The sequence below is a fragment of the Ciconia boyciana genome, chromosome 2 (assembly GCF_034638445.1).
Source record: "Ciconia boyciana chromosome 2, ASM3463844v1, whole genome shotgun sequence".
In the NCBI taxonomy this organism is placed as follows: Eukaryota; Metazoa; Chordata; class Aves; order Ciconiiformes; family Ciconiidae; genus Ciconia; species Ciconia boyciana.
Window position 1 is genome coordinate 88,268,015 of NC_132935.1, and position 144,179 is coordinate 88,412,193.

Here is a 144,179-nt window from a genome sequence, read left to right on the forward strand (position 1 = left end):
TTCTTATTTGCCGTAACCTGCTATTTTTTGTCAGATAAACTAAAAGCATGAAATTGTATCATAAGGATCTTAAATGCAACATTTTAAGGACTAGAACGTGACTTTGAGGCTAAATACACAAGTCAAGGAACAAGCCCCCAGGAAGAGAGGAGAAGGGATCTATCCAAATGCTGGATTTCAATGTGTAGTCTGAGAAAGTTTTTGGCCCTGTGGTTATTCTTTACTAAAGTCTTGCCACTAAAGGCAAAAATGGACATGGACTTTTGCAGTCATAATTACACCCATACTTGCTGATCAAAGAGCTAAACTAATATTCAGATATGTAGCTCTTGGAGTCAGGACAGCTGTAAAGGACTGTTCCCTTGGAGTGGAGATTATGGGAAAGGACTCGTTCAGAGCCTTGCTAGCATGAATTAGAGCAAATCCAGGCTTTCCATCAGGTGTTCCAGGGCTGAATGAGAAATGAGCAAAGCCTTGCTGAAGATTTTCCTAGGTGTATCTGTGTTTACCGTATATTGGTAAATATACCACTCTAGATCTGCTCTCATGAAGTGCGTCAGCTTTCTAAGGGATACAATCCACTTTTATAGAACTTTTTAACTGACAGTATCCTCGGTGACTTCAGATGTGTCCTCTTTCTCTTCACTTAACTGATTTAAGGCTCTCCTCGGTACTGCAGCCCTATAGTTGAGGTAGAATAATTTAATCCTATTTAGGAAAGTCTTAGGTTTTGGTATTAGACTGCTTCTGAACTTTGATGTGTATTTTATCATTGTCTCGACATAACATTGACTACAGTGTTTATAAGAGAAAAGCATGTGGGATGCTCCAGATTGCCAGTTTTGTGTATTTCCAGATCTTTGTGCCTCACCAGCAGATGTGTGTGCAGTTTGTAGTCCCCCAAATTGTTCAGCCCATTTGAGATTGTCATGCAGTTGAGAAGCATTATGCTTTGATTTATAAACACAATAATAGTCTGTTTTGAGATAGCAGAAACAAATTAAGCAAAGTAGAGGGAGATTGGGGGTTATTTACTTGTCTTTTCTGTCAAAAAAGCATAGCTGTGGAAATGCAGTGCATCTGACAATGTGTACTATTATTTTTGTTGACAAAATGCAGAATGTCTCTGGTCTGATAATGAATAGATTTAAAATCTCTTGGAGACAGAGGAGTTACAGATAGTCATTGCTCATCTCCTCCCCTTCTTATGAGAAAATTTGAACTATTGCTGTCTTATTCTGAACTCAAGCAGATTTTGTGCTTGAGTTCTGTTGTCTTTAGCAAAGTGCAACAACAGAAAATAGTATAGCTAGAAAAGCTATCTATCTGCTATCTGTGCATTTTACAGCTATTAAAAGAAACTTTTTCTTGCCTATTGCCCCAACTTATCCAAAGCACACGTCCAAAACAATAAAATATGGAACTTATTGAGGTTATTTGAACTAAATCCTGAGCTTCTGACCCAGAATGTAGTAGATCAAATTATCAAGGCTTATTTGTAACCCTATGAAAATTGTGAACTCCAGAATAGAGTGGAACCTTACTGATTTAAACGTTTCTGAAGACTATCTATCATTCTTCAGGTTAGTGAAAATCCCTATTGGTGTAATGCAATGGTTGCTAATGTTAAGAAGATATTTCTCATATAGATTATTGAGTTGTTCCTTTTACTGAATGTTGGTAGGAGATAAAGTAAAGGAAATAGTAACTTTTTAGCCTGTGTAGAATAGACATTCTTGCAGAAGCAACACCCGGTTAGTATTTGTCTCAGATGTTTGGATTAGTGAGTTCTGAGTAGGAGGTTCTGCTGTGCCATGTCCCTTGTGGGAAAAGCTTCCAGCATACACACACATTTTGCTGGCATTTCAGACTTTATAAAAGAACAAGCACAAAACCAATTACTGAAAAATCTAAGTGGAATCCAGTTGTTAATCGTTTTTTCATACCATTAACTGAACCTCATTAGGAATGTCACTGTATTGCACCACCAACTATTTTTGAAAAGGGACCAGCCCTACCAATACTTGGAACATGTATCATTGTAGATTTCAGAATGGCCACATAGCTATTCCATATAGAAAGAACAACAAATGACAAGCTGAACAAAACTGTGTTTTAAAGAAAAACCTGGTTTAAAATTACAACGTGGCATAAGTTATGTGATTTTCCTGAAAAACAGAGCACTTGAAATTACTAGGACATTCAAGAGGCACAATGAAATATATTCTATAGCTGAAAAGCATGAAAGAACAACTATAAGGTCCCACATTTTAAAAGTACATTTTTAAGGGCCCTCACAGCCCTCCTAAAGCCCTGCATTAAACAGCTATACAATTTCTCATTGCTGGCTTGAGACTTCTCTTTTAAATTAACTTTCCAGAATGATTTAGTGTCTAGACATGTTGTTCAATTTGGAATGCTTCATTTGCAAGTTTTTCTGATCAAACAACTTCAGAACATATCTTTGGTCCACTTTTGTTTTTAATTTAAGACTTTCCAAAATTCATGGGAGAGAGGTGGTGTACTGCGTGCCGGTGCCAGGTGCTGGCAGCAGCGGCAGCACCTGGCAGCGGCAGCGGCAGCAGCACTGGGGTGTGGAGGGGCGGCCCCTGTGAGGAGCGGCCGGGGCTGCCCCGTGCCGGACACAGCCGGTTCCAGCCGGCTCCAACGGCCCCACCGCAGGGCACAGCTGAGCCCCTCAGCCACGGGCGGGCGCCTCGGGGAAAGCCTGGGGAAGGACGGGCAAAACGCTGCCCGGCAGCCGGGGCTGAGGGAAACGGGGTGAGAAACAGCCCTGCGAGCCCCGAGGGGAGAGCAGGAGGAGGGCAGGAGCTGCTCCAGGCGCCCCGGCAGAGACCCCGGTGGGGCGGGTGTTTCCCTGCAGCCCGCGGGAAGGCCCCACGCTGGAGCAGGGGAGGGGGTGAGGAGGAAGGAGCGGCAGAGAGGGGCTGTTATGGACTGACCGCAGCCCCCCATTCCCCATCCTCCTTGCACTGCTCAGGAGATGGAAGTAGAGGAGTGAAGGAGTGAAGGTGAGCCTGGGAAGAAGTGAGGGACGTGGGGAGAAGGGGTTTTCGTTTTTGTCTTTGTTTCTCACCATCCAACTCTAACTGGGAACAAATTAAAATAGTTTTCCCAAAGTGAAGCCTGTTTTGCCTGTGATGGTAATTGGTAAGTGATCTCTGTGTCTATATCTTGACCCCATGAGCTTTTCCATCTTTCTTCCTGTCCTCTCTCCTGTTGAGGAGGAGGGGGTGGGAGCATCTGGGTGAGCATCTGGCCCTTAGCCACGGTCAACCCGCCAAGGGTGGTCAGATCTTTTTTCTAACTAAAATTTATTCTCGGACAAAATGGCAATTTTTGCTGTCAAAAAATATTCATGTATTATATGGTCTTCAAGCAGTCCAAGGTAGCAAACATTTCTGTGGGAGCTATATTTTGGTTCCACATATATAGTAATTTTAAAATCATATAGTAAAGGAATTTGTTCAAATTCTGTTCAAATAAACTGCTGGCTTTTCTAAAATTTCATTACTTCAGTGAGATCATTTCAGTTTGTGACTCCAATTATCAACTTGGAAATATAAGTCTTTGTAGCTAATGTGAAAACATGTTCTGGTTTTAGTGATTATGAGTGCATCTGGCTCCCAGTGGACTCCATAAGAAGCTACAGAAGCTGAGTACTTCTGAAAAAGAAAAGATGTGGTTGAAAGGACTCAAGCTTTTGTAGCTATGTGTGCAAATGTTAGAATAAATAGCCGTTTGTGAATGTCACCAAAATACTAGCAACTGTTATTGGACATATATTTCAAAATTTCTTTATGAAATTTCTTCTTATTATTTTATGTTTATCTTTGTTATTTAGAGACTGAGTGAGTAGGACTCGCTTTTTTTCAGGGAAACATTCTAACCAGATAGTGCTTTAGCACTTCCCACAGGACTTAGTGCAGTCCATTACACTTACTCGTCCTTCACTATTCCTACAGTGAAATTTCTGCTGTGTTTTTTCTATTGCAAGGAATTAATTTTTTTCTGAATGTGTCACATGGGAAAAAGGTTCATGTCAGTGTGAATTTCGTTTGCTCTTTGAAAGCAGTGTCAAAATTGTGTTGAATATGGTAAAATCAGGAAGCATAAAAGACCAATTAACAAGTCCTTTCATATTTTTCAGGTCACAGATCAGATCCAAATAATCTTAAAATTTTGGGAAGACTTGCTGGACTTTGGATGAGTCTTAGGTAAGTGACAGCCTGAAATGCAGCTGTACAACAGAATGAATGTGTGAATTTCACCAGTGGTAGGAAAGCAAAAGGTAATGAGGAAGAACCTGCCATGACAAGAGAGCTACCATAGGTGATAGCAGCAGCAGAAGAGTTGACACAGGGCCATAACACAGTCAGGGGTTCCTGATTTCCATCATGCTGAAGATAAGCAGGGAAAGAAAGCAGCTGGACTTTTGTATGTTGCCTTTCTTTCTGAGATTTTACAGGTCATTAGGGGATAATAGTACCTTTAAAAGACATGACTAGTAGGAGATAGGAGAGGCTTGCTTGTTGAAATTTCTGTAATTGCTCACTCAGGTTGGGTTCCTTGAAGAAAATGGAAGGAGTTTTGAGGTAGCTGACCTCTCCTTGGAGAATGGTTTGTGTTCCACAGAGGAGTTCACAAAGAATTATGTCAGGAGTAGTGAAAGTGAATACATAAGGATTAAAATAAATCTCTGCAGTATATGGAAAACTACATACTTCATACACTTCTTACTTTTAACAGCCCACTACCATTCTTAAACCTTATTGTATATTTTGCTATAATGTTTATTTTTTACTGAGATGTGCAGTAAAGTAAAATTACAGAAAGAACATTAGAAATTATTTCTTTGAAATCACCTGCCTACAGTTTTCTTGCAGGTTAAAAGGATATTTCAGTTCAAGCAGTGAAGACTCGTCTGATTATTGCACTCAGGAGCTCTTTCAAATTAGTATTAGCTAGAACTACTAAGAAAGATCAGCTCCTTGGTTTTCTACTCCACAACCACAGAGGAATTAATGTTGTCCCACTAACTTTGCTATTCAAACTATTTTGTACCAATGTCATTTTACATTGTTTTGGGATTTAATTCTCTCTGTCTTACAGCTTGATAAAGAGTTTTGCTTTAAAAAGGGCTTCAGCACATTCTTCTCTTCCTTTAGATTGCAGTCACCAGGGCATGCATTTTTGTTTAGTTGTGGTTGTCTTCTGTGCACCACCTACTTTTTTCCACGCAAATCATTAGTCTTAAGTATAGATTCCACAGATAAATAGTAATCAGTGGGACTGATCATATGTGTGACATGCCTTTATTTTCCCTGAGTTAGCTGTAATGTGGCTGCATTTTTAGCTCACTTTGGGTGGTTTGTCAGAAGGGTGTAGTCTAACAGCTCTTCAGCTGTTAACGTAATTATTTTATGCAGCAATTCAGTAACTGTGCAGCTTGGCTTCTCCTTAAAACCTAGGCTAAGTCTTCAGGAGTTCACCTGAGAATAGGTGACTGAAATTGACACTGCACTATGGATTCTCTGAAGTCTCAGAGTTTTAGGCATTAAGGTGCATGTTCGTGGATGATGAAGATCTAGAAAGAAATGTGACTAGAGGAGTGCCAGAAGGATCAAGACTGTGATGATCAATGAGATGAGCAAGAGATATGATGTCGAAATCTGTGAAAGAGAGATGTTAACAAAATAAGATGATCTCATTCAGGATAGCGCCAATTGAGTCAGCTCATGGACCTTGTGTCCTATGTAAGTTAAAGTATGAAGATGAAAAGCAATGAGACTATCATGACAAAAGCAATAAAAATGACTAACACCTCATCTTTGCCTCCCCGCTATGAGATGTTGATATGGAGAAAGATCCTGACATTTGAAGGTCTGAGATTAAATGAACTGGTGTGTTACAGACCACACTTTCAAAAAAAATTGTCACATTAAATTATTATTTAATTAAGCTCTCCATACAACAAAGTGTAATGTGAGAGAAGCACTCACTGGTCCTAATTTTGCTTTGGGTGGTTAGAAATGAAAAAAATGATGAAAAATCGTTTTTTTTTCCTCAGAATAAAAATTATCAAACCTTAGATAAATTAAAATGTTCATACTGCTGTTTTTTTAATTCTAACTGTTTGGGTTCTCATTTTTTCATATAATACATAATTTTTGAAGAAATATAATCAGATTTTTTTCTGGAACTTGTTTGTGAATTTTATTTTTTCTCCTTTATATCCTCTCTCTCCTCTTCCCATCTTTCTTTCACCCCAGATAAAAGAACAATTTGAAAACTTTGGAATGTACAAGGGAAGAGTGGCAGGCTGACTGTGACAAGAAAACAAAAAAAAAATCTACAGATCTTTCCCAGAAATGTATTGAGCAAGTAACAGATCTGTATATTTAAGTCTCTGTCCTTGAAGAAGGCTGGACTTCGGCTTTACAGAATTTTCAGTATATAGGTTAGGCATTCAAGCACTCTAGACAATGTCAATGCATTCATTTACAAGCAAGCAGTAAATAAATTATTTTTTTTTTATTTAACATCTAAAATGACAATGCTAGTTGTGTGGTGGCTCATGGATGACTGTCACAAAATGAACTTAAGGCCTTTCTGATGTTTGTGGGAGTTTTGCCATTGACTGCAATACAACCAGAAGGTTGCTCACAGCTGTTACTATAGTGATTGGAACTTATTTTTGTCTGACATTGTCAGAGAGTCCTTGGAAGTCTTGTTCCAGTTGATTTCCGGTACACAATTTGTGAAGTTGTTGTGGTAATTAATGACAATATTGCTGATCAGCATTGCACCCGTAGTGGGAATTCTCTTGGCTCTTTTGTGTGTTGTATGACTTAAATCCAGTATAAACATAGTGAATAACCTTGGAGGTGATAATCGGCACTATGACAATAGCCTTTGTCTTTTCAGAATATCAGATCTACACAGCTTTCTCTATCAGAATATTTGCAAGGCTAGATCTGAATAAAAACTTATTTTGAAATCTTATTGGAAGGTTTTTCTCTGCTTTTATCAAGGAGAAGCTTTACATTAAAACAAACAAATAAAAGATTCCTTTAAGGATTGGTTCACTGAAGGACTTTTGTTGATGTTGTTGATCTTACTAAGAAAACAGTAATGAGGGAATTAAGGTTAAATGTACTACCCATATTCTACCCAAACATCTCATATTCCCTAATCACTAAGCTACCTAGTTTATTCTTTCTGAATAAACAGTGGCATTTGCAGACTATTCTGTGGTTTACTTGTCTGATTTATTTTTTTTCCTGTGCAATATAGAGAGACTTTTGTACAGATCTGGCAAAAGTTGTATGGATTACCAATGAGAGCAGACACATCCTTTAAGAATGTAATGAAAATTGTATGACACACTTACATGTTATTTGAAAATACCATGTTATACTGTGACCAGCTTGTATTATGGAACCGGTATAGAGGGACAGAGTTAACGTTAACTTTTGTAATTTTAAGCTGATATTTACTCTGTTAGAAATACTGATCAATAAACAACTCTCATACCCTATTGTTGTATTTTTTATATACCACTGATTTCTATTGGGTGGAACGTCAGAACTGCTCCATATGTATGTAACTATGTTGCCCTCTTGTGACCAGCTGTCTAAAATAGACCACTTAAAGAACAGAAATTGATTTAAAATAATAATAAAATGAATTATTGATAGACTTACATCACTTGTGCATTTCTTTTATACTAAACAGAGCAAAATTTTTATACTTTCTAAACATGATGTTAAATATGTATCATATGTATGCTGTTTCTATTCCTTTGTGATCGTAGTGTCATTTTTTTTGTCGTTTCTCTTGACATCTCACTGTCCTTAGGTGCTCTACTAACATAAAAACTATATTCACAACCATGTAGGAGCATTTTATGTGTTGACTATGATGTCAGGAGATTAATGTTCTTTTAATAAATATGTACATATATAAGCCATCAAGCATCAAGTCATTCTGGTTTTGGTACTTTATCTCCTATGGTTCAAATACGGGTTGTTGCAAGTAGGCAAAACCATAGTGAAATTAATCTGTCACTTATTCTAGATGTAAATCTGATTAGGTTTTCACAGAATCAGAATCACAGAGTCGTATAGGTTGGAAAAGACCTTCAAGATCATCGAGTCCAACCATAAACCTAACACTACCAAGACCACCACTATACCTTGTCCCTAAGCACCTCATCCAAATGTCTTGTAAATACTTCCAGGGATGGCGACTCAACCACTTCCCTGGGCAGCCTGTTCCAATGCTTGATAACCCTTTCAGTGAAGTAAAATTTCCTAATATCCAGTCTAAACCTCCCCTGGCGCAACTTGAGGCCATTTCCTCTTGTCCTATCACTTGTTACCTGGGAGAAGAGACCGACCCCCACCTCTCTACAACCTCCTTTCAGGTAGTTGTAGAGAGCCATAAGGTCTCCCCTCAGCCTCCTTTTCTCCAGGCTCAACAACCCCAGTTCCCTCAGCTGCTCCTCATAAGACTTGTGCTCTAGACCCTTCACCAGCTTCGTTGCCCTTCTCTGGACATGCTCCAGCACCTCAATGTCTTTCTTGTAGTGAGGGGCCCAAAACTGAACACAGTATTCAAGGTGCGGCATCACCAGTGCCGAGTACAGAGGCACGATCACTTCCCTAGTCCTGCTGGACACGCTATTTTTGATACAAGCCGGGATGCCATTGGCTTTCTTGGCCACGTGGGCACACTGCTGGCTCATATTCAGGCGGCTGTCAACCAACACGCCCAGGTCCTTTTCTGCCAGGCAGCTTTCCAGCCACTCCTCCCCAAGCCTGTAGTGTTGCATGGGGTTGCTGTGGCCCAAGCGCAGGACCTTGCCCTTGGCCTTCTTAAACCTCATACAATTGACCTCGGCCCATCGATCCAGCCTGTCCAGATCCCTCTGTAGAGCCTTCCTACCCTCAAGCAGATCAACACTCCTGCACAACTTGGTGTCATCTGCAAACTTACTGAGGGTGCACTCGATCCCTTCGTCCAGATCATTGATAAAGATATTAAACAGGACTGGCCCCAGCACAGAGCCCTGGGGGACACCACTTGTGACTGTCCGCCAACTGGAGTAAACTCCATTCACCACCACTCTTTGGGCCTGGCCATCCAGCCAGTTCTTGACCCAGCGAAGAGTACACCCGTCCAAGTTTCTTTTCCAAGAGTACACCCATCCAAGTTTCTTTTCCGTCCACCCGTTTCTTTTGGGCGTTGTTGTTTGGTTTTGGTTTTATTTTGGTTTCATTTTTTTTCTTATGTGACAGTCATTTTCAAATTGATTTCATTTCTTTTGATGCATATATTGCTTACTTGGGTTAGTCAGTAACTCTTACAAATTTCACTTATGAAGGAAATTTAAAATGGTAAGTTTGACTATTGCCAAGTGTGGTTGACTAGTTAAATGACGGACTAGTTGTGATAGATGGACCAGACCCTGAAAACTGAGAAACAGAACAATTAATCCTAAATTAGAAATAATGCACACTGGATTATAAACATCCTCTGAGATTAGTTACATCTTCAGAAATCCCAGATGTTTTGGCATGTTAAGCAGAATTTGGAAGCAATGTCAAGTAATCTTCTGGCTTTCTGTAGTATTTTCCAATGCTTCAAAAACAACTAGGTCTGGTTTAACTGTCTTGCTGTGATTCAGAGATTCCATGAGAGGATAGAGTCTTGTCTTACTATGTGTTATGATATGAAGTGGTCCTAACTCTTATTTACTTTAAAATATTTCATCCATGTCTAATGTGACTGGTCAAAAAATATTGAGTCTAAGACAAATGAATTGGAGGCACAAGGGGAGGATGTGCATGTGCATACACACTCTATATATTGCTTTGGATGGTATTCACCTCTCAAAAAAACACCTAGTTGTTTGAAACAAAGTATTGGAAATTGAACGTATCTTTTTCTTTTAGGCAAATATATAGGGGATGAAGCCACTGACCTAGAAAGCTGAAACATTCTAGCAAACTGCTCTTTCCTTAAATAAGGAAGACTCTAAGGGAAATCTGAGCAAATTAAGACCTGAGAGTTAATTTACCTAAAACAGGGGTTAGTTCCCATTAGACTAGAATTGGTGAAGCCACCCCAGGTTACATTTTAATTAGAATTTTAGTTGCAGCTTTTATGCAGAGAATGTTTGGTTAAACAATCTACTTTAGAAAAGTATAAAATTCTTCTTCATTGTACTTTGGATCCACTCCTTAAATCACAAAGATATACAGAGACTAGAGAGCTCGTATGTCACCTTCTTAATAGTTGAGGGAAAGACAGTAAGTAAGCATATTTTTTTTCCTATATAAATCTAGATACAATAATTTCTAAAGAAAAAAACATCCATGATTTAGAAGGCCAGAACTCTAGTACCAGGTAGCTGCCTAATGCTGCTTTTCCAATCCAGGATAAATGTATTATTCTATTACAGCAGGAGCCTCTGGTGAAATATGGCTATGCTATCTTTTTATCGGCAGTTGCACCCAGTGGCATCACTGCTCGGATGGACAGGGTATCTCTGTGCCAGCAGCTGAACTGCCCTCTATGTGTGAGGATCTCTGAGCCAGCACAGGAGAGGGCATCCCTTCAGTTAAGGAGGCCTTCAGGAGCACACTAAGCACAGTAAAAGCGTACATCTATCACTGTCAGCTCCTCTCTTGCTCCTTGACAAATAGTGTAGCGTCTTCGAGGCTTTTGTTTATTCTGTGAGTTTGCCTGCTTATTGGTGCATATGCAGTGAGTTGAAAGGAACTCTTTTGCAAAGGTAAAGCCCTTGGCCTACCTTTACTTCATGAATTACCATTATACCTATGGAAATGGTGGCTTTTGAAAGCACGTATGTTTTGATTTAAATATTTTATTACAGTCTGGTTCCAAATGACCAGAATATTTGGAGCTAGGAGTTTAGACAGATAATCCTAGCTCAGTTCTCTGCTATCCTGACTACTGTATAGTTTTGCACAGGCAGGTTATTTGAGAGGAAATCTGGAAATACAGTAATGCTAAAAGACAGTCATCTTTGAGATGGAGGGCAGAAATTAAATGGCAGAAAGTGTTCTCTGCAACAGTGTACCTATATGGATTCAGTTACAGGATAAAATTGTCTGAACTTACAGAGTAGTAGGCAGGATATTATTTTAAATCTTTCCACAGTAATTGTTGGATAAGAAGCATGTATCAGCATGTTACTACATTATGCTAACATGTAGAAATTATTTTTCCTTGGAATTTCTCAAACTGATAGGAACTTTTAAATAATTTTTATGGTTAATTTCAATAATTGTCCTTTTGAATTTTTTTTGGTACATTCTTGGGTTTTTTTTGCAGTAAAGCATCTTCACCTCATGCAGTGGTTAATGAATGAATATTGTATTCATGTGTTTCAGATTCACCCAGAGTTTGACAGAGATCTTTAATTGTTCATGTGTAAAGTGTGAAACCCGTGGCTTAGAATAATAGTCTAGATATAAATGTAAATTTTTATAGCTCAAGAAGTCCTCTGATAAACAACTTTATTCTACCTCAGGAGTATTACAAAAATTTTCTATAGTTATTCATAGTTTAAGTGTTTAAACTGAATCATGCTGAGAGAATATGAGCCATTGATATTATTTATATTAAATATGGTTACTCATGCTGCCTCTTAATTGGCTTTTATGTGGGTTAGAGATAGTTTACAATAACTAAGCTGTCAGTAGGAGTTCACACAGGACTTCATAATCTCTAAACAGCTTTTTCAGGGCTCAGATACAGAGAGTGATGTCATGATTGGAATCGTGAAAAATAATTCATTATTAAAGATACATAAGGAGTGATCAGATTGGAAAAATGTGTCCATTAGAGAATTAGAGAGGTTGCTTTATATTCATTAGCATCCCCTAATGCTTGACTAGAAGTTTTTGTTAATGAAAGTCACTTTAGTACATATGATACATAAGCCTCACACATGGATAGTCCAGCCTGATTTTAAAATATTTTATTCTTACAAGAAGAACAAAACATAAGAAATGTCAATTTTCAGTTCCAAAAATTATTTTTTTGTGTTTGAATTCTTACTATATAATGCAGGCAGTGTTAAGTTCCACAATTTAATTAACATTTTCAGGGGTGTTAACCCATTATGGAAATTACAGATTGAAAAGAGTATACTAATCCTCATCTAATTAAGTCAGTTTGGATCAAATTTCTTTTTCTTGATCAAAGCTATTTGTTCTCTTTTAATGAAATCATCTTGTTTAGGTTTAGGGAAACAAAATCATTTTAGAAACATCATAATAGCGTTCTTAAAAAACAGGTAAGCCAGGACACGGCTATTTTTTATGACATGCCTACACATTACATTAAGTACTTTTTAAAGGTCTTACTCAGTTGTAACTTGTGAGCTTAACTTCACAGAAGTGAAGGGATTCAAGTAGGAAAAAAAAGATACAATAATGAGAAGGACCGTGTAACAGAAATGAGAGCAAACTGAACATTTTGGAGGAGGGCAGAATGGAGGTGTTAAAAACTGGGATGTATGTGAAAGAAAATATTTAGGAAAAGCAGGTTAGCAAAATGGAATATATGAGATAAATGGATATGTGAGATTTTTTTTTAATTGTTCTAGGTCATAGAGGAAATTGTATACAATTGTATAAGAGCAGATGTGGGGCGGGGGGGGGAAGGTTTCTGACAATGGCTTTTAAAGTCATTGGTGACCCAGATTTCAGATTATGGTATATATATTCTAAAGCTCGGGCCTGACTTCACCATGTTCTTCTCAACAAATGTACATTAGATTCACGTACAAGAAACATTTTGCTAAGGGCATATGCTACTCTTATCTAAAAAAGGGTGTTGTGGACCTGCAGGACAGTGTAATGTGGGATAAGAGTTCACATTTTTCAGCCCTTCAGAAAACCTTTTATTCTCTCCCAGTGAATCTGTATTTGTGCTCTGTAGCAGTCTAAAATTTCTATTTCAGCTCTGTTTGTTATATAAAATCACAGGCATTGTGTGTGATAATCTAAATTAATTTCTGCTTTAGTCCTTCAAATATTATTTAGAAGTTTATATTACTAAAAAGCAGTTGATTTAGAGGACATTTTCCATGAGAGTTTAAAGTACATGGCACAATTCTGTTGGGATAGGATAATTGCATATATTCCTACAGATGGTTAATTTGTTCCCCAGTTAAATGTTTGGAACTGAACAATGTGAGTTGTGCTGTATCCTATTTGACTTGGAGCAGTTGAGATATGACACTTTTCTGATAGGCAAGGTAGATGTTTAACTTGTATAAAGTGTGCCAGGCAGTAGAGTTTGAAATGTGCAAGACCTTGGAAAAATAAACTAATAATATTTCTTTGCATACAGAGTGTAATTCTTGTCTACCTGGTACAGCTGGAGAGTGAGAAGCAAAGACAGTTGTATGCCCCTTTTCCACACTGCCAGTGTCATGGGTTCCTGGGGACTGACTTGTATTTCAGCTACAACGTAACACTAGTCTTTTGAACACTTCCTGACTGACTCCAAACTACCTCAGCAGATTTTGCTCTGGAATCCCTTCCTAGTCACACAAAAAGAAAAATGTTAAGTGGGTGATCTGAGCTTTATACTGTATGAGAGATTTCTCTCTCAGCGTCTGACCTACAACAGGTATGCAGAGCCTTTCATCAAATTATCTGTCAGAGGAACTTAATGCTCATTATTATACCTATCTTATTGGTCACAATGTTAATGGCAAAAGGAAGCTAAGGGAACTTACACAAAATTCAGAACCAGAAAGTGGAGTAGAATTTAAGACTCTTCTGTTCCATGTTAAATTCTAGATTCTGCTAAAATAAAATGCATTTAGGCTTTGAGAATATAGATATAACTGAACACTAGAGACTAAATTCTTTTGTCCTTGTTCAAGCAAATCCTGGCCCCAGACTGAACTGGGAATTTAGACTGAGTGAAGACCGCAGAATTGAGCCCTAAAGGAATATGGCTTACTGCAATAAAACACACAAGAGAGATGGAATAAAAATACTGCTAGCAACATGTAACAATGGAACAACATTACTTAGGGAAACATTCAAATGGAATGAATTAATTAGAAACAAGACTTTGATCTAATGCTTATGACAGTATTTATGTTCAATGTAACCTATAATTTGTATTACCTCAACTCTGTCATATACTTTTTCAATTTCCTAAACAGTGTTTGCCTATCTTTTACTGCTCATGAAAGAAAATGTTTTGCACTGTCAACATATTTGTTGTTAATAAAAGATTATAACTAAAAATATAATGATGTGTCAAACAGAACTAACCCTCCAGAGAAGCTAAGCAGATGGAAATAGTGCTGTGAAAATGAATGCATTGTAATTCAAATAATTTGCTTTTCCACAACAAATTATCTTTAAGTCCCACCCACAACATACTAATGATGAAGCAGAACTAGAGCAAACATATGGATTGATTCTGCTATCCTTTACATTGGTATGAAACCTATACAACACCATTTGACATCAACAGAGTTATTTCAGATTAACAATAACATAAATTAGGGCTCAATAAGCAGAAAATTAGTAAAGCTCAGTGCTTTAAATACATTTTAAGCTCAGTGAAAGGTCTATTATCTCACTGATGAGCTCTATCCAGTTCCAGTTTAAAATCTGCTAGCTCTCAGAGAAAGATATGGATTAAGACTGCTTTGAAAACAGATCCATATTCATTGAAGAGACATTTTTAATTTCCTTTTTTAATGCATAGTTTCACATTCACATCTGAATCTCTTTTGCATAGTTTATTCTCAAGCAAATATTTGTTAAAATACAGGAAATATTTGTGCTCTGTGACAATTTTAGAAAAAAAAGTATAATTAAGTGTTTAGGTTGATTTTATAACAAGCAAGACTGCACAATTATTAGTATTAACCTAAAATTAATTCTTCCATGTGAAAACAAACTAAGTATATTCCCATTATAGTATTTATTCAAAAAAATAAGAAATCAGTCATGCTAAGTATGATGTGTGCATTAATATAGAGAAGCTAACTGCAACTTCATTTATACCTTTCCTAACATACAAAACTTTCATAAAGGAAGGCTACATGTTTTTCCTGGAAACATAATTCCACCTTTCTTTCCAAAGTAATTTAAAATTCATTCCTGTGTCAAGATTTATAAACATGAGCTTTGGTGTTCATGCAGAATTCTAGTGAATAAGGCTCAGGGAATTATACTGAGTACAATTTCTTTCAAGAGCTAGTGGATTTCGGTTTTATTGCTTGATATGTCCATTTATTCTGACATTTTGCTGAGTGTTGCATAGCCAAACATAAATTATTTTCAAAACTGCCTTTGTTTCTTTTTCTTCTGGAAACTTTTAGCTTTCTCCCCACGTTTCCCGCTCCTCTCGTCTTTCTTTAAATGACTTTTAATGAAATTCCTAATTGGATTCTGATACTTTCCTCATTAATTCCAGGCAGATGTAACTACAAGACTTATTACAGGAAACGTCAATACTTATGACATTGCCATGGGGTGAGACCTATCTAAAAGCAATGCTCATGTAAGTGAGACTTCGACTACATCTGCCCACTAGAAAGATTACTCCAGTATGCAGAGGGAAGAAACAAAGAGAAGGAAAGAAGCAGGAATGAACTTTGTTAAATAACTGTTAGCATCATTACTTTCCTGTAACATCGTTGGGGTGGGAGGCCAAAGAGCAATAGTAACCCAAGTAAGAACTGCTGGTTGGCCAAAGAGATGGGAAAAATCACAGAAATAGTGTGGGGGCTACATGGATAGCAGGGTCATTCATGGTTTATGCTGACAATCTATTTGAAAAAAAAAAGGCAATAAATAGTTGAAAAGCAGCCTCTTCGGGGAGGTGGAATGCATTGCTTAGTGTGGAACTGCCCTGAGCTGCCAGCCAGGACTTGGAAACATTGAAGTGCTCTAAACTGGGCTGGAAGTTCTGGGTTTGGTTTGGTTTTGTCTAGGTTTTGTTTTTAGAAATGTATGAATGTGCAGGATAAAAATCTTAAAATAAAAATTGTTATCCACCTTTTAAATCTATTCTGCTTAATAAATGAAATTTAGATTAAATGTCATGGAGTGGTGTGGTTCTGCTGTTGTGCCTTCTCCATCCAAACTTCCCTGTGTAAGACATTCTGGAGAATTTTTAATTAATATGGTTTTCCTGATTGGGAATTGGTCTAACCCTTGGTAAGAGAATCAGACTCATATTTGAGGGAGAGTCTTTTCCTACTGCCAGTCTACAGAAAAAGACTTATAAAAAATTTAGGTTCCCCAGAGACCTACTAAGATGAAAAGCAGGGTCTACAAATAAGGACTGAAACAATAAATGGCCCCGATCTCATTCCAATATGCAGTCACTATGGAATCAAAATAAGATTAAATCTTTGTTTACTGTTGAGTAAAATTAGAGCTGGATAAGAGCTTTTCTGATAAACTAGAGATAATTTTTCTTCCTCTGTAAAGGTGATAAAGAGAATTTAGTTTTTTTAATTAAAGATCCTAAGTAGAGAGGCATAGCTGGTAATTTATTGGTTTGGACTAATTAGTTGATAGACTGTAAGAGCTTTATTTATTTTAATATTTTATAATAAATCTTACTACAAGATTCAAAATACATGTTTTATTAACAAAAACAAGTGACTTCTTTGAATATTTCTCTGCTTTGCAACTATTGACATGCAAAAATAAATATCCTTATTTGGTTGTTCAGTCACAAAAAAATAATGAAAAATACATAACATTTATTCAAGGCTTTGAATCACCTTCACTGAGCAAGCAACTGCTGCTCTTTGAGGCAGCTCCTGGGCATTTGTTATTGCCCCTCTTTCAGATGTTACTGCTCTAGTAGTAGAGTCATCAGAATGGAGTATGTGGGGGTGCTTCAGCTGCTCAAGTTTAGCTCAGCAAATTAGCTTTAATCTTTGATTAGGGGACTTGGGCCAAAAGCCTGGGCTGAGAATGGGAGTTGTTTCAGGGTTAGCATATGTTGAGTTCTTCTATAAGATAATAGTTTGTTACATAGATTCAGCAATGTTTTAAACAACTGCAAAAAGTCACCAGATCTCTTCTGTCAAAGATCTTATGCTTTAGTGACCAGTGTTTCTGTCAAAATTAGCTTTGTCAGTTTGGGGTTACTTACTTTTTTTTTTTTTTGGCAAAATGATCTTGACTTTATTAGGCAGAGCTGAAACAGTATGATTCAAGGATGTTCTTTCTCTCTTCTCAAGTTAACACAGCTCTTTCTGTTCTTCAGGTGTGGCCTGCTGCAAAGAAATCAAAATAACTTTCTAAGAGAGTTGTCATCTTTTGTGTGCCTGCCTTCTCTGTTGGTGCTGCTGCCCACTGAGTTTCCTTTACTCATCTGTTCTGCCTCCTGGAAATGTGGTTATCTTACCATGCTTCAGATGAAAAATCAACAGAAAGAGTGTAAAAAATAATTTTATGGAGCTCCTGAAAATTTTTGAAGCATTGTTATCAATTCCTCATCAGTAATTTGCATTTCAGTAACATCAGAAAATAATTTACAATTGCTGTTAGAAGTATGCAAATAATATTTTACAAGTGTTCATGTGTAGAATAGGAGTATTGGCTTTTTTGAAAACATGGGTACATATTAATGCAGTGGCCATTTAACTTAAACAGTTACAATTGTTTAGCATAACGATTAAATGGAGGAAATTAGAGCAGCCCCAACATGATCTATTCAGGACTTAATAGGGTATGGCAGTTCTTACAGCCCAGTATAGCAGAGAGTGTAAACCAGCAATAAATGCACAGTACGAAAAGCTCATAGGTGTTTCCAGATGGTGTGATTATGGTGGGTCTGGAAGTTCTGCTTAATTGTCTGTGTAGGCAGTTAGAGCTAAGAGGAAGGCTTGCTGTTAGTAGGGATACAGGTCACCACTGGAAATTTACCAGATTTTTCCTCCCTGGATTGTTCAGATTTAATCATGACCTGAACACAGCTGCTGGTTACAGAGTAATCTGCAATGACGTGTATTTATTTATTTTTATACTAAAGTAAGTTCACTAATGTATTATTTTCTAATTAATATAAATAGTAATATATTATTTTAAAATCAATATTTTTAAAAATAATAAATTATTCAATAATAAAGTTGCAAATCCAAACTTGAAGTTTTGTAGGTGGTGTATTTTCAAGACCACTAGAAGTCAAGGGGAAGAAGGTATTCAAAAAATTCTTCTGCCTGTACTGAACTAAATGAATTCAAGTAACATTTCTGGGCATTTTTTACTACAGTTGATGCCCATCTCATAAGTGGTTAATGAAAGTATTTTTGCATAAGAGAATAATTATAGAGAAAAATTTTATGTATGCTGAAAATATTTTTGATGTGTTTGTTGAAAATTTTAACATCATTTCACAATTTTCCTTGTCTGTGAACCTACCTCAGGCTATCAAATGCAACTCTTAGAAACAAGCTCATTTTTTACAACTTTGAAAGAATATTTAGTAATCATTGCACTCTCAGTTTATTTCTGTGGGGAAAAAAAGGATCAGGTGATACTCAGTAAATTTTCTTGATGTATAATTGTATATGATCCTTAAAGAAAGCTGAAAATGTTAACCCATTCATTCATTATACAATCATAAACTACAGGCAGCTCTGGATCACATTTAGCTTTCCATTTGATCATAGCATTTGTCTCTAAGATTCAAATATGTAATATAACTCCTGCTCCAGTTGGTATCGTTATCCCACAAGTGTGAAGTCATTTACCCTTGGTGTGCAAGAAGCCAATATACACACAGGGCAGAGGTATTTTATTTCATGTCTGCACAGAGATGGGTGCTAGGCGCTCATTCCACAAAGCTAGCACACAGTTCAGTCATGCAGGTACAGTATTTATACAGTCTAGTTATGCATATCCATAAGTAATTACACAAAGCAGTTTTCTATTGGTCTACATTTCTCTTATTTCAACTTAAAGCTACAGTGTTATTTTAATATTCCGCACATGCTCAAAGGTGAGGGGGTCTCTGCTTGGGCCGGGTTCTCCAGCTCAGGTGTGACTTTTAGTATTATAATGAGGATAGTTCGTGTGAGGGTGCTTCTTATCACACTTCTACTAGTTGTTTCAGACGGTTCCCAAAACATCTTAATTAGCTTACATATGTCTCTAGGATGTGCTTTACTCCCAAGGGCAGTAATTCTTGATTAGACATTCCATGTTCCAGCCTGAATTCCCCTTATCAACTTCACGTAAGTCCCGGCCTTCCACCAGCTCCTGATTGACTACAGTATTACCTCATGATAAGTACCCATCCCCAAGACATGATTCTTACAGTTTGTGGGAATTGGGAGGCTGTATTGATAACCTCCACTTTCTCCTGACTTATACTTAAGCCAAGGACTTAGCAATAATTTGCCATTAAGTCTGTGAAGCATTAAAACTCTTCCTTGTTTGTTTGTTCTAAGACAATGTTCAGTTAATATTGCAAGCACAGGGTGCTTGTATTAGGTCTATTAGCTTGCTGCTCATGTAGCAACAAGTATTGAGAATGCTCTGTAATATCTTGGGTTTTGACTTGCAGCCAAATAGCAGGTGCAATTGTCGTCTCAGGCTCTTCCCTGTTTACACTGAAATAAGCTCCTTCTTGCATTCACTGTAATTTTCTTCTCAGCTCAATCTTTTAGTCTCCATTTGCAGAGTGCCAGTCCTGTAAAGGTTGAAGTGCTTCCTGTACCTTTGGCTGTGTTGCAAGTTACTAAACGTATTTTGCCAAATTAAGAAATTTGTCCTACTCTACTCTGAACACATTTTTTTCCTCCTGCATATTTTAAGGTTTGGTACCAATCCAAAGGGCAAAATCTCTTTTGTCCGAAGTTAAGCTGATTTTTGCATGATGTTGAAGCTTAATGATACTTTCTGGCTTATAAACCGCTCCCCCCACCCCTCCGATAAAGAACAGGGCTTTTAACATGGCGACCACCGGCTTATTTTCGCGCCTTTTATGCTCTGCCGTGCCCCTAGGCACGTACACACCTCACCAGGAGAGGCGGGACCCCTTGGCCACCAGACGGGGTCCACAGCCAATGAGGCGTCTTGGCTCAGAGAAGCTCCTAGATCGTGACCAATGACGACCACAGCTCAGATCCGACCCAGGCTATAAATGAGGCGCCGCCAGAGACCCCCTTCGAGTGTGGTCTTCTCGGGGCAGTGGGCCTGTGTTGGCGACCTGTCCCCTCAGGTTAGGATGCTGCTGGAGGAAACTTCCTGGGATTGAGTGCCCTCACCTCCTTTGGTGAGTGATTTCTTCTGGATATGTCCTTGAGTGAGCCCTCACACATACACACCCCACCCCCCCTCAAGGTGAGCGATTCTATCTTCTGGGTACCCACGAGGGAGAGAGACTTTCCCCCCTTTGTGCGTGAGTGTGTGTGCGCACTTTGGATCATCATTCTTGTGTGTATTGATGTGTAGTAATAATACCCCGACTGACACCTTGAACCTGTTATATGTTAAATGTTATTGGAGTGTTGATTGGTTTTGGTTTACCCCTGTTTCTCACTGGCTTCTGTTGTGTGGTTTTGGGTGTTTTGTGAAAGAAAGTTGTTTGAGCTTGTCCCTTGTTTGAGTTAGTTTTACTGTACCTCTGTGACAATAACACCACTGATCTTTGAGTAAATTCTCCAACATACTGTTTCACACCAACACATTTTCTTTGTCCTATTTTTCAAAATCTTTCTTAAAGGAAATCCTGGTCTCTGAATTCTCTACTGCTCTGCACTTGATGTTTGAAGTACAGGGTTCTTTCTGTATCTCAGTAAGAAAGGCCGGACAACAAATGGTTTAATAAAGTAGCTGTTTAGAAAAGATGGAATAAAAAGAGGAATATAGATAGCAAGTAAATCTTATGTCTCTTCAGATGCTGGGCACTCTTCATGCATGCAGCATCCAACAGACCACAGATGGATTTCCCTGCAGTGTGCTGCACAGATCCTGTCTGTGGACAGTTGTCCTCCATTTTGGTCATTTGAGCTGATATATATAATTTTCTTAAAGAAACAATTGTGTTCATCATTGGTACTGTCAGACAGAATGGATGTTCTCATAGGAACTTTTTGCTGCACAGTGAGATAAAGACAAGGCTGTGCAGGTGGTGTAGTCACTGGTACTGAGTGGGTGGGAGCTGCCTGCAGGCTCCTCAGTTACAACCAGCTGGCTGAGTTTGTCCTGTGGCCAAGAATTTGTGCAGCACAGCCTGAAGGCCATGCTGGACATGCAGCCCAGCCCAGTGAAGCACAGGCCTGCATCTGCTCAGGTTAACTGATGTGGATCACTGACTCCTCCATCTACAGCAGCCTCCAGATCAGGGTGACTACATTGTACCCCTTGATCTACATAGACTTTATTCTTCACAAAGATATTACAGATTATATTAGTAAACTGTTCAACTAAGAGAAAGTTTCTTGACAGGCTGGGATGTTAACCTCTGTCATAACACCCAGCAGTGCAGCACAGGCTGGTGTGGGGCACGCCAGCAGGTTCCCCTTACAGCGGCTGCTCATGCTAACATGCGGGCTGCTCAAGCCCTAAGTACGAGCAACAATAGAGAAAACATGGTCTGTTCAAGGTCACTAACTCCTCAATACCACGTCTTCTGCAAGGCTCTCAATACAGCTACTGAGGAGGAATCTCTTATGTAGCGTTTCCTCCCATACTGTACTTTCTGGTAACTTCAGGTTTGTACTTACCGCATGAGGACTGAAGGCATCTGGTAATGAAAACATATCTTTAATAAGGGAACAGTTACCGTAATGTCCACAACCATATAGGGGAAGGAACAGCAGGGTTATCTAAGAAAAAAGAATTAAGTAGAGCCAGTAAAATATTTCTGTGAAATGTTTTTCTGTTGGAAAATCATACTTCAATGAAATAAAGTGTAGGAACATTTGCAGGGATGTTCTTGTGGGAACGTGTCAATTGCAATAACATTATTTCTGTGGCAGGGGAAAAAAAGGCAAATTTTAGATTTGAAATAGCCTGATTCTACAGGTTTTGCTTGAAATGTATAGATTTCTCAAGCTTGAGAACAACTTTCAAAATATTTCTTTGAATATCTAAAGATGAATCAGTCCTATTGTCAAAATTGAGTAACTGTATATAACTTGCTCTTAAATTCCCATTTTCAAGTGATTTCAAAATTATTCTGTTATGTTCTATTGTCTTCAAGAATGGTTGAGCAGGCACAGATGTTGGCTAGACGTGGAATTACGTTATGGTAAGAGATGGACGCTCTCAGGAGGTCAGCCGTTTTCGTTAAGTTCACATGCCTAATGCAAGACTTGCCATACTTCCTCCTAGACCTGTAAAATAGGCCAGAAATCTTAAATGAGCAGGCTCACAAGAGCCATTCAAACTATGATATTAAAAACAAATTTGACTTATGAAGATACAAAGTTATAAAAAGTGAAGACATCACCCAGCAGAAGGTAAAAGGGGAAGAAAATAGGTAAGCCCAAAGCTTTATGTACCAACTGAAAACCAGTGGAGAACTTCTGACATATCCCAAAATAAGTAAGAGTCTCAAGAAATTGGAAAATTATTAGCCTTAATATTGAGCACTAATGTTAGCAGATCGCTTCCTTCATAGTAAGAGAACTTTTGATCATAGGCTAAATTCATGGATGTTTTAGAGGCATGTGATTTACATACAGAGATCTTGTAAAATCCAAACTACACTGTCAAGAAAATTCCGTAAAAGCCTTCCTACACTTAAAGAGAAAAGGAAAGGAAATATCTGTGAAAGATATGTCTGTTTTTATACTCTAAAAGAAAGACTTCCTTAAATTAGGCAAAGGACTGTTTGAGAGGAAAGTAAGTTGTTTTGAAGGAATGTGACAAAGCTGTTAAGATGTATCAACTCTCACAGATGTGGTATACTGATGGAAACTTCAACTTATACTTCAGCTTTCTGTATACCAAGGCACTCAGCATTTGTCACAGAAACAGTCAAGAATGCACATATTTTCAGCAGGATGATAGAGGTGACATACCAGCACAATGCTAAAAAGATGGCTGTTCCTAGCCACAATCTATAGACATTGTTAACACCAAAATTGTCTTAGTGCTGTTGGAAGAGTTTTCTATATGCCTTACAAAACTGAAACGCAGATTTGAAGCTTTCTGCAAAAGAAGGCTATTTTTTTTTAGCCAACAAGAAAACTGGAATGGATTATTAAAATACAAAGATGACATTTTGAAGGGAGTTCAGATAAAAGTGTCAATAAGCAGGAGGCCAGAGAAACTGGAAAAAAGATTAAAAGAGGAATTTGTAAACGCAATCAGGTATCACCAAGAGACTCTTTACACTTACATCGTTATAAAACAATATTATCTCAAACTTGTCATTACAATCACATGTAAAGGAAAGGCTTAGTGTACACCTGATCCATGACCCTTTCAAGTACTTATTTTAGTAGCTTGATTTTCTTTTAACCACTCTGATTTGTCTATGGATTTGCAAAACTAAAAAGGAGCCCTTTGTATACCTTGTCTTTTCTTGACATCTCCCTATAGGGCCTTACTTAGAAATTGTACTGTGGACAACTCTGAGAGGTATGTCCAGCCAGTAATGCCAATATGGCAAACCTGCTTGAAGAAGAGCTGTCCTTTCCCTTTTCATCAACTACAATCTTTGCACTAACGTTCAACATTAATTTAAAGACTGAAGTTACACATGTGTAGAAAGCTTCTAATAAATATTTCTAGATCAAATATTAATGCTGTATATGTTAGTACAAAAACCAGAGAGGCAAAATGAAGCTTTAAAACTCTGTCTGCACTTCTGCAGTACAAGCAGCATGGGGAAAAAAATTACTTACCTGCTTTCTAACATCCCACTGAGTAGCCCCAACATGTGGTATCAGGGGTTTTGGAAAGAATGTACAGGCGTAAAGGATTCTCAACAGAGAGTCCAAGTAATGTTTCACACCACTTAGAGCCCTGAAAAAGCCTGCATAGCATGGATGAGCTTTCGGGATTGTTCAAAGTATATTGTCAAGTGGGAAGCAGACTAGACTGATTAAAAGGTATAAATGCAGCTTCAGATTTTTGCTAGCTACTATTTCCTTATGCATGTTCAGTTCCAATTAGGCTAGTACAGAACCTTCCTCACATGTATTTGGAATTTAACATACATCCAGTTTTACATTTGAGGTAGCTATTTACCAAATATCTCTGTGGCCTTGCATTGCAAGCCTCAATGTCAGACATGACATTTCCTATAAATAGCATTTTTAGAAAGGGTCATAAATGTTCAGTTACAGATTCTCTTGATAATGTTATACATGCAATATATAATTGCAGATGAAGTTTCATTTGTAGTTTTATGGTTCTTTTTTTTCAGCACAAATTAAAAATATTAAGCTCTTTATTTCATATTTACTTTCCGTTCCCTTTTTCACTCCAGACTCAGGGCATTAACTTCTTTACCAAAGTGAAGACAAAATATCTAGCAAACTGAAGGACATTCAGCCACTCTTTTTTTTTAAGATTATTTTTTAATTCAACATCAAAATTCATAAGCTAGCTAGAAGTATAAGAACTTTCTAAGCAGATAAAGCTTTAAGAATCCCACTTCTGTGTGACTTTTTAGCTCTAATTGTTTGTAATAAAGTGATTTTTACTGAAATCCACCACTATTTTGTTTTAAGACCTACTCAGTTCATAAGTTATGTATGTTTCCTACCTCTGAAAAATCAGTGTAAACACATCAGCTCTGTCAGATTGTTATCAATGTTTCACAGAACCTAAAATCAACCTAAAAGATAACCTTCCAAAACTCAGAAGAAAAGACACAATTTCAAATTTGCCTGTCAGTCTGTCTCAAAGGAGACAAAGCCAGAAAAAATGTCTTTAAATGTGATGGTCTCCCATGATCCTTTTCTAAAATTGTTTCCCATTGGGTGGATCTTTTATCAGAACAAGACGAAGCTTTATGCTTGTCTTGTCTGACAGTGAAGCACATACTTTATAAAACTTGCTGCAAGGGTTATCTCATTTAAGCTACTCTGTGATAAGTAACCTGTTCTCCCATGAGGGTCTTCAAGGTGGCTAGTACCCAAACATAAGAGGGGAAAATAAAGCATTTGAAACTACTTTTTTGACATTTTTCTGCACTGTTTCCATCTCTCTTATCTGTCTTGTATGCGGGGATCATAATTTCAAACTACCCAGAATCTAGAAGAGGCCAGTGTGTGGTTCAGCACATTCATAATATGTAGTACATTTTGTATATACACCTCTTCACTGTGCATCCAAGGTGAAGCCAGAAAAAGATGCTTTGAGATTACATTCTTCAGAATGTTGGATACCAAAAGAAGTCAGACTGTAAAGAATCTTTCAAAATGTGTATGAAGTAGGATTCGATGTATGTCCCTGTTCTGTCTCCTAGGAAACTTCCTTAATATGATATTGAATAATAAGAAGGCTGCTTGTAATTTTAACCTATCAGAGGACAGTTGGACCTTAATTAAAAAAACTGAGCAAGATTTTCCTTTGTTCCTGGGCCACTCTCAGTGGAATAGATTTGGCTTATTTATTCTGGAGATGGAGGGTTAAGAAATGGGGCAGAAAGGTTTGTTGCACTTCTACATTGGTGGGGATAAGGGGAACTGCGTTATGCCACGTGTCTCTCTGTAATACTAGTGATACAGAAAGCAGAGCCCTCTGATCTTTCTGAATCCTCTGATCTAGAGGTGTTACATGGTAACTTCAAAAAACTGTTGGTATTTGTATTAACAGTTACAAGTTTTCTTGGCTGCACTGAAATAAAAATTACATCCATCAGCAATATGCAACAGAATTCAGATAATTTCTTTTGAAAGGGATGATACTTTATTGATTGATTTCATCCTCCTTTTAGTCACAGTGTTAGTTACGGATATTCTCCCTTCTGTATGTGTCTGACTTCATGGCACCTAGTCAGCTGTGCATAGCATCAGGAAAATTTGGAGTATCTACAAGACTGTGCTCCATGCACTCACGGCGAGTCTCTTGCAGGACTTTGGAGTGGGAGCTGATGGAAAGACTATTCTGAGGAGGAATATAGAGAGGAATGATGGTGGGAAGTCAGTGCTTGAGAGCTGAGGTGAGTTTAATGCGTTCAGGTAATGTGCCCTCATGGCACTGAATCTGAGACTGATGTTGCCAGAAATAACACACTTCAACTGATAATGATCAATCCTGAATAATGGCTGTATAATGGGAAGAAGTCTGTGGAGTCCCAAATAATATAAGATAATTTACTATGCTCTGGAAGCATTAAAGAGTCTGAAATTAATGAGAAATACTCATGTGTTAACAACATCAGCTTGAGGCTTTCATTCCAACTGAACTGCCTTTAGAACTTTAAAGCCACCTGTGCTATAGGGTACAGGGGCGCATTACAGGATCTTTTGGACATGTTTGACATTCACTGTGCTTTCCAGAGTCTAGATAGCGGGTATGGGAAGCTTTGCAGTGTACCAGATGGTGCACTGGACAAATATCTCCACAGCCTCTCCTTTACTGTAAGGATGGAATTTGCTTCTTTTACCATTAGAAAAAGACCAAAATAACTGAAAATGAGGCTAACTCAAGGTAATTCAAGACTTCTGCCAAAACAAAGCAATCTCATTTGCATCATTTTTTGTAGTACACAATTCTGTGAATTATGCCATGCCATGCCATCTTTCTCCATGCTGGTGTCTCCAGTTTTCTGCTCATTTCATTTTTATTGATACAGTATAAAATTATCAGATTTAAGTACCCATTAGCTACTAAAATTTGAAACCAGCTATGGCACAAAGTAAAGAAAAGTATCAGAGTCTCAATTTTCTTCTCACTGCTAGTGCTTCTGGCAATCCCATGTGAGCTGTTAGTGTGATGAATAAACATGCGTTGAATTGGTTCATTAGGGTGGAACTATAGATCTCTCCTGATGTTTCCTTTATTCTTTGAAAAAGAGGTTTCATTGTTTCTATATATTTGGCTGTTACAGCTGTGATGTTGCAAAGCAAAACAAAGTGCCATACAACAAAATGCTTCTGCTTATAGAAAATGCAAAAATAGGAAGCAGAAAAGATAAACGTGATGCAAATTGAATGCTTTATCTTGCTGATTGCCAGGCATATTTACTTGGAGGAAAATTCTTCCGTAAGTTGTGGAGTTACAATGACTTGTTGGAAATATGTTCTCATCAAAATCACAACTTAATATTTAAAGATTAAAGAGAGTGCTACAGTTTAATATTTGTTTTACCACGGAATCAGATACAATAGTATTACTTCTCTATTATATCGATCACTCCCCATCTGAAGCTGTCTAAAACATTTTAGTCAATTAAGCTTCATTGCACATCTACAATGACAAAGTTTGCTCCAGCCATCAGGCAGATGGAGGAATGTTACTGACAAACATTAAAATGCCCTTGCCTGAACATTCACTGACAATATCCTCTTTATTTCAGTGGTCTTTTTCATGAGGAGTGTTCTATGGCAATGCTTGTCTTTGAAATTAAAGTAACATTTTTATTTCTTTTTACAGTGTTAGTAGATCACTATGAAGTTAATTATTTTGATTTATGTAGTGCCTAGATATCCCACCAGATGCATGAAAACCCCACTATTTGCCTGATCCATGCTGAGAGTCACTACCTCAGACAGCTTATTTGTTCACATTAGACAAAGTAAGTTTGTGAAATAGGAGAAGAAAATCTAAAAAGAAAAAAATCCCCTAATAGTTTCATAGATGAGGAATGCGCATGTCCAAAGTGACCCAAAAAGTTAGCTTGGTAGCCTGAGTCCAAAGCAGGTCCCATTATTCCCAGCTCAGCATTCTAGCCAGAAGACCACATATATTGGTTCTGGTCCTTTTACTGATATTTTGAACTAGATGTTTGCTGAGGTGTGAAACCAGTCATACTGTCAAAGCAAGAGGTGTGTAATTTTTGAAACTCATTGTCCTGGTTTCAGCTGAGATAGAGTTAATTTTCTTTATAGTGGCTGGTATGGGGCTATGTTTTGGATTTGTGCTGAGAACAGTGTTGATAATACAGAGATGTTTTAGTTGTTGCTGCACTAGTCAAGGACTTTTCAGCTTCCCATGCTCTGCCAGGTGCAGGAGAAGCTGGGAGGGGACACAGCCAGGATAGTTGATCCAAACTGACCGAAGGGCTATTCCATACCATATGACATCATGCTCAGTACATAAAGCTGGGGAAGAAGAAAGAGGGGGGGACATTTGGAGTGATGGCATTTGTCTTCCCAAGCAACCGTTACGCGTGATGGAGCCCTGCTTTCCTGGAGATGGCTGAACACCTGCCTGCCCATGGGAAGTAGTGAATGAATTCCTTGCTTTGCTTTGCTTGTGTGCGCAGCTTTTGCTTTCCCTATTAAACTGTCTTTATCTCAACCCTCGAGTTTTCTTACTTTTGCTCTTCCGATTCTCTCCCCCATCCCACCCGGGGGGAGTGAGCGAGCGGCTGTGTGGTGCTTAGTTGCTGGCTGGGGGTAAACCATGACAGTCCTTTTTGGCACCCAACGTGGGGTACGAAGGGTTTGAGATAATGACAAATTTGATTGGAATGTGCCAGATAGAATTTATAGCTGTTATTGCTGTTTAGCTATTAGTCAGCAGGCTTCTGTGCTTGCCATAGGCTTGCTTGCCTTACTGTATGTTAGAGTCTAGTGCTTGTTAGTGGCTGCTTTTTGCTTTCACTGCTTGCTGTGCTGCTGTACTGCTGATCACCTTACTCTGCTGTGCCTGGGAACATTTTGATAACAGCAATGGCCTTGCACCTGGGCTGGCAGATGGCCAGGGCATCGCTGCTGTTTCTGTGCTGCTGTACTGGACAGGCTGGAACTCCGGTGTGAACTTGAGTCGAAGGGACTGTGACCTGTGGATGAATCCATGTGGGAGCAGGACACCCCAAAGCGTCTGTGCCCATGGATAAGCCCATGCCAGAGCAGGTATATCTTGAAACGTCTGTGGCCATGGTTATGTCTGTGCCACAGCAGGTATACCTCTGAAGGGATTGTGGCCCAAGGATAAGTCCACGCTGGATGAGGTGCACCTCGAAGCATCTGTGGCTGTGGATGAAGTCCATGCTGCAGCAGGTACACCTTGAAGCATCAGTGGCTGTGCATGAGACCATGTTGGAGCAAGTTTACTTCTGAAGGTACTACATTCTGTGGATAAGTCCAAGCTGGAGCAGGGGCAAGGGGAGGAGTTCATTGCAATGTTAAACCTGATGGTCTGGTCCAAAGGGACCAGGGGTGGAGATTGTAATGGAAATACCTTTAAACTGTTGTAACCCATTATTTGAGTTGCGTGTTGTGGGAATTACTACAGCAGGAACCCCTTGTTGCTAGCCGGGCTAGGAGCAAGGGGAGGAGTTCATTGCAATATTAAACCCTATAACCTGGCCCAAAAGGACCAGGGGTGGACATTGTAATGGATATACCTTTAAATTGTTGTAACCCATGATTTGAGTTGCATGTTATAGGAATTACTACAGCTGGAACCACCTGAACAAATGGAGGAGAAGCCTTTCAAGAAGCAGTGCAGGTGCAGCAGTGACCTGACCTGAGCTGGCTTTGGTGCCCAGTAACTCCAAGAAACACACCACCTCTGCTGTCCTGAGTAACAACCAATATTTGAGGACAACCTTGTATAAGTACCAAAGAGGACAAAATGTGTCCCTGTCTCTTTTTCTTTCCCTCAGATAAAAAGAAAGTGAGAATGTAGTCTGGCTTTCTAGTTACCTGTGAGTGGAATTACACAACACACTATTAACAATGCTTTTACCACCTAGGACTTTATGTAGTACTTCTGCTTTGAACAGGGATTTTTGGTTTGATGCTAAAAATGCCATACACATTTCCACAGCAAGGTATATAACATTGCTGCCAACAGAAGATATATGCAGTTAATATGTAGATGGATACATCTGAGTCCCAGTTTCCATATTTCAGCTTTTCATATTATTCTGCAGAAAGATACTCCCTAAAATGACTGAGCAGCCTGCTGCAAATGCTACAGTTCTGTCAGAACGTTATATGAGATTCTGTAGTGACAGGCCAATATGCAAGGTCGATAGTGAACAAACATCCACTGTAACATAAGAAGGTACTGTCCTTCATGGAGATTTTTGTCCTCATGAGAAGCAAAGCTGAAACCGAGTTGTGTTCCCTGCTGATTTTGTAAAAAGTTTTTTTATTACAGGAAAGCCTAGCAAACGACCTGCTTCACAAATTCCAATTAGATAGAATTATACCACCATTCTACCTAATTTTTCACACATAAATCCTATTGCAAGTGGACAGAGGGGTTTACATTTCTTTGCCTTAAATATTGTCTGCTAAATGTTGCATCGTTGTGCTTCATTCCAGGTATACTTACATTTTAGCTGATGAAAGAATGCTTACTTATACTTTGAACCAGGCTGATGAAGTGCTCCATCTTTTTTCTCTGAAATTTGTTGGCTGAACATTTTCACTTATACTTTTCCTTTAAAAATATTTTCCACAAATACATAGAGAAAAGAACACAGAATCAGAGAACTGCTTGCAGAACAAACAAAAAGCTAGAAGCATCTGTTGATAACAGTGGCTTTAAGTTTTCCTTTTCTGAAATCCATATAGCAAATAAGCAACTGAAATGCAGTACGAAACATTTTAACATCCTACTCTGACACTGCATATCATCAACTGAAAATATTCATATACACAGTTGCTGTCAGAATTTTTTTCCTCTTGATTATCAAAACCAATGTTTACAATCATGTGATTATAAGCTTATGAATGCCAAAACATGTTATTGTTGCACTGGATTTTGTGAAGGCTTGCTGTCCAAGAAAGAGGATCCTTTTAATTTCCAAACTGAAATCTGTTTTTGCTATTTCTGCAACTATAGTTAATTTATGAGAGGACCAAATTAACAATTTAATCTTGATTGTAGTAACTTCACAATAAAAAGCTGTCTTCACCAAGAGAAAATGATCTTTAACAGCAAATAAAATACCAAAAAGAATCCTAATGTTTGGTCTAGTGCCTGATATTGGTTTGTCCATTTCACCACTATTTTTATAACCTTTACAAACTCTTTTGTAAATTGACATTACATGCCTGTGAGTTTGGCTCGTTAATGATTGTTGTTGACTGTTGGAAACCAGAACAATGTAGAATCTAGTATTTCTGGGTACATTAATATCTATAGTTTCAGTTCTAAACAAATTGCACATTCAATCTTTGATGCTATTCATGTAGGGTCAAGTGACACAGCTTGATTATAGTATTTCAACAGAAGATTTATTCAGATGTGCTTGGATATTGTAAGAAACAAAAGCATTTTAAAAAGAGATTACAGTTTACTAAACAGTGTGTGCAAAAATGAGCATCATTAATAGGAACAGTGATGGAAAAGCTTTCCAAAAAGTTGTTAAGCACAATCATAAAAAGTATACCTGGTCTACAGCTTACAAAGTTACTTGCTATGAGCTGCAAATGAAAAATACTGAGAATCAGAATGTAAAAGCTAAAATATTACTACTGTGACTACTTAATCAGTGCACAGCTTGTGCTCCAATTAAGCGCTACATTACTGTGCCAAACTTTAAGATCATAAACAATCGCATCCCAAGAGTGTCTAATAAGCACTAAAATAACAACTGAAATAGTTTTCTAACCCCTGCGCCTTCTTGATAAAGCTCTTTCTTTCCATGACTTAGACTTGTTTCTGCTTTTCTGACTTTTTAATTTTACTTCGAACACAAGGTGATTCTTGAAACACAGGTAAGGCAATACACTGGGGAACAGAGGATAATCTGATACTTCTTTTTAACTTGATTTACAAAGTTGCAGTTAGAATAGAATTTATCCCTATGCCAGAAAATCAAACATGATATATATGCCACTTAAGTCCCACTTATCCAGACAAGAGTTGCACAGTACATAGGTCTTACTCAGGGCTCATTTTTACTTTGACTCTGCAGTCTTGGAAAAATTATTTTCACTTTGCACATTCCATGTCATCTCAGTATCTCCAGGCTAAACAACTAACATCAAAGAAAGGGCTCTGTCCCTGTGTAAATGGAAGGGAATGGACTGTGAAGAGAGATTTTGGCTGCAGTCTCATTACATGATATAAAAACACCTGCCCCAGGACATGCAGACATTTTCCCTGCAAGTAGATAAAAGCAGCATGCTCCTGCATTGGGCCCCATAACATTGTGGAGGGTATGGTTGAGCAGCAGGCCAGAAGAACCCCTACATTTTGTTTCATACGCCCTGTGACAGCTTGTTCAGCTTCCTATGCTTGGTGTGTGGGACTGACCTGGAGAGAAAAGGTATGGTGGGCAGGGAATGAATGAGTGAGCTCAGGCACTGTAAGCAGTGCTGGACATTGAGGCTACTGGAAGCCTAGACTTAGGAGAGATCAATACAAACATGAACCAGCTTCCAGCTTTCCCACTAACTCCTCTAATGCATAACAATTAGTATATAGTTTGGCATGTGTATACCAAATGGAGGATGAAGTACTGTATGCTTGTATTCTAGTCTGTCCTTGCCATCTTGGTTTTAGGTTTAATACGGCATGGGTATTCCTTACAGCAGGAAGATGGTTATTTGCAGCTGGTCCCTAATAATATAATTTTTGCATTGGCCATAGCCAATTTCTTAAACAAATATCCTACACAAGCCAGGACATGTGGAAATCTCATTAATTTTGCACTTACTACCAAGCAGAAAAGGATATTCAAACACATTTTATTCTTTATTACTGTTGCAAAGCTTTCAGAAAAAATGAAAGAGGTCTCCTTTAAAGATTTCCTGTCCCACATTGTTGTGTTGTTCCCTTTACACAAGTTAGTAAGAAGAGAAAACATAATCAGACTCAAGAAAAAACAAATTCACTTACATCTAGGTCCTTTAGAATATGTTTCATTTTCAGAAAATGCTTTTCGAGGTGTAGTAAAACCACAATTGAATTGAAATAGTTTTTTCCAGGTATATAGAACTTATTCATGTCAACAGAAAGGCCATGGCTATTTCAAGTTAGTTAATAAGAAAGCAACAAGAAGAACAACAAAATTCCACTCTGCACCCTTCTGTCTGTAGCACTTTTGTTAAATGCTAGCACAAGGTAACTACTTTTTGCTTGCAGACATGGGAGAATAGAAACGATGATAAGGAAAAGGACCATTAAATGAGAACAAAAATTACCAAGAAAATATGTTAATACTATGTCAGTTATACAAGTTTTAATGACCTGCATTCCAACAAGAGTAGTTATTCTTCTCTGTAGAAATGGAACAAAAGAGGAAGGAGGAATCCTGATCAAGGTCTGGACATAGTCCAGAGTGAAGCAGGTTTCCACTTGCATTAGACCAGAAATACTCTCTATATTTTTAATGTTGTCCTCCAACATCTGTCCAGTCAGCTGCCTGCACAGTGTAATTGCCAAAAAACACAAGTCAGTACCACGTAAAATAAATGGGACTATCACTGAGATCAAAAGCATTTATAAGTATAGGTAAGCACTGATAAGACCCCTTCCTTTGAAAGCAGGGAGGAAATGTTTTTATTGTTCTGATGCTGGTTGTGCTGGAGGAAATAAGGACAGAGAATCTGAAGAGGTTCATCTTCAAGAGCTGCTGTCTAATTCTGGAGCATATTTGATTTCCCAACTGCCTTACCGGTAGCTTGAGTAGCCCTAACGTCGTCAGGTTTTTCCTTTCTTCCTGAACAAAAACTGCCTGTCTTCTAAAAGGCAGAAAAGGAACTTATTCTGCCTCAACCACTATCTGCCTTGTACATAGGTAGAACAGAGAAAAAGAGAAAGGCTGTAATACTTCCTGCCTTGCAATGTCATCCAGTGTGTGAATGAAGCGGCAAAGTACTAGGAAGGCTCTCTTGCACTGTGTTATCCACAGTTACCCATACACCTTTTTTGGAAAAGGCTTGCCAAAGCACAGGTGAACTTCCAGATATATCCATCTTCTTGATCCAGTCTAACTTTTGTGCCTTTACCCATCTTAAGAGCTGAAATGAGCTAGCATCACCTGATAAGCTCAATGCTAATAATGATACACAGGCAACAGAACAGGTAATATATTCCATTATTTTAATACTACTCAAGTGACTAGTCCTTGCTGCTCTACAGCACTTTTTCAGGTATGTTAACCAGGTCTAAGAATTGTCTACTGATGACTCAAGTGGTCATTGATAATTTTATTCCCCTTTCATTGTAATATTTGTGCTATTTTAAACAAAATTGAGCCATTAGGTAGCAGAATATGTTCATAGAATTGGACTATTTGAACTTTGTTTTTAGAAAAGTAGAATATGGATCTTGAAAAACACTTCAAAAATACACTCTGAGACATTATCATGAAGTCTAGTGCAAGAATACTAACCTTAATTAATGTTTATTTGTAAATAATGTTTAGTTTTACTCATAAATGTTAATTAATTTGATTAATCTGTAGGACTAGAAGTCAATCAGTTATTTCAAACACAATGTGTTTCATGCTGTTTCCTCCATAAAGCTAGGATTTGGCTTGCATTTCAAGCAAAAATATTATCCAGATTATGGATTGTTTTCCCTCCAGGAAAAAATTTAGAATATGTGTTGGTTGGCAAATGATACATTGCCAACGTAACTTTCTGTGGCATCTGTCCCTCTGTCCCTTAGCTCAAAAGGAAGAATAAGCATTGTTCTCCTGCTTGGCAAAGGAAATTAATTAGGATCAGAAACTTGGTTGTCTCAACTATTACAGAGCTTCCACAATTACTACAGCAACACACCCCCCCCCCCCAATTCTATTAATGAAAACAGAAGCCATACAATTTTTTGTCTCAAAACCCTTGTTTTGCCCAGCCTACTCAGACAAGAACAGTATGTATGCATTCCATTCCTTTATTAGCTTGTGCACGATATCTGGATATTTTGGTCAAAAAGGATGGCAAGCGGAGTGCAGATGTTGTAGCTCCCTCCAGACTTCCCACAGGATGAATATTCAGTCTTGACACTCATAGATCCACAAAAGAGCAATGAACTGAAAGTGATGTCCTGTTATCACCCAAAGGTGAGGATTCTTATTGTCAGCCAACAGAAGTAGCAAACTGCTGCCCTCTTAAGCAAAGAGGATGCAGGGACTAAGCTATGAGCCACATGAGCACCACCCAACCTCCACGCTGCGATCCTCTTTTGGATATGCTGCAACGAGTACTCTCCTTTACTTCAGGTAGTATATACTCTCCAGCTCTGTGCACTCCCATACTGGTAAGCAGAAAGTAGCACCTCTGCTAAGGAAAAGGCACTTGTGTTTCTGAAATGTTCTCATGCTCACAGCTTAGCTACATTTAAATTAGGCACTCAGTAAAATTTTCATGGGGATTTCTTTTAAAAAATAAAGTGATGCATTTAGAAAGAAATTATTTTCTGGAGTGTCAGTTAAAAATGAGAATGACAATTACAAACAGTAAAGAAGGAACAAAAGAATACAATGTATTGAAGAAATCAGAATTATTTATCAGACAGAGATTTACGTAGGGGGGCAAAAAGCACAGTAGAATGAGCTGTAATGTCATCAACTTTGACCCACTGAAAGCAATTAATGTGATACCAGTCAGCTGGGTTTATGACAAAATGTAACCTCTCTGACCCAGAGAGATGAAAATAATGACCAGAATTTCTGAGTTGATAGAATAATTCAAGTGCTAAATACTCTGTGAGGGACTGTGAAGGTTCAATTCATATCAAAGTCAGAGGAAACGGAGGTCATTTAGGCCTAGACACTCAACGGTACTTAAGGGCTTAACTTTCCTTCCCCCCTGCCCCCAGTAGTGTTAATGCTTTTCTGTATCTGATCATCAAAATCATGTGAGATTAGGTTCTCTACCATTAGTAAGATTTTATGAGCAAGTAGTAAGCAACAGCTTGACTACTGTTGGATAGGTAATAGGAGACCTGTACTTGATTGTTGTTTCATGTACTCATCAAAAAATGAAATGTGAAGAATGATCTGTTGGCCAATGTACCATTGAAATGTCTTCTATTTTGTGACAAAGCAGAATTCGTTACAGATACAACCAGGGTAGGAACTGAGCTATAACAAATCCCTGTCCTGAAAATAACTTATGTTGGGTTTATAATTTAAAAATAAGTGAATATGGACATTTTTAAATTAGTGTGTTCATGCAAGAACAGTATTTTCTGTTCTACCATTGCAGTGCAGTGTCTTTCCTTTTCTTTCTCTGTCCTTCAACAAGGCCTGTCAAAGAGGAAAGTTGAAAAAAGTCTGATCTATGAAAACCACTGTGTGCTCAGCACCAAGGATACAAGTGGAGGCACTGTGTAGAATCCATGCCAGTCAGTCAATCTGTTTTTCCTATTTAGGGAACACAATGGACTTCAGAAGCCCTTTAGCTAAAGTTTGGTTTGATACCTTGCTCAAGTGTCTTACTCATTTACAAGAGCTTTCTGAATATATTCTACTTCCAGATTTGTCACTGATAATTTCAAGTCATTTCATTTCCTTGTTCTTCTGTTTCACTCTCTTTAAAAAGAGTAAAAATTGTTGTCACAAGGAAGCTTGCAGAGATGATAACATTTGCAGTTTATTTTGAGACCTTGGGAAATAGAATTTGTTTCTCACACTAATTCATGTTCTTTCTCTCTGTGTACTTTCTGCTTGAGCTATTCACCCAGTTCCATATTTTTGCTGGAAAAATCTTCATGAAAGTCAAAGGAGCAAGGGCTAAATTCGTACTTCTGGGGCTAAAATTTAAAGATAATACCCTAAACCCAGTGATTCAGTTTCTGCAGTGATATTTGAAAATCTGGTGAATAAATTGTGTCTGTAGACTCTTTGCTGGTGTAAAACCTTAGCAAGATAGGACCTCCATGACAAAGCTGTAACCTCCTCATGCTTAACTGTGTACAAATAAGGCAAAGAGAAAGTGAATTAACAAGACTAGTCTAATTATTTTTCTTGTCAAACCAGAGCTCCACTGTACAACATCTCAATTTTTAAGTGTTAAAATAACACCTTATATTGAGGACAGTCAGATGTCACCAAAATAATTCAAATGCACTAGTTAGCTGAGCTTATGTACAAAACCAAACCAAAACAAAAATATCCTGAAATGTACTTAGATACATACATGCACAACATCTTGGGGTGATGAAAGACAAATAAACATTTTCACATTATTCTTGCACTAATCTTGTGAATCAAGCAGGGTAATCACAGGTCAGATTTTCTGTAAACCTCCAGGTCAAAGTTGCTCCCAACAGCTAGCTGAGCTTTGTCACACAGATCACTTCTTTGTGGAAGTCTGAAATTGGACATGCATGCAACAATTCTTTTGTTTTAAAAAGATCTTTTTTATTGTTATTTTTAGCACAAGAAACAGAGATCAGCTTTTCCCTGCAACATGTTCATCAGTACTCCTTAGTCTAGGTAGGAATTTCTCAGGGCATCCAGAATTCCCCCACGGAGCTTTTTCTTTCCTTTGTTCTTTGCCTAGCCAACTACTTCACGTCTTCGTTGACTAGCCCCGTAGTTTGAAAAAAAAGTTGGGAAGCAGGCAGTCATGTTTCTCAATATACACTTTCTGTTCTGGCAAAAGAGAGGACAGAGTCTATACTCACAAAATAATCAGCTGGAGACCCTTTCCACTATATCTCATGTTTCAGGCAGGTGACTTCTGAACACTCCCACCACCTCACTAAAACTTCTCTTCACCAAATTAGTTTGAAAAAAAATGGTTTCTCTTAGTAGTTATCTTTTGGTCAAATATGCTCTGTTTAAACACATGGTCTTCAAAGGTGCTGTTCCTAAACCACGCACAATAACTTCTCATGCTCCCTTTCTCAGTCTCCCATTCAGTAAGGAGGCAAAACTCAGGAAAGAGGGCAGATCTTGTGGTAGAGTTCACAGGTGAATATAAGTATAAACACAAAGAGGACTTAGTGGTAAAGCAATAAGAGTCTGTTCAGATTCTTTGAAGAACACCCATGATGTCAGCATATAGAAATGGATATGTTTTGCAAACAGTCTACAGTAGAGGTAACTGCTTTTACAATATTGTTACAAATTCTGCTCAATGAATGTTCTGACATCTGCAGTAAAAATTGTTACCAGCATCAAAACATATATTTGTGTGTGAGTATCTATATCAAGGTTTACATTAAATAAAACTGTGCTCAGGTAATTTGTTATATTTTGTCAACGTAGATGGATAAACATATGATATATTTTGCTTCTTTTAATGCTACATTAGCCCACCATAGTTAAGTAACAAGTAAAAAACATTATTTACATTAATTTTTTAAACTTTTTTTTGCAGAAAAATCAGGTGGCATGTCTCATGTAAATTACACAATCAGTATTCATCAGAGTACACAGATTAGTTTGTGCAAAATAAAGTACTTATTCAGCTGGCAGGAAAGGAGGCAAGCTTTTAGAGAGGCAGAAATTAAAGAAGATGGTGGAATGCTGATAGTTACAAATACAAGAAGATTTGGAAATAAGAGTATTGGGGGAATAGAAGGGTTACTTTCTTTTACACAATCAAGTTGCCACAGTGTTTTAACTACTTGTGTAGGAGCAGCGTAAGCCAAAATTCCAGATTTAACATTTCTTGATTGTTAGTTGTTATTTCTTCTTGCATTTAATTTTTACCCACCTATTTGTGTGGCAATGATTCAGGGTAAAAACAAGGACTTAAGAACTGGAAACTGTATTTCCAGCTGAATTACACACCTGGTCTTCATCTCTGTAATTAACTTTATTGTCAGAAAGACTCTATGAATTCCTTAAACAAGATCCCTGAACTGCTTCAACATACATTCTTAAAGCTAATAACATTTTACACTTCATGCCATGTGTTTTGCATATTTATTCTTGAAAACACGTTGTTCCTTCAGAATACTTTATCTGATAAGCAAGTGGAATTCCAGTTTCATAGATGTTGGCTGCTTGGATCAGTTTCTTGTCGCATTTGAAGCCCTTCTACAATGGAAACGAAGAGGAAAACTGGCTAAAATTTCTCTGTCTCCTTTAATTCCACCACGTAGCCTCAGGATGGTGTATGAGCTGCTGAGCTATGGACACTATTTAGGCTGCTTGTAACTATACCCATGGCCATACCCAAAAACAGGATCAAGGAAACAAGTTTCCTGACAGTAGTGCCTCCTCCTTTTTGCTGGGAAAGTTGAATATAGAATACAGAGAGAATTTGGCCCTGTATGATTCAAGTCACAGGAGAAGTAAGACTCAAAATGTGAAAAAGTTATGCAGTATTTTGTTTACTTATTTTATTTACTTTGCTTGCTTTTGTTTTTAGCCAAGCATAACTGGCATCGGGGGGTGGTGGTGGTGGTGTTTTGTTTTGTTTTGTTTTTTTAATATTCCAATTAGCTTAACAAAGGAGCAGAAGAGTGGCTCCAAGTATCAGAATTTAACAACTTTTTTAAATGGTACAGGATCTTTTTAGAATTTCATTCTAAGCCAAGGTCTTAGCCAAGATTACATAATGAGCTAGTGACAAGAATAAATCCTGTCAATATGTGTTTTTCTGTCTTCAGCTTTTTTATAATATATCAAGGACCCAAGGACCTACAAACCACCGCTCTTAGCATTAGTTCTGTTTATTCATATATTATGCAGTAAGCTAAGTGAAGAAATCATAATATTGTGAGAAGAAAAAAACAGATTTTGTATAAAATCTGTTGTGTCTTTATCATTGAAATTGAGTAATTCTTCCTTTTCACTTGGAACTGTATTATTCTGCTAAATATGTGTGCATCTTAGAATATAGTGGGGAACAATGCAAACAACTTGTTTTGTTAAAATATTGACAAAATAAGGTAATGATCCAATATTGTAATTGCACTGCCACAACAGAGAACAGTATTATTTATGGTATGAAAGCAAAAGTAATTCTTTACATTTTCTCCGTGCAAGCTTTTTTCATAGATCTAATTCTCTCATTGAGAAAGGCAAGGTCTGATGTGTCAGGAAATTCAGCTGTGATGTTTCCTCTTTTACATGGTATTTTTTCTGTAGTTTGCGTTCAGAGGAGATAACTGCCACCCTCTTCAGAACAGGATAGTAGGAAGCAATCAATATTTCCAAAAAAAATCTTAGGGAACATACTGCTTTTGTGTGTCTTACGGTGTCTTTTGATTCTCCCGAAGAGTGTTTGTTCTCTTCAATAATCTAGCCAGAGACTTGACCCTATCATTCCTTTAAAATGAATGACTTCTTTAATTCTTTTCTGAGCACTGTTGTGTGAGAGCAAACGTTTTGGGTATATGTGTTGACTGAAAAGCTTCCTGAAACTCTGAGCAAAGGAACTGCTTCTTATTGTTTGCTTTCTGATATGTTCAAGGAAAAAGAACTTTAAATTCTTTGCAAATACATAGACTTGAATAAAAAAAAAATGGACAAAAACAGTTCTCAAAACACCTAACTCCGCATTCAATTTCTTCCTTAATGGAAGTAAACTGCAACCTAATCACAGCTATTTTAAAGAATTCTTCTTCATGTACTATTGTGCATTGACCCAATTGTGAAATGCTGAAGCAGGGTAAATTAGCCCAAGTAGAAAACTGCTGTAATGTAGATATGCTGCTTCTAGCACCAATCTATCTTGTTTAGAGTTAGCCAAGATACTACTGTATGGCTCTGTATTGTGCATCTTAAGAAATCAGTTAGCTATATCAAAATGTAAAAAAAATGTATTTAGCACCAGCTGTATTCTTATATCAGAACCTTATCTAAATGTGATTTTTATGTTAAAGGTTAAGGTCAACAGTGTCAAATCTGGATGTTAAAATATATGTGTCTAGAAAATGAAGTTTGATTTCTCAAAACTGCCTTTCTGAGTTAAATGGAAGACGCAAATATTTTGTATCATTGGAACAAAGCTACCTATACTTACCTGTCTGTAATATGCATAGCGCATGACCTTCCTTCAGTAGGTAGAAGGCAGAATTTCCATTAGTTCAGTGTTATACTATTATAAAAAAACTCTTTTCCTTAACATATTGCTTTTAAATATGACAGAAACAAACAACTGTGGCTTGAAAACGGTTAGATGATAACTCTTGCTCTTCTTTTCTCTTAACCTGGGTGGTGTCTTCCTCACTACCAAAATTCTCAACATTTAAACGGGATTGTGGGAGCCTTAATCTAGGCAGTCAGGTTAAGAAAAGTCATTTTTAGAACTAGATACGGGGTTTTGTTCTCTTTGTGCACGTATGTAGATTTATACTGTAATAGAGTGTCTACTGATAAAAAACCCAGGAAAATTTTTTTTGTGCATCTATGTCATACCTATTCAGGGGCAAACCTATGAATTTCCATTTTCCGTAAGTGTTGTCCGAGAAGGTGCTATCCTGTATCAAAAACAATATTAAAAATCCATAAAGGGTGAAAATTCAACATCTTACAAGGTAAAACAGAGCTTCCAAATGCATCTGCTTTGGACAAAGCAAAGTTTTCACTGAAGAATGCTTTTCCACCAAATATGCCTTTGAATGATTTTGAATACAACTTGTCTGACTTTCTGCTGAACCTTCCTGAGGGCAGGGATGCTATAAACCATGAGTTCTGGACTTCACGCAATCTGTTTGTAGATCTGCCCCTGAGTCAGGCCCCTGAGTCAAGAACCCATGAGGCTACAGCTTTGCTCCCTCTGGAGCAAACGTCCACCATGGATCTGTCTCTTACTCGGATTCTCGGATACCTGACCCTAGAGTGGCTGCACCTGATAGATCTTCCCTATATGTGGTCATTCTTACAGCACTTCTGTAGTTCTGCAGTGGCCTGGAGGATGCTCATCAGCTTAACCACTGTTACTAGCATCAGAACTGTCATGATCTTAAATTTCACCCAGCACTTACAGTATGCAAGGAGTTTCTAGTTCACTGAAAAATTACTTCTGTCCAACTTAAACTGAAACCAAATTAAAAACCAGTACAAAATAAAACACACTGTAAACAATGACATTTCTATCAAAGTAAAAAATCTTTTTAGACTAGCTATTCATAGGAAACAGTGTTCATATAATCTCTTTTTTTCCCCAGAGTACTCTTACCTCATTCAGCAAATGAGTGGTGATTTGATGTTCTTATTTTTTATCTTTCCCTCCAATAGGTCATGTCAAACTTCATTTAATGCACACTACCCAATCTTTGCACTGAATAAAAATATATAAATTTTCTCCCAGGAGTTTCTGTGGTGATCTCATTGAAAATTTTTAAAACAGTAATGACTGTTTTGTTTCAATGTCCATGTAGTATGGGTCGGTATTATTATTATTTCAAATTCATTGCTAGGAAATTGGAGATTCAAGACAGCTGATGTCAAAGTCACTAATTTGTTTTGGTTTCCCAATATAAGGTATCCATATAGAATCTGACTTCTTTAAAATTCTTGCTGTTGGTAGTACGCAGAAACAGCGCCAAAGATATTAGGGTATGCAAGATAACTCTACCATCTAGTTTAACAGTCTAGGTTGTCAGCTGAGTTTCCATGTATCATCATAGAATATCTCAAGTTGGAAGGGACCCATAAGAATCATTGAGCCCAACTCCCTGCCTCTTGCAGGACTACCTAAAGCTAAACCATATGACTAAGAGCATTGTCCAGATGCTCCTTGAACTCTGACAGGCTTGGTGCTGTGACCACTTCCTTGGGAGTCTGTTCCAGTGACCAACTACCCTCTCAGTGAAGAACCTTTTCCTAATGTCCAATCTGAACTTCCCCTGATGCAGCTTCATTCCATTTCCTCGTGTCCTATCGCTGGTCACCAGAGAGGGGAGATCAGCGCCTCCCCCTCTGCTGCTCCCCTTGAGCAAGTTGTAGACTGCCATGAGGACACCCCTTGTCAATACAGACCAAGTAGATCCTCCAAAGAGACAGAAGTCTGAGCATGCCTATTTTCTTTGTCTGCATAGTTATTCTAGTTCGAGCTTATACCATGTTAACTTTCCTTGATAACACCTTGTTAACTGTGTTCAGACAAGTCCACCTGTAGTGGATTGATGCACAAACTCCGATCGAGGGGTAAATCGAAGACCCTTTATTGAACTATTACATGGCTTATATACTTCCTAATTGTTTGTACATATGCTACTGAGAGAACTCTTATTGGTTTATATGTCTTGTTCACGTGTCCTTCATGTGTTCCTTCAGCTAATACAATTGGCTATCTTTTTGCAACTTTGCAGTTCCTTTCTTCACAACAAAAAATCACGCGCTCGCCTATCTCTCTCCAATCCCATCCAACCCTGCTCCTGACACAGCCTCCTTCCCTCAGACATAATCCAGACCCTCAGTACTTCAATCTTGTTAACCCTTTCACTCCTGCTATGCCTAATTCCTCCTCATCCACCAGCTTCTGTAGAATATGTAAGTCAAAATATAGGCATGTTGAACTGAGCATCCAGAAAGTAAAAACATATCATTATCAAATAATGCATAAAAGACTATTTAAGTGATTTGGCATGATAACATAAACCAAGCAAGGCTTAAATCCAGAGTTTTCAGGATAGCACCTAATCGTGACATTGAAAATATTTTCTTTATTCATCTGCTTCACATACTTCACACTTTTCAGTGTCTTCAGTAAAGGAGGCACAGCTGATCCAACATAATTCTCTCTACAGTCATTATTCATCACTGAGTACCTTACATTCAATTCACAAAATAAGCCAGGAATTTAGAATGTAGTATCAGCCTACAGATAGACTCAAGGTGTGTGATAAATGAGACAAGCAACTAAAAGACTGTATGTGTGGTCTGAGTTCTAAAATTTACAAAACTTTCCCAACCACCCCAAAGGTGCAAAGGCCCAGACCCACACAGGTGACTACCTCATAAGTGATCCTGACCTTCCTCACATCTGCTGTAGCTGCAGAAATCCTAGCAGGCCAACAAATTCTTGCTAAGTATCTCTAGGGATACTGAGGTACCATACCACTGGGTTCCTCCCCCTCCAGTCACAGTTCTTTGTTTCTACTTCTTCCATTGGTTTAATCTATTCTTTCATGGAAATTTGAGTCACTCTTCTGCTGCTGGGGTCCCAAAGAAGCACAAAACCATTATGGATTTCATGACTAGCTCTTCTCAATATATGAAAAACTCAGTTCTTTGACATTTGAAAGCAGTTTCTTTCTTGGCATATTCTAGAAATGGTTGCAAAGAAGATGCTATTTTCCACAGAACAAGAAGATTGATCTTGATTTTTTCCAGTGCTTTCCTTATTATTACAATCTCAAGAAAAATCACTGTATCTTAAAATAGATGTAATCTACTAAACAGAAGCTTTTTTAAATTTCTGCATCTGAACCTGCAAGCATTGTTTTTGTGTATAAAAAAGTGATAAGACTGATTATAATAGAGGGAATTGTTTAGATTTATGGTTGTTGAAGTGGTTTTGTGAGCTATAAGGGCTATCAAAAATGTGTACAGCTGCACATGATTCAGCAATTAGCAGTGTCCAAAGCTTCTATCTCTGGCAGATGTTTCAGAAGCTGCTAATGTTAAATTGCATCAGAAAGAATCTTGCACATAAGAGAATACTCGGGTCTTGTGAAATACAAAATTATTAGCTTAACTTTTAAAGTGTTTAAAAAGATTGGTTTTTTAAATAAAAAATGTTTGAATAAGCAAAAATCTGTTATGTCAACAGGAAAATTAAGTAAGGTTGTATGTTCATGCTAACCTGTATTTGAATAGTGGTTTCTTTTAGTAAATGAAAGACATACTATGCTTTGAGGCTTTATATACTTAGTTGATGTGTCTATCCTTAAACATTATAAAGCATGTCTGTGATTCTAAGTCTTACTCTCTCTAAAGTGTACAAATGTTTGTGAACATTTCAGACAAACTCGAGGCCCAAATAATAATTTCAATCTATCTTCAAGGGACTGTGTACAAGTCTCGTGCTATGACCTTTATGTAAGAAATAAATGAAAAATAATATATTTCTACTACAACTTCAATTTGCTAATGGTACTAATGCAAAGCTTTCCATAGCAATCAGGTGTTAAAAGGCCGATGCAGGATGATTTGGCTTTCTGAGATGGACAATTTTCACTCTTTTAGATCGGATTTTGGTGTTAAGTGTGTTGATGCATCCTTTCCTCATTGTCATTCAGGGACTAAAGTGAGAAATCTGTAATAATACTGTTTGAACTGGGGGGGAGGGGGTTGGTTTGTTTGGGGGGTGGAGGTGTTTGTTTGTTTGGGATTTTTTTGGTTGTAAATTGCTGATGATTTTCCTGAAAGTTTCATAAAGAAGGGAAAGATGCTCTTAATTAGTTGCATTTTATTCCAGTGTCATGAGGCAACTTCGATTCTTCATGTCTTACCTACGAATTTTGACATCGCTGTTTGCAGAGGTAAATCCAGCTAACATTAACAATGTTAAACAAGGTTTATGAAGGCAATTATACAGTACTACTGCCAGAAAATGACTTACTTAGAAAAATAAGTTTTTATACTCCAGTGAGTCTTTGCAGCTTCTGTTAATTTATGCTAAACTAGCTACAGCACTATGTATGAAGCTAGCATTTTTTTGTATTTTAAGGCAACAGCAAATTCTGAAGTTGATAGTGTACAGTAAAATAATTTATTTTTATTTTTAGATTTTTTCAGGACATTTTTAATATTTTATGGCTCCAAGTACATTATTACAGTTCAATACCAGACATGAAGTCAACCACTTTCAGGTCAGAATAAATGGCAGGAAATAACATCAATTTTCTTATCCAATCTAATTTTTAAATTTTTGACCTGACTTCCCTCTGGATATTAATTTCTGAATAAAAGAGGAGAAAGTAGGAAGGGTAGAAAAGAATTAATTTCAAAGGGATTTAAGAGTACATTTCCCTTATGATTCACTCAGAAAAGTGTTACCTTAGCTCTAGATTGCATCTTTCTGAGGACAATCTTTAATTCAAAGAATTGAGATAAAGTGCATGACTAATTATTGATGTATTGAATACAGCATGACTAATACAGTATTGAACATGATCTATTCTTTTTTTGAAAACTGGCAATTTATTAATTTTCTTCTTATGAAAAATGGGCTTTCTGACCCTATTAACAGGGCACTCAGACCATTTGCATTAAAACTTCACTATCCATTCTTTCATTAGCTATTGTAAATTTCACATAGAATATGGTGTGTAAATCAGGTTTATTTTCTAACATATTAGGCTGCCAAAAGGAAAACAAAACAACCTCCAGTATAATCTCTTATAGAATTATTATTATCTAGCTCTCTGTTTGCAAAGCCAATTAAGTTCACACTTACAATATTTGGTCACTTTTGTATTTATTCTGGTTGATACGTAATGAAATTAAACACATTCAATGTATGTTACTTCATGTGGTATGTTCATTAAAAATATTACAATCAAGATATAGCACATTTGATTTACACTTTGATAAATCAGAAGTAATTTCATTTAAAATATATGAATTACACTGGGGTTAACCCAGTCCCATACACAGTTCAGAGCAGGGAATTGTATAAAACATATGGAGTATAAACAGCTCATATCTTTAGTAGACTGTGAATGGCTTGCCCATGCAAAATGTGTTATTTTACTTCTGTCTCTTTAGCTTTTGTCCTGAATTTGCACTTCCATTCTGCCTTGCTGTGTGTTATCTTTCAATATGAGGAGTGAAAGTGAGAAACAAAAATTTAATGGACCATGTACACAACTAGCGCAAGCCTTCAGCTGCAGAGTGGATAATATTAATGATAATCCTTTGGCTCTGGTAAGAGCTCTCTGCAGATCCACAGAAACCCTAAGCTAACCTTACTAAAAAATATCTCTTTCATCTTTATTTTCTCATATGAGTTGCAGAGCTTCTTTAAGGGCCATGCTGTTGTTGGTTATGACCCTTATAGTTTAGCCAGCCTCTCCAGAGAAAAGATGGTAAACAGAATTCTCTAAAGTGTCAACAGGGGATCTACGGAGCTTGCTTTAAAAATACAGAATATAAAGAGATATTACATGAAAAAAATCCTAAAGAGATTATGCAATTTTCTATTAAAATATGTAAATAAGAAAAAATATTTAAGTAAGTATATTAAGACTTTTAAATAAAGATATCAGCTAAACATGCAAGGCTAATTAGAAGACAATATTTTGTGTAGATGGTCTCATGGGTCTTTGAAATCCCAGAATTTGTATAATTTACACTCTGCTTTCACCCACCCTCCAGTTTTTCAAAAGCTTCTGTGTTTTGCTTGGGGTTTTTTTTTGGTGTGTGTTAGAGGGAATTTGTTGTTCCCTCCTATCTTCTACAGCTTTCATTTTGCCTTAGATTCAGCAAATTTCTTCTTGTTTTCATTGCTTTTTTTTTTCTCTCTCTCTTCTGTTTTAATTTGAAGGTTCAACTTAAGAACATTCGACATCTCAAAAGAAAAAAAAGAAGAACAAAAAACCCCACAAAACCCCCAGCCAGCCTCCCCACCAAAACTCCTAAGTTTTGTCTAGTTTTATACCAAATTAATAAATCTGAAAGACATGGTGTGAGAGACTGAAAGAATTAATGTCTCAAACATTGTGGCGACTTGAGGCACTATTTGCATGGCGACGGCAGGTCGGGGAGCACGGGCTGGGGGAGAGCGAGAGCGGAACGTGGAGAGCGCGTCGGAGGACGCGCGGTTCCGGGTTCTGCCGGACCTGACCACGTATGGCAGAGGTCACACAGAGTTCAGCTGAGGAAGGGGCTTGCAACCGCCCGAGAGACCCCTCGCGACCACCCCCCTGCCCCAGCGCCTGCGCAGAAGATTGAGAACTTTCTAGAACAGGAACCATGTCAGTCCTGAAGGGGCGTACCTGGAGGCGGGGATTAGCTTATAAAAGACATGACCCCCCACCCCCCACCCCCACCCCGTAGTCGTGTCATCCATCGTCATGGGGGGATCCAAGGGTGGTGATACTTTTTCTTTCTCTTTCTCTGGGTCATTGTCGTGACTCTGCCGACCACGCGGCTCTGCCGAGCAGAGATCGGCTTTTGTCGGTACACAAACAGTTGGGGAATAGAAAAGATTCACCCCTCTCGCAACCCACCGAGTGGGACGAGACACATGGACATAAAATTCTTCTCAATTTTATGTCATATTTCCACAAACATGTTATCTAGCGTGAATGGTAGTGACTGCAACTTGGTAAGCAATGGCAGTATATCTAGCACTGTACAAGACATAATATGTGTATGTTGTCTGTCCCACAAATGCATAGGGGTATTTTGCTGAGCTCCTGACTTACAAGAAAACCTGAGAATCTTTCTCAGTTTTCCTGTGAAAATTGAACACACTTCTTGCTATAATCAATTATAGCCGTGGCGTCAGGCAGGTTGCAACACAAATAACACTGACTAGTTACTGCAGCTACAGCAGTGTGAACTTTATAGCAGTCTCATGCAATTGTGTGAACATCTGCTTTTATTACTCTTCTACTTCCCTGCTTTTCAAAATGTGAACATTTTTTTCCTATTATGTTCTGTACTGAGCAAAGCCATCAATTTTAAGCATCTTTTTCACATTTGCTGCAGAATGAAATCATTTTCTTTTCTCATCAAACAATCTGTATAATTAGAGTACTTTATAGCTATCTGTATCAGACAATTAGTGTATTAATTGCTGAGGGTTGGACTATACTAGTGAGCATGTAAGCAAAATTTTATAAATGTGATTACATTGTTGAAAGTGTAATGAACAGGAATGGCATTTCTATAGACAATGAATCCTTTTCTCCAGAACCCAACAACAAAGCTTTCTGATTTTCATTATAGATAGTCAGTTGTTTATCCTCAGGCAGTATTTCCCTTTTCTATATCTCGAATTTTCTCTTTGGATTTGAAAGGCCTAATTCTGATTTGGCTTATTTAGGTTTTACTGTAAAGGAAATAAATTGATTTCAGTAAAGTTGATCTGCATTTATGAAGCCATAACTAGTAGCTTACTGTGGCCCAGAGTCCTTTGAGCAACTTCTGAGGGCTCACTGAAAGTTAGTTTCTTGTCTTGCTGCTGTGGTTTCTTAACAAATAAATATAGGATGCATAGCAGCAATTTATCTGAATTTGTTCACGAGTACCTAACATTATTGTAATTATTAGGGGTTTTAGAACATATGTGATATGTGTCATGCTTTTGTACATACATGGCCTGTTAGTTAAACTGAGAGGGCTGTATTGTGCTTCAAGAGACTTATTCTAGTCTTCCCTTGCAAACTTATTAGCAGCTCCATCATCCTCCAAAAGTATGAACTGTGCAGTCTCACCTGTGATAGGTGAGGCCCACAAGCAAATACTCTTGAGACAACAGCCTTTGCTCACCATGCTGATAATTTGGGGTTCTTTAAAAGCAGAAATGCCCAGCTACCCTACAGTAATACTGTGACTGGCTCACGAAGAGGAACAAGTATATCTGTTTGTCTTTATAGTGTTTGTTTTCACTGTATATACTTTTTAATCTTCAAAAATGAAATTATCTTTTTTGATTTTAAATAAGGAATGCATTAGGCATGCTAGTATTTATTTATGTCTTCCTGAGTGAAGAACTGGCAAACTGGGGCTCTTTGTCCTGTGGAGTGGACCTCTGCAAAGGCAGTGTCAGGAAGGAGAGTATAAAGGATACTATACTCCCCTCTTCTACCTCTGCTTTGATCTCACAAAGTGTGATGATTCAGCTCTAGAGACAGATAGGTGGTCACATAAGCAATCTTTGCTATGGGACCTAAAAGCATTATGCAGATCCTGCAGATCCATGTGCCTTAGGCTCTGCATTTATATGAGGCAGAGTTATGTCCTATGCTTTCTTGCTCGATGGGTTCCCATGTAAATGAAAGTTGGGTGTGCAGGTTAGAAAGAAGTTGCAGAATATTCAGAAAGGTGATTAATCTGAAAAAGGGAACAGCTCTGTGAAAGATGCAGAGAAACAGACCTAACCCAGAGTGAGCCCACAGTCAGAAGCAGTCTTACAAGCACAAAGAAAAGCATCCAATAGTACATAGTGATATTTAAAAAGACTGTCTTCACTACATTTAAAAAGAGACAGATACAAAACTCCTGTGGCAAATGCAAACTTGCTCAGACTAAAGAGAATTCCAGCTTCTGACAGAAGTCATACAGCAAAATAAGTAAAAAATTAAGTTGGGAGGCATGTGCATAAAAGAAAGGTAATCTAGAAGTATTTGAATCATTTCATGAATCTCTTCAGCTAGATGCATCTTTAACGTGAGTTTTCCAGGTAAGCAATTTGATCCTCAGCAAATTCATGAAAGCACTAAGGACACAGTCCAGAAATCTGTTCTATTAAGATACAGGTCACACTTAAAACCTTTGTTAAGTTTGTTTTAGGATGTGAAAATGATAGAGTCACCCAGCCTCTGAATTTATTCAGTAACTCAGCAGGTGTCTTTTTTTTCCCTATTTTTGTCAGTGAAACAAATGAGGCTTGAATACAAAAAAATAGTGACATATTCCTGAATGGAGACTTACATTTCTAACTACTGAAAAAAAAAAAAAGGGATTGTTATCATTGGTCATGTTCCATGTAGCAGTTTTATATCATCATTGGGTTTCAGTTTATCACTTTCTTGTTGTAAAGCTGTAATAAAATATCACACTAATACCCAATTTCAGGAAGTAAAATGTGTCCATTTAACATAAAATGTTAGTAGAAATTATTAGGAGATTATACACTAGCAGTAATTATACACTTGACTAATGATCCTCTGGTTTTGGAAGTATTTCTTGTGCCAGTCAACAGAGTACATATATATTTTGTGGAATTAGCAAGCACCTATCTACTTAAAATTGATAGGGTTATTTTTCCTTGCTTTGCATTGTATAATCTAGCATAACTAAAATATATAGTATGACCAAAATATAATACTTAAGATTACCAGAAGGACTATGTCCTGACGCCTGAAACAAGCAATAATCATTCCCATGTTTGGTTTTCCTCTGTATTGTTGATCTTTTAGCTTTATCTATAGTAATAAAAGACATTTTAAAATATATTGATATTAACATTAGGAGCCGCAGCGAAGTCATTTATAGAACAAAATGAGTTAGACATGATTTAAACATTTTGATGAAATGTTAAAAATGACTGCCAATCTGACAGTCGAGGTAAACCTGTATGAGCACATCAGAACTAAGTAATCACACAAGGAAATTTATTGACTAAAGAAGACTTCTAATGGAAAAAATATTTATGAAACTTTATGCTTGTTTTTAAGTTGCTTTGAAATTGGCCAGTGAACAACAACAGAGTAGGAGGGCACAATCAGATGGATAGACAGTTTCTTTAGGAGTCATGCTGAAAAGTATTAAAATTCTGTAGGAAAAAGTAGCAACTGAAAGTGAGACAAACCCCGTCAATATTCTGGGAAAACTTTCATAACTTTTAGTTTTTTCAACCACCTGTAATATTTAATATCTATATTAAGAGCTTACAGGGCAGTGCAGAGCCTGTGGTCTTCTATCAGTAATAGAAAAAAAAAATCATATTTACAGGACTACCAGCCATTAAAAGATTTCCCTGGGGTACTTAATTCTTTAAGTTAATGTGGTTCACCTGATTAATTATCAATAGAGAGTATTATTTAACATTTTATGTATTGTTCAATATTTTCAATCAAGATATAAATTCATGCACATAGTGATTTTATCATGTGTAGTTTATATTTTTCTGTCTATATTTATTTCAAATCTTCTGTAGAATCTATGTAGCAAGGACCCCCAAAACACACAAAGAATCATTCATGAGTTCTTCCATAAAACTTTCGGAATGGCAAACTGATATTTTCTGTCATATCCACTGTGTGGTTGAAAATATTCTCACCATCCCTAATACAGACAGAACTATGCGCTCTTAAGAAAATAATCTTTAGACAAAATTTTAAAAAGTTAAATTTTTAAATCCATATCATAACTTCATTGCATGATATTTGGAAGTTCTAAGTTAATTGTACAGTTACCAATATCATTTTATAGTTGTCATGACTATAAAAGTCTAATATTTGAGACTCATTCATCAGCTTTTTAAAGAATTCGTGTACTGCCCAGATCACTCTTATGTACATCAGCTGTAGTTAAAGGGTTTTTTTTTCATTAATTGCGTGGCATAACTTTTTTTAACAGAATATTTTATATTACTCCATTCATGCTAATGATGTCAGAATGTTTAATATTTTTGTCTCACTGGTTTCTTTCTTCTGAATTTTACTGGAAAATAATTTTGAGATGCTTTATATTTAGGAAAAGATTCCCATCCATGAAAATGTGTTTTTCTTCAGAGCATACAGAATTTGTGGGCTGTGCTTGTTTTTGTTTTGTTTTTCAACAGGATTTACTATGCACAAACCACAATCATAAAAGCACATAATGACTTAGTAAAAGCACTGCAATTTATCACGATAGAATTCTGTGTCCGATGCAAGTAAAATTTCATTTCTGCTGAGTTAAGAAATGAGTGCTTCCTACTGTATTTCACTGTTACCTGTGATTCTATTTAAGGAAAGCTAAATTACTGTTATGAAAAACAGGAATTGGTAAGTCTCACAACAGTAAAAGAAGGCTAATGCTACACTGATTCTAAATCTTCCTCTCTCTCCTCTGCTTCTTCACAAGAAATATGTTTCTAGGCTGTTGGTTTTGCATGGTGTCACAGAAACTTCACAATACAATTCTGTACCTCTAGACACTGCAGAAGATAGTACACAAGCAGATAGTTAAAAGTCCCTAAACTGCCTAAACCTGCCTAAACTGTTTGCAGACAAAGCACACAAGCTGAATAGCTTTTTTATGGAGAGAGAACGGATGCAATCAGAGAATAAATGTTTAATCCAAAAATACCTAGAAGTCCACAGTTAAATTTCAAAACAGGATGTCCAATGTTTCAGTCTAATGCCATCATACAAACTATCTTCTTTGTTTTCTGTCCTTGCCAAAATAGACTTAGTGCAGTTTTATTGTAGTGTCCAAATTGCATGAGGTCTTAAGACCTCTTGATGGAAGCTGTAGAGGTCCTTGTTAATGATTTATGTCCTAGGAGATGTTTTAGCATGCAAAAAATAGTTGGGGTAAGGAATTCCAATTCTAGATGCTAAAAAGCACCTGATTGTAACAGAGACTAGTAGAGCTTATGGGATAGAAATCTGTTGAGTGTTTTATATAAAAAAGTGTTATCTCTTGCTAAGTACATCCCTGAGCTACAAATTGTTGAAAACTGGAAGACCACTAAGAAACTCTTGCTTTTTCTCTAAGAAGATAAGGAAATTCCTGCAGGGTTCTGTAAACTGCAAGTGCTGGGCTGGAGCAACTTCTGGTCTGTCCCAGGACTATCCTCCTTACATTGTTATTGTACTTGAAAACCCATATGAAATAGTACCATCACTACATTTGGACTGATTAATATCATAATACTTTTCTTTCTGCCTAGATGGCAAACTGAGAACAACCATCATTAAAAATAAGCACAATCCTATAAAAATTATTAGCTCTACTCTGCTTTCCTGCACAGCTCACAAACCAGCCTGAAGAACATCCACACTGGAAGAATGGTTGTCCAGTAATAATATCAGAAGAAACTCCATCATGAATTTGGGCAGCCTAAGTCTTGAGAAGGTTTTATAGTTTTGTATTTGTAAAGAAGGAAGGTGAAGCAGAAACTTCCCTTAATAAGGTTCTCAAAGAAGTTCACTATCTGTGATACAGCAAATATTATTGGTATGGTGAATTCTCCCAAAGTGTCCTTATGAGCTTAAACTGAATAGTTACATGTGATAGTAGTGAAAATAAAAGTGCACAAACTGACACTAGTAATGTTTTAATTAAATTTACATTCATTCTTGTGCTTGTCTGCCAGGCCATTTCTTCCAAACCAACTTAAATTATGAATTTACACCATGTTTACTTCTCTTTCGTAATGATATTTTTCAGACAATGCAAGGCACACAACAATTGCAAAGTTCCTTTCTCTGCTTTTTACAAAGAAGTCAGTGTAGTGTAAATTCATACATTAACTTCTTTGTACAGATAATAGTTGAAGTAGCAGAATTTTCTCATGTTAGCAGGTTCTGAGTTTCAGTCAAGTTTCAGAAAATTAATTTCCTGATGTCCAGAACAATTCAAAGCTTAGTGAGGTGAAATATCACTACAGATCTAAACCTCAAAATGTCAGGCCTCAATAAATCAGATTTACGTGTTCTAATTGGAGTTACCCCAGCTATCTCAGGGAACATAAAAATATACTGTCCTGATTAAGTAACTATTTTTCCCAGCTGATAAAAAATTGAATGCAGATCTTGCCCACATAGGAAGATACAGACTGTGCAGGTTCGATATAATTCAAAACAATAATCCTGTTACCACTAACTCCAGAATGCTTAGATACAGAAAACTTTCTTCCCTTCTGCAAGTCTTCTGGATTTTTAAAGGGGTTTGGATAAAACCAAAAACAATTTACAAACCTGCCTTTGGGATTCTGTAGAATTTAGTACAGAGGAAAGTTTCTGTAGCACTTACGGCATTCTACAGATTCATAGATAAGTGATATCATTAAACTGTATATGAAAACACTCTCATGAATATGCAGTGTAAGTATTATTAAAGGTATTTTGCATGAGGGTCTACCTACAGATACCAATAAATAGCTGATTTTGCAAAATTCCTTGTGGTTCAAAATAGAAGGATTCTTAATTTTTCCTTGTTGTTCAATATTACTGTAGCCCAGAGAATAAAACTTCTACCACTCCAAGCAGAAGCTGCAGGGCTCTGGGGGGCACAGGGTCTGGGATGTGGGGCTGGCCCGGTCTGGGTGGTACTGGCTGCCCTGGCTGCCTGGGGGTGAGTCAGTCTCACCTCCCTGGGGTGCGCTGGGGTTGTGTGATACCATTAGTTGTGTTGGCCATGCTGAGGAAAGATACAAAAAAAATCCTCAGCGGGCCTAAGACTGAAGAGGAAGGGGTCCCCATCACAGGCAGAGAATGCCCCTGAGTGAAGTACTCGAGACACTGATGGTTCACTGAGGAACACTGGAGCTGCCAACCATAGGACCCTGAGGGACAGTCGAAGGATAAACATAACAACAGAGAACAGGCAGGTGGTGGTAGGGCTTTCTGTATAATAATTTTAAAGCTATTGTCACTACTGAGGTTTTTCATTATCAGTGTGGGCTATGAGTGTTAGTACTATTGCAATTGGATTAATAAAAACTTTGTTAGCTTTTGATTAGATTGTTAAGATTAATTAGACTAGCTATAAATTCTTGGTTCAATTCCATAACAATATTTTGAGTATAAAATTATGTCTGGTTTTTGTTCATATAACTATTTATTTACAATTCTTAAGTGAGGTATTATTAGTGTGTCTAGTGCTTCACATAAAGAATTTTCAACTCGTCTAAGATATATTTAATCTGAGCAACGGAGCGTCTACTATGTTCCGTGCTGTGAGACATACCTTCTTAAAGTACTAATTTGTCATGATGGATGTTTTATGTTTCATGATGGGGAAGAATGTACATTGACAGATGCATCCAATTCTGTGGGTCTGAGATACCCTCTGGCCTTAGTCCATATACACAGCTGGTTAGATTATTTTCCAGTTTATTTGGTAGCTAAAGGAAAAGACAGGATGGTTAGGTGCTGCTTTGCAAAGGTACACCTATAAACTTAGATGCCTCCCAGAAATGACTATAACATTATTTGATGAATAAAGGAATCAAATAATTTCATGGACACTGTTTTACTTACTGCGCTTCCTCTCCCTCCCCACCCCCTTACCCCCATAACATGCTTAGCAGGCCAAAAAATGGCAATGACAACAGAAAACATCTTAGTGAATACAGGGAGAGAGGAAACTGTAAATATGGGGTTCCTCAAATGTGCAAAGCTGTCTCTAGTGCTTTTTCAATACTCCTCTGGTGAAAAAACTAACAGGGAAGGCAAAGGGAAGAAGTGCCCCAAACAGAAAATGTTTCTGAAGCAGGAGTAGTTGGGATTTTTAGACTTCAAGATGCAAGCAGTGAATTCAGTAAGAAGGAATGACTTAATTCTACTGTTTGGAAGAGAGAGGACAGAAGGTTAGAATGGACAATTAGATACAAAACAGTCAAAAGGGATGATAGTTCTTTCAAGTTTGCAAGAAATAGTGTGAACAGAAAGTAACAAAACGGTATTTATTTCTCTGGCACTTTTGTTAATAAATATTCCTATTTTGTCTTTTCACATCTACAAATAGTCTTTGCATACTCTTAATTTTCTGAACTAAGACAAATTATTTAGAACATGTTTCTTTCAGCCCAAAAATATATTGAGCCCATATTAAGAAACATCATGTAGTGCAAGTGCATACATGCTAGGTGTTCATTTGTGAAGCTTTTCTGGATAAAATCATGGTAAACTGTTCAGATTAAACTAAATAACATTTTAGTTAAAACCCTTAATTAAAGTCTTCAAGAAAGTAATTCAGTTCTTTTTCAATATGTGTAGGTGCTTCTGAGATTTGTTAGCTGCCTGACGGGTTAAACAGCGACAGTCCTTTTTGGTGCCCAGTGTGGGGCTCGAAGGGTTTGAAGGTAGGTAACAGAGGCAGAGAAAGCTTTATTGACTAGGTTATGAAAAGTCATGAAACATTGGCAGGGTTGGGATTATAATCTGTTACTTTTGATGCCTCAGCCTTGGTAGAGATCATTTGCATTAATTGTGATGGGTTGAGCCTGGCTGACAGGCAAGCCCCCACCCAGTCACTTGCTCACTCCCCCTCAGTGGGATAGGGGAGAGAATCGGAAGGGTTCTTCTCACAAAGGTGAGTAAAAAATCTTGCAGGTTAAGATAAAGACAGTTTAATAAGGGAAGGGAAAAGAATAAAAAGAAATCAGGGAAAAGAACAAAAAGAAACAAGTGATGCAAAAGTAATCACTCACCCCCAGCAGACCAAGGCCCAGCCTGTCCTCAAGTAATGGCTACTTCAGGAAAAAACCCACCCCCACCTTTTATTACTGAGCATGATGTTGTGCAGTAGGGAATATCCCTTTAGGCAGTTTGGGTCAACTGTCCCAGCTGTGTCTCCTCCCTAACTCTTGCCCACCCCCAGCCTATTTGCTGCGGGGACAGAGTGAGAAACAGAGAAGGCCTTTCCACTGTGTAAACCCTGCTCAGCAATAGCTAAAACACTGGTGTGTTATCAACACTGTTTTGGTCACCAATCTAAAGAACGGCACCATATGGGCTGTTGTGAAGAAAACTAACTCCATCCCAGCCAGACCCAGAACAATAATCTTGACCATTGCTTCTATGTTGATGGCTTCCCATCCTCTTCTCTGCTTAAACTATTGTACTGGAAACACACTATGCCGCTTGCTAGACCAAATGTTATTGTATAAGCTTAAAATGTCAACTTTTGCGTGTATATCTCTGTTGATCCTCCAAATGTTCTTAGGATTGCCTATTATGTGCCATTCTGTAGACTAAAGAAGCCAAAAGCTGTCACAGACTGATAAACAATTTTCTCTCAGCTGTTCTCTCTTGTTGTATTCTGTGTCTCTTCTTTTTTTTTCCACTTCTCCCCAGTATACTCTGGCTGCCAGGCACATAGAATTAGAAATTTACCAGCATCAAGACAGCTGATTAAAAAACCCTGGGATAATGTGTGACTCTCACAGTAGAATTGCATCTGCTGAATCAGTAGACTATGGAGACATAAGCCATCATCACATGGGAAAAAAGGAAAATCTGAGGAAGGTATTGCAGATACGTACCTTACAGAAGAGCAGTAGAAGCCCGATCTTACTTCTGTGCCTGAACTTGGCAAATACCCAGTGCAGCTAATGGAAGAGAAAAGAAAATAGCATAGCAGTCAGAGACTCAAAAGTAGGCACAGAAAGAAAGAAAGAAAGAAGTCAGTGTACCCAACACATAGGTTCCAGAAGGATTCTGGTGATCACTGCATGTCTTCAATCACACGTCTCTTTCAGTGACAGCCTGACTGGCAGATTGCATACCAAAATTTTGTAATCCAGTTTGATCTTGACCGCAGTTTCACTAACATGGGTATGCACTTTTCTGTTTGGTGTTATTTATTCACTAACTTTTATTTGGTATGCTTTATTGTCTTGCTCTTAATTTTAATGTGAATCAAATACTAGCAGAGCTGCCATTTTAATTAGGACAGTTAACTATAAGAGTAAATAGGACTTTACACCAATATATAATTGTAGATTTACTTGTGTGATAGATAACTGGAGGTTTAATGAGGTGACTGCAATTTGCAGTCCAAAATAACCTGGAAATTGAAATTCAGGGCACGTCTTTTTGACACAGTGTACTTCTGTGTCAGAGATTCTTGCACAAGCTTGTAGCAGGCTGGTACAGCAGGATCGCAGGAGACTTCAGCTGTGATGCAAGTGACAATAGGGTCATGTCCCTGGTTTGAGTCAAATGAGGGGGTGGACTTGCAGGATGAATTTTAGTGGGAGATTAACGTAATTTTCAGTCCCTGCACAGCAGCATAGCTTTATTTTTCTTGTATCTAGCCCATAGCTCTGAAGTCTCGGAAACAAAAGCTACACTTCACCTTCCTAGTAAATCTACACCTAGGTTATGTGCTGTGTCTGGGCAGCCCCAAGCACAGATAAGCCCTGAATTAAAAGCATTTATTGTATTACTTAGGCAGGTATGTTGCTATAATTGTAAACAAAGATGGGAATGTCTGCACTGCACTATATCACTAGACATCTGCCTCTGTTTCTGCTACCTGAGAATTTTCTCCCATTTTCATTGCTATTTTCTACCCCAGTGACACTAAATGACAAGTAAACTGAAAAATCTGAATTTCGGAAAATGACAAACGTTTTGAAGAGATTGTCTTTGAGAAAGCTTAATAGGATCTAATTTTCAGAGGGAACATGCCTTTGGTTTGGTGTATTCAAAACCATTAATAACTTAGAAAGTCAAAATCTTTTTTCATGAGGAGTTCTGTCACTGAAAATTGACTTGTCATTTGAAGTATCCCCTCAAATGTAAGGTTCATATTGCTCATATTTGTCATATTTGTTCATCTTTGTCATATTCATTTGGTTAATATTTGTGTATAAAATTGTGTATAAATCTACTACATGGAAACAAGTAAGAGTTTATCTGAAATACAGTGTTTCTTAGACTTGTTTCTGAAAAAAATACCCTTCTGTGAAATACTGAAAACTCTTCAATGAAATGCTCATTTCTTTTATTCTACAAATATGAGTACAGTGGGGAACAGAAACAGAATTGGCTGTATCAGTTGCAGCTCAGGAGAATAAGGTATGAGGACACAGAACATGTCTGTAAGATCATAATATAGGAAGAAGAAAGAAGTATGTGAACAATGCCTTGCAACTACAGAATACATCATGGAAATTCTTAAACATAGTGTCTATTTTTAACTTAACAGTGAGCAGTGCAGTTCAGCAACAAAGTTTCTGTCCAGTGGAGGAGCAGAACTCTCCAGATGTTAGCATTATTTTCATTTGGATGAACAAGTGAAATATGAATAAGAAAGATTAGCTCCTTATTTTGAGCAATTAATTTCTGAAGAACTTAAAAAACATTTTTTACTCCACTTTATCTGCTTCATTTTCTTAATATTTTTTTACAATTTTAATTTCTATTGATTTACCTTTCCTTATACAACTTCTGTTAATTGTTCTATTTAGCCCTAAGCTGTGAGGGGTTGCATAACTAACCTACTGAAACAACAACAACAAAAGAAAATAGCAAGAGAGGAGTAAAGCTGATATGGCTTTTACTAGTAATATGTTAAATGAAATTGAATTGTAGAACACTAGAATGAAAAGTTTAGGAAAAGAGCGTAAGTTAGCAACTTTTGACTCAGTTTCTCATCTTTGGATGAAATAAAATATGTTCCAGGTATTTTAGCACTAGCAAAGTGTTTTAAGTATTTCACTAAGGATTTAATGAAGTAAATATTGTGCCTTGTAAGTCTATTAATCTTCTGCAATATGATAATTTTGAGTTCACATAAATCATTACTAAGGAGAAATAACTACTTTAAAGCAAAATTGAGATAAATACTTGTGTTTAAGAAGAGATACATTAATATCATAATGGAACCTGCTACCACAGTTTCTATATTTCAGTGATCTCTACAGACAACCAACATTTACAACAACCATAATCAGATTAGAATGAAAACTTAATACAACACTACATAGTGGTTCAGTTCTGACATATTCTTAAGCCACAATCTAGTACTTAAACAACTACTTTATATTTTAGTACTTTTTTTTCTTGTTACAATACATTATATCTGTATTAGGGATCCTTCTGATTTCATAAGAAAGCTCATTTCATCCTGCTGGGACAAAATATTAAAACAAATTATGGCCTATTTTATTTCATTTTTTCTTGTAATCAGAGGATGTGATTTGTGATAGCTTTTTATATTAGAAGGAATGATTTATTTTAGATTTTACATAACTGCTTGGAAAATAAAATTACTCTAACTTCATTTAGAATTGTATATACTATTAACATTTTTTTCCTATGGTTTTAGACAGAAGGCAGCTATTATTTAAGAAAACCATACTTATCCTTAATTAAAGTGACAATAAAGTTAGAAAGTTAACTGTCATGAATTTTGCAACAAAAACAAGATAGAGTTTTTGTCTAAATGAAATTTTGTGGAATATGGGGTAGAAACTGATAATTCAAAGTAATTACTAAAGAATAACGTGCTTTCAATAGCAGGATAGAGTTTTCATTTGGTTTGGCTTTTGTAGAAAGCCATTCTTTATTGATGAATTGCTTGTTAGAGAACCATTGTACCCATGCATTACATTTAGGTTTAACAGAATTCAAGTGAATAATCCCTGTAGATATTAGTGTAGCTCTTCTTGTGTGTAAAAGAAGATATGTGTGCATTTAAAGACAGCAATCCAACATAGCACTTAAATTTATGTTTTAAAAATTTGATCTTTAAATATGTGCTTCAGATCAGAGCTTGTGTGGGTAAATGCAGCCTGCATTATTCCTGCTATGACATATTTCTATCCACCTGGAGTCCCAGCTAGGAAAGTTGTCACACAGGAAAATTCAGAATGCCCCTAGTGGAAGGATTATTATTTTCTGATATATTGCATAAATTTTTAAGCCATTTTATTAAATCTAACATAATAGGAAAATATGTTTCTGAAGTAGACTTCTTTGGTGTGGTTGAAAACAAAACAAAAACCTATTCAAAACAGGACAAAAGCTATTAATTTTGATGCTATTTCAAGGCTTACAACATTTTTATTAGTTTAAGTGCTTTTACATTTCCATAAAAAACTTCCACACATGTTGTGTCTGGTAAATTTAGTGTTGTCCTAGTCACTCCTTCTACAGGTATGCCTTCATTTTGCTGAGTGGACGTTGATCAAGTAAATAGTATAACACAGAAACAATTCATGAAAAAAAAAAACCATATACCACCTTCTAATTTTTCCCCTCCTTAAGTATTACGAAGTTTAATATGTATAAAACCAGTTGAATGCTGCAGACATACATTTTTAAAAGGCAATAGGTTAGTGTTATTTTTAAACAAAACCATATCATCCTACCAAAGTATTTAATTCCTTTTTCAAATGCTGTGGAATGACAGCCAATTTTAACCTCTTTCTAAAACTCTGTATGACAAATCCATTAGAATCACTGCTGCGATGCTTTTAAAGGTGTCTTTCTAGCCAACCAATCACCCTCTATCTTCAGACAGAGATTATCAGAACGACTCAATTTGAACATGGACTCTCCCCAGCTGATGATACCCATTAGACCTGCTGGACAAGCATGTACTTTCAGCCTAATGACTGTAGCTGTGGTCCATCTCAACAGCTGGAAGCTGCAAGCACCTGCTCCACTTAAGACAGTGTCTTCAGTGTATTTAGTGAGGGACTGCACACCCAGTAACTAAAAAAAAGAAACCAACCAGTAAAATTTTTTTAATTGCATCCAGCTTATGCTGTTCCACTTATTTGATATAGTCTTCTATGAAAATGAAACCTTAATATTAAATATATATTTTATAATTAAGATAGTTAACCCTCCTATTAGAGGAAATATCTTAATATCATGAAAACATTAGTTCAGTTATAGAAAATGTTGAAGATTCAAATTACTGAGGAGCCAAAACTCAATAATGATATTAGCAATTAAATCAAATGTCTTCTCTGCTTTCCTCTTTGCCATTTCCTTGTGAGAAGGCCTTTCAGGGGAGTTTATTGTTATAATGTAGGATTGCATATAAAAATTGTACTGAAATTATGAAAAGTATGATTAGTAAGGGGTATATTTTGGGATTGCTTATTTTTATTTAAAATATTATCAAAGAGTTATTTTCCTATAAAACAACTATATCGATACTTCCATTTAAAAATTCTTCCATCTAGAAGAAAAGTGATACTTGAAAAAACACATTCTTTTCTCTCAAAAACCAATGAAATTGTTATAAACATTACTTGGAACCAGTCACATCGTATTTTCCACTAGTCCTTCTAGAAGATAATTGCTGTTTAGTTGCTCTGCTTGAATGTTAGTCACCTGCAACCTGTTTCAAGGTCATCTGTTGGAAAGAAACAAAACATAACACTCAATTACAAGCCTCATTTTTTTGCCCTAGAAGGTCAAGGCTAAGAACATCTTATTTTGAATATTCTGAGTGTGCATTCATATATTTATATGCATACATACACACACACATTATAATAATTGCATTACATTTTAGTGTTATAAAGTACATTAATATATATTATTTATGCTAATCAGCAATAGATTCATTTAAGAAAAGCATGTCAATATAAATACAGTGTGAGCTAATTACTGTAAACTATACACATAATGAGAATTACAGTATTTAATAAGTTATACTAACCAATTTTATTTAATAATAATTTTAACGTAATAATACATGATCTGTTAAACTGATTTTCAAAGATGTTAACTTCAGCTTTTGTAAAAAGATTGTGGTAAAAACAAATTTACAGAATCACACATGAACTGTGATCTGTTTTGTAAGAGACAAAGTGTGTTTTATCTACAATTCATCATTAAAATCTATTTCCATGTTGGATTTTAGTCATTTTGCACTTCCACAGCATCAGTTTTTATTGTTACTAACCCTCACTTTTGCTATGTAAAGTTGAAATATTTCATCTTCATTGGTAATGCATACATTTGAAAGTTTACACACTTAGTTATCTGAAGAAGAAAATGCTTGGGATAAGTAAGTTATCTTTTGAAACATATCTGTTCTTTGAGATCCATGATTTTTCTAACACACCTTAAAAAAAAAGACTTTCATATTTCAGTCTGACGTAAGTACCTGGTAATACCAAGCATATAGGGCAAGTTGGACTGGAAGAGGGGTGTACCTATCATGTTAACACCATACTAATTTTACTTCATTTTTGCCAGCCCCTATACCTGAAACAGCATCCTTGCTCTAGTGGCCAGCTATGTTGTAGTCTCTCCATCTTTACAATTAGCTTATTTTATTTAGCCTTCATTTTGGCCAGTTGTCTATTCCTGCTTTTTAATCATGTGTTCACAGTTTGCTGAAGACACTAAGGTCATATACTTATAGATGCACCTGAATGGTGATAGTCTAGTGATTAATAACACAGACACAGGCTGTACCGCTATGGATGAAAATTGGGAGTAATGTAACACATACATGTTTACTGTTCTCCTTGTCTTTTCTGGTGTGCTTGGAAGAATTATTGCTTTAAAATCTAATATATCACATGGATTTTTCTTCCATGTCAGTAAGATAAATGAAAAGAATTACAATATGAAAACCTGCAAAACAAATGTATTTTCTTATAATTTGATTCTTAATTGGTTTTCTACTGTGATAACCAAAGACATTTCATTTTGTCAACCCTATTAAAAACAGATGTGGAATAAAAACCATATTTAAATATATACACAACAGTCTGATTTCAAAATATCCACCAGCAGCTACTGACTTTTGTGGGAAATAAAAGGTACCAGGAAACCCTGAACAAAAAAATACAATCTCGGATCTTATCTTTGTCCCATCTTAAAAGGAAAAGTGGCAATTTCAACTACTTATATTTTTCAAGGAATAAAAAGTTCAAAAATGGCTTTAGAAATTTTGTGAAATGAAGCTATTTTCTTCCAACACATTTTTGTATCCTCCTATCTTTCTCAATAGAGGAACATTCGGGAACATTTAAAGAAACTTGACATGCATAAGGCCATGGGATCTGCTGGGGCGCACCACAAGTACAGAGGGAGCTGACTACATCATTGCAAGGCCACTCTCCATAATCTTTGAAAAGTCCTGGTGACTTGGGAAAGTTCCTGAGGTCTGAAAGAAAGCAAAAATCACTCTTATCTTCAAAAGGCAAGAAGGAAGATCCAGAGAACTACGTGCTGGCCAATCTTACCACCATCCCTGGGAAGGTGGTGGAGCAACTAGTCCTTGAAACTGTTTGTGAACCTCCCCAGTTTCCCCAGATTGAGAGGAAATTGAGGCCAAGTGCTGTGGGGACTGAAGGTGGTCAGGCTGCTTTGGAGCTGCCTGACTGTGAGCAGTGTGGGCACTGTCCAGGCCACAGCCCTTGCCTGCAGTTCTACTCATGGGCCTCTGTCTCCTCGCTGGGCATGGAAGTGCTCATATCTTATACCTCCTGGACATACCTGGAGGTGTGGCTCTTGCCCCGCTCTTCTGTACCCCCACAGAGGAGGAGTGTCTTGGACAGAGCTGGAGCTGCAGGTCTTGACATGGGGGTACTCACGTTATCTGCCTCCTGGACACAGCTGGAGGTGGGGCTGGCGGCCTGCACTGCTTCATCTCCACAGGGCAAGGAGCTGCTGTCCTCTCCTGGGGTGGCAGGAAACAAAAGGTTGGAGGCCCTGCTATTCCTGGAGGGAGAATACCCACCTCATGTCTTGAGGTGGACACAGTACTTTCACATCATAGGGTTGCAGATGGGATCAAGGGTCCTGCCTCCTGGGGGCATCCATAGTGGAAGCAGCCCCAGATCACCTGGCACCAAGCTTCCAGCCTTGGCAGGGTCCTGCTTCCACAGCTGCATCCCAGGGCCATTGCCCTGTGGGCCAGGATGATGACTGCTCCTCCCTGGGAGCTGCTCTCTCCCATTTTCCTTCACAAGACCAGGCTCGTCCCCCTGCAGGCTACATGCCATCTGCCTCTGACTCTGGGGACATCTTTGCCGACCTCATCCTCCACCTCATCTTCTCCATCCTGCAGCCAAGGGAAGCAGTTGCAAGTGTGGGTTCAGTACAGCCTTTCTCTTATCTCCCCCCAGGCATGCCAAGAAACTGTGGCCTGCGTTGCACACACACAGGCACACAGAGCAGCATGAGCCTCAAGCAGGAACCTCGGCTCCAAAAAGGCCGAGTTTAGCATCCCACCCAAAAGAAAGAGTGAGGTCCCTGGAAAGGTCACAAAACCCAGCAGAGGAGAGGCCCCACAAGGAAGGTAGATCCAGTCCCCTGGTCACAGAATGACCAGAGTGGGTGGCCCCTGGTCTCCTCAAAGCCCCTTATGGCACCCAGTGCCTCTGCAGCATCCAGGCTACTCTGCCACAGCCTCCACAGCCCCCAGACAGCGCAGGGCCCAGGAGGAGCAAGGACGGTTCTCAACCCAACTGATTTTAAACTGATCTTAAAAGATTTTTTTCTCACACTAATGTATTGATTTCTGTTTGTAGGTATTTCCTGGCAACCAACCAAAAAAAAAATAAAGGGGGCAGCTCAACAGCGTATTAAACATTTGCTTTCTGTGAACTTCTTCAAGAATTACAATTTTTCAGAGGGAATAACACCCAAATAATATCCTTTTACTGAAAGGGGAAAATTGCTTTCAAGTTAATACCTTAAACATTAAAAAATAAACGGAAGCTCCTGAAGGGTATGCTATGGTAAATATGTACCAAGCAGCCTTGAATTATTTTAATAATGCCTTTAAGGATGCAACTATCTATAAGTAACTAAAGTCAGAAATCATACTGATGTTTTATTTAGAATGAGAGAGGTATTTAGGTGAAAACAAATCAAACTTCAATAAATATAGAAGCCTTAAGATACAATAGCATCACTTACAACTTCTTATAAAAGCTTTTCTAAATTCTGCTTCCCTAGCTTATCTTCTCTTTGATTCTGTCAGTGTGGATTCAATGACACAATGGTTAGTAACTTTTCATCTTCACGGAGGTACATTAAAAATATCAAGAATGTGTAGTAACTGTAATAGTACACAAAAGGGTGTCGCTCTGCCCTTGTACACTCACACAGTTTATGTTCAATATTATTATTAAAAGAAAGATTATATTACAAGCCAGAGGCATGCTAGTGTTTGTAGTCTTCAACACTAGTGACCTGTTTCAGATGTTTATAGAAGACTTCCATGATGGACACCATTCAGGTGTGACAGTCCCGTAAGTAGCACTCATAACTAAGCTGTGATGCACTATTTAATATTAGGGTGGGAGAGAAAATTACTTGGTAGGAGGGTTAGTTCCAAACACTTTGTTAAAGAAGATTGCTACAGCCCATTAGCTGCAAGCAGCTGAGCAGATGAAGAATGCCCTACACCAAATCACATAATAATTATATATCTATACAGCTATATATATTATGTAGCATGTGTATAGTTGTATTACTGATAAGGGATTATAGGCTAAGGGGAAATGAAATAACATCATCTTTATGCACAGATGATTTTATATGCCCTATATTCTGCTATTTATGGAGCTCTAGTATTTGATACGCTTCTATATTAAGATGATTAAGGATGTATTTTTAAAAGTGTTTTCGAATCTGAAATTAGGTGAAATTTTAGCACTGATTGCTAAAATTTCAGAAATTATTTCTTCTGCTTCCCAGTCTAGGCAGCTTGAGTGATCCAGGTACAGCAACAGAAGTGTACAATTCAGTGAGTAATCACAGCATGAGTAATGATTAGCCAAAAGCCATAACAAACTAGTTGCAAACAGCCTACAGGGCACAGTTGACTTGTCAAATGGTTTAGCATTTATTTAAAGTTAAGAAAAAGGTTCTGATGAATTGGATTGATTTGCAAAAAGCCAGATGAATTAGTGGATTTATTTTGTAGTGAACCATGTGACTACTCCACAGGTGAAAGTCTACAACAGGATTTTTTCTTCTTCTCCTGTACAAGAGTATACCTCATACCCTTTCCTCTGTTTTATAACTAGCAGAAGTAAACAGATAAGTGAGCCTGACTGTAAGGAATAAAGGGATGTCCTTTTATTTTAACTAACTACATAGTTAATAATCTAAGGTAAAATCTTTATAATTATATTAGTCACTATGTTTCACGAAAGGTAAAGTCTGTAAGGAGAAAACAACATGTATTTTGACTTTCTGCCTTTTCTGATACTTACACATCACAGGCAGAAATAGGATTTTCCTTCATGTTAATTAAGTTAGCACAAAAGTCAATTTTTCACTTATTTTATACATGTATATTTGTAGAAAAGTGGATGAAAGTGATTTTTGGCTTGTTTCATTTTTAGTTTTGTCTTCCGTGTATTGCCTCGACTAGGTATGTATCTTTCTAGCAGTCTTTCAACATCACATAGTCATTTAATATATACACTGAAGAACGAAATTCTGAAACCATGAGGAGATATAGATCATGATAGATTTCTGATCAAAATGTTTACTTATTAAATTTAAAACATTATTAAACTATAGATGCAGGAAAAAATGGCTGTCAAATTAATATAATTCTAAAAAAACCTACAAGGTGTAGGTTTTCACCCCAAGCCCCTGAATATTTGTGTCTTACAACTGACATAACTTTTAAGCTATAGTCTTTATAACAAACGTCTCTCATTTTTGCACTAGTTTAATGACTTCTAAATGTGCACTAATTCTAATCATGAGTGCTTAGTGCTGAATAGATATGAATACATATTTATAAGGTCAGTGATAGGACAAAGGGGCGCAAAAAATGTAGCTTTCAGGTCACACGTGTGATATATTATGGTTTCCTAGCTGCAAAGTGAAGACATGCATTTTAAAAGAATTCTTTTACTTCATGTTATTAACTACTGATTTAAAAGAAGTGTGTTAAACACATGGAAAATGCAGTCAACTTTACACTGTCTGACTTCAGCCAAGGATAGTGTAGAATTATCCTCCCCATTCTCGTGGAATTTGATACTAAATCTCTTCTTGGCATAGCCATCTTCAAAAAATTAAAAGAAGATAATCAATTGCTAGTTCTCAAAATTCCTGAGAGACATTTGTGGCTGTGAGAACAGGAAAAGGTGAACAGGACAGTAAATCCTGGCTTAGTTATGCTAACATAAAACTGGGCTTTACTTTTGTCTTCAGTATTGTTTAAATCACAATAATAGAAATATGAGCAAAATTTGGTCCTCAGTTCTTTAGGAATATCTGCTTTGCAATACCTGTATTGCTGATTACCTATTTTTTCCTTTTATGGACAAGAACATAACTGGTGGTTTCCAACCAATTTATAGTGTCTGGTAAAATTTGTGATGACTTTAATTATCTTCTGTTTACACTTTAAAATGTGATAATTGTTCCATGTGGCTAACCCTATTGCCAACTTTTCCCACCTGCTTCTTCTGTTTACATATTATGAAGCCTATGAGCAAGCTCTTTTCCAAACAAGAAACAATACTGTTAAACCGCCTTTCACAGCCTCAGTGAAGCAGCAAAATACAATAAATGATATGGCACTCCTATTTTATCCTTGATCTAAGAATCTTACAGCACTTCATAAAATGTAATTGAATTTCACATGGAGCCTCTACAGTGAAATTACTAGCTTAAAGTCACACAGGAAGTGTATGGTGGAATTTGTAGCAGGACCGGTATCTGCCTGCAAGTCTCATGCTTTTGAAATGTCACCCAAGCTGTAGCCTTGTGACAAGTTCCACTTGTCGAAACCTGAGAAAATCACGGTAAGAAAGCTTCAATGCAAACAAGGCAATAGTTGCTCTTCTTTACAAAGATCTTTGTTTTTCACTCCCATTGCCCAGAGTTAGAGAAGTTCCTTTGTCTTGTTCCTATTTGCTTGAATTTATTTCTCTTTCTTCCTTTCCACTCTGCCTTTTCCTCTTGTAAAATCTACTACGTAGTAAAACTACTACTAACTTGTAAAATGTTAACCCTTTTCCTCCTCCAGTCATCTCTCTGTTTTATATTGACTCTGCACTCTTTCATGCATTTTCTTATTCTTTACTCAACCCGGTATATGACCAGTTCATTTTCTATGTGGTAGCATCATTAGTTGTGTACTTCCTAGGTCTGTCTTCTTTAACTCTCCTACACTCCAACAGGAGTGTACAATTTACCTCGTCTTTGTTAAACATTGCTTGGTCCTTCTGGACTGTCAGTTAAGTTCTTTCCACATTACCCACTGAGTCATCTTTTGAATCACTAATTTATTTTCAGTAACATTTTTTAAAAGCTTTTGGTGAGGAAAAGAAAAATCAGGTTATCATAAAATATTTTAATCCAGGCTTTAAAAGTCACATAATTTCATTTGTAGCCCTTCCTTTTACTACAAGGTGCCAATGTGGCACTTGTCAAAATGGCAACATTACTCTGAAACCCTATCCCCTACACATTTAAGAGATGGTTTTACACAGACTTCCATTGCACTTGGTTTCTCACTGTTCTTTGGTTTTGATACAGCAGTACTGGTGACTTCTTTTCTTTCAATTCACTCCTCTCTTTGGCTTTTCCCATAGATATGGCTCATTCTCTTTATAATTAAATATGTTTTATGTCTTGACTTTTTCATCCTTTCTTTTTTTCCTTTGAAAACTTGTTTTCACAAACTGATATTTCCAGTATTACCTTTTCTTGCACTTACAGAACTCCTTCACATCAAAGACCAGAAAACTGTGAGGAAAAAAACATTTGTTCATACCTCTTTCAGTTGTGCTGCTTCAATGTGTACTATGTTAACTTAATTGAATTTCATATCCTTATCCCTTGCTGGTTTTCCTTATCCTTTACTCAGTTCTTATAACTCATTCCCTCATCTTTGTATCTCTGCACATTATTTCTACTTTTTTTTCCCAGAATACAGTATGATTCCCCTTTTTCCCTTTTCTCTTTAATCTCTTTCTTTCTCCTTGCTCTCTCTTCCTCAGTGGAAGCCTGCTTGAGTTTCTCCATTTTCCATCCCTTACTATCAAAACTCTTTCTGCCAGAACAACCTGAACTCATAAATATTTTATCAAAATGTCTTCCAAGCAGAAACAACATTGTATTCCAAAAAATTAATCCATACTAAGATTTTATTGTCTTATTATTCAGCTAACAAAATGCAACGCCGCCTTTTATTCAAAGAGGAATCATAATTGTTCTATTGCTCACAAGACTAAAGAGCCTAAATTGCTCTAAAGAATCCATTTCCTTGTACTTGCATATGAGACTTGCTAAAATCTTGAAGTGGTCAATGCTGTCTTTCTCTTCCAAAATTTTTTTTCATCTCTCCTAAAGGAAAACGTAATTAAAAAATATAATCCTTCAACCTTCTAATCAACCTTCTAAATACCAGGTGTTTAAGGAGTATTGAAATAATCGCAGAAAGAGAATACAACAACTAAACAAATCCCAGTGATTTTTTTTTAAAGCAGGATAAGTGTGAAATTGCCATTTTAGCTTTTTACTTTGATGTAAGTGAAAGATACTGTGTAATAGAATCACTCAGAAATAAAGAACCTATCACCAAATTCTGAAAAAGTAACTTTTAGATTCACAGTCCTGATAAAATTGTGCTGTATATTAAAAGCAATTTTCAAAAGTGCAGAAGAACCTAATGAAAAGCCAGAATACCATATGTAGCTTGTTTGCACCATTTTCACTCCTGGGTGACTTTGTTTTTGAGTGACTGTGTGAATGAGAGAACAACTGAAAACACATATATACCCATTCACCCAGAAGACCTATACCTCCTCAATATAGTGATTGTAATATCCTAAGCCAATGGTGCACCATGAAAAATCTGAATGAGGGGAGAAATCATAGTTCAGTTTTTGAACTTCTGACTAACCCTGGTCACAGTTATGATGTTTCATTCTATATATGACCATGCATTTGTTGAAGTGGTTGTGGATATTAGTTATTCTCTTGGGTATACATTTCCCCTTATATTCTCCATTTCATTTTTCTTACATTTAATGATCAGCCATGCCATCAGTAAATCAGATAACACTTCAGGCAACATTTGTTGCCTGAATGCAAAGTGAATCTGCTTTAGACTGTCTTAACTTGCATTTGAATTCTCACTAGCTACAAATTTTTTAGGACCTTACCTATCATCAGTCACAAGAAAACCAAAATATTTCACCATCTTTGATCAGGCCGTATAAGCAGGCTAACTGATGTCTTTGACCACTCTTCCACAACTAAAGAAATTCACTGGTAAGCAGCATAAAACTAAAATACACAACGGAATATCTAAGATAAGATAATCTTCAGAAGGCTTAGAAACAAGTAAAATTAGATATTGTTCTGGTCTAAAGACCAAATTTGATGCCTGATGTATTATGTGAAATTAAAAATATGTTAAATCCAAGGACTTCAGAATCTTAATGACTAATTTGATCTTGCCTCTAGAAATAAAGGCAAAGGACGTGGGTGAAAGTGTTCCATTTAACATGCGCTTAGCTACTATTAAATGGAATTGTTAAAAATTAGATGCATCCCCTGAGCAACATTACATTAACCTGAGAGATTTTGTGCATTATATTAAGAAAATGACATTAGAAATGGGCATTTGCCTGTCCATACCTCAGTGCTGCGGTATATGCTGAACAGAAATAAGTCTGTTTTATAGATCCTCTCTCTGAGTAACAGGGAAAGAGAAGGGGAGCAACACGTAAGCTAAGCATAAAAGATATGGGTCAAATGATGATCCCCTCAGAATATTACCTCTACACACGTTTACAGTTTACATTTCTGACTTGCTGTGAAGGAGCTAAGTTACTCAAGAAGCAAGGTAAATTTGCCTGAGCAATGCTCGGTGCTCCTACAGCTAGGCTGCTTCTAGTCCTGAGCAGGTTCATTTAGAGTTAACATACATACAGAACTCCCTGCATCTTTGCAGTGTTCATTGTGGAAATACTGTCCTTGTCTAAACATTCATCACTGTATGAACTCAGCTCCTCCTAAGGATTTAAAGATTAAAACAAATCACAAACAGCGTGTTTAGCTTCTGCTCCTGTCTTGTGGGTCTTATTTTGGGTGATAGGAAGGACATTTAGAGGCTGTGCGGTGGAGCTGTCATTAATGCATCATCAGGTTTTTCTGTTCTCTCTTCCTTCCTGCAACCAGAACCAAGTAAGATCAAGCCCTCTGTTATTTTTTGGTTACCTGTAAATTTCCTAGTTCTCTGCTGAAAGCCTCAAATACTGCAGTTGTTTTGCTTAAAAATAAAAGAATAAAATTGCCTGTGCTTCCATAACTGTAACAAGTCAGAGTCTTCACTCCCTAAATCAAGTAAGCTACATTCCCACTGAGTTGTAAAATCTAGATGCTTGAAATGTGCTTTTAAAACTCATGAACACAAATGCAATTGTAGTTATATTTTATTTTCAGATAGTATTTTTGCTGTGTTGCTGCACAGTCTCTCTACTGTCAGACACCCTAATTCCACCAAGAGAGATGTCATTCATAATGCAAATAATGTAACATGAACATGATTGGTAACACCAAAGTTGAGCTATAGAGTGCCATAGATAAAAACTGGGGTTGCTTCTAATTTGAAGTTTAAGGCAAGTTGGCAAGGGGTCTTTCAACATATGTTGGCAAGGGGTCTTTCAAAATATGTTACCAGTTGCCCAATCCCATAAAAAGGAGGGAGCAGCCTAATAAGATGGAGAAGCAGTTAAGGCATGATGAGTAGTAGTGAAAGGTGAACAACTGAGGGCAAGTGATCGAGATACTTTGGATTTACAGTGCACTCTCTTCTCATCCTGCACATAAAGCAATTAATTCCTCAGGCTCTGTGCCTTCTTTTTTTCTGATGTAGCCCAGGCCTGAATTCAGCTCTCTTAATTCCCCAAAGTTTCCATAAGCTGGTAATGGATTCTCAAATGTTGTAGTCATTTCTTGCAAATTGGCCAGCTTCTGAGATGACCTGGGACAGCTTAGGTGACCAGCTTCAGAATCTTTTTATTGTAAGGGCTCTTACCCTGGGAAATGCAGGCCAAAACAGTAAATTGCCAATGACTCTTTTGTACAAAAACCAGTCAGCAGCAGTGGCAGCTGCAGAAAAACTGGTAATGGCTCATTACAGAGTTTGGAGAAAATGGCATTGCTTGAGAACTGTGTTGCTGTGCAACAATAAGGGCAGACAAAAAAACATTTAATAGGATTATTTTGTTTTCTTCGGTAGCAGGCTTGAAAAACTTGGAAACATTTTGTCTGAAAATGTTGTATATATTCATGAATGTGTTTTGGGGGATGTGATCACAAAATATTGTCAGGCAGCTTGGCACAAATCCGGGTGATGAGTTTGAATGTCTTGCCAGGCTTAAACTAAAGAGTTCTCCCAGCCTCCCCTTTCTCCAACCAGCTGCATAGAAATGGCAATACAGCCACTTCAATACTGAAAAGTAGGAAGATATATTACCAGTAATATTGCTCCCTTGTGTGCCCTCAGTTACAGAAATGTCATGTCTGAATTGTGATATCCTGATGGGTTTCCTTTAACTTTCTGTTCCCTGTGGAGCTGAACTACTAATGTGTATGATGCAGCATCCCTGTATGACAACAGGAACATTGCTTTAGTAACGCTGAGGGAAAACCCCTCCAACCACTTTGCCCACCTTTCTTTCTCTTGTTCCCTTCATATTGCATTCATGCCTAGTTCTCACTGCCTCAGACTACATACTCACCCTTCACTCATCCTTTTTTCCTTGGCTATATTCTCAAACACTTCCCATTCTGCCTAGTAAGAACTCTTTTGCTCTCAGTGGCTGACCAGTACCCAAACAAAATAATGTTTTCTGCATCCTCAGAACTGATGTAGACAGTACTTCAGCACAACAGAAATCATCACTGGGGCACAGGAATTACAGCTGCCCAACATCCGATCCCAGGAGCGGGACTAGTCATAGTTTTCCTTCTTGCATTTTCTTTTTTATCTATTTAGCCTGTCTTTCAATATTTGCATGGATCCTGGTATTTATCTGATAGCCTTGGTGGTTCTGATATTGTTTCAGTGAAATTAAAGGCTGGCTGAAAGGAGTATGCAGTAGCATTCTGTGGTGCTCACGGCCAAAACAGACATGACTTGGGGAAACATTAACTTATTGCCAATTAAAAATAGAGTTGGATCGTGAGAAAAAAAGACAAGAACTAAAACACCTTCTCCCTACCCTCCCCGTCTTCCCAAGCTCAACTTCAGTCCTTCATCCCTGACTACTCTACCTCCTCCCCTCCAAGGGGATGGGGAACTGGGGGTTGCGGTCAGTCCATAACAGCCCCTCTCTGCCGCTCCTTCCTCCTCACCCCCTCCCCTGCTCCAGCGTGGGGCCTTCCCGCGGGCTGCAGGGAAACACCCGCCCCACCGGGGTCTCCCCAGGGGCCACAGGGGCCTCTCTGCCGGGGCGCCTGGAGCAGCTCCTGCCCTCCTCCTGCTCTCCCCTCGGGGCTCGCAGGGCTGTTTCTCACCCCGTTTCCCTCAGCCCCAGCTGCCGGGCAGCGTTTTGCCCTTCCTTCCCCAGGCTTTCCCCGAGGCGCCCGCCCGTGGCTGAGGGGCTCAGCTGTGCCCTGCGGTGGGGCCGTTGGAGCCGGCTGGAACCGGCTGTGTCCGGCACGGGGCAGCCCCGGCCGCTCCTCACAGGGGCCGCCCCTCTACACCCCACTGCTGCTGCTGCCGCTGCTGCCGCTGCTGCTAGCACCTGGTCACCTCCACACACCCAGTACACATTGAAACGTTCAGGCTAGAATTAGCTAAGGAAAAAAAATATTTCGCATGAAATATTGTGAAAAAGAAGCTGAGATTTTCCTCTTCTGTGGGGATTAATCTAACTATCCAGTGCTGAAGAGACTGTCAGACAGAAACCATGACCAGGGATATCTGAACACCTCCTGAGTTGATACTACCAGTCAGCTCATCAAAGAGCCTGAGTATTTGTATGCACAATATCTGCCACGCAATATGCCTCAATATACTTAAATCAGCCTTTTGATTTTTAGTTCTTAAGAAGTCCTTTCTCTAATTATGTGATTAAAATGTAGACGTTTCTGCAGCCCTAGGGACAAGACCATTGCCTCAGGGATTATGAGTGAACCTGTGAGCCACATTGGGTGAGAAGAATTATGTCAAAAGGCTGTGTAGATGATGGCAGCACACGATATGGGGCAGCCCTTTTACAAGGAACACATTCCTTTGTTGACTACTTGCTCTCTCTGCTGCAGTACTCTCTTTTGGATTTTTTTTTTTTAATCTTTTTGTTCATATTTCTGGATTTGGCCATTGAATTCTGACCGAACCAAGCACATGCAGTCCTAACCATGTTACAGCTGTAGCTGCTAGTTGTACTCTTTACCCAACGCGGGTAACTATCTTTTAATATATTATGTTTATTTTCCCTGTGCCTTAGGAGACAGTATACTTTAGCACAGAAATGTACCTTGGTTTCCTTCAGTACTAATGAAGATTCTTGTCTGCATGTAAGCATACTTTTTTTTTTTTTGGTTAAAAAAAAAAGGGGGAATTAGAATAATTTTAGTCAGTATTGAAAAAATTACTTGCAGGATAGATAGCATTTATGTTCATCACATCATAAGTGATTCTTCTCTCAGGAGTTGTTTTTACCTTCTGAGATTGTTAGCTACAAAAAAAAAAAAGTAGTCTTCCAAGCTGTAGAGATGACAAAACTTCCCGTTTTTAATGTAGACTCCACTTTTACCAAATAGTGTATCCCTTCTGGTTAGTTTTATATTCCTTAGTGTGAAAATGTGCTCTCATTAAACATTTATCTGAGAAGAAAGAAAAAAACACACAGGAACTACTACAATAATATTGATATAACATTGTGGACTGAATGACCAATAGTTGATACGTATATTCCAGAAGCCTCACAGGTAAGATTTATGGAAGTGGCCATGCACAGAAGAGTTTGTTTTCTTCATTCTTAGCATTTAATTATTTTCTTGATAATGCTTATATATTTGTTTAGGTTCTGCAGTAACACTTCTGTGTGCATAGGACAAGGAAAGGAATTACTATGTTAGTGAGATATCCTACTTCACAAATGAAAGTGAAGAGAAGCAGTTTTACTCTGCCCCTCCTCTGGCATCTAACCTGTGTCAGAAACTAATTCCCTTGACTTCTTATTATAAGCGGTTATTTTTTCTCTTTCAAGTAATCACCAGCTGATAAGACGTTCCTTTCAAAAGCTACCGTCCAGTGTGTGTGGCTGTGTTGCAAATAGCACACATATCACTCGCTATGTTAATGATACTTATAGACTCTTCCTGCTTTAAGGGACACATCAGCAGTAGTAATTGCAGGTCAGCTCCTTTCAAGTACGGATCAGTCCTAGGTTATCCAGTGGAGAAAGGATGACACTTGGAATATGTCATCTAGACCAGCAGGTCTCCAGCTGCAGGAGTCACAGGATGTCCCATAAGGGCAAAGGGAGGGTAGGCATACAAGGGACCAGTCTGTCTCATTCTCCTGACCTCTGGTTTCTCATCCTTCACTCCAAGTAAATGTCACTGGAATGCTGATGGGAATGAAGTGATATGAGGCAAGTAAGGGTAAAAACAGTGGCTTGGAGGTCCTCCCTGTGTGCTGGGATGAAAAGCAAGTGGAGCTTTCCTTGACCTGTTCCTTGCTTTGTGCATTGGTGAGGGCTTGGCTGAACTTCCTTCTCTTCACACAGCCTAAAGCATAAACTCCAAGGATGGCTCTTGGATTGACCTTTTGAGAGTATTTTGCATTGTCCCTTAAGTATGTATTTTTATTTATTTATTTGCAGAGCTGTATGTGCATGGATGAAAATGGGGGAAGTTTTCTGGCACCCTCCTGCTCAGAATTTTCACTTACTAAATTGTCAAGATCCATAACTAAGCCGCTAAATTCTACTGAACTTTTCTGATCCTGTTTCTGAGATTGCAATGTTGTCTTGAATGTAATTTGAAGAAGAGTGAATTTAAAGGAAGTTTATATAATTGTTTTGAACAAAGTTATAAGTTAAATGGTTAAATAACAATGGAAAACTGAATCAAATGAGACAATCCTACACTTTTTTAAAAAACATTTATTTAATCAATTAAAAAAATTTATTTTAGTTATTACCACTTAGTTTCTGGGACTTTGAGTAATATCTGATGCTTAAACAGGTTTAGAGTATTTATGGATAACACAAAATAATACACTGTATGTTTTTATTGAAACTGGCTTGCTATACATATTTGTTCTACAACATACGTGCTATAAAATCTCCACTCAATAAAGTCAGTAAAACACAGTCCAAATGGGACTCCAATTTATATCAAAATTTATCCTGAAGGCTGACATCAGTTTTCACGGTGTGTAGTATCTGCATGCCCATGTGAGTGACGTACCGATCAGTTTAATGAGATTAATATGCCCTCTTTTAAACATAGAATGGTTGAAACCTAAATGGAATAACAGAGGTAACTCTCATTTACAATTCTATAAGTTGTTTAATTTGTTTAATATTTCATAAGAAACTGTGGGTTTAGGACTTTTTTTTTTTCCTTGCTGGATTTATTTTGAAACAAGGGCATGCACAATATTGGAAGTTCATATCCTTCATAACAAACTCGCATGTCCTGCTCCATTTATAGCAAGCAAATTCTCAGTTTATCCATGAAGTTTTTCTTCACTAGGGCTTTTGAGCTGAGCACTTGAGTATTTGTACTAGCATAAAGAAAGAAGGATCCCTAGTAACCCTTCAGTTTATTGTTCAGGGCCAAATATAAATGTGATGGTAATAAATGGTAACTTGATATTAGTCTATGAAAACTTTTATTATGAATTATGAATCATGTCTGGAAGAAGTTGCCTCATAATATTCCCTCAATTACTGGAGATATTCCTAAAGGGAAAATATATAATGAAAGGAAAAAAAATATTTATTTTTTTAAAGAAAGGAGAGGCTGGCATCTTGTGACCAGTTGTCTCTCCATAGATCACTCTTCATTCATATCAACAGTCTGAGAACTAGTGGATTAGGTATCACAGTGTAAATTGTATCTAATTTGGGAGAAAAAATTACAACATAGCAAACTATTCTGCAAAGGGCACTAACAATGCAGTATTGAAACTATTCAAAAGCACTTCAAATTCTGACAAAGCAAGTTAGTTTCAGCTTGTAACCAATGATATTGTAGAGTGGGCCTGACAACTATATTGCCACTTTGTGGGGTGACTCACTTGCAGATTTCTGCTTCTTTAGTTACAGGTCAGGCTTTGCAGAATCAAGTTCATGTGTTCAATACTTTGACAGACTTGGGGATGATAAGTATTCTAGATTTTTTTTTTCCTGCTGCCATTTTAAAGGAGAAAATCCCAGTGTTCTTCTGGATACTTGATAGAGCTTTCACTGTTGTCAAGCAAGTTTCAAATATATACACACATACAGATTTTTCTTAACTGCAGTGTTACACTGTGACACTCAGGTTAAGCTTCTGTAGTGAGGAAATAGTTTAGAAATCAGTGTGCTTCAAAGATAACCTTCTACTGTCATTATTTGATTTGGAAGGATGAAATAAAGTCAGAAAGGATTAAGGCATGAAGGATGTCATTGTAAAAAAGAAGGTGGGGTAGAAAGGCTAAACCTAATATACATGCTGTGAAATCCTGACTGTCAGGAGAGATTCAGATCAGGAATGGTTAGTTCCAACAGTGTCATTACCAAGCTTTCATTCTGATCTGCAAGTTGGTAGACAGCAATCAACTTCAAAATATATTTGGAGATAAGTGAAAGAACAGTAACACTGCTTACAATCTGCCCTCCTTTCTGCATTTTGTACAACAGACAACTGATATTTGTCACTCAATTTACCTGTAGAGTATTATAGTGTTTCATGGAAATGTTGGTGAGAAGGGAACTCGGAGGACATCTTGTCTGACCTCCCTCTCAAAGTGGGCCTGTGGCCAGCATTAGGTCAGGTCAGGCAAGACTTTGTCTAGCCAAATCCTGAAAACCTCCAAGGACGGTGATCCTGCAACTTCTGTGCGTAGCCTGATACAGCGCTGCACTACTCTCCCAGTAGAAAAGGTAGAGCTTTTCTCCTAATGTCCAAGACAAGCTTCCTAAGCCAGAATAGACATTGCCCTTTGTAACACTGTGCCATACTACTGAGAGATGTTTTGTTATGCCATTTTTCTAACCGTCCTTCAATTAGCTTATTATTAAATTGCCTTCTTTGCCAGAAAAAAAAAAAAAAAGAACAAACCAACCAAACAAGCCCAGCTCTTTCAAAACCTCTTTATATAACGTGAAGTGTTAGCTCCTGACCATATTGAAAGCCCTTCCCTCAACTCTCTTCATTTTCTCAACATCCTTGTTGAACTGGGGTTGGGAGAAACTGGACCCAGTGTTCCAGGTGTGGCCTTCACTGGTGCTGCAAAGAGGGTGATAGTACCTTTCCTTGATCTGCTGGTATCTTTTTTAGTGTAGCCCAGCATGTGGTTTGTCTTGCCTGTGAGAAGAATACACTATTTGCAAGCTCTTCATCACAACTTCTAGGCCCTTTTCAGCAGTTGTTTCCCAGCCTGTACTAATGCATGGGATTACTCTGCCCCAGATGCAGAACTTTTCACTTCTTCATTTTGAACTTCATGAAATTTATTCTACCTTGACCCACAAGTTTCTCAAGGCCCCTCTGGACTGAAGCTCTACTGTTTAGTGTCATCCAAAGATTTGATGAGAATGCATTCTGTAACATCATCCAGGTCATTGATGAAGATACTAAGCAAGATGAGCCCCATTATTACCCCCAGAGTATCCACCTTATCAATAGCTGAGAGTCAGGTTATTGTTTCCTCTTCTTTGAGCCTGGGGGTCTAGCCAGTTTTCAGCCCACCTAACCATCTTCTTCCAGCCTATACAGTCTCAGCTTCTAAATGAGAATGGTTTGGGAGAGAGTCAAAAGCCTTAGTAGTGTCAAAATATATTACATTTTCTGCTGTCTCCTCATTCACCCAGCTAGTCATTTCATCATGGAAGGCAATCAGATTGGTCAGGCATTATTTCCCTCTGGTAACCCATGCTGACTTTTCCTAATTACCTTGTTGTCCTTCTTATTTTTTAGAGATGGATTCCATGAGGAGGTGCTCCATGATCTTTCAAGGTAGTAAAGTGAGGCTGACTGAATGATAGTTTCCCAAAGTCTTACTTTTTACCTTTTTTGAAGATGGACATAACCTTAGCTTTCTTCCAGAGATCAGGATCCTCCCTCAGTTGTCACAAGATTTGGTAGATAAGAGACAGCAACTTCACTTTCACTATCTTTCAGCACCCTTCAGTAAACCTCACCTGGTCCAGTGAATTTTAATGTACTCACCTTCTCTAAGTAGTTCTAAACCGTTAATTCTCTCACTTTCGGGTGTTCCTCTCCTTTGCAATTCATGCCAGGACCTCACGTAGAAATCTGGAAGCAAGGTTTGCCTGTGAAAACTGAGGCAAAAAAGAGGCAATGAATACTTCAGCTTTTTCTGTAACATTCATCACAGATTGTGTCACAGATTCCATCGTAGGTCTTCCTACTATCACGCTTAAGTGTCCAAAGAACGCTATTAGGGTTCCCCTTTGTGGCCTGTCTGCATTTCCACTTCCTTTGTGCTTGCTTTCTGCACTTTCATTAGATAGCTCAGGTAGCTAATGTTTGTGTTTCTTTGAAATGTGATAAGAGGGAGACTTTTTGAGAGAGGTTAAGATCAACTCTTGGGGCTAGAGTAAAAGTCATCTCCTATTTATATGCAAAATGAGTGGATCAGATTTTTCTGCAGAAATTAGAATAAAGTCAAGAAGCAGTCCCAAGGAATTTGCAAAATTTTGTTATGCATTAAACAGGGGTCATTTAAACCTAGTGCTATCATATGATGAAGTGTGTCTCATCCAATATACGAGCATTAGAGGTAAGTTTATCTATTGCATTGTTTCCTCAGGAATTGGTATTCTAAAATCCATGCAGCGGTAAAATGACTGAAGAAAAGCAGTTAACTTCTTACTTTTCAAAAAATTTACTGGAAGGAAACAAACATGCAAATTTCAAACAGAAAGTCCTTGTTTTCCTCCCCCCCCGCCCTTCTTTTTCATGGAGCTTACAATTGAGAGCATACAATTCCTTCTTACTTCAGTGTCATCTAGATCCAGAGTGTCTTTTCAAGGCTCAGGTAAGATTTCTGAATCCTTGACGGATTCTTCAATAGTCCTAAGCATGCAGACCTCTTTCTGAATTCAGTTCAGGGTTCCAGTGGGAGGATTCATTGTATTGCCAATTGTATTGCAACTTACATGAGGACAAGCTGAGGACGAAGAAGAGATGAATTGTCAGTTATGCTGGTTTTATGTCTGTTTTCCATCTGCTCCCATCAGGTGCATGAAGACCAATTCAGTAAAGGAGTGCTAGGTACTGCATGCATACAGAGTATATATGATACTTTTGTAATTGGCTGTTTTTGGCTATGTCAGATTTTGATAAATCAGGGCCACTGTGAGGTCTGTGTCACTTTTTGCTGTCCCAGCTTAGGCTTATGTATGACCACTGTAACACTTCGTCTCTGAGTCACTTTGTTCAGAAGACATTTAGCATGAGCAAAGTACCTCTGCAAACAGGATATGCACAGATTAAATTGCAAAGCAATTGTTTAATGGCTAAATCACAGAATAGGTAGTTAGAGCTAATGAGCTATTACACTAACTGTTAATATTAAATATGAGTCTTTGCTGTCCAACCAATCATCAGACTGATGGAAAGGGTCAGCTTCCGTTACTCCTTGGAATGGGCTCATCCTCAGTGTTGCTGAGTTGCCATCTTATGACTCCTTGTTTTTTGCTTAGGATTTTATACCTTTTCATGTCAGTGCTTTTCCTCTTGAATCCTTGTGCAGTTAGCTATTGCTGTCTCAACAGTCTTACCTCTTTCTGTAGTCTTACCTTTCTTATTTGAGTATCTCTGATCTATAGATTTCACAGCTCTTTCTCACAACTTTACATTTCCTCAGGGGGTTGAGCCAAAGTTACCTAGCTATGCTGTATCAAAACCAGAACTTAGCTCAAATACAGTTAAACTTCTGGGAGGAGTTACACCATTGGCTCCTGAAGAGCCTGTAAAAAAACAAAACCACACTTGTTTCCCCAGGAAGGAGAAATGTTGTCTTAGATGTGCAAATGACTTTTAATATGTGGTCTCAGGCACCCATACATTGGTGTTACACAGAATATGACACCAGAATCCCTGCAGGCTTGCACCCACAAACATATTTCTCTGTGCTGCCACGCATCCATTTCCCAACCTCTTACTTCCACTGGCTTTCCTTAAGAGGTCAGGGAGCAAACAATATAATTTAATGCAGCCCAAAGCAGCGGTAACATATGAAGCCAACACTAGAACAGTCTCATATAAGAAGGCAAATAATATCAATCGCCTTAGGTCATACTCCAATCTCCCTTCTAGGCCCTCCTCCCCCCCCACATAAGTGCTCTGCCAAATAGAGGGGTTAATGCGGGCTATGTTGTGGCAGGGGATCTTTATTGAGTGTAAAAATGCAGTTGCCTTTTAAAACCATAAAGGAAAGTATTCTGTCTGTCCCAGGGAGTCACTTTTTCCTTGACAGCATAGCACAGTTTTGCATGAATTCTACTTATCGTTCTCTGTCTGCACGGAGCAAGGAAGCAGAGTAAATGAGCCATAGAAGCTCAGCCAGTTTGGGGAATTTTAAAAGTTCTTTTTGAGATGAAGATTTCAGTGCACACAGTTTCATGTGTGCTAAGAAGCTTTACTAACAAATGAGTGGTGAAGCATGACCTGCCTGTCCCTTTTAGGTCATCAGAGCCAGAATGATCTCAACCCACTTAGCTTTCAGGTTATGCATCAGTCAAGTGAATACTTACTTTGAAGTCATTTCAGCTGAGAAGGTTAAAAGTTGGCATTTGCAGTTATGACTTGTATGTCCCAGCTTTACACTCCTACCAGTATCATAAAGTCAGTTTTCAGGTTTTAACCATAGGTAATTGAACACATTTCTAAAAGTTTGAAAATAATTATTCTTAATCTATTCTTACTCTTCCATTTCTTTTTTTTCCTTTGTTTTTGATGTTCCTTTGTTTTAGTGCTTTTAAACTGATTATGAAGATTTTCTGTAAACAAATAATTAATGATATTATATTTTAATTTCACCTATTTTAGGTTGATATATCTATTTTCAGCTAAAAGATGCATATTTTTTCATCTGTTTTTAATATATCCATAGAAATTCTATTCTGGTGAGACCTTACAGTTAACAAAATCAGCTTATTTTTTTATGCAATAGATAAGGAAACCACCTAATAAAACAAAAAATCTTTCTTCCAATCCCCTTTATCCATTATGTGTTCACATAAAGATCATTCAGACTACTTGGGACCAGTGTAGTGGTAAATGACAAATGAAATTTTATTGCAGTCTTTCACTGGTGCATGCTAAACAGAGTAGTACAGAAGCTGTAATATTCTCTGTTACATTAAAGTTAATTCACTGCCAACTCTTTTAGTAGGCATTTTTTCTTTTTTTTTTTTTAATTCAGACAAGATAAATTATTCACTCTTTATTGAAGGAATAAAAATCATTAAAAGAACTGACAAACTATGATACTTTTTATGTTTATTCCTTCCTTTCCAACTCATAAAAAAGTTATGTAATTTACTTTTCAAATTAGTGAAGTATTTTTTAGGGCTGATATGTGGGTAATTCTGTAATTTCAGACTCTTGCAACACTTTTATACATACACATATATATTTCAGGAAATTTATTACTGCCTTAAATCAAGCACTAACAAAGCTCTGTTCAGGTACCTTAGAATAAATAATAAGAACTGATTACAAAAAGTAGTAGAAGTATAGCCAACTATGATGTTTGGCAAGAAACAGAAAATACTTAAACATAATGAAAACTACTTAAGTAGTTTTTTATATATCACTTGTCACTTGAGAGAAAGCCAGGGCTGGAAGAGCGTTCTAGCTCTCTCCCATTTGTGTTTTAAATTCATTAAAAAAAAGAGATCCTGAACACTCTCTGTAGCCCTTTGTCTACTCATTGAAGTGTATTTGTGTGTGTGTGTGTGTACATTTGCCTCTGTGTGTGTGTATAAAATAGTGTATAAACACTTTGACTTGACTGACTTTTCCAGAAAGAGAAATAATTTTTGGAATACTGGATAGGGTATTTACTGGAAATACTGTCTAGTCATTTATTATTGCTATAGATTTCACAATTGTCTTACAAATTTTGACAGTTAAAAGAGGAAAACCAGGAAGCCAGTTTGCCAGATTTCTCTCTGCTGCTGAAGATTGTGATGAGAGATAAGATCTACTTACCTCCAGGTCATTAAGTTTGAATATAGGTCATACTGGTGGTGACCTATGCCTTGCTGCTGGTGTTTTTCATCAGACAGCCTGAAAGTGGTTTCTTTCAAAATCAGGAACTATACCTGTGAGTATATGCTTAAAGCTTAAATGGACATGAGTCCAGCTATCCTTTAATTTTGGAAGCTTGTCCTTCCAAGTTAGGTTTTAAGTTACATTGACATTGTGGAGATGGCTTTACACTAATTACTACCTGCGTTGCAATTTCTTTTTTTCTTTCTTTTTTTTTTCCCAATGAAAAAAGAGGGACAGATAAATAATTTTTTTTCCTCCCTCTGTGTTCTTCTTCACTTTCTTTTCCTTCTGTCCCCCAGTATAGCAGCAAAGTCCTCTAAATAGATGATGAGCTCTGTTCAAACATAATGACCACTTACTCTACACCAGAAAATTAATATTCTTACTGATGGTATTACCTCTGGTTTGCTCAGTGGATCTGTTTGTAAAGAAATTGGCTTGGATGTTTGAATGTGCTTCACTCCTATTGAATGTGCTTCACTCCTATATCTCAGCTAAGGACCATTAACAGAGCAGTAGAAGGAGGTTTGCACTTTGAGTAATCACACAAATGCTAATGTTCTGTTACCTTTACAGAACCCAAGATACAATCCAGTAGGAGCAATGTTGTTTGGACTTCCAGGGAGGTTTAAAAGACATGGGGTTTATGTTGCTTAGCTACTTTCAGTCAATCCTTGTGTAACCTTTGTTGCTTTCTGTCAAATATTTCTATACCTTAGAACTGGAGTACAACTTGAATATGCCCGCTCTTCATAATGGACTATACAAAAAAATCTAGGAATTTAAGTTGGATGCTACTAATATACAAGTTCTATCTGACACATGCAAATGCTAATTCAACAAGCCACATGCCATTCCAAAACAAAAGACTATGATTTTATTCAGAACTCATAAAACCTCATGTCTTAAGGGTGCAGAAAAACAAATACAGATAAATACTAGAAAAAAAAAATACACTTGGCTGTAAACAAATGTCTGATGATGTTTTCTGCAGCCTAACATGAACACTGATGAATCTGGTGCACCTGTGCTGTTGATTAACACTCTTGTGAAGATCGGTGGCCCCAAATAACTTTCTGTAGTGGAGCAAGATTAATTTTTAGCAGACAGTATCAGGTCACATATAGTAAATGTGATGGTGATGAGGCACTGTAAGGAAAGAACAGGAGAACAGGAGAATCATCTTTATCATCACTGTTGACAGCCCTTCTATGTGCATTTTTAACAGATGTGAAGTTATAATCACCATATAGGTGACTGAAGATTTTACCTCAGTAACATTTTCATATTCTGTAATGGTTACAGTGCTTGTTTTAGTGTGCTTGGTTTTGTTTTTTGCTGCATCTTCATCTCATATTCATTAACTCAGATTAGCACTGGCCTTTAGCTTGTTCAGGGATGGGTGGTGACTGCTTCAGGAAAATGGCCATTTAAAGGTAGTGTTGGAAGAATTGTTTGATCTTAGATGTGCAATTCTTTGTGAAGAACTCAATTTTGAAATAGGAGTTTGCTGAGACAGCAAACAAAGAATTGCTCAAACTTCTTGGAGCCCTGCGCGAAAGTCAGCAATGATTTATATGATACTCAACTGTTACAGTTACAATTACTTAGTATAATATTCAAGACAGCTACCTTATTCTGGAAAACTACTTATAGAAAAAGTGTACAAAAAGTACAATGGTTGCCACCTGTGACAATCACAATATTTCTAATTTAGATTGACTGAAAACATGCCTTTCTCTAGACAATCCTAAAATTTAGAATTCTTGTGCTTTATTATTCAAAAAAAGTCTGGTTTTTGTCTAGAATTTTAGTTATGCAACATGAAGCAGTTATCCTGTATGCCTTTTGTCACTGACAGGATTTTCCCTGTTGTCTTTTAAGGTGTGGCTTTGGAAGCTTAAGATTTTATTTTTTTTTCCCTAACCCCACTTGTCACGGATGGAGTGAGTGTGCACTTCACTCACAAGAGAGAAGTAAAAATATAGTTTATTGATACAGAATAGGGAGTTAACAAAGTTCAATGCGACAGTGTTTTAACAAGATTCGATGGCGAGGCACACTTGATTATTTACTACATAGAGGATAGGGTCAGACAGAACTGTCAGGGAGACCCTCCCATTGAGTCATGAGGTTTGGAAAAGGACCCCCTTTCTTCCTAAACTCCTTCTCAGAGAGGAGTCTAGGTGCGGCTAGATCCAATCCTAGTCCCAGACTTGGTCAATGGTTTATATCTAAAGGATTATATATGCACAATCAATCCTTTATATCACTTAGCTAAGATTTCAAAGTTTAGCATGCTATTAGTCACTTACCAAGGATCTGTTGCAGCAAGGAATCTCTCAACCTCGAGGAGTAACCTTGAGAGGCGTCCCTGCTCAAGGGGAGATCCTGGTGTGCAGCCCGCTGCCGCGCAGGAGAGCTCAAAGGGCTCTTGGGCTGTCCACTATTTAAGGAGTAAGATGATTGACTTATGGTCATATTTGCATATCAGCAAGATGTTTAGATCACTGCTTCAGGCAGCCCTTGGCTACTTTGTTGCCATTCGTCCTCAAGGTCCAGCATAAGCTGGATGCAGCTATCAGGATGACTCCCACTAATGGTTACTGCTTGTGCAGGGAGCAGGGGGGGAGCACACTGCCACACCACTGCAAAACAGCAGAAATAGGGAGCCCAACACCAGCCAGTAGTCTTACATCAGTTAGTGCAACCTAGGGGCCCAGACCCTGGCTTTAATGCTACTTGCAGATGTATTTACAGAAGGCCACACTTTTTTTTAACAGTTTAAAGCTAGATCAGGTCTGTAAAACAGGGACTGAAGTAGGAATCACTGTAAAATTGTACCAATCTAAGCTTGTGAGGGAGAAACAATACTTCAAGGAAATTCAAGTTCAAGGAAACTAAATCTTCAATAGCAGGCAGTTTACCTCAGCAGTCACCTCTGAAGAAATCCTCAGGGGTATGATGTTTACCTACATGCTCCACAGGGAGAATCCCTTTAATCAGATAATTTATACTTCCACTCTCAGCTCTATGGCTTTCAGATCACTAGCAGTGCAATGTGACTGTGTTCAGAGGACATTCTTGATTGCCAGGTATGTTTTACAGAAAATGGTCACTGAGGTGATGGAGGAATGCAAATTTCTTTCTAAAATGCTCTGAAACATAAAAGTCTTAGAAACATTTTTTTTTTCTTCCGAGAGGAGATGTCTAATGTCCAGCACACAAGAATTCAAGCACTGCTGCGGGAAATACCAATACAGTAGCCTTTTGGTGAAACAACAGAAGCAGAATACCGTTCTATAGTTTACTAAATTCCCAGATGTCACAGTTAAAAAATACAGGTCCAGAAAGTATAATTTGCATTTTATTGCAGGCAAATCTTGTATAAATTGTGACATTTATGAAGAAGTAGCTTTGACACAACATTTTACAGTTCATAAAATCTTACAAACTAAATTACAATGTCAGAAACCACTAATTTTAATATATCAGCCTTTCTGATAAATAACATACAAAGTAGCTTTCAAAGACCAGCAGCAAAAGTACGAGAGCATTACTTATATAAACAAAGGGACTGACCCAAAATCCACTTAAACCAATGGGTGCCTTTTGATTAACTTTATTGGGTTTTTGATCAGGCCTGTACTGTTAGAGATATACATAATTTTTGCTTCAATGTTAGTTCACAAAATTGTGTTGTTAATGTACAGAAACTAGTTTTGCTCCATGACAAACTGTACTTTACCTCAGACTGTTGATTTTCATTCTACATTTTTAATATTTTTTGTTCTAGCAGATGTTTATACAAGTGTCTCTATATAAAACTGCTAAGTTTTTCTTTTTTGGCTTTTCATATAGGTGAAACCAAATAATAACTTCAAAGCACTTCCTAATGGAAAATAAGAATGATTTGCATCATTGTGGATCTTAGATTTGAGCTACATTCATGTTGTTTTTATCAACATTATAAAGGTTATTGGCTCTATAATAGGTCAGAATAAAGCAAAAAAAGATGTTCTCAGTGTTCAAGTTCTGCATTGGAGATTTACGCTTTTATTTGTTCTCTAGCCCTGAGTGCTATAAAGAAGAAACTAGGGTAATACTGAGGACATGGAATCCAGGCCGAAAGTTTGGGTACATGCTATCATAGTAATACATGTTTTAGTATACCTACTATTTATCTGTGAGGTCGTACAGACCAAAAGCCTATATGTGCATCATATATGCGGTTTTCTTGCTAGAAAACGCAATAGATAAAACCCCAAAGCCACGTCTGTTCTGCTTCCCTTTTTGCCTGTAAGCGACCTTGCACCATTCCCTCTCTCTCTGTCTTGATAGTGCTTCAGATTTGCTCTGATTTTAGCTGAGCAAGTTTTTGTGGCTTCTGAACTCTTTGTGTGTTGGCTTTATTTTGAAGACAAAGTATTTGAGTTGGGGATTAAGTTTTACTGTGTGTACATATTTAGTACAGTAGAGTACCTCTAATAGCAAGGTTCTTCCACGCCCTTATTGTATAAAGAAAAATACAAGTGTAAGGAACCAGGATGTGCTAATTACCTAGGTTTCAGTTTTCATCAGAGACTAAATGACTTTCTTGTGCAGGGCACAGTTCTAGAGTTTACCTTCTCCCTCCCTTCTTTTGATCACAGCATGACACACTTTTTTACACCATGACTAAGATACTATGCCATATGAAAATATCCAGGCAATCTGGCAAAATAATAATAATACATTTGTCTTTTAGCTTCAAACTGCACAAATAAACATAGTTGGCATTTTTACTTATATCTATCATACATGTAATGTAGGAGAATATATGTGGAAGACAGAAGATACACAAGTTGGTTCCTCAAGGAAACTTTAAGCAGGAATTTCTAACCCAGCTGAGGACAACGCAACTGAGAAATCTCAGTCAAAAACCTGTTTGTCTAAAGAAATCTGTTACTGCTAGAAAGTGGCATCATTGCTTAGATAAAGGTCACATAGTTTCCTAACTTAAAACCGTTTCTTTAAATGCTTTGCAGTCTTTGTTGTTCTTGTTCGAACTGAAAAAGACTTAATGATTTCATACTTTTTTTGGTTGAAGACAGTGCAGAACAGTTCAATAGAGTGTATTAATACTTTTAAGAAACAGTACTGCTGTCAATAAAATTTGGATGAACATGGGTAGGTCATTGATGGGTAGCATAATTCAAAGACTCAACCTCTGTCAGTAAGGAAGAAAGATGAACATGAATCTATTTTATTTTAAAGAGTAAATCTATCAATATCTTATACAGACTAAAAGTAGTAATAGTACCTATGAGCTGTTCTGTAGTTTTCAAGATTAGAATTGAGGAGCTATAATTGAGCAGACGCAGGGTGGGAAAAAAATTAAGAAACTTTTGCATAGACTGTAAGGTCTTTGGAACGCTTTTGAAATGCTGTTGGCATTCTAGGTTGTAGTCATAACAAAACCTGAGATCCTACTCGGTCTTAGGAATGCTGAACATCCCATATGTGAAGTACTTTTGCTATTTGCGTGGAGAAGGCATTATGTGGAGGGAAGATAAAGGAAATTTTCCTTGTACTTGTCTAATTTTCCACTGAATTCCACTTGGGATATCAAATACATTAGGATTTTTGAAGGAGATTATATTATTATTTTATTTTATAACATTATTTTTTAATCTTCTACTTCAGTCCTGAGGTAAAAATGTTAGCATCAATCCTGAGCTAGCAAATGTTAGATTCTTGTCCTAATAGAAATCACCAAATATTTCAAAGTCAGATGATGAATCTGAATATATCAACTTGTTGAAATTAGAAAGGCAATAATTTTTCTGTAAAATAAATTATCAGTAGTCCCAGCATTCATCACACGTATGGGAAAAATACTGAATAATGCTGCTGGAGGAAAACATTTCTTCTCCATAGTTTGGTCTTTGCAACAAACTTATAATTCTGTGCCATTCCTTCCTCTCTACTCAAGGACTCAGAAACTTATCACCTCTCTTCAGGGAATCTGAGCCCATGGCTCCCACTTTCTAGGGAAAGTGTGCTAAACACATACAACAAGGTATTCTGGATGAGGTATCGTATTCATGCCTGTTGATATTGTCTGTTTGGAATGAATTGTTATTGCATCACAATCTAAAATTGAAATATCCGATCTTCAAACTATTGTCCTAATTCTGAGGCTATGATTGTCTATCCTTCTCTCACCTGAATGGAAGTACTGTAGGTAATATAACATAGCTCCAGCAGAAGCTGATGGAGAGTCCATTCTGAACACCCAAAGTCTGGTAAGATACTCTTGTGGAAATATTACCTCCTAGCCAGGGAAGAAAATGAATTTGAAATATTCTTATTGTTAATAGATGATATTTCATTGTTTTCAGCCAGGAAAACAAACAAACAAACAAACAACTATTATTAGATGAATAAAATTAAATTTGTTTATGATTAATATTATTTTGACTGGTTTTGGATGCAGCAGCTAGACCCTCAAAAATCTATTATTTAAATAATTTTGAAAAATAGTAGTTCTTTTTCTCTAGCTCTGTTTACATTTGTATATTTTTCTGTCTTCCAATGCAGGCTCTGTCCCATGCTGCCATTTCTCTCGATAATGTATTTTGCTGTTAAATACATATACTTATTTTAATCCTTTTTTAAGGGTGAATTATAATATTTGTCAGCGGTGTCAGATTTGTAAGAATAGGCATTGACTCCTTCTTCGGTGTGCTGGTTTTGGCTGGGATAAAGTTAATTTTCTTTGTAGTAGTTAGCATGGGGCTATGTTTTGGATTTGTGCTGGAAACAGCATTGATAATAGATGTTTCAGTTGTTGCTAAGTAGTGCTTATACTAAATCAAGGATTTTTCAGCTTCCCATGCTCTGCCATTTGCCCAAGATGTTGGGAGGGGACACAGCTGGGACAGCTGATCCAAACTGACCAAAGGGCTATTCCATACCATATGACGTCATGCTCAGCATATAAAGCTGGGGAAGAAGAAAGAAGGGGGGACATCTGGAGTGATGGCGTTTGTCTTCCCAAGTAACTGTTATGTGTGATGGAGCCGTGCTTTCCTGGAGGTGGCTGAACACCTACTGCCAGTGGGAAGTAGTGAATTAATTCCTTGCTTTGCTTTGCTTGTGTGTGCGGCTTTTGCTTTCCTTATTAAACTGTCTTTATCTCAACCCATGAGATTTCTCACTTTTACCCTTCCGATTCTCTTCCCCATCCCACCTGGGGCGGATAGTGAGCATTCGGCTGTGTGGTGCTTAGTTGCCGGCTGGAGTTAAACCACGACATTTGGTGTTCCTGAGAACTACCTAAACCAATTCCCAGTGAGCTCAGAATCTGAAGTGTGACATACTACCTCCTTTTACCTATGATTCATATTCTTTTCTAACCTTGTATTTCACTCTCTGTATGGAAATATTGGTTTATTATATAGTAATGCAGAGAAACATATGCAAATGATACTAATAAAATAGGATCATGAATAGATCTTTTTCACTGTAGCACCTCTTCATCATAAAATGCCCTCTTGAACTTCATTATAACAGGAACATAAATCATTTTAGGAGGCAGATAACCTATTCCATTATATGTTGTTGTGAAATAAATGCTGAAATTCTTCAGGTGAAATAACATTCTAACAGAAAGTGGAAAGTCTCAGACATTTCAGGTGATGACCACTAATACATAAGCCTTAGGAGGCAGTCAGAAAGAAGACATTATCCTTCACCCTTTAGACAAAAGCTTTTCAACAGTATGGTTTTGATTATGTCTCTAAAAACCATTAAATGAAATAAATAAAAAGACTTGTCATCTACCAGTATGCACAGAATTCAAAATGCCAAACACAAGACAAACTGAGTTTGACATTAGAAAAAATTGAGCGCGACAGCTGCAGCAGTTACATCTTGTAGAAGGATGTGTGTGCTTGCAAAGACTTTACATCGGGTCCTGGTTGGGAGCTGGCATTTTCAAAGGTCATGAAGCTCCTTAGCACCATTCAATTACTGCACAAAGGGTACCACTGACAGTTTTAACACTGTGGTTAAATTAGCTGAGCAGTAGCTGAGACAATCAAACTTTTGACAGGAATGGTTGGATAATATCTGTATATCACAAAAAATGTCAAATATCATATCCATGTTACCCTGCCCCCCCATCTTTATTTTTGAAAGACAAGGAAAATATCAGAGAACCATTTAGTTGTCTTGTAGCTTGTGAAGGTATCAACACCCTCAGCCTGACAATTTTTATTGTCACTTTGCACAAATATAGATATTGAATGAGATAGGAGGCAAAATCTTTGATTTTAGCTGCTTTCTATTTTGTTCTTTATTTTAGCTGTTTTCTTCTGAATGATTAAAGTAATCTGAATCAGTAACATACTGATCAAACTGTATTGACATAGTCATACTGCTCAAAACACAAAAAGACCAACATAGTCTACTGTTTACAAATGCACCTAGTTTGTTGTGGCTTGTCCTGCAAACAGTTTAGATGAAATCAGAATCATAGAATCATAGAATCATTTAGGTAGGAAAAGACCTTTAAGATCATCGAGTCCAACCATAAATCGAGCACTGCCAAGTTCACCACTAAACCATGTCCCTAAGCACCTCATCCAAACATCTTTTAAATACCTCCAGGGATGGTGACTCAACCACTTCCCTGGGCAGCCTGTTCCAATGCTTGATAACCCTTTCGGTGAATAAATTTTTCCTAATATCCAACCTAGACCTCCCCTGGTGCAACTTGAGGCCATTTCCTCTTGTTCTGTCACTTGTTACTTGGGAGAAGTGGCCAACACCCACCTTGCTACAACCTCCTTTCAGGTAGTTGTAGAGAGCAATAAGGTCTCCCCTCAGCCTCCTTTTCTCCAGGCTAAACCACTCCAGTTCCCCCAGCCAGTACTCATAAGACTTGTTCTCTAGATCCTTCACCAGCTTTGTTGCCCTTCTTTGTATGCACTCTAGCACCTCAATGTCTCTCTTGCAGTGAGGGTCCCAAAACTGAACACAGTATTTGAGGTGCAGCCTCACCAGTGCTGAGTACAAGGGGATGATCACTTCCTTAGTCCTGCTGGCCACACTATTCCTGATACAAGCCAGAATGCTGTTGGCCTTCTTGGACACCTGGGCATACTGCTGGCTCATATTCAGCTGGCTGTAAACCAACACTCCTAGGTCCTTCTCTGCCAGGCAGCTTTCCAGCCACTCTTCCCCAAGCCTGTAGCACTGCATGAGGTTGCTGTGACCCAAGTGCAGGACCCAGCACTTAGCCTTGTTGAACCTCATACAATTGGCCTCAGCCCATCGATCCAGCCTGTCCAGGTCCCTCTGCAGAGCCTTCCTACCCTCAAGCAGATCAACACTCCCGCACAACTTGGTGTCTGCAGGCTTGCTGAGGGTGCACTCGATCCCTTCGTCCAGATCATTGATAAAGATATTAAACCACGATAGGCCCCAATACTGAGCCCTGGGGAACACCACTTGTGACCGGCCACCAACTGGATTTAACTCCATTCACCACAACTCTTTGCGCTCAGCCATCCAGCCACTTTTTTAACCAGCAAAGAGTATACCCATCGAAGCGATGAGCAGCCAGTTTCTCCAGGAGAATGCTGTGGGAAACAGTGTCAAAGGCTTTCCTGAAGTCCAGGTAGACAACATCCACAGCCTTTCCATCATCCACTAAGCAGGTCTCCTTGTCACAGAAGGAGATCAGGTTAGTCAAGCAGGACCTACCTTTCATAAACCCATGCTGAGTGGGCCTGATCATCTCGTTGTCCTGTACATGCTGCGTGATGGCACTCAGGATGATCTGCTCCATAACATTCCCTGGCACCGAGGTCAGGCTGACAGGCCTGTATTTCCCTGGATCCTCCTTCCAGCCCTTCTTGTAGATGGGTGTCACATTTGCTACCCTCCAGTCAACTGGGACCTCCCCCTTTAGCCAGGACTGCTGGTAAATGATGGAGGGTGGCTTGGCAAGTTCCTCTGCCAGCTCCCTCTGTACCCTTGGCTGGATCCCATCTGGCCCCATAGACCTGTGTGTGTCCAAGTGGTGTAGCAGGTCACTAACCATTTCCCCCTGGATTATGGGGGCTTCACTCTGCTCCTCATCTCTGTCTTCCAGCTCAGGGGTCTGGGTACCCCAAGAACAATTGGTCTTACTATTAAAGGCTGAGGCAAAGAAGGCATTAAGTACCTCAGCCTTTTCCTCATCCTGTGTCACTATGTTTCCCCCAGCATCCAATAAAGGATGGAGAGTATCCTTAGCCTTCCATTTGTTGCTAATGTATTTATAGAAACATTTTTCATTGTCTTCTACCACAGTAGCTGGATTAAGTCCTAGTTGGGCTTTGGCCCTTCTAATTTTCTGCCTGCATAACCTCACGACAGCCTTGTAGTTCTGCTGAGTTGCCTGCCCATTCTTCCAAAGGTCATAAACTCTCCTTTTCGTCCTGAGTTCCAGCCAAAGCTCTCTGTTCAGCTAGTCCGGTCTTTTTCCCTGCCAGCTTGTCTTTCGGCACATGGAAATGGCCTGCTCCTGCACCTTTAGGATCTCCTTGAAGTATGTCCAGCCTTCCTGGACTCCTTTGCCCTTCAGGACTGCATCCCAAGGGACTCTGTCAACCAGTCTCCTAAACAGGCCAAAGTCTACCCTCTGGAAGTCCAAGGCAGGAGTTCTGTTGACCCCCCTCTTTACTTCTCCAAGAATCGAAAACTCTATAATTTCGTGATCGCTATGCCCAAGACAGCCTCCAACAATCACATCACCCACAAGTCCTTCTCTGTTCGCAAACAACAGGTCCAATGGGGCACCTTCCCTAGTTGGCTCACTCACCAGCTGTGTCAGGAAGTTATCTTCCACACACTCCAGGAACCTCCTAGACTCTTTCCTCTCTGTTGTACTGTATTTCCAGCAGACATCTGGTAAGTTTAAGTCCCCCACGAGAACAAGGGCTAGCGATTGTGCGGCTTCTCCCAGCTGCTTGTAGAATATTTCATCTGCCTCTTCATCCTGGTTGGGTGGCCTATAGCAGACTCCCACCATGATATCTGCCTTGTTGGCCTTTCCCCTGATTCTTACTCAACCCTATCGTCACCACCATTAAGCTCTAGACAATCAAAACACTCCCTAACATACAGGGCTACCCCACCGCCTCTCCTTCCTTGCCTATCCCTTCTGTAGAGTTTATAGCCATCCATCGCCACACTCCAGTTATGCGAGTCATCCCACCATGTTTCTGTGATGGCAACTAAGTCATAGTTTTCCTGCTGCGCAATGGTTTCCAGCTCCTCCTGTTTGTTGCCCATACTGTGTGCATTGGTGTAGATGCACTTCATTTGGGCTACTGATCCCACCACCTTTTGGGGGGAAGAAACCCGAATTCCTACACGACCATTCTCAGGTACTTCCATGTTTTCTAACACATCAATAACCCTTGTGACTTTGCTGCTGCATGGATCTCCATCCCCTACCTCCACTGCGACGGCAGACTGAAGGACCTCGCTAGCACACTGTCCCTCAAACATTGGCATGATGCCCTCAGGCTTATCTCTAGTGAGCCTGGTTTTATCTCTTTCCCCCTTCAAAACTAGTTTAAAGCTCTTTCAATGAACCCTCCTAACTCTTGTGTGAAGATCCTTTTCCCCCTTTGAGACAGGTGTACCCTGTCTGTCACCAGCAGGCCTGGTGTCATGTTACCTGACCCATGATCAAAAACCCCCAAATTCTGCCAGTGACACCAGGCTCAGAGCCAAGTATTGATCCACTCACTCTTCTTGTTTCTTCCCTCATCATTCCCTGCAACTGGAAGGATAGAGGAGAACACTACTTGTGCTCCTGATCCCTTAACCAGTTGTCCCAAGGCCGTGAGGTCTCTCTTGATTGCCCTTGGACTTCTTGTTGCAACTTCATCACTGCCTACCTGAAAAATCAATAATCGATAATGATCTGAGAGCCCTACCAGGGTAGGAAGTTTTCTCTTTACATCTTTAACCCAGGCCCCAGGGAAGCAGCAGACTTCCCTAAGAAGTGGGTCAGGTCAGCATATTGGGCCTTCTGTTCCCTTCAATAGAGAGTCTTGTATGACAATGACCCATCTTTTTTTCTTTACAGAAGCAGTTTTGATGCAGGGCATAGGCCAACTTAACCTTGGTGACACCTCCAAGCTAGATGGACCATCATCCTTGTTATTGTTTGGTTCCACTTGCAGAAACTCGTACCTGTTATGCAAGGGCACCTGGGAAGGTGGGGTAGTCACGGAGGAGACGTGCCTGCTGCACTGGGCAGGAACTTGTTGCCATTGCCCCCTATCCCTTAAGTCACTGTATCCAGCCAGGTGGAGAGAGGATAGGGAATCCTCCATATCATGTGTCCTGTCTGCCTGTTGGGCCTGTCCCAGGGAAGGTAGGGTGTGATTCCAGTAGTCTATCTCTCTCTTGCTCTCCCTGATACTCCTCAACCTACTCACCTCCTCCCGGAGCTCTATCACTAAGTGGAGGAGTTCCTCTATCTGGGCACACCTCCTACAGGTGTGCCCACTATTGCCGTCTGATAGTGGCATAAGAGCAGGGCTCACCGTGCAGCCTGACACCTGGGTGGCAGCATGTTCCCACCAGAGCTCTGTCTGGGAAGCTGCGTCAGTTGTGGTGGATGCAGAGTTTAGAGAGACCGTGTCTTTCTGCCAGGTGGATACCATTGCTCTCTGGTTGAGCTGGCAGAGCTACGGCGCCCTTCCTACATGAGCTTCCGTGCAAACTGCCGTGCCAAGTCCTTGCTGACATGCCACTCCCTGTTTGCCTGCCCTGGTCGTAGCGCTCCCCAGGGTCTTCTTTTATATGTGTGGGATCTTGGCTGCCACTGCTCCTGGCCCTGCCCAGGTCTCGTCAGCTGCTGTTGCATGAGCTGCAGGCTCCTGGCAGGTCTCTTGGCTCCCCCTGAGGTTTCCCTGGTTCAGGAAAGCCCCCTGTGCACAATGCTGGAGCACTCTGCTGCGGATCGTGCCAGCACCCGAGCTGCTCACCTCAGCACTTTGGTCTTTAATACTGTTTATATGTGTATACATTCTTGCACCGTGCATTGAAGTGACATAAGGAGGCCTAGGTGAATCTTTTAAAATAGATGGTAAATATAACACCATAATGCAATTACCACTTCTGGGTATTTACACAACCACACTTGCTTCCTCTCTTCCATACATATCAGTAATTAAGTATGTACATGTGTTTCTAAGATACATGCATGTGGACTTACAAGTCCCTACACAATACAAATTATAATCAACACCTTGAAGGGGAAGATAGCCATTTCTCAGCTCTTCTGCACAATGTACAAGTATAAAGTTAATCCCCTGTCTAGGCAAATTGGCTCCTTATTTCTGATGTTTTCCATTTTCAATATGAAGATTTGTTTTCTGTCTCTTATGTGCACAAGACTCTTTTATTAATTTCAATATAACAGTACAGAATAGAAACCCAAATATATGCACAGATTGGGGGTAGGATAGAGCATTTGCATAGGATTTATAGTAATGAACCTAGCCATTACAAATATTTAGCTGGGTGTTTTGAAGTATTTTATATTCGTGAATGCAAGAAAACAGAGAGAGATAAGATACCATTGGACTGGACTCTCTGAAGTCAAAACAAATTGAAATTATATTTCAACAGAGCATCCTTGTCCATTATAAATGTCTTTCCTTCCACATATTCTCTTTCTCTCCTATACTCTCAATAAGTCTTGATGACCCAAAAGCTCTCTTTTGTAGCATTTGTTTTTATTCAGTTATGAATTGTGTCCCTTTTTTTATATTCTTACCTCCTTTCCACATTTTGTCCTTCCTACCCACATTTTAGATATCTGGAAAACATGAAAAGATGAATATGTGTCTAATCTCACTATTAACAGCTTAGGTTTTGCTGCAGGTAGAAATGTCTCAGCATCATTGATTCTATGATTCTATGATCATTCATGAACAATGACCTGGGGATGCTGAAGAAGCTGAGACTTTCATGGAGGCTTGAGACAGAATGTAGTGGCTTAGCTTTTGAGTGAATTCTACTTTTTGTTGTGTTTAAACAGGTTAAGATTCAAGTTTATCAGGTGTCACAGACATCACCTTCAGCTTTTTGGGAGCTCTCTCTTGAATCTGAATCCTTTGATCCTAATGGATCAAGTAATCCTTGTTGATATGAGTTCGTGATCTCTACAGCAATCACAAGTACATAAGGAGTGATGTTTCAGAATATCCTTGCTGAGCATAATATATGTATGTTTTGCTAAGAAATCAAAGGTGCAAACCCCACATAATACCTTTTAAATGTTTAAAAAACTAAACTGTAGAAAAGTATATAAAGATGTGTGAGCTAAAGCTTTGCTTTAAGAATGGAGTAAGACTATTGACATGATTTTCACTAAAACTTTCAAAGCCCTATTTGCCATTCTTTATTCTACAGCTCTCTGTTAGTCAATGTAAGTATGAAATATGAATGATCTTAAGTTTACCTAAAACACAAGTCATTAATAGCACTACAGCCACTTTTTGAGTTATGGGCTGTTCCACTGCTGTTAGTATACAACTTGATAGTGAGGTAAATACATATATCCCTTTTTTAAACATTGTGTCAATTTGGTATCATACTGTGCCAAGGTAACCATATCTCAACAGTTCCTGATCAGTACAGATATGCATTAATCTCCCAGGAAACAGAACAAACAATTTCTTGTTCAGTAGTATTTCTAAGCATAATAAAGAGCTACAGTATCTATGGTAGAGAAAAGATTTGTGAAGCTCCAGTCAGTGGTCATTCAGTTAAAGTACTTAGTTTCTTGGTAGGTGTCTTGTAATTATCCTCTGAAGTTCATCACATCCTGAAATAGAATATTCAGAGTTTAAAATCAAATATCTTCAAGAGGTCAGCTTGAATATGGCCTTGGACGCCAACTGAGGCTCTATCTTTTTAAAGTCATGGCCAAATGATTAATATACAGTAAGAAAATTATTTTGAAGGAAAAGGTAAGTCTGAGGAAAACAGCCATGTGTCACACTGGTCCCAGAGTGAGGGAGGCAAGTACATTTGTAGCAGAGATGTAAATACAACATGTTTGGTCCGACAAAAACAAAATTGTCTAGCTCTTGGAATTTGTGGTGTTCTGATACACCTTTCTGAAATGCATTCTGTTCTGAAAGACAGAAGATATTACAGTGACAGGCTACACCACAGTAGCAGTCTATGAACAAGAAATGCAGGACATGGAAGGAAATAAACTGTCCAGAAACAACAATGCTAATGCAGTGTGCCAGGAAAAGCTGCCTGTAACTATGCTCAAATAGTCAAATTTGCTAGTCTTCTCCACCCATCTTTCTAACAAATGGAATTGTAAGATCAGAGGGATTGTGTTTTTGAATAGTAATGTTGCTGATAAGATCAATTGGCAGTCAGTCACAGTACACTTAGGTTCTTATGCACAAGTAGTCAAAAGATAACACAAATTCATGTTGCATATCTCCTAGCAGTGACCTCAAACCCCAATGTATGTATATAACTCTGGACAATTTGCTGTTACCAAAGATAAATAGTCTGATAAATAACTCACCTTTTAGGAGCATCCTAGAAGTTCTGAGTTTATACACATATGTCCATTCTCAACTGGATTAGACATGATTTATTTTGAGTACCAGGAAGAATCATAAATCTTAATTGTTGAAAAACAAACAAACTTATCTTAAAAATTTTGGATGTCCTGGGCACAGCATTGTTCTCTGCACAGGATGAATGAACTATATGTTATGTGAAAAGTGAGGAAGTGCAATCATTTTCACTGTATGTTCTGTACATGCTCAGGACTGTTATGAAAATATGCTCAGTAGTTGTTTTCCTGGAAGTCTGAAAATCCACTCTGCTAGATATTTGGAAAAATGCCCAGTTACAGCAAAAAATGCAGAAAAAAATCCTGTGTCCCATAAGACTGTCTTAAGGGATATGGAGTTTAGTGATATACAAGAAATCTCATTTTATGGAAAAAGTAGCAATGGTAACTGACCAAGGAGTCTTGAAGGACTTTTCAAGTGGTAGGGGATTGGGGCTGGTTGCTTAAAAGCCACATTATTGGGAGTACATGAAGAATTAAGGATTTTGTACTGGGTTTCAGACACTTGCTTAGTTTCTAAAGGATTTTTTTTCTAAAAAAATCTGGTTTATAGGAGAAAAAACCCACATCTCTTTATTCAGGGACAAAAAAAATCCAGTATTATCAGATTTCAGAGATATTTTGTGAATGTTACCGTAAACCATGTCACCATGTCAGTGATAAAAAAGACATTAGCATTCAGTACATCCACTCTCAGCTCATCACATAGCCTCAGAGAATCAGCTGGCCACAAAGGTACAGATAATAGTGAAGAAAGCAACTATAACCTTGAAATCTCTGAAGAGGCTTGGTTGGTCTAAACAGTACGGAACTTGAAAAGGTACATAGAATTAAACGTTCCCGTCTGTTATGAATAAGTATAAAACAGGTCTCAGTTGAAATAAAGTGACAGATGCTTTAGTTTTTTGGTGATTTTTTTCCCCATCATTTGAAATTGTTACTTTGAAAACTTATTCAGTGTCAAAATAGTAGGTGTGTATGATGTTTTTCTCATCATGAGATAACCAGATAAAATAATCTTGATAGAATAAACAGGCACTGCTAAGAGTGTGCCTATTAGTAAAGAGGCATTCTTTGAAATTTGTGAATGAAAATTTTTAAGGAGTGAGTATGAAGGTAACGAATCTGAGAAAATCTCATATTACATTCTGAAGTGCTGGAGATGGTACCCCTCCAGCCTTGGTCCCAGGATGCAGAGAATTATTGCAAAGTGTTCCAGCTACAAGCCCCTGCCACATGTGGTGGTTGGGAAACAAAAAGGTATTAGAGTGGCTCACAGTGGGGTGCGTCCTCCATTGGGATAATGTCTTAGGATTGCATTTGTTGTTTAAATCTTCCAGAGAAAATAATTAAATATTACTTAACTTATTACCACTGTTCCCAGTACTTTTTCTCCCTGCCTTCAAATGGGTAGTCTGAAAAAAAGAACCACAAAACTGCTGCAATCTTCCCCCCCTTCCCCCTCCCTGCCCCCACTCCCGCACTTTGGTAATATATGCAGTCAGTAAAGAGGAAAAAAATCCAGAAATGACTGACATCGAACATAACTCAATGTTCAATCAGTGGCATACCGTGCATATTGTGTTAACATAGATTTTAATTACTTTCTCACCAAATGCTATGCCAGATCTTTTATCTGAATAAATGTATGCATGTGATGTGCCATCATTCTATCACTGCCAATTTAATAGGCATCTCTTTTGGAGAGAAGAAGAAAAGTGAAGGTATTTAACGCATTTGTTTGAATTTGCACATTCAGTATTGAACAGCTATGTTTGCTAGGGAACACAAAAGTTTTTATTAAAAAGTTGTACAGAATTAACATATAAAATGATGATGAATAGGAAGGAAAAACAAGAGCCCTGAACCCTAAGAACCTTTGACAGTACTGGGACGTTAAATTCTGTTCACTGGGAACACAGAAGAAAAAAGAACAACACAGATGGGATGAGCTTTTTGGTTCTCTACCTATCCTTTTCTTAAAAAAAAAAAAAAACAAACCCAAACCAAACATTTTGTCTCAACCCAGTACTCAATTTTTGGTGTAGACTGTTGCATATCCATTTTGCCTGGAATCCCTCCTCAGCTGAGTATGCTATTTTCATTGTATATTCTTGTGAAATAATGGTCAGAAACCTGTGAAGATAAAATAATATTCTAATGCTTGTTTGTGTGATCTTAGAGCTGACACAGCGTTGGTGTGTACTACTGCACATTAAAATATGTTGTGTTTACAGCCATGTAGATTGAACTGTATGAGAAATGTGACACTGCAGCATGAGAGAGCAGTAAGGGAGTGAAATGAACAGCAGAAACAGACAAAATGCTGAGTATAACATGTTAAGCCATGTTGTTTGACATGCTATAAGCTAGCAAAGAACAAAATCAAGCGAGCTTGGAGACAAAGCAGCAGCAAGCTGTAAAACAATTTCACTTTGACAGTTTCTGAACAGCTACAAACCCACTCTCAGTTCTGTTGCCTCTAACTAGGATTATGGGATGGATATCAGTTTTCTATGAGTTTGTGAGCTGAAGGGAAGAATTTGTGCAGAAAGGGAGTGCCCCTACTGAAAGGGATACATAAATAAATTAGCTTCATACTGGAAATAGGTTTTATTTAACATGAAACAAGGCTTGTGCATTTTATTTCAGGCACTTCCAGTAGAAGGAAAGACAATGGAAATGAATAGTGTAAACTTTGTTTGCGCTAGGCCAATTTCTGGCTCTTGTCTATTAGTCTAGTAGTTTGGTAACTCGCTCAGGTCGTGGAAGACATCTTTTAAATCCATTCTCTGTCTGAATCCCACAAAGGCTTAAAATCAAATGCATTAGGATATTTGGGAACAGGGGTGCTCTCCCTTTATTTTGTTGAAATTTTATATTTGATGGAACATTTATCTATCACTTTAAATCAGGACATGTAATTCAGATGTCCAGTTAGGTAAATGGCTTATTCATTAGATTGCAGTTTGATGTCTGATGAAAATATTAGAGTATTCTATGAAAAGTGCAATTGCATCTAAGAAAAGGGAATGGTAGTGTCCCATACACCAAACCTTGATTTAGAAATATGACATTAGTTTGGGAAGGTGCTGTTTGGATTCATATCTCAGAAATCTCCAATAATTGAGTGAACTAGCTGTATAATGTCCACAACTGCTTATTTTAGAAAGTATTTTATTTCCTAAAAAGAATTCACATTTTTCTCACCTAGACTGTAGTCTGTACCTCCAACTAGTTCTTAAAGAAAGGTGCTACTCTGGAGTTCAATCATCTTAAGGCTGAACTACAGGAAATAGGTGAGATGGTTGCTGACTTTTAAAAAATACACCTTTGCATGAGTTTTTTAAGAAACCTAAATATTTTGTTTGAGCCTCTTTTTTTTAATATATAAGGAAAAACTTTATGAAAATATCTGCTGTTTTGTCTTTCTTTTCAAAGACAAGATCAGGATACATTATGGGGGAAAAAATGTGATTAAGAATAGAGTTTTATGAACTATGAAGTCAGGAGAGACCCTAGTTCACTTCCTACAAGGGACCACAAGGTACTTCTAACTAGTATTTCTGAATGTCATTGTTTCATGATGTTATTCCTTTTCATAGCAAAGTAAAAATTTTCAAGTAGGAAACCTTGGGAAATCTTAAAAGGGAAACTATACATTTTCCAGTTAAGTTTTGCAAAGGTAGCTTTAGCGTACTCAGGGTTTTGAGCCTTCATAGTTTCAGGCAATGTAGTACATGAAGAGCTTCCACGGTTTCTTTGCATTCCTGGTATTAATTGCCCTGAAAAGTGAGGATATTGGCAAAAAGCTCCCCTTCATGAGTTTCTTCTCCAAGCCCACAGCATTTTGAGTATTTGACCTGAAAGTATTTACTCAGTATAAGGATTTCTAAATATATATTTTTTTCAGAAGAGAGCATTCTATAATGAAAGAAGGCCACAAGAAATTAAAAAAGAAAATCTCATCAACAATGAGCCAGCATAAGAGCAACAGATAAACAGACATTAGCCACACTAGAAAAACACATTCCAACCATGAATGAAAGCACAAACATAAATTAAAAAAAAATTAATATGCAATTATAAACCAATATCTTGAAGATCTATGTTTCAGAAAGCAGAAAGATGCTTTAAATGCATAAAAATTACCCAGCCTCATTAACCAGATATACATTTATATGAAAAAGACTGAAATCAAAGCAGGAATGAAAAGGAAGATCAAAATCAGGCAAAAGCTTTTAGGTATTATTAACACTGACTTTGACTAGAGGATTTTTTTTTTTAATTTGCTCACTCAGAATAGATCTCTATTACTTGGGATAACTGGTGGAGTGCTTTTTATTTTCTCTGTTATTTTTAGCATAAGCCATTTCCAAACTGATTAACTTTATTTCTCATTAGTCTGTAATTCTTTTTTATCATATTCTGCTTCTTTTTAAAGTGAACTATATTGTTCTGTTTATATTCTTTAAGGAAAAGCCTGACACAAGTTGAAGTGGTGTAATTAGATACCTGTGAGCCATATGTGAGTAAAGAAGAAAAAATAATCTTTTACTCCACAATTTTGTCTGTTATTTATATAAGTGCAATGAAAGGATCAAATTAGTAACTGGATAAAATTAGTTCTTAGAGTCTGTCTTCATTTATCCAAGAAGCACTTAGTACCCACTGAACAAAGCTAAAAAGAAAAAGCCATGAAAGTTCCCAGATAAATATAAAAATGACAAAGTACACTTAACAGCAATAATTTAAAAAAATAATGAAATAAACTTGTGATTCAGCTTAGAAGTTAGTCTACAACACTTAAAATCTATGTCCTGAATGATTCAGTGTAAACACATACGAATTAAATTGAGACTGAAAACACCTTTATCCTTTTAGCTCTCTAATTCATCTTGATGCTCAGCTATCAACTCAGATTTTTGGTCTTTATTCACCTTTTTTGTGGTTTTTGGTTTGTTTTTTGGTATTTGGGGTTTTTGTTGTTGTTGGTTTTTTTTCGATAAGGAGGCCTTTAAGATTTCTAAACTCCTGGTAAGTGATAAAATAATATTTATACACAAATGAATACTACATGTAAAAACTTAGGAAGAACTGTGAAGCCTGAGTAATTTTTCTCTTTGTACTTTGTATCAGTAAATGCCAACGGAAATTTTGAAACTGCAGAACCAAGCAGTGTAATATCCAGGATTAAGCTTCAACTATATCTAGAGCAAAAATGTGACTTTGAACATCATTTCTTTTGATGCAGTTTGGTAGGTGAGGGACAACAATCCTCACAGCCTACCCAACTTTTAAAGTTAGAATGAGGAAGACTCATCATTTCCTCTACTGATCAAGAGGAAGGAGAAGGGTAAACTACCAGACTGCATTTTTGTTCCTTAATATTATTTTATTACTGTTTTATTTGATTGCTTTATTCAATACGATAGTAGTCAATATTCCTCCCATACAACTGTCAACCCACACAACTTCCCATAGAACTGTCAACCCACACAACTGGCTACAAAATTTGGTCTCATAAGGGTCCCTTAGCTGTTTCTTTCATGTTGGGGGGTCTTGGGAGTTTTGTCTTCTGTGATATTGATTGCAAGCCTTCCTGAACCTTTATATTCTTCCATAGATTTTGATGCTTTGGTCTACCTCTTTTTTCCTCCACTCAAGTTTGTTATCTATATTGGACTTTAACATTAGTTTTAAATCTATTTAGAATCCTTGCAGCAAATAAATTAGTTGAGTAGTAAATAAGCTGGTGTTGTCATCTCTGGAAATCTTTTAAGATTTGAAGCATGTCCACCATTTGCTTTTCATAAAAGGCAATCTCAGTTGTTCAAAAACAAGACTACAGATACATTGATTTTCTCTGAGATATTGTCAGGGCTGATGATAAATGTCTGTGCTACTTTCAGTAGTCCTAGTGAAAGAAAAGACTAGATTCATGTTTGCTTCAGGAACAAAATCAGTGTTCTTGCTGATATTTAGGGTTTTTTTCAACATGAATTAATGTTGGTGAAAAGTTCTTGATTGACAGTTCCAAAGAATGAAGTCCTCCAGTGCAGTTATTCTAATAATGGCAATAATGCCATTAATACTATTGTAAGCTTAGCTGTGTATCAGCCAGTTTATGCGTTCAGTTGCTCTAGTTGTAGTATAACTTTATAAGAAGCAAACAGTCAACTGATAAGAGGAGGATATTATCCCTCCCATTTGCTGATGAAGAACTGTTGAACAGACAGAATGAAACCGCTTCCTTGGTTTCACAAAAGAAATCTGTGGAAAACCCAGGGATTGAACCTGTATCTTGATTTGGAATCCAATTGGGATTGATCCAGGTGACAAAATCTTCCTGATATCCTGAGGCATTATTTAGGCAGGTGAGCACATATTGTTCCTACATTGCCAGTGCTGGGTTAACTTATGGAGAGGTAGCTTGCTGCATTGATGCAAAGTACAGTTCCTGCAACCAAAGGTAAAGGATGATCTTCACAGAATCAGTGGTTAAAAGTAAGAGTGGATGTTGATCAAAGTCCATTAATGATTACTGTAGCAAATATTCACCAATGAAAAAACAATAATCGAAAGACTGTATAATCAGGACTTTATGATTTTCTGAGAGGATGTTCAGAGCTCCTAAAGGAAGAAGACAAATCACAGCAATGCTCACTGGTCAGATTCATGATTGCATGGCAATGAACCTCTTGATTTTGTGGCTGAGGTACAGGTGGTGTTTTCAAAGACAAAGTAAAGAAGCTAGGCACATATTCCCCCTGACTTACCTTTGGAATGGAATAAGTCTTGTAGACCTTTTGAAAAAAACATAGCCACTGATTTCTTTTTTCAGCATCATACATTTGAATCTGTCATTTTATAGTAATCTTTTATTCTAATTATGTAATCTTAAAAGCAGTAACTGTATCATACAGATTAAACTTATCATGATCTTTTCTGTATTACAAAGCAAGCCAACCCACTCCCTCAGCACTATTTTGTCTTCCCCTACTTTTGATGTTCCTGATCTAAACTTTTGCACCAGAGACTGTCATAATTGTCTGTTGTATGATACTGAATCGGTTGTCACACTTCAACAAATAAGAAATCCAGCAACCCTAAGCTCATGCAAATTATTATTATAGCATAATTCATCAAATTGTTTGACAAACATTATTCAGCCAGGCCTTATGATAAGCAACATTCATTGCTTGAGTAGTAATTATTTCAAAGGTATAAGAAGCTGAGTTTCCCATAGCAACATGGGAACAATTATACAGGTGTCATATAATGAAGCATCTGTTTTGGAGTTTAGGACTTTTTTAGAATCAGGAGCAAAGAAAAAGTTTCCCAATGATGGGTAAAAGAAGATGCATCTTGCTACTAATTTGGCAGAAATGGAAAGGTTAGGCTTTTAATTGGTTCAAAGAACAAATTGGACTAATACAGTAAGAATAAAAGAACAGATCCTCAGGGTGCTGTTGCAAAGAGCAATGCAGTCTCTAATTTTATAGTAAGCAAAAGTGATCAAAAGACATTTAAACAGAAATAAACTTAGCTGTGAGCAATCTGTTTCCACTCAGTGTGCTTACACCTTAAACCTCAGTCTGTTGAAACTGGTTTCATGTGATAAGTATTTTAGAGCAAATACACAGCAGGTGCTTAGCATTGAAGTTTGAAGTTGACTTTTAAGCTTCCTCCCAAAGGAGCAGCATATTGTGGTTCTGCTCTCTGTAGGTTCATGGGAGGTAAGAAAACAAGCAAGCACAAGAAATTTGCTTTGTTTTCAGTTGTCCTGCACAAGGGCTAACCTTGGATGTGCTAACCTTTTCAAGTACTGTTTGTGCAAGTTCCATTTGAGGTGAGTGTTACCTAGGAGGAGGCAGAAGCTGTGGCCTTTGCTGCTTGTGTACAGGCTCAGCTGAGTGAAACAACAACCTGTAGAGAAGGGCTTCTCTCCAGGATGCCAGGGTATCTTCTTACTAATTTTTTTTTTTTCCCCTCAGCTCACTTTCAAACTTTTCCTTTGCTCTACTCTTTAGGTTGTCCTGTTCTAGAACAAAGTGCTCTAAAATCAGAGTGGAGATACCTTTATGTGCCTTGTTATGCTGTATGTTACCTAAAATCCGTTATGCCAGCCCAATGGATATATCAGATTCTCAGCCATTTCCAGGGTAGGTGTCAGTGATACCATTTTCAAAATCTAAAAGCATTCTTAATCTTTAAGACTTAAATCTTTAGCATGCAAAAGCTTTCATATAAAATAGATTGGAAAATACTGAAATTTTCAATCAAGCCTTTCCTTTCAGAAGAAATTTGGATTTTCTACTAAATTGTTTTTGGTGGGAAGTGTTTAATTTGTTGGAAAGCTCTTGAAGTGTTTGCAAAAATAATTTTCTAAGTGAGGAAGAGATTTTTACTCTTCAGGTGCATTCACTCTCTGTCACATTGACTTACAGAAGAGCTAAACAAAGTAATATCTTTGTGTATGTGTCTTAATACAGAGGAATTATTGGTGAAAGTTTTAGCAGTTATGAGGCTGCAAATTATAGGTAAAAGTGTAAATTTTATTTGGCATTTGGTGAAGAGACAGGTTAGCATTTGGAATGTCATGGAGAGGATGCTGAAGTCATCCTGGGTTACATAGGAAGATAACTGAGATGCCGCGTTTTGAACCACTTGCAACTTTTGCAGTCCTGTTCTCAGTCTTGAAAACAGTGTTGCAACAGCCATATCTTGTGTCTCCTGACCACATGTAGGTGGAAGATCTATTGCTGATTGCATGCAGTATTGCAATGCAGAATTAAAAAAAATAATAATCTAGGATTATGAGTTCTGATTAACAAAAGGCAACCTCACTTAACTGATGCCATTTTCTAGTTATTTTTATTCCTCCATACTACCAGAAAGAAATTTTTACCATCTTTTTTTCAGAGTCATTTAGCAGGCTTTTAGGGCCTTATGTGTACAGTTACAGAGCAGTTCATGTTGTATTTGGTGTGGGTGTTGGTGACTGATACCCAGATACAAAATTGGCTGCCTTTGGTCTGCTCTTGATGTCTTTAAGAACTGCAGACTTCCCAGTCTTCCCCATATGTTCCCTTTATATATTGAAGACTAAGGAAAAGAAGGCAGGTGTATGAGAGAAACTGGGAGTATGGTAAAGTAGAAGTTTGTTCTTTGGTTTATTTAATATGTTTATGGATTCTTCCGTAAAAGTTGTGGAATCATGTGGATAAAACACCTCTTCAGAAAGCTTTTGTTGTAAAGCTAATGACTGCATCTGTGAAGTTTCACTTCTCATTTGTCATTCTGTGGGCTTTGCTTTAAGATTCCACCTACTTGCTTGTCTTGCTATTTGGTAAGGCAGACAACTAGTTTGCTAGAGATGCAGGAGGGTGCTGACCAGCGGCTATGAAGACTTGAATCCTCTCTTAACCTGACACAGTGGTATGGCAAAGTTGTGTAGAGTTTCTGTGCCCTAGTACCCCAGCTGTAAAATGAAAACAATATCACTGCTTTAGTTTAGAGTGGTGTTGTGAAGACAAATGTGTTAAAATCTGTGAGGTATTTAGTTATTATAGTAATGAAGGTTCAGAAACATATGGAAAACTAAGACAAATAGATTTCTCCCCTTTCAATGGCATTTCTTTTTTCTCTTGTGATTTTTGTTTTTTAATTTGAAGATAATTGAGATGAAAGTATATCATTATTCTCTCTGTCTGAAAAAGTTAGCAATATTCACAGACAGGTGTTTCGGCGTATATACAGGCAGATAGAAAAGGAGGATCACCAAAGATTAACATCAGGCAATATGAACCTAAAATAAAGCAATGCCATATGACTTATGGGACATGTACAGAGATACTTTAATGACATGATGTTACTTGCCAGTAAAGCCATTAACCCCATGACAGTATTACAAGTCCTTTTATATTAGGAGAAGCAATTTTAAACCTCAGTGATTCCTTAAGGAACTGACTATACAAATAACAGTCCAAACTTACTTCATTAGAGTCCATCCTATTCAGCATAGTTTGTTTATATCGAAGTTTTATTATTGATTGCAAAGATATATAACATACTTCAGTTAATGTCTTCCTATAGCAAAACAGGTATAGTATAACATGCCTTATAAGGTATTTATCTCCAGGAGGTGCCTAGTCCATCTTACTTATGTGATAAAGAATTAATGATGTAACATAAAGCACATAACTGCCTTACCCTAGATAAAGTATATGTTCATACATTGTCATGCAGTTAAGGGAAGTTATGCTTTGGCAATTGTTAAATAAAAATTAAAACATCTTACCTTACATTTGGATGAATGAGGAGAAAGAAATGCAAGAGTAGCTCAAGGGCACTAGTGCAGGGAAGAGTGGAAAGTGAAGGAAGAGGTTTGGCAAATATGATTTTGCTTTTGCTTTTACCAAACCTAACCCAGCAATACAATGAGATTGAAAATGTGCCTCTAGAGCAGAGAGAAGTAATTTGGGGAAAGTTTGGCCCTAACAGCTTCTTTCTGGGTGAAAAAAAAAATGAATCAATTTGTGTTGTAAAAAGAATTATTATCCCTCAAAAGCAAGAATGCGGAGATGAAACAGAACACCGATCTTGCTTGACTTTTTCTTTGTTGTACCAGTTTTGTGAAGGCCTTTGGACAAGTGTGGTCTAGGTCATATCCCTAGATCCCAGTCTGTATTATCTCTTTAATGAGAAACATTAGGATCATGCAGGAATATCGGTCAAGGAAAGCTTATTTTGTTATGTGATCCAGGAAGAGAACTTGTTGATAATTCAGCTGTCTGGAAGACTGGTTTAAAAAAAGCTTTTTTTCTGGCTGTATTGAGATTGGCATGTAGGTTTTCTCGCATTCATTTAGGTGACCTGTATCTGCATGCATCACGCTCATCATGGCTTAACATATTTGACTTAGAAACATGACATATAATTAATGTCTAATTATTCCATGATGGTGAAGTGGCTGGAAACTTTGAACGAAGAGAATTGTGTTCTGTAGCATCTTTGGGAAGACTGCCTTTCCATGATGACAGATATTCACAGTTAAAGTTGAAATTAATAATATATATTACATTTTACCATTAGGTATATTTTGAACAGTGAAGGGAGAACTTTTTTCACTGAATCTTTTGATCAAGTGCAATTATTAGAGGCATCAGAATAAATTCAGAACTTCCCGGTGTGCATGGGAAATTGCCTTAGGATGAAGTAAAATAATTTTTAGAATTTTTTTCATTGGTAATTGTTCCCTCAGATTGAATTCTTTCTGCATGTTCATATAGAACAAGCCCCTGGTTCCCCTAAGGGGACACTTATTCACTACTAGCTCACCCAGTTTCATCCGCCCTGTGGTTACATCCCTCTGCTTGCACTGGGTCGATTCACCTCTCTTTGCAGAGAAAATGTGATGTTATGTGTTTGGGAGGGCCACAGCCACCTTCAAGCATTCCCTGCACTATCTTCATAGCTGGAATGGCCCACCACCTGCCTGGCCATCTACCCAGGGGCAAAGGGGATGACAGCCAAGGCAAGTACAGAGCAGCAATAGATGCACAGGTTGGGTTGGTATAGTTTGGTTGGGGGGCAGTTGTGGTGTTTTGTGTGTGTAAAACTGCACCATTAATTTTTTTTTTCTTTTTATTCACTCATTAAACTTGAGTGCCATCAGAGGAAAGTGCAAATTTCTTTGAGATATTGGGAACCCTCATTTTCCTCTTGCATCTGATTTCTGAACTATTTGCTTTGAGGCAAGGTAGTGCTCTGTATTTGTGTGTTGTTTCTTGATTCTTGTCAATGCTACTAGCACATAAATCTATCCATCAGCTTTTTTGATGTACTGAGCTGTTTTAAGTAAAATGGTATTCCAGATGTTATAGAAATACATTAAGTTTCACAAATTACACAAATTATTAAAGGAGATGTGTCATCAGATTTATACTATGCAATTCTCTAATCTAGAGCATATTTTGAATAATACAATATATGTAAATTAATATAGAATGTCTCTTTTCCTTTATGAGATGTTAGCAACTTGATGTGATGCATATTATCTATACAGGAGAACTGTGTTCAGGATCCCATTACGTGACAAAATATTTCGTCCTTCTGTCTTTATCAAGAAACCAGTAGTCAGCAAAAACTGGTAAGCTATGCTTCAAAATGTCAAATTAATTTGTGGAAAGGGCAATTTGACTGTTTACAGGCTGTCACTTTGGAAACTGAATCTCTACCTTGCCTGTTTTACTTGATAAAATTTACTTCTTCAGGCTTTTTCCTAAAAGGTCTTTTAGATTTTCTGCTACATACCTTACAGGGTATTCATATGTGCCTCTCTTGAATTTGTTGGTTTATTTGCTAAGGGAACCTTTTAAATAGATGATGTATTTTTTGTTACTATTCAAACTTCAGAAAAGTGCTTAGAGATATTTGTGCAATGTTAGTGAACGTTTATGAGGAATTGCTTTAACATGCTACAACACTGTTGAGATTCAAAAATAGTTTTCATCAGGATGAAATCAATGATGCTCAGTCAAGAAAATCCAGATAAAGTTAATGAAATATGCCTCAAGCATTCCTACATGAAGCTTATTTCTTCAATAGGTCTTGATACTTTTGTATTGAAGTGTCCTTAACCAGTTCCTTTGAGGATCATAGTGGCCCTAGAAAAAGGAGAAGTAATACATTTCAATAAGTAGCATGAACATGATAAACTCTTGTCTAGTGAGCCAAATACTTCTAGGTAGTAACTCCAAAATAGCTGAGGGTTGCATGTTAATGGCAGGTGTTGCAAGCATCCTGGGAAGTACTCTTAAAGAGTTTTCATAAGCAGTTGGCTGCTTTTGGAGTTGGGTGAAAACCTTCTTAGTTGTCTTGTTGCTGACAGCTTTCCACATGTAAAAAAGAGTTAAGAAGTCCCTTTTGAAGAAAATTTTGGCATTTTTTTTGTTTTACCATAGTAGAATAGGGGTGAGAAGGCCAAGGAGAAGCATGTCTGTCATGGAAATGTTTAGTTCCTCTCCTCTTGTTCTGATATCGATCTCTTAAGACGGCTATTGCCTCCTGTCTTGCTGTTATCAAAGGTTGTAATGCTTGGACTATTCTGTCTGACAACTGTACTGAAAAACAGAGAGAATTCTCAATTCTGCTGTTTAGTTACTTCTACCAGGTTGATACTGCTTCTATGATTCTGCATTTTGTAAAGAGCTGTTAAATACTGTTTTTTCAGCACTGTTGTCCCAAGGCCAGTTTTGTTCTTGGTTCTATAGAAAATCTTAATACGTTGCACTTTATTTATAAGATATCTGAAAATAATAATTAATCTGAAGTTTTGCATGAATCAATATACTTCACTAGCTGAACATAGCTTGTGACCTAGTGAGTTTCTTTTTTTCATTTATTTTGTTATCATGACAGAATAACATTGATATAGTTTGGTCTAAACTTGTGCTGGCATAGAGATGATGTCAAGAAGTGTGTTAAAGTTCATGCTTATTATGATAATACTAAATAGATGTTGTAATAATGGCAAAAAAGATGTTTACATAATCTGAAAAGCTTATTTTTTCAAAAAACTAGTACACCAGCTTTTACATACTGATTTTACTAGGGGTGTTAAGCCATTACTGTATTTTTCTGGCAGCTTGTAACTGTGGAAGGCCTTTATCCTGGGGGGAACAGCCAATTGTATATGACTGATGAAAAATCCAAAGTGATAGTCTATAACAAATTGCATTATGGTCTTTTTCATTTTACAAGTAAATAGATTTTATAAGAAACTATAATTTTTGCCTTGCATGCAGAACAACCTTATTGTAAATGTTTAATTTTAATTCAGTCATAAAAGCTTGAATGCCAGCTCAATGACTATGTAAATTTCTTAGAGTCAGAAGTTGGAAGCACTAATTACTGGCCTTTGTGCTTACAACTGACATCAGAATTGTTCAATTCATTATGATGTTTTCACAATAAATCCCCATTAACAAAGATATTACGAAGAGGCTTGTAATTCAAAATGGCATCAGGCATTTTGTCTCGATTAAGATGAGGAGTCAAGAAAGCTGACCCAGTGATGAATCTCTGACACCCTCTCTGTTTAGAGGTCCTGGTAGTCCTCTGCTAATTAAATCCTTCTGTAAAATCATTTGTAGTGTAAGAGCATGATTCTGTAAGATTTCAAATATCTTAATTCCCTTTGGTTTCTACAGAGTTCTAATTTTACAGTAGTGACTCCCCATAAAAAGGAGGTGATGGATCAAATTGCTTTGCTGCTCACCATATGTCCAGTCTCACAGAATGAATCTTGCATGCTGTTGAAAAATCAATGCCTTTTGTTAACTGAAGTATATGGCACCTTTTCCTCCATCTTTTGCAATGTCAGAGTTCCATTACCAGAGAGTGACCACGGTATCGGTGACTTTCCGATAATAACATCCTAAATAAGATGTGAATTAATAACATCCTAAATAAGATGTGAATTAATAACATCCTAAATAAGATAAGAATCTGTGAAATGGTAGCAATGTTTGTGATTTAGTTGATTTCCACCACCCTCCGCCCCCTAAATTCTAAATGGCTGATGAATGGTAATACATTACATCTTTCAGGCTCTTTCCTTATCCTGGCCCCTGACTTCAATGAAAATACCACGAACATCTTTGACGTTACTTACTTCTGTATACTTGGGAGAAAACAAATCTGACAAATGGAAAAGTCCCTATAACAATAAAAAATCAAAATGGATAAGACAAAATATCTAGATTACTAATTTTTAATGACTATTTCTGTTGCACTAAATTTGAAGAGTAGTCTACATACCTAGTGACTTCAAAGTAAGCAGAGTATGATAAAATCTCAAGGTAAATTTAAAAGCCAATATCTAAATTTTTTTCTTTGAGAGGTTTTTTACTTATTTTGAAGTTTTATGATAGATTATAATCATGTTTTGAAGCTTTTCTCTGCAAACATAAGGACTAGATACTTATTTTTGTTTTAAATGAGACTCTCATGTATACACTTTGTTTCAGTGAGCAGAGTTTTTAGGAAGAACACCAAATATTTTGAGACTTACAGTATGATTATCAGAACTGTTGATATTGTAATCAGGTCCAAATGTAGCCCTCAGCTGCTACCAAATATGCAGCAAGTATACAACATACATTAATTCGGTGATGGCAATTTCACAATGCACTTCAGTGCTGAAGAATGAGAGGTGTTTTCTGCAAGTGAAAGTAACATTATTTGAAAAGCTACTTGTTACTGCATAGAGGGTTTTCCTCCCTAGTCCCTCTCCACTCTCCCCACTTGAGACCTGTGATAGATTTAAAGCAGCAGCATATATATCCTTCTTACTTGCAATTTAAAAGGCTATACAAGAATTTAGAAGAGGAAAAAAAAGGTAGTGATGGTGTTGTGAGACAGCAGAAGGTAGAATAATAAATTGTGTTGTGGGAATCAATGTCATTGTCTTATGATAGCAAGAGACGTCACTTTCCTCTTTCTTTTTTTTAATTAACTTTAGCACATTTCAAATGCCCTGAAACTTCTGTTTGAGTTAACTTTTTGACTCTGTGCCAAACATTTGCCTTTTAACTCTAAGATTATCAGCTTTCTAGTTAAATATGATCATAAACAGAAATATCACCATCTGTGGCAATGTCATTCATGATAAAGATATTGTCAGAAAGGATGTGGAAAGATTCGCTCATTCTCTTGTAATAATCCAATAGTATGGGGGCTAAGTCATGCACCAGGGTGGAAGAAAACAGTTCTGCCAGATTCAAAGTTTTAATCTTGTTTTGCCACTTTCATAATGTATTTCAGGACTTTTGGGGAGGAAATTAAATGTTTTCTCTCTCTCTTCTTTTTTTTTTCTTTTCATCCTCCATTTCCTCTGATTCCACCCCCCCCCCAAAAAAAAATCCACCCCAAAAACCTAAATGCCCAAACCCACAGCTCCAAAACAGCCCTGAAAGTGTAAGTGTTTGGTGTGGGTTTTTTGGTGGGGTTTTTCCCCTGTCTGTTTTGAAAGGAGAAAAAAAGAAAAAAAGATGTCGAGTTGTGGATAACTTTTTCAGAATCAAATTTTTGTTTTCCAGTTAGTCATATTCCCTTGTCCTTCATATAACTTACAGGAATAAATAGTTCTCACAAGATACTTCCCATTCTGTCATGATTTAACCCCAGCTGGCAACTAAGCACCATACAGCCGCTTGCTCACTCCCCCACCCCGGGTGGGATGGGGAAGAGAATCAGCAGGGTAAAAGTGAGAAAACTTGTGGGTTGAGATAAAGGCAGTTTAATAGGTAAAGCAAAAGCTGTGAACACAAGCAAAGCAAGGAATTCATTCACTATTTCCCATGGGCAGGCAGGTGTTCAGCCATCTCCAGGAAAGCAGGGCTCTCTCACGCGTAATGGTTACTTGGCAAGACAAATGCCATCACTCTGAATGTCCCCCCCTTCCTTCTTCTTCCCCCAGCTTTATATGCTGGGCATGATGTCATATGGTATGGAATAGCCCTTTGGTCAGTTGGGGTCAGCTGTCCCAGTTGTGCCCCCTCCCAACTTCTTGTGCACCCCCAGCCTTCTCACTGGTGGGGTGTTGTGAGAAGCAGAAAAGGCCTTGACTCTGTGTAAGCACTGCTCAGCAGTAACAAAAACATCTCTATTTTCAACACTGTTTCCAGCACAAATCCAAATCATAGCCCCATACCAGCTGCTATGAAGAAAGTTAACTCTACCTCAGCCAAAACCAGCACACATTCAACACAGAGAATTGAACCATTTTTTTTATTTATTTGTGGTCCTGTTCACTCACTTCTATCAGATAGATATGCAGCCATTCTGTAACTGAAACAACAGTTTATGCACCGTTGACAATTTGTATCTGAATTTGTGGACACTGATTTTTATAATTTGAGGTCACACTTGATGGTCCTCCAATTTCCTCTCTGAACTTGCTCCTGGGGTTGTGTTGCCTGTGGCTTTCGGTGGGTACGGTGTGTCAGCCTGCAACACGTTTGTTATTCCACTTTTTGTGCACTGGATTCATATTCAGACCTTGCGAAACAAGCTGAAGTATGACAGTTCATCATCAAGGAGCAACTGCAAAAGTATTCAGTTCAAAGGATACTGTTAAACACAACTGCAGTTCCTTTTCAGTCTTGTTAAAGCTGCTCTCTTTTTATTCTAGTTCAAGCTATGTCATATGAAGGATTACCAGCTGTGCAGTATTGATCTGAAGTGTAATAATGTGCTTGAAGATTCACTTCTAAAACTAAGATGAAAGCTGAATATTTTTCCCAGTGTCAATGGCAGCAGTTATTGTGGTTGTCCATAGGCTAAGGGTGAAAGGTTGAATTATCTTTTTTTCTTCCAAATCTCTATCAAAACTTTTACATCAGCTGTGCAGAATCATTATGTCCTTTCTTCCTTCCCTTCAGAAATGCTGTGCAATTACTGCATGCTCCTGTGTGTACACAGTCTATGACATACCTCAGGAGAGCAGCTAGTTTATAAATTAGGATTAAATGTAACATTAATTTTACAGTAAAGTCATTAGCTGTAGGTGAGTTACACCATGAGTTCTGTTTACACAGTGAAACATTGCTTGGATCGGTCATTGCAATGCAGTGTATGTATCTCTCTGCTCTGCCCTTATCCTCATTGTTTCAGGTATCACCATTCCAGAAAGAGTGGCTAAGTATATTTTAGTTGGTAGTTTTAAAAACATACTGTTATTGTACATAAGCGAATGTTTGCTTACAAATTGGCAATTCTATAATGTCTCTGGGCTGGAGACTCCCACTGTACTGCCAAGATACAACTCCAACTATCAGCATTACTCTTGCAAGAAGATTGAAATCCCACTTGCCCTCGCAGCAAATGATGTTTGAGCCTTTACATAAAGGACGCCAGACTGGTTTTTTTGGCTTGATATTGATCACATGAAGATGTCAGAAAAGGCTGATAGGAGTACGTGATTGTGCATTCTGGAAGCCTACCTAGATGGCAGGTAACAGAATGCACTTTAAAATGCAGGGTGTGCTCTGGGTTTTCCCTTTGTGCATACAAATTGATTCACAATGGGTCTTACCCTTGTGTTTCTGAGGGTAAATAGAAGGGAACTGAACATAAACTTTGACCTTATGGTCACTTATACAATTCCATGTAGATTTAGTTAATAGGTACTGCAACTCAGATTTTTGAGATTATCAGAATTTTGATCGGTTGCATATGTACTGGCTTTTCTGGAAATGCTTCCATCAATAGAGGAAATGGTAATGCTTTATTTTAAGTAATTAATTCTGTTTAGGCTCTGTTATGATCCCATTCCAACACTGCTGAATCAATATATTTTGATAGCTCCAAATTAACCACATTGGAATTTCTATTCCATGAGAAATTCTTCAGCAGCAATGCTTAGTTATAATTCAAGAAAAGTAAAAGCAAAACAAAAGTCCTTTAATTCTAGTCTTTCCCAGAGATGAAAAATTCATTTTTCAGAGCAGCTCTAATAAGCAGTGGCATTAGTTTAGTTTATGCGACAGATAGATACATTCCTGATTGAAGAGCAGTACTGTTCCATACTTTAAAAGGGAGTTTGAGGAAAGCTTGTGCACTTGCTTACTGAGTTTTGTTAATATAGCCTTAACCTCTCTTTCACAAGGGGACTTGGTATCTCTGTCCTCCCACTGTGTTTGGCCTCAGTAAGATGTTTTTTTCTGTTTCACTGAGGCAACTGATAGAGGGCAGCTCTCCCTTCTAGCAGGGCAAGACCCACTTGGACATCTATACCTGAAAGGACACCAAAGAGAAGCTCAAGCTTTCCCTAGAAAACTGTTTTGTAGATAGTATGGGCTAGTAAATATGTCACAGATGATCTACAGGCTGCGAAAGGAAATGCATTAATAGTACAAGGGAGCATGAGTGGAATATGAAAGGCAATTTTATGGTTGCCTTTTCCTTTTGCCTGTTTGGGACTGTTGTCTTTTGGGATCAGGAGAGAGCGGGACAGGAGTTTTCAAGTGGTGTTTGTTTTGTTGTGGAAAGACAGGCTAATTATTCCAGTTAGTACTGGAGGGGAGTTGAGGAGACTAAAAGCTGAAGGTAAAACAGCTCCCTTGCTTTGTAAGGGGATAACATCATGTTGGAAAAAGGCCAGTTGTTCCTGGCCTAAAAGAGTCTACATACCTGTTTTCCTTTGTTGATTCCTTCCCACTCATGTTTTTGTTCTGTTATCTTGATGTAAAAAGTAATTATGTTTTAAAATTATTTATTTATTTTTAAAAAAGCTTTAGTGCATATAGGGCAGGTGTTTTGGTCAGCATAGCACAGAACTGGGTTTGAAATGTTTAGTTCTCTTTGTGGTCTGCAAGACAGCCCTATATAGCTTCAAATCATGCTGCCTCAGTTTCCCTGTCTGTCAAATGGAAATGAGATGTATTGGGAAGAAATATCACACAGACCTTATAATGATTTGAAGATAAGCACATGAAGTGTAGGCACATAATAGAAGTTTTGAGGAAGATATAGGAATAGAAAGAGCAATTTGTAAAGATAATTTCCATACAACTTCACGTACTCCCCATCTTCCCCAAAGTAATTTGGTTTATATTCCAATACCTTCCCATGGATTTTGTTCTCTTTTTTCTTTTTTTTTTTTTTCTCCTTCCTTCTCCAGGTCCCTTTAAAAAAGCTGTTTCTAGATTTCTGCAAGACATAGATGGCACTGATTATAAACTCTTAAGTATTTTACTTGTTTACATTCTATGTATGCCAGGTTGCATACATACTTCAGCTGCACTCTACAATTTAAGGTCTCTGTGCATGATAACTGTTTTTGTTTTCTTCTCCAAGGGGTTTTGAGTTTGGTTTCCTAATGCACTAAGGTTATCTGCTCACAGTTCATCTGTCAGTAATTTTTGAACTCTTCTGTAATTGTAACCAAATTTTAGATATGATTAGAAAACAGAGCTTTCCTCCCCTCATCAATTATCTCTGCTTGTGAGGAAAAGGCAAGCAGCAGTAGAAAGCAGCTATTAATTTTGGCAATTAGCCATTGCCAAACACTCAGCTTCTTCGGCATGCTGAGTGACAACTGTATGCTTCCCACAAGCCATGCTATGCTTATCTCTGGCAGCAATGTTGTTCCTTGTCTCTGGGGATGAAGAATTAAAGCTAAAGCAATGGGAAGGAAGACTAAGGAAGAAGATACCTATGGGTAAACAAGCTTCATCGGCTGAATGGCTTTTTTTTGGTCATTTCTGTCAAACCTTTCCACTCTCTATATCTTTCTTTGCTATAGATTCCAGATTCTTTCCTTCCTTTAGATCTTTATTTTTTTAATAGTATTTACTTCTGAAAGCCCTCCATTCCCAGCCCCAATCTTTAGCAACTTTGCATCAGTTTCCACAGTTCCACTTCCATCCAGTATCTGGTAATTTTTTTTCTGTCATTTTGTGAAGATCAAAATTGTGTTGATTGTACAGTCTGAGCAATGATCTTGTGTAAATTGATCATGTCCCTAACTATTCCTAAAATGCACCTTGCATTTTGAGGCAAAAAATTCATGATAGCATACAGGCTTTATTGGAATTTTTTTTCTTTGCTGGAAATCTTGACGCCAATAAGTTTTGAACAAGCCTGAAATTTTTTCAACCAACAATTGAGTCAGCTAAAGCCTTACTAACAATTTCTGCCAGGCTTGCAAAGTATTTGCATGGACTTTGAAAACAGATCAGAAGAGTATTCTGCATGATTCTCAAAGTATGCAAATGTTGCCTTTAAGGAATATACACATGAAGAAAATAGTTTGCTTGCCATAAGAGAGTATTTCCTGTGTTTCCCTCCTTTGTACAAATCATTGACTGAAATTCTTATTTTCTCCCACAGTAGGCTCAGAATTCAATTTCATTTGTTTCTCTTTATCCTTTTCTCTCTTATGTTTTTTTTTTTCCTCCCTCGTCACAGAACTTTTCTTTGCTCCCTTATTATATTCCACCTCTGCTGAGGCAGAGAGATATAAACAGCCTCAAATATATTAAATTCTCATAAAAAATGGCCAGAAGGAAATATAAATTAATGCAGGAATTGGGCTAGAGAAATAATAAACAAAATTAAAACAGTATAAAAACCCTTCTAAATTAATAAACATTAAGTTAAATTCTGTCACCCCTGTTTTCCATCATTAGACCTAAAAAGGAAATCTGGATTAATAATAGGGGAAATAATAGGTAAAATACGGAGTTCTAATATCAAGGAAGAAAAGACCTGTTATGTCACTGATTCCTTTTCATTTCCATGCTGCATAGGTCCTTATGGTATATTGACCAGTCTTGTTTAAGTAACTTCATGAGAGTTCTTTGAGGAAGAATGTTCCTGATCTAAATGGGGCAAGGTAATTCTTCCAGGGTTCAAACACATTTATTTTTGTTTCATATCATGTGTTTTCTTTTATTTAATTTTAAAACAAAAAATTGTTTGTTTGTTTTTAAATACATGCTAGTCATCTTAATACTGTTTAGTAGAGTCAGCATTGAAATGAAAAGCAATAAGTAATGCTGTAAATAGTTATTTCCTCTATTTTTTAGTATATTAGTCCACACAAATTAATTTGTAACTTCAGCATTTTGGATCAAGGTCAATCCAAATGCTTTATTAAGAATTGTTGTAAGAAATCAACACAAAGGAAACCACTTCTTCTGTGGGCCAGTCAAGAAATGGTACTGGACTTAGAATGAAATCCTGGGGCTCTACTTAAGCCTCATTGATTTTTAGTGGGAGTTGCTGGACCTATTGAAAGGAAAATAGATACCTTTGAATGTTCAGCAACAAAGAAGCCGCTCCTATCTCTGTGTTACTCTAGTGACAAATGCTGGCTGGCTTCTCAGCACAAAAGAAAAGAGCTCTTTCAATAGACAGAGCTCATACTTGCAATTCTGATGCTGCCAAGCTTGACAAGAAAAATCCTGCCACCTCCACTTTCCTTATTGCTGGTGTCAGTATGGCTTGTAGGTAATGAAGCAATGGATACATTGCGAATCTCTGTGTACAGAGGTGAAAAAATCAGGACTCGGCTTACAAAGACAGACAGCCATTCACAAGAGCAAAGTAAAAGCAATTATTATGGTATAAGACACTTCAGACAAATTCCATGGAAATAAGAAATGACTGTTACCTAGCATTCCCCTATGGTAACAGGCTCAAGACTCTTCTGAATTTGCTAGTTCAATATGGAGGAATTTCTCAAACAAATGAGGAATATGGGGATTTCTTATAAGTAGTAGAAAATGAAACAAGTATCATAAGAATTGCTGGATTGAGGCAAAGTGGTGATTTACTTGGTCTGTTACACATTAAATCAGCATGGGCAGTGTACTAATAATAGCATTGGCAAAATCAGGCAGCAGGACAAAGCAAAGATGTCTACCTATATTAGGGCTGTAATCCTGCAGCACCATATTTACATGCAGCCTCTCAAAGCTGCTGGTAGGATAAGAGTAAGAAAAAGCTGTTCGTAAAGGGCCAGTTGGTACCCTCTGCTGAGCATGGAGGGAAAATGGAGTAAAGTCATAAGCAGTCTCAGAGCAGGTGATTAGGAGAATGAGGGGACACCTCTGACTTCGATAGCAACAGTGATGAGAGTTTACAAAACTAATACTAGCACAGTCTTACAAACCACTCATGGCTTTTGTTTGGGTGGGGTTATTTATTCTTTTTAATAGTTAAAATAAGCTGTTGTATAGATGTAGTGTCACATGTTGTATAATGGAAAAAAAGGAATGTTGGCCTTTAGTTAATCTGGTGTTATTATTAACATGTAATGGAATGCTATTGAACCTAATAGTCTGTAGATGACCTAAAGTGCAGTTTGAAGGAAGAAGCATCCACTGGTAATGGTGGCTTCAAACGATGGAGCGCTATCTCACCCCGGTCACTCTCTACCAGTTATTCGTGTTCATCCTTGAAAGCTTACGTTCCATTTACAACTACAGAGGAATATCCAAGCACTTTGTCCTGCGCTGCTTTTGAATATTAAATTACATTTATATAAGCAGATTCTTTTATTTCTTTAAAATGCATTATTTTCTGGCTAAGTAAATAAGACTCTCTGTTCAAGTCCCTTTGCATCTGTGACACTTCAGTTTATGCATAGAAGAGATGCTGTTCAGGAACAATTTTCTTTCATGTTAAGTCTTTGTATACTTTTTATGTGCTTCTACTAAATAACTAAATGACCCTAATAGGATATTCTTAAGAGAAATAGGAAATCAACCTGCCATACTGCTGTAATAGCTTTTAATTTCTTCATTACATAGTGTTTTTTCTAATTTTTTAATTTGTTTTCTGTTAAGTGTCATAGTAAAATCTCCTTACCGAACAATGAAATATAAAAACATAGCACATGATTCATGAAAGCCTCCATTTGTTCAGTCCTATAGAGCTATACAAGTCCACTGAATTGCATTCTGTTGCATCTATGTGACCACTTATATCTAAATCAATTCACTAGAAGGATGTTGCAGACAACATTGTTGTAAAAAAAAAAAAAAAAAAATTAAAAAATCACTTCTATTGTGATCATTGCAACTTTCATTTATATCTGTCCACTTAGCCACAGAGCAGAGGAGCAACATCATTGTGCTCTTGTGTGGGTTGTGAATGTCAGGCTGCAAACAATTGCTTTCAGGATGCATGTCTGATATATATTTTTTTTTTTAAGTATTATGACAATTTTTTAGTTGGTGAATCTGCATGAATTCTGAGAGATATAATTTCAATTCACTAGTTCCCTAACCCCAGTTCCTCTGCCTTGCATATTACATCAAAAAGCCATCACACATTTTTTTACATTTTAAGATTATCCTTTTTAGTGGGACATCAGTTGGACTCGATCTTAAAGGTCTTTTCCAACCTAAATGATTCTATGATTGTATGAATATCTGTGAATATATTGTTTTGTGTAACTAAAACCACTTAAATATATAATTCAAACTCAAATGGATAGCTAAACTAAGAGCAGGACTAGCACAATTATTCTTTGTAACATTTTCTCTAAGCTTTTAGTACTTCCAGGAATTATCTCAATTCCAGCTACTCATTAACACCTTCATAAAAGTGATACTTTTTTTTTAAGAAAGGGGGAAAAAAGTATTGTTGTAAAACCATGTAATTGCTATCATAAAAATAGAAACAACACACCCGTTTCTTGATGCTTCCTAAAATCAGAGTGACGATCCATTATAGAGGCATAGTTCCTAGCAGGAAATATTCAAGTTGTTCCTTACTAACTAAATGTGTATTACTGTTCATGCAGGGAGCCATGAAATTCCAGGAGGGTAACGCAAAGAACAAGGGCACTCAGCATGGTTTTCACAACATTCTTGAAGATAGACATGAGAGGATGGGCTGTGTGAATATTAAATTTTAAAAGCCTCTTATACTTCAGGAAGCCTTTAAAACTATAAAAAATTTAAAAAGATTTATAAAAACTACATATACACAGTCTTCAAAAGAGCTTGAAATATGTTTGGAAAGATCAAAGAGGAATATCTTACATTATCATATGGTGGGGGAAGGAAAAGGGAGGGAGGAGAGAGAACAAGTGTCTGGAGTTTGGTGTTGCAGGTGAAGAACAGAACTGAGGATAAAGGTCTGCTTTTCACAGTCTTATCTGGCACACACTGTTTGCCATCTTCACTTTTTATATCTATCTTAGTGCTACTTAGAAAATAGTAGAAGGAGGTGGGGTGTGAAATGTCTGAATAACCCATGATATTCTGTGGAAAAGAAATGTGCCAGTTTTAGTGGTTGAATGGCTGTAATTATCATATTGTGGGCGAGAGTGCTGAAAGCTTAACATTTCAGTGAAGTATGGTAAGTTTATACAATGCAAGATGTTGATATGTACCTATAACTTGCACATGATATAGTGTGACATTAAAAGCAACCACAGAGCACCCGTTGCCTTTAGGCTAAAACCATACATGAAATTTAGGTCTTTTCTAAAGGTCCCTTTATAAATGTTGCATGCAGTACATTGCAAGAGGCTTACACAGTGGCACTTGACAGTTCAAAGAGTTCCTTCCATTTTACTATGACGAGTGTACTTCCAAACTTGAAATTCCAGTACCCTCCCTCTTAAGCAATTACAACGTCTTTCAGGATATTCAAGGAGCTATTCATTAAGCTTAAATCTTTCTCTCCCTTTTTCTCTCTTCTCTTCCCCCCCACCCCCAGGAGGTGATGTCAGGTTAAATTTAGTTCAAGTTTTAAGTTTATGAAGCTTTTCTTAAAAAAAAAAAACCAAAACAACAACAACAAAACCAGCAAACACCCCCCCCCCCCCAACAAAAATAAAAACACACACAACCCCCAACCGCAAATAATGTGAAACAAAGCAATAACCTTACAGTTATAGTTGAAGTTCTTGTGTGTTTGCAACTGAAATATTACACTGTTGGTTTAGTGTTGGAAAGGAATTAAAATTAACAATAGTTAAAAAAGGAAATAAATAATCCACATTCATTGCCCAAGCAAGTGCATGTAACTAACCCTCCCCAAAAATCACAGTCAATTTCTCACTGTAACTCACTTCTGTGTACTGTTTCACTGTCGTTTTGTTGCTCTTCATGGATTTTTCCATAACCATTGGTGGTCTGTGCTCAGATAGGTCACAATTATTTTCTCTCCAGATTATCTTCTCCAAAGAGAGAATGAATTTTGGTGGTTCAGAATTAAATTTATCTCAAACACTCACAATCAATGTAAATTGTTTTTACTCTATTCTGCTAAAATAATTGTCGCTGCAGAAACTATTACAATTCCTGCTTCTTAGTGTTTTCCACGTTGCCACTCTAAACCCTTCTGTACCTGCTTACTGGTTTTTGTCTTGTCAGGTCTGGAGTCTTCCTGCAAAACATACAGGGGCTGTCAGTGGAGTGCCTTTTCTCCCACTGCCTTCTGCACCTGAAGTCACATAATAGCTGTTACCATGTACTGCACTGCAAGGATGACATCTTCTAATTTGGCTGTGGTAGCTGCTTTTGAGCCAGGCTACTTTGGTGGCCTGCAATGAGGAGCCAGGAAAGTCTAAAAAGCTTTCTGAGCTTTTTTTAGAGACAATAACTGTGTGAGCTAAAGGGCTGCTTGACTAATTTTTTTTTTAATTATTTATATGAAATTGTAAGTAAACACATAAGGAACAGAATCTAGTTGCTTCCACTGTCTGTTTGAAATGCCTGTATATAAAAATTAATTTACCTTTAAGAGCCATATTTTCAGATTTTAACATTATCAGAGCATGGAAATGAGTAACTGTGCTTCCTAAATGTGTTTAGGTGCCTTATATACTTAACACGTATATGAGGCCTTCCATGATCTACTGAACTTTTTCAAGAGAGTTGCATTGCTTTATGGTGATAAACCATTTATTTCCTCTCTTTTATATTTCCTCTTTCATTGTGTTTAATGTTATCTTACATAAAACTACAGCGTTTTTCCCCAAGAATGATCCTGACATATTTTAAAAACTGAAGACTTTGAATTTATTTAAACTCAGTATAATCCTATTAAGTAGCCTCTGAAAATAAGTATGTACATGTACAGTTCTATATTTGTCTGCCCTGTGAAGCACACAGAAGTGCTGTACATCATATTTATAAGCTCTATCTTGAATTCTTTCTGCAACTAAGACTCCCACTGAAGCCATCAAGCAAGTTACTTTTACAAGGAATGCAGACTCCTACTCAAAGTGAATATTTCTTGTTATAGACCAAGCCAGGGTATGCTGAGAGAATACTTAGTGTTGCCTTTAAAACTTACAGTAAAGTTTTGAGTCTCTAAGCAAGTGTTACAAGAGAAGGGTAGGGGTGTGCAGTGAACGATAAAAAAGAGTTTCTCTGCATAAGCAAGCCAATTCACTTATCAAATTCCTCAAAAACAGAATATAGGATGATGATTTCTGATGCAAAAAGGAGGTGATTTTTGTAAACAAATAGGCAGAACAGAGGAAGCAACATAGCATACTCCCTATACCAAGGTGTGGCTTCAGCTCCTTAGTTTGACCACTCTTACTTACGAAGCTGACATGCTAGATGTTCTCACTTGTGTTTGGTTTAGGCAAATGCTTTTCCTTGCTGAATGTCCTAATTGCCAACAAAGACTCCTATTAGAGTCTCTCGTGATCTTTCTGTCCCAAGTTACCATTTGCCTGTTTACTATACCCATGTAGTGTTCTGGCTTAAATTTTCATTAATTTTAAAACTTGTGCAGTCAAAGTGCATTACTGAAACAAACCCTACTGAAATATTTTGAAATTTGAAAGCAACTTTAGCTTCAGCAGGTCAGAATAGTTAGTTGCCATACTAAAAACATCATGCAAGGGGGAATTAAACATCATTACAATAATTCGTAAGTATTGAATAGCTGCTCAAAGCTTTTCCTCTTGGCATATGGCAAATCAAAAGTTTCATAACTTTGTTGTAGCAAGAAGACAACCCGAATGGCTTTTTTTTTTCTCTCCCGCATCACCCTGAGGGACAGCAGATTAGGGGCCTTCCCACCAGTAACAGCCAGAATAAAAAACTATAGTTCAGTGAAAGGTATTCTAGTGGTTAGGAAAGGTAAGGAGATCTTGGTTTTTGCTCATGAAACATTTATCAAGCCGAGTTCTTGTAAGTAGTATCCTTCAACTGCATGTGGAGACTGAAAGATAATGGAGAATGTCTCAGCTCTATTAGCACAATAAATTGCATGACATTTTGCAGAGTTATATAACACTATCTAGTGTTAATACAACACCAATTGATGTTAGTCAGTTTAATAATAAAAAAGCCCCCCCCCAAAAAAAAAAACCAAACCAAACCCAACACCTTAATCTCAGAAAACTTGTGAGTGAATGTTTTGTTATCATGACTTTCTCTTTGTTTTTAAAGAAAAGGTAACAAAAGCCTAAGTGTTCACTATGTTAAATGTATTGAATAATGTTGACAAAACCCATCACTGAAATATTATGGAGGATTTATTTAGCAATCTTACTAAATGAGTTAGGAAACAGGGCAAATCCAACACTTCTATTCCTATAAGCTTTTCAGTTGTATTCTAAACTTTTCCTGTCCAACAAGCATGCTAAGAAACCTTAAATACTTCTTTGATTGATGTAGTGTCATCCCATAAATATGCAAGAAAACCACCATAGTTTTACAGACAGAATTCTGTGTTGATTATTTCAGTCATTCCAAATGAAAATTCTATTTTAATATACAGTTTGTCTGTTGGTCTCCACTTGTGTTTACACATTTTACACTTTTGGTCTTCTGACTTTATATCCACTGATGAGAGCGAAAGAAGTACCAAGTGATTGGTCTTTGTTTGGGGTTTTTTTTAATGAACAATGAATTTCTTGCCTTATCTGAAACTGTCATCTAACCTTGGATTTTTTTTCTCTTCTTCCCCCCCCCCCCACCATACATAAGAAAAAGAATCAGTCAGTAGTGACAACTGCTACATTAGTATGTCCTCATGGAAAAAAACCAAAAGCGATATACTGTGTTTTGAATAACAATAATCTCTACGTAATAACCTTTATAAAGAGTAAGGAACTTTTTAATAGCTGGGACCATTGTCCTGTGTCTCCGGTGTTTGAAACCTTTGTATTGTAATTTAATGATAAGTACTCTGGGACTACATCTGGCAAAAGACTTGGACACCTTCCAGTTCAATGTTGTAACTTTTAGGGGTCTGACATTCATATTATTATCCCAGACCTCAACTGAGACATTGTCACCTTCTTTATTTTGGTTTGAGCATGTCCCATTTTCTGTTCAGAACCTTTTTCTAGAGGTAGAGGTGAGAATAAAAATGAATGATTCTTGCTAAATAGGTATCGCATTGTAGCAGCCATGTTGAGCATTCTGACAGATAACTGCGAAGCCCACATTGCTTATTATCTATGTGCCTATGATCTGTGCGGGCACAGAGAATTTAACGTGCATTGGAGGTATAGGGCTTGGCGTGCATGTATTGATTAACTGTGCAGTGCACATGTAGAGACTTTGATTCACTCTGAACCCGGTGAATGTAGTGTGAAGCCCTTTCACAGCACTGGAACGCACAGCTCCAGGAAATACATATCCAGGAGGTCTCAGCTTTCTCCACCTCTGCTGGGAAGGCAGGAGGCACTTGTTAAATGCTCTTTTAAAGAATTGAACAGAGATCCCAGTTCTCTCCTAAAAGATAGCTAATAGTGCTTTTTATGTTTGTGTGTGTGTGTGTGTGTGTATATATATAAAATAAATAAAAGCTAATAGAGAATCTTCCAGGCTGCAAGGTCAGGTCACGTCTCCACTTCTGAGAATTGCCTGTAGTGAACCATATCTGTATCTCTTACCTCCTGCTCTAACCAAAAAGCTATTGCAAGGGTGGGGAGGGGAGATGAGAGGAGTTGGAGACAGTAAGTTGAATGGGAAAATTTCATTCTTATCTTTGAAACTCTATCAGTACCGGTCAAAAAAACCAAAACAAAACTAAGTTTCCTGAGATGGAGAGAACATTTTGAAGTGACTATAGTTGAACAGCCTATTTTTTTAGAGCACCTATTTGAAGAAAGGCAAGCTCAGATTCCTATCCCTGCTCTCAGAACCATTTCTATATTTTTTTCAAATAGTGTTTCAAGTAATTCACAAAAAAATCCTTGGATTAGGGAATGCACTTTATGATCATAGGCTTTAATACTTTTGTAGTCAGGATGCCTCACAAATTAGGTGGCAATGCCTAACATCTGCTTACGCTTCTTTTTTTTTTTTTTCCTTCCTTTGCAAGGCTCTTGATTTTATACCCCTGAATGACTAAAAGAGAATATCTAGTAACTATCTGCCACATCACAGCAGTTCACAGCAGCATCCTGCCGTAATGCATCTTCTTTCCTGTATTTTCCAGTGCTTATGTAAAGCTTCTTGGAAAGATAATTTCTACACCTGAGGTAGACTGCAATTAGTATGCTATAGATAGAGAAGTATGTAATATGCACAATATGTCATTTGTCTACGGTAGCCTAAAGAATTGGTTTCTACTCTGGAAGAATTCTTGAATAAAGGTATCTGATAGATATGCTAGATCTATCTCATACAGCGAATAGACCTATAGGGAGAAAATTGATAATTCTGTGTTCAGTGCTTTATCTGCAGAGTGTGCAGTAAATAATTTATGTGACAAACATTAAGTAATGGCAGTATAGGAAAATGTGAAAGTAACTCTTCCTTTATGAAGCCAGCTATGTTGTATATGAAATGGGAATGTAGAGAGGGTCCTCTGGGGAGAGACTATGTAAATAGCAATTAGATACTGTATTGTAATGCATATATACTAGGGGGTAAAATATAGGTTCTGCAGGCATACTTTGTAGCATGTCCTAGCTCTCCATGAGCCTGACTTTCTTCCAGACTAATTAGCAATTTCCATAATCTTCCAGTGATTTGTATTTCAGTTGCATATCGTGGTTATAAAGAAAGGGATCTTATGCATACCTCTGTTAATACTACACTTTTAGTATTTTTACACACGAAGAAATGAATACAAGTATGTGTAGCTTTGTGCATTCCATGATACCATTGTAACCTGCTAACTTGAGCTAATAAAATAGCAAACTGATATTCAGCTGTATTTTGGGTGGTTCCCAGTTCAGGCACATTCATGAACCTTTCTCCTTGTTTTTACCTGCACAAGCAGATTTTAAGCTAAATATTATTTAGAATACCCATTTGATCACCTGTACTTCAATAAAAGTCTTACATAAATGCCTAAAACATCATTTGCCATTGTGAGTTTATTATTTTTCTGTTTCAGAAAGCTGTAGTCAGTCAAAGACCAGGAACAGTACTAAATAATTCAATTTTGTTGTATTGCATGAGTGTAAGACTTGACTGTGCCCTCGATGTCTTGTCTCTTCTCACAACACGCTGTAGTACTGATGATTAGTGTCCTGACTTAGATTTGTTACAAGGATCTAATTAAGGAGTGCTCAGTAGAGCTAGATGTTGCAAAGCATTTGGTTAGCTATAGGATTGTATAAGGATTGTTGAGCAGCTTTTAAAACTTACCTTTGAATTGAATAATTAATGGAAGTAGGATGTTGAAACTTCCATACAACTAATACTCAGTCAAGCTTAAGAGAACCGAATACTGAAATTGTGCTAAAACTGAGGTTGGAAGAAAGTCCTAGAGTATAGGATGTCAAATCTCCTCACAATTACAACAAGTTATTTAGGTACTCATTTTCTTTTTCCATTCCACAGTTCGCTATCTGGGAAACAGGGAAAATGTTCTTGTTCCATACCTAAAGAGTCAGAGGCAATAAAATAATGTAGAAATTGCTTAAAAAACCAAGCCCCACAAAACTAAAAAAAATTCCAAATCTTAAGACACATGGAATGAATTACAGAATTAATAAATTGTAGGTGATGATACCAAAAGCAAAATCTACATAAATATGTAATTATTGACTATATGCTGTTATTATTTATTTAATGAGATTACAGGTACTACTGCCTACACAGTATTTATCAGCTTGCAGAGCAGTCTGTCACTGTATAAGTACAGAATGCTATATATGTTATAGACCAATCTGAAATAGTTTTTTCACATTAATATTTACCTACATTTTATTAAATACAGTAGAACATTTTTTTCCAATTAAACAGTAGTGATCTCTGTTGTCTTTGTGTTAGCAGCAGTTGCCTCTAAAGTGAAAATAGTTCTGTTAATTTTTTTTTTTCATTTTTAGTATGCAATGTATAAGGCTAGTACAGATGTTTGTATATTCATCTTTTTTTTAGAATAGCTTGAGAATCACCTTAAAATGTCCTTTACTAAAAGCCAAAAATATCTATCTGCATTTGCTAGTTTTATAGTATGTATGTAATGGAAAAGAGAGCACTGCTTTGTCAGAAACATGTTATTGATGACTGCTGTTTAGCAAAATCATTAATTTGGTTAAATGTCGTTAACAAATTTCTGCCAGATTAATGGTTTTATACAAAACCTGAGAAGACTTAATATTCACAGGGACAATCAAAACTGTATATTGATTATGACAAAATTGCTTCCCGGATATTGATATGTTTGTAAAAATCTTTCGATTTGAAGTTGTGTGAAATCTGAACCTACTGAACAGTACAATGGTGGAATACATCTTAACACAAATATGAAAATTCAAACAAAACTGTGCTGCTATTTGCATTTTTTTCCTTTATTGTTAAAGCAGAACAGCTTAATTCATTAAAACCACCTAAAAATGAAGTATAATGTTAATGTCTTTATCTAGTTATACAGCTGTCAGCAATACTGATCATAGTTTAATCAAATTATCAGTAAAGTTGCTGCCACTTAACTAAGTAGCCTAGAAAATTAGATCCTGTTTTGCTGTATATATTTATGTTTGTCCTTTGTAATATGTTACTTAACAGAGGAAGCAACAACAGTGTCTTTTATCCATGGTTTCAGAAGCATAGAAGATTTTCTTTCATCTTTTTACTGTTTTTTTTTCTTCTAACTGATAATAATATTAATGATAATGAAACAAACCTTTGTATTGTGATTGATCTCAGTAAATAAAAAAAACCTAAATAAACTAAAACTAAAACAGTAAATAAATAAAAAACTGTGTCCTTCAACTGTAAAAAGTAATTTAAGTTTTCACAATATCTGAGAATATTCCCATGGTGCTTACCAATAAAGCAGAATTTCCTGTATGCTACTCCCTTGCTTAGTGCACAAAAGAACTTGCTTGAGTGTGAAACCAAAGGCATTTTTTGACACATCAATTCTATATTTTCCCAGCCTTTTAAAAAGTAAATATTAAACTGTATATAAAAATTGTGTAACTTCACTCTAATTATGCAGTCAGGTGGCAATTATTTCCCTTATGTTCTGTATCATGCTTCACGAATGGGTAATAAACATTTAATGTATTTAATGTGTATGGCTTTTGTAACCTTCAGTTTTTGATACTGCCATGAAATGACTGGCTTTGGAGAGTAATGTGAGATTTCTTACCAGAATCTACCACAGGTAAATCCTGTGAACTACAAATTCTAGTTTACAAGTCTTTGCAAAAGACAAAGAAATGAAATAGCTTCTCTTCCTCTGACTAATTTCTTCCCCACCTTTCCTCCATAGCTACATCTTCCAGAAAGATACAAAGAGATACATCCTTTTACTCCCTACCCTGCTGCTTCTTCTTACCTCTTTTTCTCTTACTTTCTTTTCTTTTTAATTGTTTTTTAAACTTAATATCTTGCATATACTCTTGATTCTGGACAAGACAAGAAAGGTCAAAAAGAAAACAAAGTCACATGGAAGTAGTCTCTCTGTTATCCTCTCTCACTCTTGCATCATGGTGCTCTGGGTCCTTTGTGTGCTATAGTACCATGAATGTCTCTAAAGTTGAACTCTCTCTTTTTTTTTTTTTTTTTTAACAGGGCTATGAAATCTATTGTTGCTTATCAGATCTCTTAGAAGTGTTTTCTTACCCTGAAGCAATTTATTTGTCCAAATTCAGTAAGGGTTCTGCTGTGGCTTCCATAGAAACCACTCTCCCTGAAGTAGTTAGTGTCCTCTTATTCTCTGCCAATGAAGAGTCCTCAGCCTCATTTCAGTACTTGACAGTGTTGATAATCCCATCTTCCTGAACCATCTCCATAGCATCCTAGTTATACTACCAATCTAACCCATTTTTGTCTTTCAAATTTGAGCTACTTCTTTGTGTTGATAAACCTTCTTATAGCGTAACAAGGTTAGACTCATGATCTTCCATTTTCTGTGTTCAGCTGTTCAGTCTTGCTCTGTTTCCTTGTCTGCATTTAGTAGGTTCCCAATATTGTTTTACAATAATAAATTCTAAATGGTTTGTTACATGTATTAAGGAAAGGAATAGCAGGTTACAAATTTAATTGCTGGTATTAGCATTATTACTAAGACTTGATTTCACAAAAAGCTTAGCATCTTTGTGAAAGAATATGCAGATAATGTAAAATAGCTATATAAAAGGCAGTTACTTAATTTGTTAACAAATTGAAAGAAAAACAATTATTGTAGCATAGCTGTGTTTAAACGATGGTTGCAAACCAAGACACTGTGCTTTCTATTTTTATCTAGGTGTATTGATTTGCTATGATAGGATATAATTATTGGTCATATTGCTCTTCAGAATAAACTCTCTGGCAGTAACATTTATGATAGCATAAGGTTAGTAATTTTAGTGGTTGAATGAACAAATCCTAGCAGTGGTACAAAATCACCAGGGAGGCTGGAGGAATTATTGCTGAACCAATAAGGACTAACAAAAGTATTAATGCATCCTTACCTCCACAATCTTTTCCTGGTGTACAGGGAGATGTTATCCTTTTCAGTAGAGAATAAAATTCAATTTTCTGTAATAGTGAAGTTAGTCTAAACCTATATCGAATAAAGATTTTTGGGAGTTTTGTCCACAAGATGCATATGCCGAAGGACATCACTCTTTTCTAGAGATGACTGCAGAAAGATTTCACAGGAAAACAGAACCTAGTATCAGCCTTTGCTTAAGGACTTCATAATTTTTTATTTCAGAAGAGTCAACAAGTTATGTAGCACAATTAATTATGGCTGAATTTTAACAAAGTCTTAACTATGGTTTAGTAAAGATTCAGAACATGCCTATGTTTGACATGTATATTTGCATTTCAATATCCTTTGACATTGTTTCTAAATTATTAGCTATTCTGTAAGAATAACTGATTAATTAGATGGAATTCTAATGACAAAACTAAGCATATTCTAATACAGAGATATGAAATAGAGGGTTTGATTAACAATGAAAATTGCAAAGTATCATCTTTCATTGGAAACATGAACGCAGTTGATCTTTGAAATAAGGGAAAAGGCACTCATTTCAGATTGCCAATGATGACATAAACAAAACATGTTTTCTGACATATCGTTATTGGCCTGGGGGAAAAAATGCACTCAAGGAAAGATCCTAAAACCTATAATGCAGATGAATGCAGAATAAACTGCAATTTTCTTAAAATATATTTGCTGCAAAATAATTTATCATACATAGTGTATTGTGAAAAGTTCAATTCTCTGCTTTTAAGTAATTCATACATGTTTAGTTGTGATAACCATTTCTTATTTTGGAGTCAAAATAAACTCTGTTCTGTCTGTATACTGGAAAATTCTGGTATCTTGTAGACCATGAGCACAAAGAGTTTGTATATCACACTCATGCCAGGCTTCGTCTAGTTATTTAGCTTTAAAATCTTATCTCGACTGACCTGAGGATCCCAGAGATAGGGTACAGGATTGAATTAGCACTCTGAAGAGAATTCTGTGCTCATTTCCAGTGGTGAAATGGCAGTGGCTCTGTAGCATTTTTGCTTGGATAATTCATATCTGTCAATCATAGGTAAGGACAAATTGACAATGGAGACTTCAGACAATTTGCCACTTCAAGATATAGTTTGAGTCAATGCTAGGTTTTAAACATTTTTTAAAGGCGTCTGCAAAAATATGTTGCATTAGCACAGGGAGAAGGTTCATTATATTCAGTTAATACACTTCTCCCAGTGTCAGGTTCCCTTTCTAATCGTTAAGTCCAACTACCAGACTGAAGCTAACAGAATCTGGGCTGATCAACTGAATCAGTCTGTGGAAAAGAGAAGTGGGATATAAAGCTTATGAGATATATACAAAACAATATCCTTTTTCTAGGAAAAGCGATGTGTCTAGGAAAGACATAAAGACTATGATTGCTGAAGGACTGTTTGTGTTTTGAGAGGTGTAACTTCTGACCATGATGTAACCACACTGTAAATTGGCCATGTATATTCTGTTTGCCTAAGCTGCATGGTGTTATCTAGCAGTCTCTTGGCCTTGTATCCTCATTTTCTCACAGGCTGCTCCACGTGGGCAGAACAGCCTTACCAAATACAACTACATCCTCTTCTACCAAGCTGGGGAGCTGGCAGGGTGGAAAGCCTTATCCTGCGAAATGTCTCTGAGGAGCACAGCAGGCACATTGGGTTCTGCAGTGTATTTCTGACGTTGCCTACTTATCTAAATATTCATTCAACTGGAAAGCTGTATTGGGATACAGTATCACAGATTCCCGTATGGATTCTGGTAAGAAGTATGTGTTGAAAAAAAATTAAAGAAATAATGCAGAAGGTTAGGGAAAGTAACAGTCTTGACTTGAGACTAGGTTAAAGCACAGCATCTTATTGAAATAACCTAAATGCATTCAGTATAGCTTGAAGTTGGTGTTTGAGGCCTCGTTTGTGTTTTTCTGCATGGCAGTTTCATTGATGTATTTGAGAATGCAAGCATGCAGTGCACAGTTCAACACTTGTTTTTCTTTAAACATAAGTGTCTGTAGAAAGCATACTGTTATTCAGTGATGTCCTATGGCAGATAACTGCTCTAGAGTTTTCCTCATGACCATTTAACTAGTATTAAAAATCCTACACTGGTAAGGCTTAAGTTTAGAAATACGTATTGCTGTTAAACTAATTGTTGCTTGTCTGAAGAGCTTTTTGCAGGGCAATGTTAACAAAGCATAGTATTAAGGAAACCTTATCTTCATTATACTTTAAAAATTATTAAAAATTAAGTAGGAGCTGACAATGAAAACTTAAAAATATATACCTATAGCGATATTTTTCCTGTTCTTTACTAAAAGAAACTTTTGAAGAAATGAGTTTTTTAACACAATTTTGTAATCTTTTCTATAGAATAGGTTTCCAACTTGCTATACAAATAAGGCATAATCATCAAGCAGTATGTTTATGTTCCAGAAGAAATTCTGATATTCCTTTAGGTAAGAAAATAATAATAAAAAGTACATTTGAAAATTTCATAAGAAAAAAATTGGTAATAATTAAAAACATATATGTAATAGGTAAAACTTCATTTTAATAATTTAGCTTAATTTTGTATGTTTGGCATGTTGGTTTCATTGAACCTTTCTCTAAGTAGAATAAAATTTAATGCAAACTAATGCATTCCATTTGCTCAAATTGTAAATTTCTTATTTGAAGATAGAAAGTATTAAAAAACCTCAGTGAAATAGGCTTCAAAGTCAAGGATTTGGCCTCAAATATTAGGTGTCACTATAAGACAACAGCAACAAAACTGTGAATGAGATCAGCTTCACAGACTTTTTGTGGCTACGTACTGAGATTATGACTTGCACATCTTTTCCCCCAGCTTTAAATGTGGGAAGCTCCACAGTGAAGAACTAATCCATGTTCTTGAGTGCGCATTTTAGGTTCTGCTTTATTTTTACCCTCCTCTCCAGTGGCACAGACTGTGATTCAGGGCACCTAGAGGGCCCTGGCTCTCTTTCTCTGTGTGTAGAAGCTCATTCTTTCTTGTTGTGAGGGTTAGCAGTTTTGTCTGTGGGTGGTATTTTTGGTAGCCTTCTGGGTGGTAGAGGAAGTGGGACAGAAACAGCAGAAGCTAGTCAGAGAACCCTATACCTGCTAGCATTTTCCTACAGAAAACAATGAAGTACTCTTCCTCTTCCTCTTTCTCTTTTTTTTTTTTACATTTACATTCTTTTATTCTGTATATTTCCCAGTATGATAATGGCAGTACATCAAATATACTTCAGTGCTGTATTACATAAAAAATGGGAAAGAATAAAGAAAAGCTCCACATGGGAATGATAATATTTATATATGAATGTAGCGTACAAAATGTGTATATGCTATTGAGATTTAAATTTCCATGTCTGACGTATTGGTGATTTGTTTTTCTTTGATTACATCCCGAGAAGCAGCACGAGAATTGTATGCTGTTAACAGCTGATACATTGAACGTAATGTTTAATAATTTTCAAATATAATAAAAATATTTAATATTTTCTTGTGGTTTCTTCTGTATAATGCTGAAATTAAGACCAATGAAACACCATATTTTTTATATTCCTTATGAATGCATGAGAACATATAAATGACACATACTGGGCTGATTCAAGCATTTTGCTATATTAGCATAAACATTTTCTTTTGAAAACACGCACATAAAAAGCACAGCAGGATTGTAAATTTGGCATTACCATGCCCCAGAGGGCTTATGCTTATGTAGCAGTGCTAAGAAATGAGACCCTTCTTCCCAAAAATAGAATTTTGCTCTATAAAGACAATTTGATAGGGGTATTTTGCAGGTATACAAAGGTTTGCCAGTGGAGAAACTCTGTAGGACCAGGTTCTGCATCTCAATACTGTGTACTAAAAAAAGGAATCTATGTACAATTATTTAATATTGCAGATGCTACTGCTGTAAAAGAGTAATATTGTCTCAGTAATTACCCCTTCATTCTGTTTCCATCCCTTATGCCTTAGCAGAATGGTTCTCTACGATATTATTGTTCTTCTCTTGGTTAATTTAAATCGTAACAAGTAAACGAGCTTCTACATTTTTCCTGGGGAGATAATTCTCCAGTTTAACAAATATCAGTGCTTGGATATTGAATTTTCTCATAGTCATTCTGTACATCCCTATTCCTAATTTTGAATGGAATACCCTGTGGTTTTGAAGAGAAATGTCTTGTAGACCACACCTGGTATTTAGACTTTTTTTCCACTGGTCTTCTCAAATTTGAATGGTGCATTTCTACTGTGGAAAGCTGCTTGGTTTTAAAGGACACTTCTTGTTTTTATTTATTTTATTTTTTAAAAAACATTCTGTAGTTGACAAACAGGCCATTGGCTGGATTATTCCTTAACCTATACTATATGATATCAGAAGAAGCTTTACCTTTTGACTACTTTTATACCACAAAATCTTCTCCTTCCGTTTCCCTTTTCACTCCGTAAGTTTCAATTGCAGAACTATGGGTGATGCATGAGCAGAAAAGGGACACAGCTTGACTTCCTGCTTCCATACTGCGTTTGAGGCATAACTAAGAATGAAAACAATATTTCTACTAGGAGACCAAGCAAATATGAACCTGAAGTCACTGGCAGTTAATAAATTTGGAAACCCCAATTTTACTGATCTATTTAGGCTAGAACTGTATTGTCTGTTAGCACTCACAATATATAGGTAAGTTCACATCTTAGAAGGGGAAATTGTATCTTCAAAATAATTTGAAGTACTACACAAAGTTCTTAAAATAAGAACAAGCTAGTTTAAAAAATAAAAGTCAGGTTTGGGAACTACTCATCTGTTGAATACAAATAATAAAGTATTTATAAGATTGGTGACTGCAAGAGGTTTAAAAACGATCACTGTTGATCCCATGATCAACAAAACCAATTTACAAATGTAACCTTTTCTAGTTCTGTGATTCTCCCCACTACTAAAACCAATAGCATAATGCAGGCACATAACCAGACTTCTGGTTAGCCAATTTCTGTTCTTGGTCACTGGCCACATCTCTGACAGTCCACTGTCTGTCCCTTGATCAGTCTGGCTGCATTCTGTGACCCTTGTCTTCTTTAAAATGTGATCAAAATATTTTATTTTGATTTTTGCTCCCAAATTTCCATTATCTTTCATCCTCTCACACATCTATCCTTTTTCATGTTATCATTCTGATATCTATGTATATTTCTTTTATGATATATTTTGATGTTTCCCAAACTGTAATCTGAGATCTGTGATCCACAGTAATTGGTAAAGAACTTGTGTATAAATATTATTCTTTTGTCCTGCTCTTTCTCCAAACATCCATTTATTGTATAAAAGTAAAACCAATCTATTTTCTATTAATTTTTCATTCTTAAGCAATTAGTTACCACAAGGATGCTTTATAGCTTCTAATGAGCATACTTAGTTTTTCAGGAAAGTGAAACAACATTACATTAATCATCTGCAAATAAAATCATATCCTTCTAAACTTCAGTAAGTTGTCAATGACATTAAACCTCCAGGTTGGGTTTTTTTTTCCAATTAACTATTCAAAACCTATTTATGCATGAAGAGATAGTCAAATAACTTTAAAAAATTAATTTAAAAAACTATAAAACTTGTTATAGTTTTTTGAGAAAATCAGGTAGCAGGCTTAAAGCAAGTGCAAGCTTAGATCATAGTCAAATAGATGCTATTCAAAGCATAAATGGAATCAAAAGAGATTTTAAAAGCTTCATGGAAGATAGTTCTATTAGTGGCTATTAAAATGGTAGTCCAGAACACGGCAGGATGAGTATTAAACCAAGCTCTCCTCTTTCATTTATAGAGGCTACTTGTTAAAGCTTACTGGTGTTACTGTTACACAGAGGAAAGAACGCATGTCCTTTAGTTAAAAAAAACCAAAACAACAAACAATAAAATAGGTCTTTTACATTCCTGAAATGAGAATGAATCAATCTTTCATAAATGAATGTAGAGAAATGGAAATATTTAAGATAATCTAATTATTGTCCTACAATGCATCTCTTCAGAAAAATAATAGTGCCCCAATATCTAAACCAACCTGAGAGACATGAACTGCTGGAGGAATCTCTTTGTGTTTCAGGAGGAAGAGGGAAAGAACATTAATTTTCTCACTCTGTTCTATTTACAGTCTGCAGGTTTGGCTGCTTGCGTGAACAAAAGATTAGTAGCAAATCATCATCAGCAACAATATTCTGGAGAGCAGAACCACATCACAGTTGCTTTTGCAGTTTTACTCAATGAGAAAATTAATACTACAAAATTAGAAGGCAGCAGTACACTGATGTCTGTGGATGCACAAGATATTATATAACAGTGAATAATTTCCTGTATACCCAGGGACTGCAGGTGAAAGTTCTGGGGTTAATTGCAAAAGATGAGGAGAGGACAACGAAGAAAAAGAAACTCAGGAAAAATGAATCTGATCTTGAACCTGGTAGAACCTGACAGTGTTGTTCAGACCTGCTGATAGGCACTATATAGGTTCAATGATTAATATATTACGTAGATTTATGCTGCCTAGATATATATTTTTAAGCAGTGTATACTCTTTATTAAACGAACTTTGTACAAGTTCATCATGACATCATTCACCTACATCACCCTCCATAAGGAAAGGATATGATGCTATGGGCAGGTGGCTAAATACTCCATCCAAATCTAAATTAATTTGGTCTGGAGGGAACAGAAAATTAAATCTGGAACTACTAAGTATTATGTGATAATCACTTCACTGTGTTATTCCCAAAGCTGGAAACCACTGAAGCTCTATCAATGAACTTTTATTTTCGTAGGTGTATTCACCCATGTCTGCAGTGTTCTGGTTCACCAGGATATTTAGAACAATACATTCACTAAATTAAACTGCAGGAATCCATAAAATCATTCAGGCCTGATTCCATTATGATTTTGCTACTTGAGAGAGTTGCCTGTAACAGTATTCCACATTCGAGCGTTGCGGGGAAGCAAGACTTGGATTTAGATGAGACCTTTATTGAATCAGAAATGTAAGTGACTTTGGAATAATGAAGGTTTGGAGTAAAATGTTAAGTTCTTGCTCTTGTATTTTGCCATCCAGGACTGCAACCTGACAGTTCAGAGTTCCTATCTTTGGCAGGATAACCATGACGTGGCACGAATTTTCTTATAATCCAATGTCTGGCTGCTGTGACCCACTGGCTTCACAGAAGTTGTGTGCGATACTTTAAAGAACTGCATATATTATAAGAGCCACAGGATAAATTGTTATTTAATTACATAGTAAAATTTATTTAGAATATGTATTACGCATATGAATTGTGTACTATGTTGCAAACTGGTTTATCTAAACATTTTGAAGTAGCTGCTTTGAAATTCTGCTCTTCTGCCTCTCTGAGTATGCTGACAGTCCTATCCTACAGAATTCAGGCAGTGTGTTGCCCTACTGGCTGAAAAGTGAGATTAGAAGAATATTTTCTCATAAATTGATTTGCCATATTTATGCACGTATAACAAAAGTGAATTGAAAGATGTATTAGTTGGCAAATGTCCCTAAATGTAGCTATAGCGCACATCAGCACATCTACCTTGCAAATGTTGCCTTACCAAAATACTCAAAATTTGCAATTTATACATAAGAACTTCGTTAATAAACAATTTAAAATTTAATTTAGCATTTTGACTTAATCTTATATTGCAGAGTGGCATTGGAGATTTTTCTAGTCTTTGTCAGTCCTGATGAGAAGGGATTCATAGGCCTAAAAACTTGTCTGGTTTTATTAAAGCAGCTAATATAGTTGCATAAAAGATACTACCTCTCTCCTCAGATGTTCCTTCTATTACAATTGTATAAATCTTTTTTATAGGAATGTCCCTATTTTCTAGGTAGAAATGTATCACCTTTCTTTTTCTCTACTTATATAAGGCAGTATAGATTAATAGTTTTTGTAAGATTATTTAAAAATCTGTACAAAGAATTTTTCTGCAAATTATATACGCAATATACTATCTAACCCTTTAAAATTTATTTAAACCTGCTTTATAGGATTGTTAGGATCAAGCTTTTAATTTACGTGCAACTATCTGGTTTAAAACCTTGAAAGAGATTTCCTTTATATCACTCAAATACGTAAGTAAATTACATCAGATTACATCACTTATACAGGCAGTTTGTATTAATGACGTAATGCAAAATTCATTCTTATTTCATTTTAAAAATCTTTTCATAAAACCAAAAGAGAAAGACCATGAAGGTTTTGTTCTCTAAAAACAGAGGACAAAAAAAATTTATTGTCCCCTAAAAAATTATAATGTGTGATTTCTCATAGTACTTTGCAATGAGTTTGGTGTTGTGAAGTCCAGCAGCACATCACTGACTTTGGAAGAAAAATGCAGTGGGTGAAATCTGGCCCTTACGGGTAGTGCTGTGCAAAAGCTGGCTGTAAAACAGTGCAGGGTTGGCCGAACATCAGTGACAACAAATATTCTGGCACTACTGCACAGGACGGCTGAAGGCACTCAGCCATGGCACAGAGGAAAGCACACTGCCATTGCTTTGGAAAAGATCAAACTTCCCCCTTGGTCAGTAAATTGCAGATGGCAGCATATGTGTTAGCAGGTGGAGAAGCTGTTTACTCCCTTTGGCTCTCACTTTGGATCCTGTTGGATGGTGCCGTGATGCCTGGCGTCCATTCTGTATCCTAATTTGAGCATTAGTTGAAACAAAGCCCTTCACTTACACAAGGGTTGGTGTTGAAGAGCCTCTTCATGTCTTGTTTTCTCTCTGCATCCCTGCTGAGTGCTGGTCAGGCTTGTTCCTAAAGATTTGTCATTTAATTGCCAATCTGGAACTGCTGGGGAAGAAGGGATTTTTTCAGCAATCAAAAGATAATGTCTTATCAAGAAATCAAATGGAAAGGCATGGAAGGAGTCCTTAGAAATAAAAATTAAATAATTCTGAAGGAGTGTAGACCAGCTGGTATTGGGTACTGCAACCTGATATTCTTCCACTGTCCACCCTTTCTGTCCCACTGTCATCTGCTTTAAATGAAAGATTAACTTTTAGATTAAAGCTACTTCTTTGCCAAATCTGGGCATATTCCTGCAGTTTTTAGGGCTTACTCTGAATTTATTTGTCTCTCCTTTTCACTTTGTACCTGGAATTAAAAGCCTCTTTTTTTCTCTTTCCTCCAGGAAGCAAGCCTGGAAAAACACCTCAACCCCTCCTCTTGCAACTACCGTGGACCTGTCTCAGAAACACATACTTGTCCAAAGCACAACCTTAATTTGGAAAGTATCTTTGACTCATG